A 125,261-nucleotide genomic window follows, 5' to 3' on the forward strand; every position below is an offset into this window, starting at 1 on the left:
ACCACACCAAGCCCTGAAAATGCTGTTAAAAAAAAAAAAAAAATTGGATTGGAGCAAGTTGTAAATGCTGCAGTTGTCAGTGTGGGGTGGCCGGAGGGTTTGTCACCACAGGGCTGGTGGCACGGTCTGCTCTGCTTCTCAGGCTGGCTGGAAAGGATGGAGAAACATCCCAGGAGCTGGGATGGAGCAGGGAATGTGGGGCAGGGTGAGTGAGGGGCTCCAGAGGTGGGGCAGGATGAGTGAGGGGCTCCAGAGGTGGGGCAAGGATGAGTGAGGGGCTCCAAAAGTGGGGCAGGATGAGTGAGGGGCTCCAAAAGTGGGCAAGGATGAGTGAGAGGGCTCCAAGTGGGCTTCTCAGAGATGGGGCAGGATGAGTGAGGGGCTCCAGAGGTGGGGCAGGATGAGTGAGGGGCTCCAGAGGTGGGGCAGGATGAGTGAGGGGCTCCAAAAGTGGGGCAGGATGAGTGAGGGGCTCCAAAAGTGGGGCAAGGATGAGTGAGGGGCTCCAATGAGTGAGGGGCTCCAATGAGTGAGGGGCTCCAAAAGTGGGGCAGGATGAGTGAGGGGCTCCAATGAGTGAGGGGCTCCAGAGGAACCCACTGTGTTGCAATTACAGCCTCTGCACTTAAGGCTGTTGCCTTGAAGCCGCTGCAGTTAAAGCTCAGGCGCCTAAACCTGCACCAATTAACGCCGTGGCAATTAAAGGCCCGGCGCTTAATTAACGCCATGGCTGCACCAGCCCTGGTGGCAGTGCCAGCGTCTCCCAGCTGTGCCAGGTGTCTCTGTGAGCCTCCCTGGCTGGGATGGTTGGGGTTGGAGCACACAGCGTGTCTGCCAGCTGGGGAGCACTGGGAGCACTGGGAGTGCACTGGGAACAGCCTGTGTGCCAACTGGAGTGTATTGGGAGCGTACTGGGAGCACTGGGAACAGCCTGTGTGCCAACTGGAGAGCATTGGGAGCGTACTGGGAGCACTGGGAACAGCCTGTCTGCCGGCTGGAGAGCACTGGGGAGCATACTGGGAGTGCACTGAGAGCACTGGGATCACACTGGGATCGTGCTGCGTGCTCTCTGGATCACACTGGGAATCCACTGGGATCACACTGGGAATCCACTGGGATCACACTGGGAGCACAGCTGCCCTGTGGATCTCCGTGCTCCCCTCTGGATCACACTGGGATCGCACTAGGATCGTGCTGGGGTGATGCTGGGATCGCATTGGGATCATACTGGGATCACCCTGGGATCCTGCTGGGATCGCACTGGGATCGCACTGGGCTCACTCCTGCCCTGTGGATCACACTGGGATTGCACTGGGATCATACTGGGATTGCACTGGGATCCCACTGGGATCGCACTGGGCTCACTCCTGCCCTGTGGATCATACTGGGATCGCACTGGGATCACCCTGGGATCCCACTGGGATTGTACTGGGATCGCACTGGACTCACGCCTGCCCTGTGGATCATACTGGGATCATACTGGGATTGCACTGGGCTCACACTGGGATCGCACTGGGCTCACGCCTGCCCTGTGGATGATACTGGGATCCCACTGGGATCACACTGGGATCACCCTGGGCTCACACTGGGATCGCACTGGGATCGCCCTGGGACCATACTGGGATCACTTTGGGATTGCACTGGGATCACCCTGGGATCACACTGGGCTCACGCCTGCCCTGTGGATCATACTGGGATTGCACTGGGTTCCCACTGGGATTGCCCTGGGCTCATGCCTGCCTGTGGATCACACTGGGATTGCACTGGGACCATACTGGGATCCCACTGGGTTCCCACTGGGATCGCCCTGGGCTCACACTGGGATCGCCCTGGGATCATACTGGGATCCCACTGGGATCATACTGGGATCACCCTGGGCTCACACTGGGATCGCACTGGGCTCACGCCGCCTGCCCCGTGGCTCTCCCTCCCCGCCTCCGGCCGGCCCAGCACGCTGCCTGCCCGCACATGGCTTTTTTTAGGTTTACAAACACCACGGCCCCGTGCACGCGCAGCTTCCCCCCCTCCTTCCTCCCTCCTGCCTTCCCCGTGAGTCATCAGAGTCATCATCAGCAGCACCGGCACCGGCAGCACCGGGCCGGGGACACCGGAGGCGGCAGCGCCGCTTTCCCCGTGCTGCTGCTGGCCCCGGCGAGGGGAAAGGAAAAAAGGCAAAACCTGATTTCATTTCTGTGTTCTTTCACCATTCAGCGCTTTCCCCCGTGCTGCTGCTGACTCCAGCTAGGAGTCGTGAAAAAAGGCAAAACCAGATCTCATTTTTCTGTCCTTTCACTGTTCCATTTCCTCTTTTGGCCAGCGAGAAGGGAGGCTGAGGGTGGCTGCCGTCCCGGCCCGTGGGTGGCCTGTGTGAGGTGTTTTTGGAGAGGACCACGCCGTGCTTGGACGGTGGGAAGGTTGGAAACGTCACCGGCTTCCCCGGCGAGCTCACCCTTTGCTGGTTGTGCTGCTGTGGTTTGGGGACGGCTGAGGAGGAGCTGCCGAGAGCCCGGCATGCTGGCAGAGGTGTTGGCAGAGGCTCCCGGGGGCCTGGCAGAGCCGAGGAGCAGCGCGGAGATGCCAAACCCCCGCGCTGAGCTCATGGGCTGGGGTGACTCAGCAGAGCCGGCGCTGACTCAGCGGCCCCAGCCCCCGGGGAGGCTGTGGGATAGCGGGACAGACTGAAATGTTTGGGTACAAGAAGGGAATTCTTTGTGCAGCGTGCTGCACTTTGCCGCTGCCGCGCTGCCAACACATTTTCCTCCAGCTTTGGGGAAGGGATTTCATCCGAAGGGGCAGCGTCTCCCACCTGCCACGGGATGTTTTTCCCCACGGGGAACCAGACGTGGCTTTGGCAGGGGAGGCGTTTCCCTGCTCCCAGGCGGGGCAGGGCCCGGCTCCCACTCATCCCCGGCTCCTGCCCGCCGGCCGGCGCGCCAGCAGCGTGCCCGTGCTTGCCAGGCGGCACCCACGGCTCTCCTCCTCCTCCTCCTCCTCCTCTTCCTCCTCCTCCTCTGCTGAAGGTCGGGCTGTGCGCGGCGTGAGGAGCCCCACGTCCTGGGGAAGGGGGGAACAGCAGCATCCCCCAGGTATGACGGGATGGGGATGGCATGGAGAGGGGCTGAGCACCCATGGGTGCTGCCTGGCACATCCCTGGCTTGTATTTGGGGATCAGGGGGCCACAGCAGCATCCCCCAGGTATGACAGGATGGGGATGACATAGAGGAGGCCTGAGCACCCATGGGTGCTGCCTGGCACATCCCTGGCTTGTATTTGGGGATCAGGGGGCCACAGCAGCATCCCCCAGGTATGACGGGATGGGGATGACATGGAGAGGGGCTGAGCACCCATGGGTGCTGGCTGGCACATCCCTGGCTTGCACCTGGGCATCAGGAGGATGCAGACACTCCTCCTCTGTTCAAAGCTTTGGAAACTGGGCTGCAGTTTGGTCAGTGCGTGGCTGTGGATGAAACCTTTCCTCCTGGCTGCCCCAAATCTGGCTTTTGCCCCTGATTTGCAGTGCAAAGCAGTTGGTGGGGTGGAAATGTCCCCACTGGGGGCTGGAGTGGCTGGGAGGGGTCGGAGCCTGGTCCTGTGGGCAGTGCTGGCATTGTGGGGCTGTGAAGCTGGGCTGCAGTGGGGTGGGAGGTGCAGCTGGGCCGGGTGGCAGGCGAGGAGAGGCCCCAGGCCTTTCCCACACAGCTCACAGGCTTCCTGCCACTTCCTTCCCATGTGTGTCCTTGTCCTTCCCTGCCCCTGTCACCTTCCTCCTGCCCTCTTCCCGTGCTTCCCCTTGTTCCCCTTCCTCCCCATCCCCATGTTCCTGTTCCATCCCCCCTTCCCCTCCTTGCCCATCCCCTTTCTCCCATTCCTTCTTCCCCTTTCTTCCCTTTTTCATTTTTCTCCCCATTTCTCTTCATCCCCTTCTTTCCCTTCTCCTTCCCCTCCTTCATCTCCTTCCCCATATTCTGCTTCCACTTCCCCCTTCCTCTTCCTCTTCCCCTTCCCTTCCTCCCCTCCTCTCCATCCCTCCCCAGGGTCGGAGCAGGCTGGGTGATTCAGCCGTGCCAATCTGGGAGCCGGCACGAGGGCAGCCAGCTGTGTTTAAGGCAAAAACCGCTTTGAGAAACAAAAATAGTCCCGTGGGGTGGTTTTTTTGTTTTTTTTTTTTTTTTTTTATTTTTTTCCTCCTTTTTTTCCCTTTCAAGAGCTGGGCTCCGGGCCGGGGCCGGCAGCTGTGCCGTGCCAAGCCTTTCCCTGTGCCTGTGCCAGCTGGCGGCTCCCGGGCGGGCACGGTGCTGTGCTGGGAGCTCAGGCGAGGGCATTCGGCCTCCCAAAATCTGCTCTGCTGGGAGCAGCCACTGGGAGCAGCTGTGGAGTCACTGCTGAGCATCCCTGGGTGCTCTCATCCCGGGTGTCCTGCTCCGAGTGTCCCTGCTCCAAGTTTTCCTGCTCCTTGTCCCTGCTCTGTGTCCCTGCTCTGCGTTTTCCTGCTCCTTGTCCCTGCTCTGTGTCCCTGCTCTGCGTTTTCCTGCTCCTTCTCCATGTTCTGTGTCCCTGCTCTGCGTTTTCCTGCTCCTTGTCCCTGCTCTGTGTCCCTGCTCTGCGTTTTCCTGCTCCTTCTCCATGTTCTGTGTCTCTGCTCTGCGTTTTCCTGCTCCTTGTCCTCGCTCTGTGTCCCTGTTCCCTGTCCCTGCTCCCTGTCCCTGCTCTGCACTTGTCAGTGTGGAGGCCGTGGGGTGGCCGGAGGGTTTGTCACCACAGGGCTGGTGGCACGCTCTGCTCTGCTTCTCAGGCTGGCTGGAAAGGATGGAGAAACATCCCAGGAGCTGGGCTGGAGCAGGGAATGTGGGGCAGGGTGAGTGAGGGGCTCCAGAGGTGGGGCAAGGATGAGTGAGGGGCTCCAAAAGTGAGGCAGGATGAGTGAGGGGCTCCAATGAGTGAGGGGCTCCAAAAGTGGGGCAAGGATGAGTGAGGGGCTCCAATGAGTGAGGGGCTCCAAAAGTGGGGCAGGATGAGTGAGGGGCTCCAGAGGTTCTGGAGTTCTGAGGTTCTGCTCTGGGTTTTCCTGCTCCTTGTCCTCGCTCTGTGTCCCTGCTCTGTGTCCCTGCTCTGTGTCCCTGCTCCGAGTTTTCCTGCTCCATGTCCCTTCCCCCAAGTGTCCTGACCCCAAACATCTTCACCCCAAGCATCCCCCCCCAAACATTCCAACCCCAAGCCTTCCTGCCTTGAACATCCCCTTGCTGAGCATTCCTGATCCCGAAATCCTCACCCCAAGCATCCCCACTCTTGAGCATTCCCACCCTGAGCCTCCATTCCCAAACATCCCCGCCTCAAGCTTCCCTTCCAAAAGAGAAAACACTTTTCCTGGAGGAAACGAGGCAATTGGAGGTGGGAACAAATCTTTTTTCCACCTTGGAAGCCCCCGGTACTGGTGGGATGGGGAGTGGGATTCTCTCACGTTCCAGCTCTCACAGCCCAGAGGAGCAGGAAAAGGGGGTGCAGCGTTGCTGGGGTGGAAGGGCTCGTGCCCATGGGGGTCCCCAGGAGACTGGAGCAGATCAGAGGCAGGGTGCCCGCAGCGGAGATCAGCTCAGCTCCCGGGGTTACTCCGCCTTTGCTCCGGGCTAAATGAGGACAGGAGTGAGCGGCTCAGCCCGGCCGGGGTCAGCCCGGGCCGCGGAAACAGCTCTGGAAGCAGGGCGGGACAGGGGCGGGACCAGGGCGGGGACCCGGCCCCGGGGGCACCCGGGGGGACCCGGGGGCTCTCACTCAGCCCTCGGCCTTCCCCTTTTCCTTGAATTCCCCTTTTCAGGGCAGCGAGTTGGATTTAGGTCATCTGCTCCTCTGCGGCCTGCCTCCTGCTTCTCCTTTCCCTTCACCTCCCTCCCCTCATCTCCTTCCTCTTCGCCTTCATCTCCTTCCCTGTATCCCCCTTGCACTTCCCTCTTTCCCTTCCCGTGCCCCTCCCCTCCTGCCCGCAGCCGGGGGCTGTGCAGGGGTCGGGATCAGGAAGGGCTTTCCCATCCCTGGGCTCTGTGGTGCTCCCGGAGCGTGCTGTGATCCCAGCAGCGTTCCCGTCCCTGGCACAGCCCTTGGGCCGTTGTTGCAGGGTCTGCAGCGCTCAGGGCTTCCCCGGCGGTGCCCCAAAGCCACCATCCCACAGAGGAGGATCCCCGGGGCGGCTGCCAGGGGAGGAAACCGCAATCCGAGTGCCGGGGCTGGCCGGGCTCCACCGCAGCGGGGCCGGCAGCCAAAGCTCCCTCTTGGCCGGCCCGTGCCGCCGGCTGGCAGCGGCTGCTGCTGACCTGCCCGGCTCCCGGCCGTGCCCTCGCTGCAGCCCTGGCACACGCTGCCCCCTGAGCCACCTCGGTGTCCCCTGAGGCATCCCGGTGTCCCCAGAGCCACCCCGGTGTCCCCAGAGCCACCCTGGTGTTCTCAGAGGCATCGTGGTATTCCCAGAGCCACCTCAGTGTCCCCTGAGGCATCCCGGTGCCTCCTGAACCACCCTGGTGCCCCCAGAGCCACCCTGGTGTTCCCTGAGCCACCCCGGTGTCCCCAAAACCACCCTGGTGCCCCCAGAGCCATCTCAGTGTCCCCAGAGCCACCCCGGTGTCGGCAGAGCCACCCCAGTGCCCCCGGCAAGGGCTCAGCATTGCTGCCCAGCTTCCTCTGGCCCCCAGATTCTCCACTTTTATTCAAATTGTGTGGTTTCTGCATGGCATGACACCAAACTGTGTGTGTGTGCTCCGTTCTCTGCTCTCCGTTCTCTAACCCTGACCCCTTTGGCACTGTCCGTCCATCCATCATCCATCCATCCATCCATCCCTTCATCATCCATCCATCATCCATCCATCCATCATCCATCCATCCATCCCTTCATCATCCATCCATCCATCATCCATCCATCCATCCATCATCCATCCATCCATCCATCCATCCATCCATCCATCCATCCATCCAATCCATCCATCCATCCATCCATCCATCCATCCATCCATCCATCATCCATCCATCCATCCATCCATCCATCCATCCCTCATCCATCCATCCATCCATCATCCATCCATCCATCCATCCATCCATCCATCATCCATCCATCCATCCATCCATCCATCCATCCATCCATCCATCCATCCATCATCCATCCATCCATCCATCCATCATCCATCCATCCATCCATCCATCCATCATCCATCCATCCATCCATCCATCCATCCTCATCCATCCATCTCATCATCCATCATCCATCCATCCATCCATCCATCCATCATCCATCCATCCATCATCCATCCATCCTCCATCATCCATCATCCATCATCCATCCACCCATCCATCATCATCCATATCCATCATCCATCCATCCATCCATCCATCCATCCATCCATTCTCCATCACCATCATCCATCCATCATCCATCCATCCATCCATCCATCCATCATCCATCCATCCATCCATCCATCCATCCATCATCCATCCATCCATATCCATCATCCATCCATCCATCCTTCAGTCCTCGTCTGTCCGTCCATCTGTCTGTCCATCTCTCCTCCCTCCCTCCCTCCCTCCCTCCATCCATCCCTTCGTCCGTCCGTCCATCCATTTATCCGTCCATCCATCCATCCATCCATCCATCCATCCATCCATCCGTCCCTCCATCCGTTCGTCCCTCTGTCCGTCCGTCCATCTGTCTGTCCATCCCTCCCTCCCTCCCTCCATCCATCCCTTCGTCCGTCCGTCCATCCATTTATCCGTCCATCCCTCCATCCATCCATCCATCCATCCATCCGTCCGTCCCTCCGTCCATCATCCATCCATCCATCCATCCATCATCCATCCATCCATCCGTCCCTCCATCCGTTCGTCCCTGTGTCCGTCCGTCCATCTGTCTGTCCATCCCTCCCTCCCCCCCTCCCTCCCTTCCTCCCTCCCTCCATCCCTCCCTCCGTCCGTCCGTCCGTCCGTCCATCCATCCATCTATCCCTCCGTCCGTCCGTCCGCCGCCGGCCGGTCCGTACGTGCGCGCGGCGCGGGCGCCAATGGCTCCGGCCGCGGCTGTGGCGGGGGGCGGGGAGGGCCGGTGCTCCCGGTGCTGCCGGTGCTGCCGCGGGCCGCGCTCGCTCCCTGTGCCCCGGCCGGTGCCGGTGCCGCCGCCATCGCCTCCCGCCCCCGCGCCGTGGGTGCCGCCCGGCCGGAGGCGGCCCCGAGCCCGCGGCGCGCTCCGAGCGCTCCGGGCCGTTCCCAGGGAGCGCAGCCCAGGCTGGAGCCGCTCCAAGCCGCCCTCAGCCTCTGTGCGCCTGATTTCTATTTTTTCCCTTCCTTCTCTCTGTTTACGGCATTTAAACTGGGGGGATTTAAAAATGGAGGAATAACCGATTTAAAAAAAAAAAAAAAGTTGTTGTCCTCACGGGGATTTTTTCCCCTTTTGTAGGATGCAGAAGGGGATGTGCTTAACCCCAACCATATAGCTTGGTTTTCTCTTGATTTTAATTTAAACTTTAAATGATTTTAATTTATTTCCTCCCCTCCCCAGCTTTTATCCTTTCTGGGGGTGAATGGAAAGAGGTTCGGGAGCTCAGGGAAAACTTTTTCAGAGGAAAATAATCCGAGAGCAGAGGAATTGGTGCCCACGGCAGTGAGGGGGGATCGATTTTTGGGGAGGAGCTGCGGGGTCTTTACATCTGCCAGGCAGCAGGGCTGGAACAAAAGGAGCTGGATGGGACGGCCAGGAAAAAAATTGTTTTATATATATATATATATATATATATATATACATATATACATGTATATATAAAACAATTATATATTGTTTTATATATATATACAATATATATATTTTATATATATAAATATATATATATATACACAATCAATGTGTGAAGTTTTATTCCTGCACTGACTTAGGAGGGTTGTGGCTTTCGGGTTAACCCTTTAGGAGCAGCGGGGGATGTTTGCTCCTCCCTTTATTTCACACGATGAGCTATTTCCCTACATTCCCAGCCTGGCTCCATAACCCAGTTTACGGGCTGGAGCAGCCCAAGGTGCCTCCCTGGCCCCGCGGCTGATTTGCGGGGCTTCCCCTGCCCTTTCCCCGCAGGTTTGCCCTCATTTCCCTGCGCTGCCCACCCTTGGGGCACCGGAGCCTTTGTGAGAGGGCCTTGGGAAAATCCCCTTGGGCTGGGCAGGAGGAGGAGGAGGAAGATGAGGGCGGAGGAAGGACGGGCGAGGCCGTTCCCTGCTGGGTTTGCAAAGGAGAGCGGAGGCGTGCTGGGCTGTGCTGTGCTGTGCTGGGCTGTGTGTGCTGTGTGTGCTGTCCCCACCCTGCGCTTTCTCCCCGGACCTGCCGCACCGGTCCCATCGCCCCAAAGGCACCAGAGCCCCTCTAAAATCCCTCCGAAAGCATCACGGGGTGATGCCCTGGGGGGTTTCTCCGCCGGGGAAAAAGGGTTTTTTGGATAGAGACCTGCTGGGAGTGGTTCCTGCCAGGTTTCGCCGGAGTCAGCAGCGCTCTTATCTCTCCAGCGTAGCGTTCTTATCTCTGCGGCGTGGCTCTGCTCACGCTCTCCCAGCCAAAGGTGAAGGACTCTGTGCCGAAGCCGTGGTGCCTGAAGGGTTAAAGCAGCCACGCATTGACACTTTGAACACTCGGAGCCGTAACTTTGTATTTAATTTTGTATTTAACTTTGTATTTAACCTTGCATTTAACTTTGTATTTAACTTTGTATTTAACTTTGTATTTAACTTTGTATTTAACTGTGTATTTCGGCTCGAATCTGGGCCGGGGATCCTTCCCACGGGCCGCTGGCGGCCCCATCCCGAGGCAGGAAGCTCTGCCCACAGCCTCTGCTTGCCTTGGCATGGTTTTTCCAGCGAACTCTGCTGTATTTTTAGCTTGCCGGAAGCTCCCCTTGCTTATCAGCAAACGGCACCGAAATCCCCGGTGCCGAGGTGGGACAGCACCACGGAGAGCAGAACAACCCCTCCATCCCTGCAGAACCCATCTTAACCAGGGTGTTGGGGTCCCTGGGTGCCACCGGGTGGGTTTGTGTGTGCCTGGCACAGCCCTGGCAGCCCTGGCCGGCCGTGTTGATGCAGACACGGGGTTATTTGAGGTGAAACAGCCCCTGGCACCGGCGTAGCCAACTCGGCGGCTTCCTGCCGTGCCACGGCCCCGGCCAAGGACGGGATGTTCGCTCCTGGCACGGCTCCAGAACCCCCCTCTGCTCCTTGTGCTGCCTTTGGGCAAACGGTGCCACCGCAGCCAGGGACACCCTGCACGGGCAAACGGTGCCACCGCAGCCAGGGACACCCTGCACGGGCAAACGGTGCCACCGCAGCCAGGGACACCCTGCCTGTCCCCTGTGCAGGCAAACGGTGCCACCGCAGCCAGGGACACCCTGCCTGTCCCCTGTGCGGGCAAACGGTGCCACCACAGCCAGGGACACCCTGCCTGTGCCACCGCAGCCAGGGACACCCTGCCTGTCCCGTTCTCGGGCAAACGGTGCCACCGCAGCCAGGGACACCCTGCCTGTGCCACCGCAGCCAGGGACACCCTGCCTGTCCCCTGTGCAGGCAAACGGTGCCACCACAGCCAGGGACACCCTGCCTGTCCCCTGCACAGGCAAACGGTGCCACCGCAGCCAGGGACACCCTGCCTGTCCCCTGTGCAGGCAAACGGTGCCACCGCAGCCAGGGACACCCTGCCTGTCCCCTGCATGGGCAAACGGTGCCACCGCAGCCAGGGACACCCTGCCTGTGCCACCGCAGCCAGGGACACCCTGCCTGTCCCCTGTGCAGGCAAACAGTGCCACCGCAGCCAGGGACACCCTGCACGGGCAAACGGTGCCACCGCAGCCGGGGACACCCTGCCTGTCCCCTGCACGGGCAAACGGTGCCACCGCAGCCAGGGACACCCTGCCTGTCCCCTGCATGGGCAAACGGTGCCACCGCAGCCAGGGACACCCTGCCTGTGCCACCACAGCCAGGGACACCCTGCCTGTCCCCTGTGCAGGCAAACGGTGCCACCGCAGCCAGGGACACCCTGCTCGGGCAAACCGTGCCACCGCAGCCAGGGACACCCTGCCTGTCCCGTTCTCGGGCAAACGGTGCCACCACAGCCAGGGACACCCTGCCTGTGCCACCGCAGCCAGGGACACCCTGCCTGTCCCCTGTGCGGGCAAACAGTGCCACCGCAGCCAGGGACACCCTGCCTGTCCCACGGCGTGCGGGGCGCCCTCGGCGGGTGATGGAAATCCCGAGCGGCGCCGTGAGTGATTCCGAAAGCGATGGCGGGGTGCGGACGTGGGTGGCAGAGTGGCGGGGTGTGGACGTGGGTGGCACGGCGGAAAGCGGCCGCCCTCTGAGCCGAGCCGAGCTGCTCCTCACTCAGCCAGCCGGGCAGAACCCGCGTGGCTCAGCTGCATCTTCATCCCCCCGGTCAGAAAATGAGATGGGGAAAGGGGAACTAAAGGAAACAGAGGGGAAATGAAGGTTGGGGCACGTGGGGATGCTCATGTCTGTTCTCTGTCCCTCCTGACAGACAGGTTCGGCGGGCGACGCGGTTGATGGACCCAGCAGAAGCCAAATGGAAGAAGGGCCAATTAATTATGTGGAAGAAAGGCGGCTGAAGGAGGGCAGCGGGCTCAGCCTGGTGAATGGGGGCCGGCCGGAGCCGGGGGGTCCCGTGCTGATGGAGCCCAGCGGGTGGTCGCCGGGCCAGCCGCCCGCCGCTGGCAAAGCCCACTTGGAAGACGTCCGGAACCTGGTGGCCTTCTCAGCGGTGGCCGAGGCCGTTTCCTCCTACCGGCTCCCGCCGCCGGCGTCGCCGTCGCTGCTCTACGAGAAGTTCGACTCGGAGATGAGCCGGGGCGGGCTGGGCACGGCGGACGGGGTGCCACGAGGAGAGGACCTGCACGCCCTCAAGGCCGCCCTGGCTTTGGCCAAGCACGGCGTGAAGCCCCCCAACTGCAACTGCGACGGCCCCGAGTGCCCCGACTACCTGGAATGGCTGGAGCAGAAGATCAAGACGGCTCTCAGAGAAGAGCTGGCGTCACCGCGGCCCCGCGCCGCCGCCGTCCCCCCGCCTCCTCCTCCCCCAGAAGGTGCTATCTACCCCCAGCCGGTGCCTGAGGCTGCCGAGCCGTGCCCGCCCGACGGCCTCCCCTTTTCCCAGAGCGCGCTGACCATCGCCAAGGAGAAGAACATCAGCCTGCAGACCGCCATAGCCATCGAGGCCCTGACGCAGCTCTCGGCCGCCCTGCCCCAGCCCGCGGGCGATGGGCAGCCCCCGCCGCCGCCGCCCCCCGCCGTCCCCTTCGGCCCCGGCCCCCTCGGCCCGCCGGGGGCCGCGTGGCGGGGAGGGGACGAGCCCCGCTACCCGCCGGAGCCCGGAGCGGCACCTGAGCCGTTTTTCGGCGCGGCGCCTCCGCGGGGGAACTTCACTTCCACGTGGGGGCTGGAGGCCGAGGGGGCAGCGGGGGCTGGAGACCCCATGGCAGAGCTGGAGCAGCTGCTGGGTAACGCTGACGACTACATCAAGGCGGCTTTCAAGAGACCCGAAGTGACGGCCGGCAAAGCGACAGCCCCCAAAACAGAACCCCCCGAGCGAGCGGCCAGCAAAGAAGCGCCGGGCGGGCCCCGCTTGCCGCCGGCACCTCCAGAGCCCGACCTGCACAAGAAGACTCAGCTGGTCCTGCAGCAGCATCTCCACCACAAGCGCAGCCTCTTCCTCGAGCAAAGCCTGGCAGCAGCAGCGTCAGCGGCACCCCCGGACCGGCCGAGCGGCTGGTGGGCTCCCGGCGCCCCCGCCGCGCCCCCCAAGCCCTTCGAGAAGCAGCCCAAAGAGAAGAAGAAGAAAACGCCGCCCGAAAAGCCCCCGCCGGCCAAACCTCTCCGCAAGCAAGTGCAGATCAAGAAGGCGAAGCAAAAAGACTCGCAGCCGCTCTTCCCTCCCCTGTGGCAGATCAGCCTGGAGGGGTTTCGGGCGCCCGCCGAAGCCCCCGCCGAACCCCCCGCCGAAGAGATGCAAACGGAGCCGCCGCCGCCGCCGCCGGCCTTCCCGCACCAGCCTCTTGCACTACCCCTGCCCTCCGCACGCCCCCCGCCACCAAACCCCCCGGACGGCGCCCCCCCGGCTCCCGACTCTCAGGAAAGGGGCGCCCCCGGGGGGGGCCCCCAAATTCACTCGGCGCTGCCGGCGGGCTCGACTGGCTCGGAGGAAGCGCCGGCTGCCCCCCCGCCGGCCGGCTCGGCTCCCATCATGGTGGATGACAAGCTGGAAGAGCTCATCCGACAATTTGAAGCCGAATTTGGGGAGAATTTCAACCTGCCGCCCCCCGAAACGCCTGCCCCGCTCGGCCCCGGGGCTGCCGAGCTGCCGGGGGGCACAGCACCAGCTCCACAAGGGTCCCCCACCGTGGCCACCACCACCACCATGGCCACCACCACCACCATGGCCACCACCACGGCCACCGCCCCGGCTCCCTGCAGCGCTCCCCAAGCCGGACCCAAAAGCGTCTCTCCAGGGAAGGGGCTGCTGTCAGAGCCACCCTTCACTGCCCGCTCCCCCAAACAGATCAAAATCGAGTCTTCTGGTGCTATCACCGTGGTGTCCACCACGTGTTTTTACTCTGAGGAAAGCCAAAACCCGGACGTGGACGACGTCGACAGAACGCCCACCAAGGACGAGGTGCCGCTGACGCCCACCCTGAGCGGCTTCTTGGAGTCTCCGCTGAAATACCTGGACACGCCGACCAAAAGCCTCCTGGACACCCCTGCCAAGAGGGCACAGGCTGAATTCCCCACCTGTGACTGCGTTGGTGAGCCGGGGAGGGTGGCAGAGGTGGCTTTGCAGGGTGGGGAGGTGACAGAAGCCGTGGCATCGGCAGAGCTCTGGTTTCTGGGCAGGTGAGGCCCTCACGTGGTGAAACCCCGGTGCTGCCGAGCTCCCTTTTGGTTTCTGTCCTCCTCTCTTGTTTTCGCAGTTGGATGGAAGTGGCTGTGTCACCCTGGGGGTGGCACTGGTGGCATTGGCTGTGTCACCCTGGGGGTGGCACTGGTGGCATTGGCTGTGTCACCCTGGGGGTGGCACTGGCTGTGCTGGGGTGGAGGGGTTGGATGAGCAGCAAAACCAAAGGGCTGTTGGGTTTTCCTTCTATTTCACCTTAACCAGCTGAATCCCCATAATCCACGGTGGTCCCAGTGCCCAAACCCACCGAAACTCCCTCTCACCTGGTTATTCTTGGTGTTTTCAGCCAAATTAGCTGTTTCAGGTTGCTTTGAGTAACCCAAACTTTGGTTTGATGCTTGTGTTTATCACTTGCTGCTGGCATGCTGCCTTGTTCACTGGCCAATCCCACCAGGATTCATTGAAAAATCACCAAACTCTTGGATTTGTGAGGTTTTTTTGTGGTTATTTTTGGTGTGCATTGGCTTTGTTAGACTTTGCAGCAAGTGCTGGAGAATTCCTACCCAGTGCTTCCAGTCCACCTCCATCCGAGCGTGGGGAGCTGGATATTCCCTCCCCAATATTTAGCCTGGACCTGTGTGCTCCCCTGGGAGCAGCAGGGTGAGCATTTTGGGGGGCATCCACCCAGAGGATGCCCTGGGCTAAGCACAGGCTGCAATTTATTAGTGGGGCTTATGATAATTTGTTTATTTGCTTGTGAATGGCAGCAGGAATGAGCCCAAACTCCATGGAGAGGAGGGAAAGCTTTCCTGAAGCCACTCAAACCCAGCCTTGGAGTTTGCCAGGAAAGGATTTGTTTAGGGGCTGGGAGAGGGAGGATTCTCCCCCTTCCCCTTCTCTGTTTCCTCAGGGAGAAAGAAATGCAGCAGGAGAGGGCTCGGTGCTTTATTGGGCACCGGAGCTGTTGGAGGCTGGAATAAAATGAGCTTTTTCCAAGCCTCCCATATTGATCCCTGTCTGGACAGCTGCAGGCCAGCTGAGCCCGGCTTTCTCCTCAGCCTGGCTGCCGGCCAGCTGGACATGATGGGAATGAGAATCAGGCTGGTGAGAGAGCAGAGGGATGCAAACACAGAGCAGCCCTGGCCGTGGTGCAGGGCACATCCCAGCTGGTGGCTTTGGAGCACCCCCGTGTGCTTGGGGCATCCATCACATCCCACCCCAGCTCCTAGAAAGGGGCTTGCTGTGTGCAGGGCTGTGTCCCTGTGTCCTTCTCCTGCAGCCCCAGGATGCTCCTGAAGTTCCAGCATCCATCTCCTGTTACTCCAGGATCCTCCTGTAGCTCCAGGATCCTTTCCTTGCAGCCCCAGGATCTTCTCCTTGCAGCCCCCAAGATCCTCCTGTAGCCCAAATCCTTCATCCATAACCCAAATCCTTCTTCCATAACCCAAATCCTTCTCCCATGGCCCAGATCCTTCTCCTGCAGCCCAGATCCTTCTCTCATAGCCCAGATCTTTCTCTCATAGCCCAGATCCTTCTCTCATAGCCCAGATCCTTCTCTCACAGCCCAGATCCTTCTCCTGCAGCCCAGATCCTTCTCCCATAGCCCAGATCCTTCTCTCATAGCCCAAATCTTTCTCCCATAGCCCAGATCCTTCTCCTGCAGCCCAAATCCTTCTCCCATAGCCCAAATCCTTCTCCCAAAGCCCAAATCCTTCTCTCATAGTCCAGATCCTTCTCCTGCAGCCCAGATCCTTCTCTCATAGCCCAAATCCTTCTCCCATAGCCCAAACCCCTGAAGCAGGCAGGAAGAGCCTCCTGCCCCCAAAATCATCCCATGATTTCACTGGCCCATCCAGCTGGGCCAGTGCCCATGAGAGGTTCTGGACAGGAGCCCTGGGTGGGAGCAGGGTGAGGAGGGGGTTTGGGGTCTCCATCTCCCACCCAGCAGAGCAGATTCCCTGCATGGAGCTGTGCTCACTGCCAGGGTGCTTCCAAGGGCTGTGGCTCCTCAGAAGGTTTTTGGGTCCCAAAAAGGGGTGGCTGTCGATGGGTGAGGGTTTCAGTGCTGGCAGAATCTTCCAGAGCAGGGAATGAGGAGTTGCTGTTAACAAACCCTTGATTTTTGGTGCAGAAGAGCTCGGGTTGAGGGGATTTGAGTGTTTGGAATCCTTTGGGGGAGCTGGCAAAGTTGCAAACCCCAAAATCTCCATTCCCCTCCTGTCTCTGCAGAGCAAATCGTGGAGAAGGATGAGGGGCCCTATTACACCCACCTGGGCTCGGGGCCCACCGTGGCCTCCATCAGGGAGCTCATGGAGGAGAGGTAAGAGCCCCTCACTGTGGGGCTGGGGTCCTGTCAGGGGAGTGGGGACTGGAGAGAATGACTGGGGACTTGTGAGAGTGAGCGGGGTCCTGTCAGGGGAGTGGGGATTTGAGAGAATGACTGGGGACTTGTGAGAGTGAGTGGGGTCCTGTCAGGGGAGTGGGGAGAGTGAGCAGGGTCCTGTCAGGGGAGTGGGGACTGGAGAGAATGACTGGGGACTTGTGAGAGTGAGCAGGGTCCTGTCAGGGGAGTGGGGAGAGTGAGCGGGGTCCTGTCAGGGGAGTGGGGAGTGAGTGGGGTCCTGTCAGGGAGTGGGGAGTGAGTGGGGTCCTGTCAGGAGTGGGGAGAGTGAGTGGGGTCCTGTCAGGGGAGTGGGGGGAGTGAGTGGGGTCCTGTCAGGGGAGTGGGGAGAGTGAGTGGGGTCCTGTCAGGGGAGTGGGGACTTGAGAGAATGACTGGGGACTTGTGAGAGTGAGCAGGGTCCTGTCAGGGGAGTGGGGACTGGAGAGAATGACTGGGGACTTGTGAGAGTGAGCAGGGTCCTGTCAGGGAGTGGGGACTGGAGAGAATGACTGGGGACTTGTGAGAGTGAGCGGGGTCCTGTCAGGGAGTGGGGAGAGTGAGTGGGGTCTGTCAGGGAGTGGGGAGAGTGAGTGGGGTCCTGTCAGGGAGTGGGGAGAGTGAGTGGGTACTGTCAGGGACTTGTGGAGTGAGGGGGTCCTGTCAGGGAGTGGGGAGTGAGCAGGGTCCTGTCAGGGAGTGGGGAGTGAGCAGGGTCCTGTCAGGGGAGTGGGGACTGGAGAGAATGACTGGGGACTTGTGAGAGTGAGCGGGGTCCTGTCAGGGGAGTGGGGAGTGAGTGGGGTCCTGTCAGGGAGTGGGGAGAGTGAGCAGGGTCCTGTCAGGGAGTGGGAGTGGGGGACTTGGAGAGATGACTGGGGACTTGTGAGAGTGAGCAGGGTCCTGTCAGGGAGTGGGGAGGAGAGGCCTGTCAGGGGATGGGAGAGTGAGCAGGGTCCTGTCAGGGAGTGGGAGTGAGTGGGGTCTGTCAGGGGAGTGGGAGAGTGAGCAGGGTCCTGTCAGGGAGTGGGGAGAGTGAGCAGGGTCCTGTCAGGGAGTGGGGATTTGAGAGAATGACTGGGGATTTGTGAGAGTGAGCAGGGTCCTGTCAGGGGAGTGGGGAGAGTGAGTGGGGTCCTGTCAGGGGAGTGGGGATTTGTGGGGGTGCCTTGGGGGTCCCGAGGGGCCCCTGCAGGCCGGTGGGACTGTGTGTGGCCGTGCCCTGGCAGGTATGGTGAGAAGGGCAAGGCCATCCGCATCGAGAAGGTCATCTACACGGGCAAGGAGGGCAAGAGCTCCCGGGGCTGCCCCATCGCCAAGTGGGTGAGTGCCTCTCGTCCCCTCTGTGCCCCTCGGGGCTCCCCACGTTTGGCCCTGGGGATGGCGTGGCCAGAGCCAGCAGCTCCCCCAGACTGCCAGAATCCATGGGAACATGCCCAGCTCTGCCCTCCACACCCCACGGGGCACTGGGGAAGGCATGCAGGGCATAGCCCACATCCTTCTGCCATAGCCCAGATCCTTCTCCTGCAGCCCAGATCCTCCTCCTGTAGCCCAAACCCTTCTCCCGTACCCCTAATTCTTCTCCTGTAGCCCAAATCCTTCTGCCATAGCCCAGATCCTTGTCCTGTAGTCCAAATCCTTCTCCTGTAGCCCAAATCCTCCTGTACCCCAAATCCTTCTCCTGTAGCCCAAATCCTCCTGTACCCCAAATCCTTCTCCTGCAGCCCAAATCCTCCTGTACCCCAAATCCTTCTCCTGTAGCCCAAATCCTCCTGTACCCCAAATCCTTCTCCTGTAGCCCAAATCCTTCTCCCGTACCCCTAATTCTTCTCCTGTAGCCCAAATCCTCCTGTAGCCCAGACCCTTCTCCTGTACCCCAAATCCTCCTGTACCCCAAATCCTTCTCCTGTAGCCCAAACCCTTCTCCCGTACCCCTAATTCTTCTCCTGTAGCCCAAATCCTTCTGCCATAGCCCAGATCCTTCTCCTGTAGCCCAAATCCTCCTGTACCCCAAATCCTTCTCCTGCAGCCCAAATCCTCCTGTACCCCAAATCCTTCTCCTGTACCCCAAATCCTCCTGTACCCCAAATCCTTCTCCTGTAGCCCAAACCCTTCTCTGTACCCCCCCTTATCCTCCTGCCTCTCCCCCCTGCAGCAGCAGCTCCTTCCTGGCCCAGCCAGCTCAGGGCACCCCAGGATTTGTGCGATTCCCCATCCCGGGAGGTCTGACCCAGCCTCTCTCATTCCAGGTGATCCGCAGACACAACCAGGAGGAGAAGCTGCTGTGCCTGGTGCGGCACCGCGCCGGCCACCACTGCCAGAACGCCGTCATCATCATCCTCATCCTGGCCTGGGAGGGCATCCCCCGCACGCTGGGGGACACGCTCTACCAGGAGCTCACCGACACCCTCACCAAGTACGGCAACCCCACCAGCCGCCGCTGCGGCCTCAACGACGAGTGAGTGCCACCGGAGGGGGATGTGGGCTATGGGAATGGGGTAGGGGATATGGGGTATGGGAATGGGATATGGGGTATGGGGTATGGGATATGGGGTATGGGAATGGGATATGGGATATGGGGTATGGGAATGGGGTATGGGAATGGGATATGGGGTATGGGATATGGGGTATGGGAATGGGGTATGGGAATGGGGTAGGGGATATGGGATATGGGGTATGGGATATGGGATATGGGAATGGGATATGGGGTACGGGAATGGGATATGGAGTATGGGATATGGGGTATGGGATATGGGATATGGGATATGGGGTATGGGATATGGGGTATGGGATATGGGGTATGGGAATGGGGTAGGGGATATGGGGTACGGGAATGGGATATGGGGTATGGGAATGGGATATGGGGTATGGGATATGGGATATGGGATATGGGGTATGGGATATGGGATATGGGATATGGGATATGGGATATGGGATATGGGGTATGGGGTACGGGAATGGGGTGCAGGATATGGGGTGCAGGATATGGGATATGGGATATGGGGTACGGGATATGGGGTACAGGAATGGGATATGGGATATGGGAGGGGATATGGGGTATGGGGTATGGGATATGGGATATGGGATATGGGGTATGGGATATGGGATATGGGGTATGGGATATGGAGTATGGGAATGGGATATGGGGTATGGGGTATGGGATATGGGATATGGGATATGGGATATGGGATATGGGATATGGGATATGGGATATGGGGTATGGGATATGGGGTATGGGAATGGGATATGGGGTATGGGAATGGGATATGGGATATGGGATATGGGGTATGGGAATGGGATATGGGATATGGGATATGGGGTACAGGAATGGGATATGGGGTATGGGAATGGGATATGGGATATGGGGTATGGGAATGGGGTATGGGATATGGGGTACGGGAATGGGATATGGGGTATGGGATATGGGGTATGGGAATGGGATATGGGATATGGGATATGGGATATGGGGTATGGGATATGGGGTATGGGGTATGGGATATGGGATATGGGGTATGGGACATTATGGGATATGGGTTATGGGGTATGGGATATGGGGTACAGGATATGGGGTATGGGATATGGGGTACGGGAATGGGATACAGGATATGGGGTGCAGGATATGGGATATGGGATATGGGGTACAGGATATGGGGTATGGGAATGGATACAGGAATGGGATATGGGATATGGGGTATGGGAATGGGATACAGGAATGGGATATGGGATATGGGATATGGGGTATGGGATATGGGGTACGGGATATGGGGTATGGGATATGGGGTATGGGATATGGGGTATGGGATATGGGGTACGGGAATGGGGTACAGGATATGGGGTGCAGGATATGGGATATGGGGTACGGGATATGGGATATGGGGTATGGGATATGGGATATGGGATATGGGATATGGGGTATGGGATATGGGATATGGGGTATGAGATATGGGGTATGGTATATAGGGTATCGTATATGGGGTACAGGAATGGGATACAGGAATGGTATACGGGATACGGAGTATGGGATATGGGGTATGGGATATAGGGTACAGGAATGGGGTACAAGAATGGGGTACAGGGTATGGGGTAGGGGAATGGGGTACAGGAATGAGGTACAGGAATAGGGTATGGGATATGGGGTACAGGATATGGGGTACAGGATACAGGGTGTGAGATATGGGGTACAGAAATGACATATGGGAATGGGGTACAGGAATGGGATGTGAGAATGGGGTATGGGAATGGGGTGTAGGTACGGGATGTAGGATCTGGATGCAGGATCTGGATGCAGGAATGGGGTACAGGAATGGGATGTGAGAATGGGGTATGGGAATGGGGTGTAGGTACGGGATGTAGGATCTGGATGCAGGAACAGGATGCAGGAATGGGATGCAGGAATTGGGTGCAGGAATGGGATGTGAGAATGGGACGCAGGGAGTGGGCTGGGGGCTCCCTCCCGTTGCCAGAGCTGCCGTCACCGCGCGGCACCGGCAGCTGACGCTCCCGCACCGTGTCCCCCCCAGCCGGACCTGCGCGTGCCAGGGCAAGGACCCCAACACCTGCGGTGCCTCCTTCTCCTTCGGCTGCTCCTGGAGCATGTACTTCAACGGCTGCAAATACGCCCGCAGCAAAACTCCCCGCAAGTTCAGGCTGGTGGGAGACAACCCCAAAGAGGTGGGTGATGGAGGTGGAGCAGGGGCGGCGGTTTGGAGCTCCTTTCCTGTCAGGACTCTGGAAATAGGATTCCTTGAGGGGTTTTTTAAAGGGCTAGAGATGAGGAAAGGAAAAGTGGCAGGAATGGGGCCTCTAGAAATCCCAGAGGACAGCGAGGCTGGAGCTTGAGTGGCCAAATCCTCACGAGGAATTTAAGCCACGTGCTTTGTGGTGTGGTGGATATCATGGGGAGGGTTGGCTGCCGTGTGGTGTCTGTGGGCTCTGTCCCCGGTTCCATCCCTGCTGCCAAAAGCCCTGGGTGGCATCCTCCTCCTTTCCCTACCACAGGAAGAGCTGCTCCGGAGAAGCTTTCAGGACTTGGCCACCGAGGTTGCTCCGCTTTACAAGAGGCTGGCGCCGCAAGCCTACCAAAACCAGGTCCTGCTCATCCCACCCTTGGCACGCACGGCTGGGTTGGCTGTGGGGTGCTGCTCTTGGGGGATTGTGGGTGACCAGCTCCTCCTCCCACAGGTCACCAACGAGGATGTAGCCATCGACTGCCGGCTGGGCTTGAAGGAGGGGAGGCCGTTCTCGGGGGTGACGGCGTGCATGGACTTCTGTGCTCACGCTCACAAGGACCAGCACAACCTCTACAACGGCTGCACCGTGGTAAGCAGGCGCCTGGCAGGGCTTTTCGAGGGGCTCCCCTCTAATTTGGGATGCTCCTTTTTGAGGGGCTCCATCCCCAGTTGTGCCACCCTCGTGACTCCAGGTGTTTGGTGTGGGCACACCTCACATGAGCTGCTCAGGTCTAACAGGGACCAGCATCTACTTTTGTCCAACACAAATCCCATGGCAGATTTCCAAATATCAGGCTGGGGGGATGCCAGGCTGCTGTGGTTTCATGTCAATGTGGGGAAGAAGTGGGAGGTTTGGCTCATCCAGCACAGGCCACATCCATCAGCGTCCCACTGACAGCACCTGCTCTGGCCAGGTCTGCACGCTGACGAAGGAAGACAATCGTGTGGTGGGGAAAATCCCCGAAGATGAGCAGCTGCACGTCCTCCCCCTCTACAAGATGTCCAGCACGGATGAGTTTGGCAGCGAGGAGAACCAAAACGCCAAGGTGGGCAGCGGGGCCATCCAGGTGCTCACGTCCTTCCCCCGCGAGGTCCGCAAGCTGCCCGAGCCCGCCAAGTCCTGCCGGCAGCGGCAGCTGGAGGCCAGGAGAGCTGCTGCCGAGAGGAAGAAGCTGCAGAAGGAGAAGCTGATGACGCCAGAGAAGATCAAGCAGGAAGCGCTCGAGCTCCCCACGCTCCAGCCCAATGCAGGTAACGGGGGCAGAGGTGAGGTCCTGCCACCCCGAGCCGCCCGGAAAGCGCGTGAGGGGATGGGGATGGGGTTGGGGACTTATTTTGGGATGCTGTGTTGTGGTGCTGGATGGCACCTCTGTGCCACCTGGGTTTTTGTGAAGGTGTGAATCGATGCCGGCGCACCAGGTGATGGCAGGTGACGCCAACCTGGGCAAACCCATCACCGTGGGATTTCTGAGTCTGGCCGACCGTTTTGGGGTCCTGGCTCCCCTCCGGTGGCTCCCTCGGCCGGCGGGTCACGGGGGCTGTGTGTGCTGTCCCGCAGGTATGGCGTTGAAAGGCGGGATACCCCCGCAGCCGCTGAAACCTTCCATCAAGGTGGAACCCCAGAGCCATTACAACGCCTTCAAGTACAACGGCAACGCCGTGGTGGAGAGCTACTCGGTGCTGGGCAGCTGCCGGCCCTCCGACCCGTACAGCATGAACAGTGTTTACTCTTACCATTCCTACTATGCACAGCCCAATCTGCCTTCCGTGAACGGGTTTCACTCCAAGTTCGCGCTTCCCTCCTTCGGGTATTACGGCTTTTCCAGCAACCACGTGTTCCCCTCGCAGTTTCTCAATTACGGGGCGCCCGAGAGGAGCGGGAGCAGCTGGGTCAGCAACGGCTACGAGAAGAAGCCGGACGTCTCGGCGCTGCAGGAGAACCTCAGCCACCCCTACGGGAACAGCAGCTTCCCCGAGCCCATCCCGCACGGCGTGCGGAGCAAAAACCATCACCAGCGCACCTACGAGCGAGCCAACCGCTACGCCAGCCAGCAGAAAGCGGCGGCGGCAGCGGCCGGGGCGCACAGGACTAGCTCGGGCTCGGAGGAGGCGCCGGCGTTTGCACAGAACTGTTTCGGCAGCCGGCCCATCAAGCAGGAGCCTCCGGACCCCCCGCCCGCCATCGAGCCCCTTCCCAGCCCTGCGGCCGCGCCCGGCGCTGCTTTAACGCTGCCGGCCGTCCCCGCGCACGGCACGGCGCCGGAGCAGCGCTGGAGCCCCTTCAAGGCGTCCCCCGAGAGGACTAGCACGGCCGAGGGCTCGTGGGGCGCGCTGGCGCCGGGCTCGGCCGGGCGGGAGAAGCCGAGCGCCTTCGACGCCGCCGCCGCGCGCCCGCCGCCGCCGGAGAAGCAATGGCCCAACGTCCTGGCGGGAGAGCCGGCGGCGGCGGCGCACGGCTCGGGCTTGCTGCCGAAACCGTGGAGCCCCTGCAAGCTGGGGGAGCCGGCGCTGGCGGGCACGGGCAGCCCGGGCCTGCTGGGGTCGCTGGGGTTCAGCTCGGCTCTGCCGGGGCTCCCCGGCTTCCCCGAGGAGCCGTGGGGCTCCGTGAAGGTGGAGGAGCGCAGGACGCCGGCGCCCAGCCCGGGGCTGGCGGAGAAGCCGTGGGAGGCAGCGGTGGGTGAGAAGGGGGTGGCAGGGCCCCGCCAGGAGAAGACGTGGGACCCCTTTGGGCTGGAGGAGGATCTGCCGGAGAAGGCGGTGAAGGAGGAAGAGGAAGAGGAGGAGGAAGAAGAGGAGGAAGAGGAAGAGGAATGGTCGGACAGCGAGCACAACTTCCTGGACGAGAACATCGGCGGCGTGGCCGTGGCGCCCGCCCACGGCTCCATCCTCATCGAGTGCGCCCGCCGCGAGCTGCACGCCACCACGCCGCTGAAGAAACCCAACCGCTGCCACCCCACCCGCATCTCCCTCGTCTTCTACCAACACAAGAACTTGAACCAGCCCAACCACGGCCTGGCGCTGTGGGAGGCCAAGGTGAAGCAGCTGGCGGAGCGGGCTCGGGCCCGGCAGGAGGAGGCGGCGCGTCTGGGGCTGCCGCCGGACGCCAAAGCCTTTGCCAAGAAGCGCAAGTGGGGCGGCGCGTTGGCCACCGAGGCGCCCAGCAAGGAGAGGAGGGACTCGGTGCCCACGCGGCAGGCGGTGGCCATCCCCACCAACTCCGCCATCACCGTGTCCTCCTACGCCTACACCAAGGTGACGGGCCCCTACAGCCGCTGGATCTGAGAGCGAGGCGACCGCCATGGCCCCATCTTACCTCAACCCTCGGCAGCGCCGCGGCCCGGCGTTGCTTCGTGGTGCTTTCTCCTCGGGCAGAAGGGGGAGAAGAAAACAAAAGTAAATAGACGAAACCGAAGCGAAACACAGCAACCACAAAAATTAGAAAAAAAAAAAATCCAACCCATAGGAAACGAACCCAACGCGCGCGCTCGGGAGCAGCGGAGCTCACGCCGTCGGAGAGCTGCGCCCGGCGAGGAGTTGGCAAAGCAAGCTAAACTTGGTTCAAAAACCCAAGAGGAACGATGCTGTTTGATGATTTTAGGTAATCTCATATTTATATCTCCATGTTTTTTAATCTAGCCTCGGATGAATTTCCTAGCGACCTTGCGCAAGGAGAGGTTTTTAATTCTACTTAAAATGGCCTGTTTGTTGGGTTTGATTTTATTTTATTTTTTACTCCGATGACAACGACGAAGCCGATCTTCGAAAGAGAAGCCAACATTGAAAAACCACCCTAATCATGAATCCAAACCAACCTGAACACCAAACCAGCTCAAAGGCAAGAGGTGACTCCCTCCATCCCCTCCACACGAGGGCTGGTGGGACCGCGTGCTTTACCGTCAGCGCGACACGCTGAACATCCAATTATTTTTATTGCAAGGACCTAAAAACACCAATTCTGCAGCTCGAGGAGACGTTTCTCACAGCAACGGGAGCTCCGGCGGGGTCGGCTCTGCCGCCGCCGAGCAAAGCCGGCGTCGCTCCTGGCGCCGGACACCTCAGGACACGTCCGGGCCGGGGGGCGCCGCTGCCGAGGGGCCGAGCTCGGGCTCGGACTTGGGGCTCCTTTTTGCCCACGGCCTCCGGGGCGAGCGGCAGCGGCGGCGGCGTCTCCGTAAGAGCCGACGGGACAAAAACAGAAAAAAAAAAAAAAAGAAAAAAAAAATAATTTACAAAGAACAGGAAAAAAAAAACACACAAACCAACCCCAAACTGTGAATAGCGAGTGTTGCTCTCTGTACATCACTGTTGCTAAAGTCTGGTGCTTTCCGTCTCCGGGGGACTTTCTCTCCGTGCAAGCGGCTCTGGGAAGAGCGAATCCCAAGACTTGGCTGGCCAAAACCCCGCCGGGTCCGCCTTCCCCTGCCGGTGCCGGCGAGCCGCGGCCAGCGCCGCCGGGGCTCGGTGCTCTTTCCTGTCCCCGGGTGCCATCCCTCCTCCTTCCTACGGATCACCGTTCTTCCCTCAAAACACAAAACAAAAACCCCAACCCAACCAAGAACCCAGCAACGACGACAACCGCGTGGTGCTTTTGGAACACTCTCAGTCGAGGCTTCCTTCCCGCCCGGCGCCGGGACGGACGGACGGAGCGCGGCCGAGCTGCCCCCGCGGTGTGACCGGGGCCGGGGGCGGCATCCCCGGGCGGGGTCGTTGCTTTTGCACTTTGTGGTGCCTTTTGGAGAGCCAGCGAGGCAGCGCCGACGCCGTCGCCGTGCGGGATCACCTCGTGTTTTACCGTCACCCTCCTTCCTTCCCCGCCCCGACCTCGCGCACGGGCACGGATCAGCAGGATCTCGGTAAAACAGCCTGAACATTGACGTGGTCTGATTTTAAACCTGTAAATAGGGAAAGGAAATTTTTTTAAAAGCACTTTCACCTAGATTTAAAAAAAAAAAAAAAGGAAAAAAAAAAAAAAGAATGAAAGCAAAACTTAAAAAAGCAAACAACTCCCCCTCTGTCCTCTCCCCCCACTCCCCCCCAACTTGAAGCAGTATGTTTTAAACAAGATTATCGTGGGAGAACTGTAAATACTGGCAGAATATTTAACATGCTTTGTCCGTCCTTCATCATTAATGATTTTTTTTTTTTTTTTTTTGTTTTTTTGTTTTTTTGTTCATTCTTTAACCGCAATCTGTAAAGCCGCGTATATTTGACAAGGAAACTCAACGAGCTATTCCCCGCTTTTCTTAGGAATACCCAATAGCATATCAGGATTGTAAGAGTCAGATTTTCGGGGACCCGCCGCTGCACGGCCGCGCTTCGGGGGCGCGGCGGGGCCGGGTTCGGGTGCCGGCCCCGCTGTTGTCGCTCACCCGGGCTCTGTGGCCGGCGTGCCGGGGGTGCCTTGGAGGGGAAGGCGATGCTCCGTGGAACCTGTCTAAGTCCTGCTTCCTCAGAGGATTTTCGGTGCAGGGAGAGGGGTTGGGGTCGGTGCGGTTGAGCCCGGGAGAGCGCGGAGCTGCCGGCGCCGCGGGTCGGGGAGCGAGAACTGCTGCAGTCTCAACGTTTTTACACTACATTAACTTTGTCTAACCTACCTCAACTCTCAGTCATTTACGAATCCGCACGCTTCAGACTTCTACACAAACTCGAAATCTATGCACAGCTCTTTACCCCTTGCTGCTGAGAGGCTGTTTCCAAGCAAAATCTTTTTTTCCCTTTACCCGTCCCGGCGGCGGCCGCGCTCGTCCCGCCCGTGCCGAGGCCGCGGAGCTCGGAGGGGAGGGATGTTTTTAACGAGTGGGATGTGGGGACCTGGTTTTGCAGCAGGTCGTGGCCACAATGGTGCTAGAACAAGAGCCGTGGTGGAAACCCCAGGGAGGGCTCGGCGCGGGGAGCCCCCACCGGCTCCTCCGTCCCGCTTTGGTTTTTCTGGCCGCGGTGGCTTCGCCTCGGGCAGCAAACGAGGGATGCAATTTGGGTCCCCCTCCATCTCGATGCTCTCGGGATGAGGCACGGGAAGGAGAAGGAAACCAGAATCCCTGAGGTGCCTCAATTGCTGATTTTTCCTTTTAATACTGGAGTACGCTTTGTGGGCTCTATAAGGCATATTTTTATTAAATGAAATCTTGTAATACAAACGGTGCTATGGTGTTTTAACAAACTGTATCACGCTTCTGCCTGATTCCATCTCGCTGAGGTGCTACTAATGTATATATCAAATTAAGGAACCAAGATTAAAAAAAAAAAAAAAACAAAAAAAAAAAAATACAAAATTTAAGCAATGTCGTTGAGAAGGAAGTTTACCTTTCCGGAGCGACAGCTCGAGGCGTGCCGGGAGCCGGTTGGGTTTATGCAAACCGAAAGAGGCGCCGCGTCCGAGGCGGGGTCGTGGTGGAGCCGTTCCCTGCGGGTCCCAGGATGAGGTGCTGGAGGTGATGTCCAGGGGCAGGGCTCGGCCAGGGGTCCACAGGGCTCGGACACGTGTGTGGTCATGGTGCTGGCCAGGGGTGTGGTCATGGTGCTTGGCCACTAGTGTGTACAGTGTGTGGACAAGTGCTGGCCAAGTTTTGGTGCTCAAGGTGCTCCAGGTGTGTGGTCATGGTGCTTGGCCATAGTGCCTGGACAGGTGTGTGGTCATCATGCTTGGAGAGGGTGCTCAGCCAGGTGTTTGGTCATGGTGCTTGGCCAGGTGTGTGGTCATGGTGCTTGGACAGAGTTCTTGGCCAAGTTTGTGGTCATGGTGCTCGGCCAGGTGTGTGGTCATGGTGCCTGGACAGGTGTGTGGTCATCAAACAGGGTGCTCGGCCAGGTGTGTGGTCATGGTGCTATGTGTGCAGTGCCTGGCCAGGTTGTGGTCATGGTGCTCAGGCGCTCAGCGCTTGGTCAGGTGCTTGGACAGTGGCTTGGCCAAAGTGGGTCATGGTGCTCAGCCGGTGTGGTCAGTGCTCGGACAGGTCTGGTCTGTGCTGGAGGTGTGTGGACTGGTGCTCAGGAACAGTGCTCGGCCATTCCTTGTGGACATGGTGCTCGGACATGGTGCTCAGTGCGGTGCTCGGGTGTGGTGCTTGGACATGGTGCTTGGCCATGTGCTGGCCACACATGATGGAGTGGTGCTCAGCAGGTGTTTGGACAGGGGTTGGACCATGGTGTGGTCCAGTGCTTGGCCATTCATGTATGGACTGCGCACTTGCAGTTGTGGTCATGGTGCTTGGACAGCCTTGGACATGGTGTTCGGTCACAGTGCTTGGCCATAGTGATGGACGTGGTGCTGACCTCGGTGTGCTTGGCACAGGTGCATGGACAAGCGTCATAGGACTGGTGCTCAGACGTGTGGCCATTCTGTGGACATGGTGCTGTGATGGTGCTGTGCGGTGCTTGGACATGGTGCTTGGGCACGGTGCTTGCGTGGTGCTCGGACAGTCTTGTGTGTGGTCCGAGTGCTTGCCCACATGCTGGACATGGTGCATGACTGTCGGACAGTTGGACATGGTGCTTTGTCCCAGTGCTTGGCCACACATGATGGACGTGGGTATGTGTTGGACGGGTGCTTGGACCCAGTCGTCGGACATGGTCTCGACGTGGTGGGACATGGGCATGTGTTGTGCTTGGTTGGTCAGGACCCTGCTCATGGCACGGGTGCTCAGCTGTGGTGTGTGGACATGACGTGTGGACAGTGCTTGACCGCAGTGCTCGGACATGGTGCATGGACATGGTGCTCGGGCACGGTGCTCAGCCATGCCACCATGGACGTGGTGCTCGGACATGGTGCTCAGCCATGCCACCATGGACGTGGTGCTCGGACATGGTGCTCAGACATGATGTGTGGACAGTGCTTGACCACAGTGCTCGGACATGGTTCTCGGACATGGTGCATGGACATGGTGCTCGGGCATGGTGCTCAGCCATGCCACCATGGACGTGGTGCTCGGACATGGTGCTCAGACATGATGTGTGGACATGGTGCTCAGCCAGGGTGCTTGGACATGGTGCTTGGACCTGGTGCTCGGACATTGGTTCTTGGACATTGGTGCTCGGACATGCTGGGTGGACATGATGCTTGGACATGGTGAGTGGACATTGGTGCTTGGCCATGCACTGTGGACGTGGTGCTCGGACATGGGTGGACACTGTGCTCAGACGTGGCACATGGACACGGGTGCTCTGCTTGGTGCTTGGACTTGGTGCTTGGCCGTGGCTCCTGGAGCCGTGCTCTGCCGTGGTGCTTGGACACGGCCCATGGTGCTCGGCCACGATGTGATTTGACCACGTGTTGTGGACACGGTGCTTGAGCGTGGTGCTCGATGGTGGTGCTCGGGTGTGGACGCGGCGCTTGGCCACACACCCCGGACACGGTGCTCGGACACCGTGCTCGGCCACAATGTGCGGGCGTGGGGCTGAGCTGGGGTGTGTGGGCACAGCGCTCGGCCAAGGGGCTTGGACACGTGGGCTTGGCGTGTGGGCATGGTGGTTGGGCATGGAGCATGGACATGATGGTTGGGCACAGAGTATGGACATGGTGCTCAGACACAGAGCATGGACATCATGGTTGGGCGCAGAGCATGGACATGATGCTCAGACATGGAGCATGGACATGGTGGTTGGGCACAGAGCATGGGCGTGCTCAGACATGGAGCGTGGACATGATGGTTGGGCACAGAGCATGGACATGGTGGTTGCCCAGAGCATGGACACGGTGGTTGGGCACAGAGCATGGACACGGTGGTTGCCCAGAGCATGGACGCAGTGGTTGGGCACAGAGCATGGACACGGTGGTTGGGCATGGAGCATGGACATGGTGGTTGGGCACAGAGCATGGGCATGGTGGTTGCCCAAAGCATGGACAAAGTGGTTGGGCACAGAGCATGGATGCAGTTTTTGGGCATGGAGCATGGACACGGTGGTTGCCCAGAGCATGGACACGGTGGTTGGGCACCCCCATGGCACCGCTTGGCCAAGCTCAGTCCTGGTGCTGTTCCCCTTCAGCACCAACCTTGAGGAACCAACCCTGTGCTCCTGGTGCTCAGCACTGCGCCAGCACCACGTCCATCCTGTGTCCATCCCGTGTCCATCCCAGCATCCATCACTGTGTCCATCCCATGTCCATCCTGTGTCCATCCCGTGTCCATCACAGCATCCATCACTGTGTCCATCCCATGTCCAGCCTGTGTCCCTCCTGTGTTCATCACTCTGTCCATCCCATGTCCATCACCATGTCCATCACAGCATCCATCACTGTGTCCATCCCATGTCCATCCTGTGTCCATCCCGTGTCCATCCCATGCCCATCCCGTGTCCATCCCATGTCCAGCCGTGTCCAGCCCTGTCCAGGCCCCCGCAGCTCCTCGCTCTCACCCCCTCCCGCCTCCCCCCAGCTCCTCCTGCCTCTTTCTTTTCCCCCTTCCCCTTTTTTTGGGTTGATTTTCCTTTTTTTGGGGTTTCTTGGTGCTACTTCCCCCCCGCGCCCCCCGCAGATACCTCAGCCCCAGCCCCGGGTGCCGCCCGTCCGGGATCAGGGATCCTCTCCCGCATCTCCAGGATCCTTTCCGGGATCCTTTCCCGCACCTCTGGCTCCTCTCCTGAATTTCTGGGATCCAGGATCGTCTCCATTTTCCCTCCTTTTCCCTTTCCCGCCCGGGTTTTCCCCATTTCTGCGCCTCCTTCAGGGATTTTCGACCCCGCCGCAATTTCCTCATTTGGGTTCTGGGAGCCAGGAGGGGTTTTGGGTCAGTGGGATTTTTTATTTTGGAAATGTTATTTTATTTTATTTCATTTGGAATTTTTTTAATTCAATTTTTTTTATTTTATTTTGGAAATTCTATTTTATTTTATTGGAATTTTTTTCTTTTAAATTCTATGATTTTATTTTATTTTACTTTATTATTTTATTTTACTTTATTATTTTATTTTATATTATTTTATTATTTTGTTATTTTATTTTATTTTATTTTATTTTATTTTATTATTTTATTTTATATTATTTGGAATTTTTTTCTTTTAAATTCTAATATTTTATTTTACTTTATTATTTTTATTTTATTTTATTTTATTTTATTTTATATTATTTTATTTTATTATTTTGTTTTATTATTTTATTTTATTTTATTTTATTTTATTTCATTTTATTTTATTTTATTTTATTTTATTTTATTTTATTTTATTTTATTATTTTATTTTATATTATTTTATTTTATTATTTTGTTTTATTATTTTATTTTATTTTATTTTATTTTATTTGGAATTTTTTCTTTAAAATTCTATTATTTTATTTTATTTTACTTTATTATTTTATTTCATTTTATTATTTTATTTTATTTTATTTCATTTTATTTTACTTTATTATTTTATTTTTTTGCACCATGGCAATTCCAAATTTACCACCCGAGCGTCGTTTCTTCTGGGATCTGGGAATTTGGGCCGCAGGCGGGGGCGGCTCTTCCGGCGCTTTTTGGGATTTTTTGGGGATGTTTTTGGGATTTTTCAGGGATTTTTTTTCTGGGGTGTTCCAGCATTATTTGGGATTTATTTGGGGATTTTTTTCTGGGGTATTCCAGCGAGTTTTGGGGATTTTTTTGGGATTTTTTGGGGGATTTTTTTGGTGGGTTCTGGCATTGTTTGGGATTTATTTTGGGATTTTTTTTTTTTTGGGATTTATTTTGAGATTTTTTTGGGGGGTATTCCAGTACTTTTTGGGATTTATTTTGGGATTTATTTTGGGCTATTCAGGTGTTATTTGAGATTTATTTTGGGTTTTTTTTTGGATTTTTTTCTGGGATGTTCTGTGGCTTTTGGGGATTTATTTTGGGATTTTTGGGGGGATTTTTTCTGAGGTGTTCAGCATTATTTGGCATTTCTTTTGGGGATTTCTTCTGGGGCAATCCAGCACTTTTTGGGATTTATTTTGGGGTTTTTTGGGGGATTTTTTCTGGGGTGTTCCAGTGCTTTTTAGGATTTATTTTGAGATTTCTTTTGGGCTGTTCAGGTGTTATTTGGGATTTATTTTGGGGAATTTTTTTGGGGTATTATAGAGATTTTTGGGATGTATTTTGGGATTCCTTTGGGGATTTTTTTCTGGGAGTATTCTGGTGCTTTTTGGGATGTATTTTGTAGGGATTTTTTGGGGGATATTTCGGTGCTTTTTGGGATTTATGTTGGGATTTCTTCTGGGCTATTCTGGTGCTTTTTGGGATTTATTTGGGGATTTTTTCTGAGGTGTTCCAGCATTATTTAGGATTTATGTTGGGATTTTTGGGGGGATTTTTCTTGGGCTGTTCTGGCGTTATTTGGGATTTATTTGGGGATTTTTTGAGGGGATTTTTTCTGGGCTGTTCTGACGTTATTTGGGATTTATTTGGGGATTTTTTCTGGGGTGTTCTGGCGTTATTTGGGATTTATTTGGGGTTTTTGCATTTCTTGGGCTGTTCCGGCGTTTTTTGGGATTTATTTTGGGGTTTTTGCAGTTTTCTCTGGGCTTTTCCGGCGTTATTTGGGATTTATTTTGGGGGTTTTTTGCAGTTTTCTCTGGGCTGTTCTGGCGTTATTTGGGATTTATTTGGGGATTTTTTCTCTGGGCTGTTCCAGCATTATTTGGGATTTATTTGGGGATTTTTCTTGGGCTGTTCTGGGTTATTTGGGATTTATTTGGGGATTTTTTGCGTTTTCTGGGCTGTTCTGGCGTTATTTGGGATTTATTTTGGGGGTTTTTTGCCATTTTCTCTGGGCTGTTCTGGCGTTATTTGGGATTTATTTGGGGATTTTTCTCTGGGCTGTTCTGGCGTTATTTGGGATTTATTTGGGGATTTTTCTTGGGCTGTTCTGGCGTTATTTGGGATTTATTTTGGGGTTTTTTTGCAGTTTTTCTGGGCTGTTCTGGCGTTATTTGGGATTTATTTTGGGGTGTTTTTGCAGTTTTCTCTGGGCTGTTCCGGCGTTATTTGGGATTTATTTGGGGATTTTTCTCTGGGCTGTTCTGGCGTTATTTGGGATTTATTTGGGGATTTTTCTTGGGCTGTTCTGGCGTTATTTGGGATTTATTTGGGGATTTTTCTTGGGCTGTTCTGGCGTTATTTGGGATTTATTTTGGGGGTTTTTTGCAGTTTTCTCTGGGCTGTTCCGGCGTTATTTGGGATTTATTTTGGGGGTTTTTTGCGTTTTTCTGGGCTGTTCTGGCGTTATTTGGGATTTATTTTGGGGTGTTTTTGCCGTTTTTCTGGGCTGTTCTGGCGCTTTTTGGGGCAGCAGCAGCTGCGGGGAGGCACCGGGGGCGTCCCGACCCCTTTGGGGTTCCTGGCTGGGCTCTGGGCTCGCTCTGGGCTTACTTGAAATGAAGTTTGGGGGCGATCGAGGAGCGGTAGAATTTTTTTCCCACGTCTCAAGGCAATAGGATTAATTAATTAATGAATTAATTAACATGTAATTAAACTGTAGATACTCCTAGGACAGGAAATCGATGCCGATAATTTTATTTTGTATCATTTTCCCTTTCTCTCTGTGTTGTTTTTTTCCCCCTTTTCCCTCCTTTTCTTTCCCCCCCCCCCCGATGTTTCAATAAATTTATTTTTTAGGATTCCTAAAAATCGCAAGTTTGGATCCTCCCCTCCGGTTTTGGTTTTGTTTTTTTGGGGTTTTTTTGTTCTGTTGTTGTTTATTTTTAATTTGTATTTTATTCTGAGTTGGGCTGTGTTATTATTCCCGATACCTTTAAAATATTGTGGGTGTTTTAATAAATTTTATATTTATTTTTTGCACTCAACACCAGGCTCGGCTGCAATTTCTGTGGGATTGGGGTTTTTGGGGTTTTTGGGGTTGGGGTTTTTGGGATTGGGGGATCTGGGAATGGGAATTGAGAGCAGGATTGGGGTTTTGGGGTTGGGGTTTTTGGGGTTGGGGTTTTTGGGGTTTTTGGGGTTGGGGTTTTTGGGATTTGGGTTTGTGGGATTGGGGGTCCGGGTGTGGGAATTTGGGGCAGGATTGGGGTTTTGGGATTGGGATTTTTTGGGTTTTTGGGGTTGGAGTTTTTGGGATTGGGGGGTCTGGATGGGGTTCTGGGTATGGGAATTGGGGGTCCTTTAGGGGGGGATCAGGATGGGGGCTCCATCTATGGGATGAGAGAAGGGATGGGATCATTTTGGGATCCTTTTGGGGATCGGAATGGGAACCTGGATATGGGAATGGAGTGGGGGGGAGGATGCGACTTTTTTGGGGTCAGGATGGGGATTTTTGTGGGGTCGGGATGGGGATTTTTGTGGGGTCGGGATGATGCCCTCTCTGGGGTCAGGTGGGGGCTTTTTGTGGGGTCTGGAGGGGGAATTTTTGGGGGTTAAGAGGAGGCTTTTTATGGAGTGAGGCCGGGGCTTTTTTGGGATCAGCGTGGGACCTTTTGAGGGGTCAAGAGGGGGCTTTTTTGGGGGTCCGGATGAGGCCATTTGTACGGTCAGGAGGGGCCTTTTAGTAGGGTCAGGAGGGGACCATTTGTAGGGTCAGAATGAGGCCCTTTGTGGGGTCAGGAGGGGGCTTTTTATGGAGTGATGACAGGCCTTTTTTGGGGTCAGGAGGGGGAATTTTATGGGGTCAGGAGGGGACTTTTTATGGGACCATGATGGGGCCATGATGGGGCTTTTGGGGGTGTCAGGATGAGGCCTTTTGTGGGGTCAGGAGGGGGAATTTTTTGGGATCAGGAGGAGGCCTTTTATGGAGTGTACCGGCCTTTGGTCAGGAAGGGGGATTTGGTGGGGTCGGGAGGGGACTTTGGTGGGGTCGGGAGGGGGAATTTGGTGGGGTCATGATTGGGCTTTTTATGGAGTGATGCCGGGCCCTTTTTGGGGTCAGGAGGGGGAATTTTGTGGGTTCAGGAGGGGGAATTTGGTGGGGTCGGGAGGGGGAATTTGGTGGGTTCAGGCTCGGACCCTTTGTGGGTTCCCTTTGTGGGACCATCGCCGTCTCTCCCGATCCTCCGATCCGCCAGGGGGCGCTCCTGGCGGCGCAGCGCTGGCCCCGCCCCTTTGGCCAGAGGCGCACTCTGATTGGCTGAGGCGGAGGTGACCCCGGGCGCGCCCCCGGGATGGCGGCGGCGGGGCTGAGCCGGGGCCCGGTGAGTGCCCGTCAGTCCCCGGCTCCCTCTGTCCCTCTGTCCTTGTCCCTGCGTCCCCCCGGTGCCGGTAACCGCGGCCCCCTCCCGGTGTCCATCCCCGGGCCCGTTCCCCACCGTCTCCCGGTGCTCCCCCGTTCCTCGTACCGCTCCCGGTGCTCCCGCTCCTCACAATGTCCCCAGGCACGGGTAACCCCTCCCGCCCTTCCCCAGGCCCCGTTCCCGCCGCCCGATCCTCCGGTGACGGCAGCTCCCGTTCCCGTCCCTCTTTCTCCCGCATCTCCCGGGGTTCCGCCATTCCTGTGCCCCCCTCCGGCCCCTTCCCCTTCCCCCCGGTTCCCGGGGTGTTTTTGGGGTCCCCCCGGGGCTCTCAGGGCCGTTTTCCCGCAGCTGTTCCTGCGCTGCCGCTCCTGGCGGGGTTTGGCCTCCGGTACCGATGGGGAGTCGCGCCTGGCGCGGCTGCTGCGGGAGAAGTTCCCGCGGGCCTCGGCCATCAAGGTGGTGGACATCTCAGGTAGGGCCTAAAGCCGCTCTCTGTTGGCCTAAACCTGCTCTTTATTACCCTAAACCTGCTCTTGGTTGCCCTAAATGGGCTTGTTATTGCCCTAACCGGCTCTTTATTGCCCTAAACCCACTCTTGATTGCCCCAAACCCACTTGTTATTGCCTTAAACCTGCTCTTTATTGCCCTAAACCTTCTCTTGGTTTCCCTAAACTCACTCATTATTGCCCTAAACCTGGTTTTTATTGCCCTAAACCCACTCCTCATTGCCCTAAACCTGCTCTTTATTACCCTAAACCCACTCTTGGTTGCCCCAAATCTTCTCTTTATTGTCCTAAACCCACTTTTGGTTGCCCTAAACCCACTCGTTATTGCCCTAAACACACTCTTTCTACCTTAAACCCACTCTTTGTGGTCCTAAACCTGCTCTTTATTGCCCTAAACCTGCTCTTTATTACTCTAGACCCACTCTTGGTCCCCAAATCTGCTCTTTATTGTCCTAAACCCACTTTTGGTTGCCCTAAACCCCCTCTTTCTACCTTAACCCGCTCTTTAATGCCCTAAACCCAGATTTTGTTTTTAAATCCACTCAGTCTCCAGCCCCCCCAGGCTGTGTGCATCCCCAGATGGGGCAGGAGTGTGAGGGTGCTCAAGCCTCAACTTTAACCGATTTGAATGGATTTGAATTGATGTTAATTGGCGTTAATTGGCCCTGGTTGCCAGGAGGCTGCGGTGACATGTACGAGATCCACGTGGAGTCGGAGGAGTTCCGGGAGAAGCGGCCGGTGCAGCAGCACAGGATGGTGACACAGGTGTGAAAGGGAGAGGGAACGGAGAGGAGGAGGAAGCAGCTGGAATGGGGAGGGATGAGGAGGAAGGGGAGAGGGAAGGGAGGGGAAAGGGAACAGCTGGAATAGGGAGAGGATGGGAATGGAAAGGAATGGAAGGAGAAGAGGGTGAAGGAATGGGTGAAAGGAAACTGGTGGGAGGGGAGGGGAGGTGAAAGGGAGACAGCTGGAATGGGTGGAGGGAAGGGGAGGGAGGAAAGGGAACAGTGGGAAGGGGAGAGGGAATGGAGAGGGGAAGGGAACAGCGGAATGGGGAGAGGGAAGGGAGAGGGAATAGGGAAGGGAATGGGGGAGGGAATGGGAGAGAGGGAGGGATGGGAGGAGGAGGGATGGGAGAGATGGAAGGGTGGAGGGAAGGGAAAGGAATAGGGAGAGGGGAATGGGGAGAGGGAAGGGGAAGGAAGAGGGAAAGGGAGAAGGGAAGGGGAGGGAATGGGAAGTGAGGGAATGGGAGAGAATGGGGAGAGGGATGGGAGGGGAAAGGGAACAGCTGGAATAGGGGAGAATGGATGGAGAGAGGGAAAGGGAACAGCTGGAATAGGGGAGAGGGGATGGAGAGAGGGAAAGGGAACAGCTGGAATAGGGGAGAGGGGATGGGGAGGGGGAAAGGGAACAGGGAATGGATGGGAGAGGGAATGGGAGGAATGGGAGGAAGGGAAAGGGGAAGGGGAGGGGGAAGGGAGAGAGGGAATGGATGGAGGAGAGGGAAAGGGAAAGGAATGGGGAGAGGGAGGGAACAGGGAAGGGAGAGGAAGGGGAGAGGATGGAGAGAGGGATGGGAAGGGAATGGGGGAAGGGAATGGGAGAGAGGATGGGGTAGAGGGAATGGGGAGAAGGGGAGAAGGGATGAGGGAAGGGAACGAGGAATGGGGGAGAGAGGATGGGAAGAGGACCATGGGGTGGGTGACTCCTGGGCTATGGGTGAGTGGCACCCCTGGCTATGGGGTGCAGGCTGCAGCACCCCTGGCTTGGGCTAGGCTGCACCCCTGGCTGTGGGGCTGGGGCTGAGGCCTCTCCAAGGCCAGCCCAGAGCCTGCCCTGAGCTGCGCTTGCCCTGCAGGCGCTGAGCGAGGAGATCAAGCACATGCACGGCCTGCGCATCTTCACCTCGGCCCCCAAGGGCTGAGCCTGCCCCGGCCACAATAAAGAGCTCCAGGAGGGGCCCAGGGCTGCCCCCCTGGGCGTGAACCCCACCCCGTGCCCTGTGCTCCATCCTGGGGAATGGCTATTATTAATTATTAATTATTATTATTATTTCTCGTGGTCCCAGCCCCATTTCAGGGGTGCTTGGGTTTATGGGGAGGAGTCTCTGGGGGTCCCAGCCCCACTCTTGTGGGGGCTTTGTGATTTGTGCGTGTGGCGAGCGACGCATTGAACCAGCAGAGATCAGCCACAGCATTCCATGTGATTTTTGCCAATTTTATTTTGTCCTTTACCTTTGGCAGGCCGGGGCGGTGGCTGAGCCCCCGATCCGGGAGCCCAGCGTGGTCCCTCGGTGCCCCGGGCTTGTCTGTCCTTACCCTTTGCTGAGCCGGGGGTGGTGTCTGACACCCCAATTTGGGGGTGCCGTGTTCTCCATCCCCTTACCTTGGCCAGGCCGGGGCGGTGGTCGAGCCCCTCCGGTTTGGGGGGGCCCGGCGTGGTCCCTCGGTGCCCCGGCAGTTCTTACTTACCTTTGCTGAACCGGGGGTGGTGGTGGGGGTGGCCGGTCCCACTCCCGTTTGGAGGGGCCGGTACCGAGAAGGCGGCGGCGAGAAAAGGCGCAGGGGCGGCGCGAAGCGGCGCATCGGCGGATCCCGGTCCCTCCCAACCTCCCTCCAATGCCCGCCCCGTGTCGCGGCTCTGGGCGGGCGGTTCCGAGGGCCCGGCCGCTGCCGGTGCTCCGGTGTTGGACGTTCCGCTCCTCCCGAGGGTCCGGCCGCTGCCGCTGCTCCGGTGTTGGACGTTCCGCTCCTCCCGTCCCGCTCCGCTGCCGCCGCCAGCCCCGAACTGAGCCGACAGCGCCCACCGCCGCTTTATATACGCATGCTTAGCCCCGCCCTCTCGGCCGCAGCCAATGGGAGCCGAGCGCCAACAATGAGGGGCGGGGCAAGGAGCGGCTTGCTTTGTTGGCAAATAATGAGGGGCGGGGCTAGGGCGGGACGGAGCGATGTGATTGGCTGAGAGCGTTCCGGGAGGGGCGGGGCCTGGGCGCAGCGGGCGCGGTCACCGGGAGCGTTCGCCTCGCGCCTGCGCGGGGCAGGTTCGGGGCATCTCCGCCCTCCTCGGCCCGGGGATGCTCCGGGCGGTGTCCGTCCTTCCCCTGGCCCTGGCCGGTCGCGGCGCTGAGGGGCAGAGGCGGTGCCGGGGCTCCGGTGCCGAGCGGGCATGGCTGCCGGTGTCGATAGTCGTTGTCTTGGCGTCCGTGGTCTTTGTCTCGGTGTCCGTAGTCGTTGTCCCGGGGGGATGCTCTGTCGGTATCCATTGCCCCGGGGGATGCTCCCGCCCGTGTCCGTCCTTCCCCCGGCCCCGCGGTCAGGGCACCCGCCTGGCTGTTCCCCTCCACATCCCGCCGTGATCCGGGACCGGGCGCCGCTCCCCCGTCCCTCCGTCCCGGCCGCACTGCCCGGGGTGTCCCCGTCCCTCCCGGGGCACCGGGGCTGGTGATGCTGTTGGGGTTCGGGCAGGAATTGGGGCAGAGCTGGGACTGGGGTGGGGCTGGATTTGGGACCGTGGCCCCCTCCCGAGCCGCCAGAGACGGGAACGACGCTCCGGTGCTGCTCGGACACGGCTTTGTTCAGCAGGGAACGCGGATGTTCAGCTCCCCCGGCGTCCCGGGGGCGATCCCCGCTGCAGAACCTCCCGAGGGCATCCAGAGCAGCTCGGGAGGGGTTTCCGAGCCGGGAAATCCGGGAACCGGGCGGCTCCTCCTCAGCCTTCGGTCCGGGGATGCTTCGTGGCCGGCAGGAGCGGGGGCGCCTCAGCCACCTTCACCCTGAGGGTGCTCTGCAGGGGGACACGGGCACTCAGAGCGCGTTCAGGGGGGACAGCGGGGGTTTGTGGGGCGGTGCTGACCGGGAAGAAGGAATGGAGCAGCAGGAGCAGCAGCAGCGCCGCCAGCGCCAGCCCGAGCCACAGCAGGTAGTGCCAGCGGACGCCGTAGCGGATGAGGCGGAGGGGAGAGGTCAGCCAGAGGAACGAGGACTTGGGGCGCCTGTGGGGACACCGGGCTGAGCCACTGCCTGTCCCCTGTCCATGGGGACACCGGGCTGAGCCACCGGGGACACCGGGCCCGGCCACCGCCTGTCCCCTATTGAGGGGACACCGGGCTCAGCCACCACCTGTGCCCACCGGGGACACCGGGCCCGGCCACCCCTTCCTTTGAGCACCGGGCTCACACCACTTGCCCGTCACACCCTGTCCCATTGGGGGACACGTGGCTCAGCCTCACCTGTCCCAGCGGGGACACCGGGCCCGGCCACCCCCTGCCGTCCCTGCCTGTCCCACGGGGGCCACCATACTCAGGCCCCCCTGTCCCCTTCCTGGGGGGACACCGTGCTCAGCCTGTCCCTGTCCCCTATCGGGGGGACACCGGGCTCAGCCTGTCCCTGTCCCCTGCCCAGCAGGGACACCGTGCTCAGCCTGTCCCCTGTCCCCTCCTGCTGTCCCCGGCTCACCTGGGCTCGGGCAGGGTCGGGTGCTTGTTGGGCTCCTCCCGGCCCTTCCCCACCGGCCGCTCCTCGGCCTCCTGCGCCGACAGCAGCTCCAGGCTCAGCTCCAGCTTCCCCTGCAGGCCCGGGATGGGGGCGGTTGGATGTGTCCCCGCTGTCCCCCAGCCCCGCGCGGGTGTCCCCAACCCACCGAGAGGCGCTGGCCGCCGTCCTCGTGCATGGTGCAGGGCCACCAGCCCCGCGCCCTCCGCCTGCGGAACAGGTTCAGCGGCCGCAGAGCCCGGGCGCGGAACCAGCGGCGGGAGAGGCGGCGGGAGAGCCGCGCCAGGGGCAGCCCGAGCCGGGAGAGCCGCGCCAGGGAGAGCCAGGCCCGGGAGAGCCGCGCCCGGAGGAAGAGGGGCAGGGAGAACCAGGGCCACGAGAACCAGGGCAGCTCCGACGGCGAGGCCCGGCACAGGCGGGCGCTGCGGGCCGGGCGGGGCAGCCGGGTCAGCTCCAGCTCCAGGATCCCTGCGGGACACGGCAGGGGACGGCTCTGGCACCGGGGGGAGCTCCTTATCATCACTGGTCCTCCTTATCACCAGTGGGAGCTCCCTCTCACCAGTGGAGGCTCCCTGTCACCAATGGGAGCTCCTTATCATCAATGGGAGCTCCCTGTCACCTGGGGGAGCTCCTTATCATCAGTGGATCCTCCTTATCACCACTGGAAGTTCCCTGTCACCAGTGGAGGCTCCCTGTCACCGGTGGGAGCTCCTTATCACCAGTGGGACCTTCTTATCATCAATGGGTCCTCCTTATCAACAGTGGGAGCTTGTTGTCACCAGTGGCAGCTCTTTGTCACTAATGGGAGCTTCTTGTCACCAGTAGGAGCTCCCTCTCCCCACCGGTTGCTCCCTGTCCCCACTGGCTGTCCCCTGTCCCCTGCAGTGTCCCCCCGGTGGTGACAGGGTCTCTCACCCAGCAGATCGTCCGCCTTGAACTTGTCATTGTCCCACACCTGCAGGATGAGCTTGGGCGGCACCTTCAGCAGGGTCTCGTCCAAGCTCCACACGTGCTCCTGCCCGGGGACACGGCAAGGTCACACGTGTCCCTGGGCTGTGTCCCCGGGCTGTGTCCCCGGGCTGTGTCCCCAGGCTGTGTCCCCTCCCTGTCCCCGACCTTGCGGCGGATGGCGCAGAGCTTCTCAGCCGCCAGGAACTCGAAGGGGAACACGAAGCGCCAGTTGAAGGCGCCGCGGCCGTCCAGGGAGCGATAGTGGATGTCGGTGTGCTGCCGCTGCTCGGGGAGCCCGTCCAGCCACCTGCGGGGACAGCGCTGTCACCTCGGTGCCACCATCCAGGGGACACTGCTGTCACCCCTGCACCCATCCCAGCCCATCCAGCCACCTGTGGGGACATTGCTGTCACCCCTGCGTCACTGCCCAGGGGACACTGCTGTCACCCCTGCACCCATCCCAGCCACCTGCGGGGACAGCGCTGTCACCTTGGTGTCACCACCCAGGGGACATTGCTGTCACCCGTGTGCCACCATCCAGGGGACACCACTGTCATCTGTGTGCCACCACCCAGGGGACACCGCTGTCACCCCTGCACCCATCCCCACCTGTCCAGCCACCTGCAGGGACAGCGCTGTCACCCGTGTGCCACCACCCTGGGGACACTGCTGTCACCCATGTGCCATCCACAGTGAACACTGCAGTCACCCGTGTGTCATCCCCAGAGGGGACACCGCTGTCACCACCGTGCCCACACGGATGGGGACACCCTGGCGTGACAGGGACCCTGGGGACCCTGCGGTGACAAAGGACCTGCCAGGGGCTCTGGGGCGAGCAGGACAGGAGCTGGGAGGTGACACGATGGGGACACACCCGGACACGTAGATGTCACTCATGCGCTGGCCCAGCAGGTTGATGTCCCCGGGCTCCGTGTCCCGCACGTTCCACACCACGCAGCGCAGCTCGTACCTGGGCAGGGACAGGGACGGGGACGGGTCTGTCACCCTCTGCCGGGCTGGCCCTGTCCCCTCGGGGGTGGCCCTGTCCCCTCGGGGGTGGCCCTGTCCCCTCGGGGGTGGCCCTGTCCCCTCGGGGGTGTCCCCTCCCTCACTCACCCCTCGGCCCGGCGGGGGTCGATGTTCACGGGGGGCCCGGGGGGGCCGAGGCTGGTGGGGAAAATGTCCACCCACATCTGCACCTTGCCCTGGGGACACCGGGACGGGCTGGCACCGGCCCCATGTCCCCAAGTGTCCCCATGCCCCAGGCTCCTCATCACCTCAGGGTCCCTTTGTCCCCCCAGCACCTGTCCTTGTCACCCCCTGCTCCATCACCCACTCCTGGGGTCCTTGGCACCCACCCCAGTGTCATTGTCACCACAATGTCCCATCACCCACCCCAGTGTCCCTGTCACCGTGGTGTCCCATCCCCAATGTCCCTGCCACCCCAGTGTCCCATCACCCACCCCAGTGTCCCTGTCACCCCAGTGTCCCCATCCCCATTGTCCCTGTCCCCGCGGTGTCCCCATCCCCAGTGTCCCTGTCACCGTGGTGTCCCCATCCCCAGTGTCCCTGCCACCCCAGTGTCCCCATCCCCAGTCTCATTGTCATGACAATGTGCCCACCTCCAGTATCCCTGTCCCCATGGTGTCCCCATCCCCATTGTCCCTGTCACCACAATGTCCCCATCCCCAGTGTCCTTGTCACTGCGATGTCCCCATCCCCACGTTCTCTGTCACCCCGATGTCCCCATCACCCCTCACCACCAGGTGTCATTGTCACCTCAAGCCCGGTGTCCCTGTCCTCACTGTCGCTGTGTGCACAGTGTCCCCATCACCCCCGGCCCGGTGCCCCCGTCCCTGTCCCCCCGGTGTCCCCGGTGTCCCCGCTGTCCCGGTGGCACCTGCTCGAGGCCGGGCCGGGCGCGGCTCTGCAGCCCGCGCGTCTCCAGGTGCTCCGGGACGAGCTCGCACAGGTTCAGCACGTGCAGGGCCAGGCGCTCCCGGGGGGCCCCGGCGTGGCGGGGCGGGGGCTGGCGCCGCTCTGGGACCCCGGGGCCGCTGTCACCCCACAGACACCCCCGGATCCTCCCCAGAGACCCCAGATCCGCCCAACACCCCCAAATTACCCCAGAGACACCAGATCCCCCAAATCCTCCCCAGAGCCACCCAGATCTGCCCAACACCCCCAAATTACTGCAGACACCCCGAAACCCCCCAGACCCCCAAACCCTCCCCAGATTCCAAAACCCCCCAGACCCCCCCAATTCCCAACATCCCCAGACCCCCCAATCCCCACAACCCCCGCCCCCAAATCCCCAAAATCACCCCAGAACCCTCCCAACCCCCAAACCTTCCCCATCCTTCCCCCCCTCAGAGTCCGACAAACCGCCCCAGCCCCCCAAGCCCTCACGGCCCGGTTGCCCTCCTCCCAAGCCCCCGCAGTCCCCGGAACGCCCCAGAACCCCAAGCCCCCACCAGCCTTGCCCACACCTCCCAACACCGCCAGGACCTCTGAAACTGCTTGACCCCCGTGCACAGCCCCAGCCCTCTCAACCTCCCCAGGCCCCTACCCCCCGAGACCCTCCCCACTCTTCCCAAACGCCTCCGACCCCCCAATCCCGCACCAATCTGCCCCCCCGGCCCCAACATCCCCAAATCCACCCACCCCTTCCCATCCCCCCCACCTCCACCCTCATCCCAAACCCGTCCCGCCCGCCAACCCTCCACCTCCCCTCCATCCCCGTTCCCCTCTCCGATGTTGCAAACGCCGCCCGCCCAGGCTCAGGGCGGTGCCCCCGCGGCTGAAGCGGGGCCCGCCCCCGGGCCCTCTGTGCCAGCCCGGCTCCTGGCCCGCCTGCCGGTGCCACGCTCGGTCCCTCTGTCCAGCACCGGCTGTGCCCGCCTGGGCCCTCTGTGCCACCTCTGCTCTGCTGGGAGCCACCCCTGTGCCCGCCCCGGCCCTCTGTGCCAGCCCGGGCCCTCTGTGCCCACCCTGGCCCTCTGTGCCAGCCCCGGCCCTCTGTGCCCACCCTGGCCCTCTGTGCCCGCCCCGGCCCTCTGTGCCCACCCCGGCCCTCTGTGCCAGCCCCGTGCCATCTGTGCCCACCCTGTGCCATCCTCCTGTGCCCCTCATCCTGCCCCTCCTCGTGTCCCAAATCCCTCTGTGCCCGCTCCGTGCCATCCTCCTGTGCCCCCCTCCATCCTCCTGTGCCCCTTGACCCTCCTGTATCCCCCAAACCCTTCGGTGCCCCCCATCCTGCCCCTCCTCGTGTCCCAAATCCCTCTGTGCCCGCTCCCTGCCATCCTCTTGTGCCCCTGTGTGCCCACCATGTTCCCTCCTGTCCCCTCTCCCAGTGTCCCTCCTTGTCCCTCCTTTGCCCTCTTCCCTGTGTCCCCTCCTGTCCTTGCCCTCTGTCCTCTGTGTCCCCTCTCCCAGCCCCTTGTGTCCCCCCTTGTCCCTCCTGTGCCTCCTTCCCGTGTCCCCTCCTGTCCCCCCTCCCAGCCCCCCATGTCCCCTCCTGTGCCCTCTGTGTTCCCTCCTGTCCTGCCCTCTGTGTCCCCTTCTGTCCCCTCTCCCAGTCCCACCGTGTCCCCTCCTTGTGCCCTCCCAGCCCTCTGTATCCCCTCCCCATGTCCCCTATGTCCCTCCCCATGTCCCTCCCTGTCCCTCCCCATGTCACCCCCGTGTCCGCCAGCCCCCCTGTGTCCCCCCGTGTCCCCTCCCCGTGTCCCCGCGCCACCCACGTGTGGTACAGGGTGGGCAGCCCGCAGTGGGCGCGGTGGTGGGACAGCAGCCGGTCCTCCAGGTCGATGGTGGTGCTGCCGATCTCCTGGTCCGGTGGCACCTTGTCGTGGTCCATGATTGTCACCCGCAGGTCCTTCTCCAGGGGGATGGTGGCCGTCAGCTCGAACATCCTGGGGGCAGCGGCGCCATCAGCCCGGGGGGGGCACGGGGACAGGGACCCACAGGGACAGGAGAGATGGGGACAGGGGACATGGCAGGGCAGGGAGGGGGACAGGAGGGGACACTGGGAATGGGACAGGTGGTGGCACAGGGACAGGGCACGGCAGGGAAAAGGACAGGTGGGGACAAGGCAGGACAGAAAATGGGACAGGAGGGGACATGGCAGGACAGGGAATAGGACAGATGGGGACACAGGGAATGGCACCGGTGGTGGCACAGGGAATGGGACAGCTGGGGACACAGGGACATGGCAGGACAGGGAGTGGGACAGGAGGGGACATGGCAGGACAGGGAATGGTTCAGCTGGTGGCACAGGGAATAGGACAGGTGAGGAGGGCACAGGGACAGGGCAGGACAGGGAGTGGGACAGGTGGGGACACAGGGACATGGCACCGGTGATGCCACAGGGAACGGGACAGCTGGGGGAACAGGGGATGGGACAGGTGGTGACACAGGGAATGTCACAGGCATCTGGTGGCACAACAGCACTGGGAATGGCAACCTGGTGAGCGCCCCCTGTGCCCCCTGGAGGTGACAGTGCCACCAGGACCACCTCCCCCCGTGGGTGACAGTGCCACCAGTGCCACCCGGGCGCACCTGCCGAAGACGGGCTCCAGGGTGTTGGGCACGTACTGGTCACGCTGCCCCAGCGTCCTCTTGCCCAGCGCCACCCGCACGTAGGGATCGCTCTGGGGGGGCAGGAGGGGACACCGGGGGGTGACACCGGGCCCGCCCCGCCCTGCCCCGCCCCGCGGTCCCCGCTGTCCTCACCAGGCCGGTGACATCGCGGGGGGACAGGTCGAAGGCTCGCACCACGTAGACGCGCACCAGGCAGGGCTGCGGCTGGGCGGGCGGCAGCCGCTGGAAGCAGCGCGGGCCGGGCAGGGCTGCGGTGCCCTCGGACACGGGGTAGATGCGGAACAGCCCCTGAGAGACCCCGCGGTGCCTCCGGGGGTCCCGCCCGTCCCCGGGGGTCCCGCACTGGGGGGGTTCACCCACCTTGAAGGTGCCCACGGGCTCGGGGGCACGGCCGGGTTTGCACAGGGGGAAGCTCTGGCAGAAATCCTGCAGCGCCTGGAACTCGGGCACGGCCTCCAGCTCGCAGCCGTAGATCTGTGGGGCAGCCAGGGCCAGATCTAGGGCTGCTCCTCACGGCGGCCCCGGGCCCTTCTTCATCCTTGTCCCCAGTCCCTCCTCATCCTCATCCGTGTCCTCTCCCCAGCTTCATCATCCTTGTCCCCGTTCCCTCCTCATCATCATCCTTGTCCCCTCCTCACCTTCATCATCGTCCTTGTCCCCATTCCCTCCTCATCATCATCCTTGTCCCCTCCTCACCTTCATCATCATCCTTGTCTCCATTCCCTCCTCACCCTCATCCTTGTCTCCATTCCCTCCTCATCCTCATCCTTGTCCCCAGTCCCTCCTCATCCTCATCCGTGTCCTCTCCCCAGCTTCATCATCCTTGTCCCCATTCCCTCCTCGTCCCCATCCTTGTCCCCTCCTCACCTTCATCATCATCCTTGTCCCCATTCCCTCCTCGTCCCCATCCTTGTCCCCTCCTCACCTTCATCATCATCCTTGTCCCCATTCCCTCCTCATCCCCATCCCTTGTTCCCTCCCCACCTTCATCATCATCCTTGTCCCCTTCAGCTTCATCCCCATCTCTTGTCCCCATTCCCTCCTCATCTCCATCTCTGTCCTCACCCACTCCCTTCATCTTGTCCTTGTCCCCATCCTGTCCCTCTCTGTCCCCATCCTGTCCCTGTCCCAGGCTCTGGCTCACCTTCAGTCTGTCCCCGTTGGCTCCCCATGGAGATTTGGGCTCCTTGTCCTCCATGGACGCGTAGAATTTGCTCCACCAGTCCCTCTCCTCCTCGTGGTCCTCATGGTCCTCATCCTCCTCATCTTCATCCTCCTCGTCCTGGCGGGGAGCAGGAGGGCACAGGTGGGGACAGGTGGCCCTGGTGGCCTCCCCTGTGCCCCCTGTCCCCGTCCCTGTGCCCACCTCATCCTCAGCCCGCCTGCTCCTCAGGTAGCCCAGCAGGTCCTGCAGGGAGCAAAGGGCTCTTGGGGAAACTGAGGCACGGGGCCGGGCGGTGCCAGTGCCCAGCGGTGCCAGGGCTGGTGCCAGGTGACATGGGGGGACTCACCTGAGCCATCCTGGCCGGGGACATGGCCAGGAACTGGGAACACCAACGCCTGAAGGGGCTGGAGGTGGCGGGCGCCGAGAGGAGCTCGTCTGAGGGACACGGGGACAGCGGGGATGAGGGAGGGGACAGCTGGGACAGGCTGGGGACAGCTGGGATGGGGCAGGGATAGGGCAGGGGACAGATGGCATGGGCAGGGGGTACAAAGGGTGAGGTAGGGATGGGACAAGTGGCACCTGTAATGGGCAGGGATGGGCAGGGATGGGACAGGTGGCACCGGGCATGGGACAGGTGACACCAGGGATGGGACAGGCAGCACAAGGGATGGGACAGGTGGCACCAGGGATGGGCAGCGATGGGCAGGGATGGGACAGGGGACACCGGGGATGGGACAGGTGGCACCAAGGATGGGCAGCGATGGCACGGGCAGTACCTGGCAATGACACGACCGTGTCAGAGCCGTTGCCGGGCTCCTGGCGGGGCAGGGGGCACCGGTACCGGCCCAGCTCCCTGACGCTGGCCTGGCCCAGCAGCAGCCGCCGCTCGGCGCCCGCGCGGTGCCAGAGCCGCAGGCGGATGGGCGGCACCAAGCGCTCCTGCTCGGGCAGCGCCTGCGGGGACAGCCGGGGACAGCTCAGGGACAGCCCGGTCACCGCGGCCACACCCACGGCCACACCCGCTCCCATCCCGCCCCGCCCTCACCAGGGTGAGCAGGAAGGCGTTGCTGGGGAAGTTGGGGTTGGTGGCCATGTCCTGGATCGGGGGCGTCCACAGGCTCTGCTCCCCCCACTGCAGCTCCAGGCGCGGCTCCCGCACGGCCCCGCGCAGCCCCCGCAGCCCCCAGGCCAGCACCTGCGGGACGCGGGCCTGGCACCGCAGGGCTCCCCTGGAGGTGTCCCCGTCCGTGTCCCTGTCCCCATCCCTGTCCGTGTCCCTGCCCCCGCTCCTGTGCCGGCTTTGCCTCCTCCCCTCTGTGCCCGCGCTCATCTTGGCTCCTGTTCTTGTCCCTGTCCTGTCCCCATCTCCTGTCCTTGTCCCCGTCCCCATGAGCTTCAGCTCTGCCCACAGCCCCTGCCATGCCCAGGTTGCATCTCCAGTCTTGTCCCCAGTTCATCTTTATCTCTGTCCCCCTCCCACCTTTATCCCTGTCCCATCCCTGTCCCCATCCCACCTTTATCACTCTCCAATCCCTGTCCCCATCCCAGCCCCGCCTCCATCCCATTCCCCACTCCCTGCTTGTCCCCACGCTGTCCCCACCCCATTCCCTGTTCCCCCCTTGTCCCCACGCTGTCCCCTCCCCGCAGGCGGCTCCCACCTCCAGCGCCACCCAGTGCAGGCGCGGCCGCAGCTCCGGGGGGATGCCGAACCCGTCCTTGCTCAGGGGCGGGGGGCTCAGCGGAGCCGGGGACCCGTCCTGCCGTGGGGGGGACACAGTGACAATGCCACCCCGGGCCTGGGTGCCCTCTGTGTCACCCCAGTGTCACCCCAGTGTCACCCCAGTGTCACCCCAGTGTCCCCGCCTCACCTGGGGCTCCTGCAGGAGCTCGAAGGCCGCCAGCAGCTCCCCGGCCGCGCCCCGCGGGCCCCGCAGCGCGTGGGGCTGGAGCCGGGGCGGCTCCCGGAGCGCCGCGTCCAGCCAGACCCGCGGGGAGCACACGCAGCGGCCCAGGAGCACCGCGGGGCCCTGCGGGGAGAGCCGGAGCAGGGGCGGGCCCGGCCGGGGCTGTGCCTGCCCCTGCAGCCCGGACAGCTCCATCCTTCCATCCCTGATCCCTGCCCCTCCATCCCTGATCCCTGTCCTTCCATCCCTGACAGCTCCATCCTTCCATCCCTGATCCCTGCCCCTCCATCCCTGATCCCTGCCCCTCCATCCCCGACAGCCCCATCCTTCCATCCCTGATCCCTGTCCTTCCATCCCTGACCTCTCTGTCCTTCCATCCCTGACAGCCCCATCCTTCCATCCCTGATCCCTGCCCCTCCATCCCTGATCCCTGTCCTTCCACCCCTGACAGCTCCATCCTGCCACCTCTGATCCCCTTGTCCCTTGATTTCTGACCTCTGTCCTTCCATCCCTGATCCCTGTCCTTCCATCCCTGACCTCTCTGTTCTTCCACCCCTGACAGCTCCATCTTTCCATCCCTGAGCCCCTGTCCCTCCATCCCTCCTGCCAGCCCTCCATCCATCCCTCCATCCATCCATCTGCTCCCACCCTTCCCTCTCTCCTTCCTCCCTCCCTCTCTTTTCACATCCCTCCACCCTTCCATCCCTGATCCCCCATCCCCATCCCCTCCTCTGCTCCCATCCCTCCCTCCCGTGCCCGGAGTGTCCCCTACCTGTCCCCGCTGGTCCCACACCTCCACCACCACGGCCGGGGGGTCCCTCCCGACGCCTCGGGGGTCCCCGAACAGCGGCACCCGGGGGAACAGCAGCGTCTGCTCCCAGCGCGGGTCCAGCGCCCCGCGCACCGTCCCCGTGCGCTGGCTCAGGGACACGAACGACACGTGCGCGGTGGCATCTGGGGACAGCGACAGCGTCAGCCCCGGGGCTGCCGGCGCGGCGGCGGCCGGGGACAGGAGGGGTCTCACCTATGGAGGTCCTGGAGCCGCCGGGCGCCAGATCCAGCGCCTGGAAGATGTAACAGCGGAGCTGGAAGCGGCCGGGGCCTGGGGACAGCCGGGGGTCAGGGAGGGCTGCGAGAGCCCGGCCCCTCCCGGTCACTCCTGGTCACTCCCGGTCACTCCCAGCCCGTCCCCGGTCCCTCCCCGATCCCTCCCGGTCCCTCCCGGTCACTCCCAGCCCGTCCCCGGTCCCTCCCCGATCCCTCCCGGCCCCGGGCTCACGTTGGAAGCTGCAGACGATGAAGGGCGGCGGCTGCTGCAGGGCCACCTCTGGACTGTCCTGGGCCGGCTCCTCGGTGTCCTGGGAGGGGACAGGACAGGGCTGGGGGGACCCTGCTGTCCCCTTGTCCCTCTGTCCCGTGTGCGGCTGTGCCATCACGGCTCTGCTCCACAGGGCTCCATCCCAACCCCTTCCCTCCCTTCCATCCCCACACCTCCCGTTCCCGGGTCCCTCCCGTTCCCGGTCCCTCCCGTTCGTACCGGGGCTCCCCGGAGCAGGAAGAGCGGTGCCACGGCCGCCCCGGGCTCGGCGGGCACCAGGCAGCGCTGCCAGCGCCGCCGGCGGCACCGGGGCCCGGCCGGCACCTTGGGCTGGAAGGTGCAGCCCCAGAAGCACTCGGGCTGCCAGGCCTCGTCCTCCCACAGCTCCTCGGGGTCCTGCAGGGGACACGGGGACAAGGGGACAGTGTGGCACAGGGACTGCCAGCCTCATCCCCATCACCCCCTTCCCTCTCATCATTGTCCCATCATCCCAACCCACCGCCCTCATGTCCCATCACCCCCATCCTGCCACCCCATCCTTGTCACCTCTCTCTGTCACCACCCTGCCCCGTCCCTGTCCCCGAGAGTGTCACCAGGCTGCTGCAGGTGTCCGTGTCCTGTGTCAGGCTGTCGCTGTCCCTGTGGCGGACGCGGAGCCAGCGCCGGCGCCGCAGGGTGTGCCACTGCTGTCCCTCGCTGTGCCACGCTGCCGGGGGGCTGCCATCCTCCGTGCCCACCCCGTAGTGCCAACCTGCACACACAGGGCGCAGCTCCTTGCCACCGTGTACCTGTCACCCCCATTTTGTCACCTTCATCCCCGTCATCCCATCCCTGTCACCCCCTTCCCGTCACCTCCATCCCTGTCACCCCTATTTTGTCACCCCCATTCCTGTCACCCCATCCTCCGTGCCCACCCCGTAGTGCCAACCTGCACACACAGGGCGCAGCTCCTTGCCACCAGGTACCTGTCACCCCCATTTTGTCACCTTCATCCCCGTCATCCCATCCCTGTCACCACATCTCTGCCACCCCCATCCTGCCACCCTCTCCTGTCACCATTATTTTGTCACCCCCATTCCTGTCACCCCATCCCCATCATCCCATCCCCGTCACCACATCTCTGCCACCCTCTCCTGTCACCTCCATCCCTGTCACCCCTATTTTGTCACCCCCTTCCCGTCACCTCCATCCCTGTCACCCCTATTTTGTCACCCCCATTCCCGTCACCCCTGTCCCTCCCACCCCGCTGTGCCCACCGGGGACCCCCCACTCACCATCCTCATCCTCAGCCCCCTCCGTGTCCACCTGCCAGTCGCTGGTGACGTGCCAGCCCTGGGGACACGCCACCTCCTCCTTCGGTGGCACTGCCACTCCCTTCTGTAAAACCAGGCAGGTGCTGAGCTGTGACACTCGGGTGTCACCCACGCTGTCCCCACGCTGTCCCCCACTCACGGCGTCCGTGCTGGCCGTGCTGCTCCAGCCCCCGCCGGGGTCTCGGCTCTGGTTCTCGTAGAGCTCCTCCAGCACCACGGTCCCTGTGCCCTCTGCCCGTGCTGGCACCCTGGGGACACCGGGGGACAGGGCTGGTGTCACCCTGGGGACACGGCTGGTGTCACCGTGCTCCCTGTGCCACCACCCTGGGGACACGGCTGGGTCACCATGCTCCCTGTGCCACCACCCTGGGGACACGGCTGATGTCACCATGCTCCCTGTGCCACCACCCTGGGGACACGGCTGATGTCACCATGCTCCCCACAGGGACAGGGCTGGTGTCACCGTGCTCCCTGTGTCACCACCCAGGGGACACAGCTGGTGTCACTGCGCTCCCCGCAGGGACAGGGCTGGGTCACCACGCTCCCTGTGCCACCACCCTGGGGACACGGCTGGTGTCACCGCGCTCCCTGTGCCAGCACCCTGGGGACACGGCTGGTGTCACCGCGCTCCCCGCAGGGCCAGGCCTGGCCGTCCCCCGCTCTCACCGCCGCCGTGGCCGCTCCACGCTCCAGGGCCCGTCCCAGCTCCATCCCTGGGGGGGCCGCAGCTCCTCCGGGGGGCGCAGGGCCCGGCCGGAGCTGTCGGAGAACGCGGGGCGCCCCCAAAACCGCCGGGGCCCCCAGGACCCCAACAGGCGCGTCTGGTTCTCGAACTGCGGGGACAGAGTGGCTGCTCTTAGGGACACAGCAGCTGGCCTTAGGGGACACTGGGCCTGGCCTTAGGGACACTGTGCTGGCCTTAGGGACACTGGGCCTGCCCTTAGGGGACACAGCGCCTGGCCTTAGGGACACTGGGCCTGGCCTTAGGGGACACAGCAGCTGGCCTTAGGGGACACTGGGCCTGCCCTTAGGGGACACTGGGCCTGGCCTTAGGGACACTGTGCTGGCCTTAGGGACACTGGGCCTGGCCTTAGGGGACACTGTGGAGTGCTGGCCCCTCCCAGGTGTCCCCTCCCAGGTGCTGTCCCCTCCCCACTGTCCCCTCCCATGCTGTCTCCCTGTCCCTGCTGTCCCCACACTGTCCCCTGTACTGTCCCCGTGCTATCTCCCATGCTGTCCCCTCCGTTGTCCCCACTGCACATCCCCATGTCCCCAGCTGTCCCCTATGGTGTCCCCATCCGTGTCCCCACTATCCCCATGCTGTCCCCCCTGTACTCTCTCCTGTACTGTCCCCGTTTTCCCCTTGCTGTCCCCTCCCCTGTCCCCCATGCTGTCCCCTGTATTCTCCCCATGCTGTGCCCATGCTGTCCCCTCCCCTGTCCCCACGCTGTCCCCATCCCTGTCCCCACCATCTGGCAGTAGAAGCGCAGGCTCCCCCCGAGCAGCCCGGCCAGCTCGCCGCTCTCGGCCACTCGGCCCAGCCACAGCCACACCCGCACCTGGGCCTGGCTGTCCCCGCAGCCCTGGGGACACAGAGTGGGACACAGAGTGTGGCACAGTGTCACTGAGGGGCGGGGACACGCGGGGGGACAGACAGGGGACATGGGGGGACACAGAGCACAGGGACTTGGAGGAGATGAGGTGGGAATAGAGAGGGGACATGGAAGGGACAAGGAAGGACAGCAGGGGACACCAAGGGGACACAGAGGGACACCAAGGGGACACGGAGGGACACCAAGGGGACACCAAGGGGACACGGAGGGACACCAAGAGGACACCAAGGGGACATGGAGGGACATGGAGGGACACCAAAGGGGACATGGAGGGACACCAAAGGGACATGGAGGGACACCAAGGGACACCAAAGGGGACATGGAGGGACAGCAGGGGACACCAAGGGGACAACAGAGGGACACCAAGGGGACACAGAGGGGCCACCAAGGGGACATGGAGGGACACCAAGGGACACCAAAGGGGACATGGAGGGACAGCAGGGGACACCGAGGGGACACTGAGGGGACACCGAGGGACAGCAGGAGCTCCCACCAGGAACACGGTGACGATCCTCCCGCAGAGTTGGCCGCAGGCGCCAGGGCCGTGCGGGGAGTGCAGGACATCGGTGGCAGGGACACGGGCCGAGGCCACCCGTGTCCGGCCCCGCAGCAGCCACAGCTGCACATCGGGGACACCGGCCTGGGGCTGTGGGGACACGGGGACAGCGGTGAGAGTGGCACCAGAACGGGGACAGGAGCGGCCCCATGGAGACCCAGCCTCAGCACGGTGGGGTTGGGTTGGTCACACTTTGGGGTTTTGGTGTCACCTCCACGGCCAGCGCGGCCGCGCGCCGCAGCCACCCCCGGGCCACCGTCCCCAGGGCGTCCCCGTGGCGGCCGCCGGCCCCGGCCTCGCGCTGCAGCCGCTGCAGGAGGCGCCGCCGGCAGCTCCGCAGCTGCTGGTCCAGGGCCGTCAGGGCGGGCTGCTGCTCCAGGTACTGCAGGGCGGCCCTGCGGGGCCAGAACAGAACAAAATCACCCCAAAATCACCCCAAAAACATCCCAGAATCAACCCAAAAACATCCCGGTCCAGGGCGGTCAGGGCGGGCTGCTCCTCCAGGTACTGCAGGGCGGCCCTGCGGGGCCAGAACAGCCCAAAATCACCCCAAAATCACCCCAAAAAACATCCCAGAATCAACCCAAAATCACCACAAAAAACATCCCAAAATCACCCCAAAATCACCACAAAAAACATCCCAGAATCAACCCAAAATCACCCCAAAAAACATCCCAGAATCAACCCAAAATTACCCCAAAACCATCCCAGCCCAGGGTGGCCCTGCAGCACCCAGAACAGCCCAAAATCACCCCAAAATCACCCCAAAATCACCCCAAAAAACATCCCAGAATCACCCCAAAAACACCCCACAATCAACCCAAACCCATCCCAGAATCAACCCAAAATCACCCCAAAATTACCCCCAAAACATCCCAGAATCAACCCAAAAACATCCCAGTCCAAGGCGGGCTGCTCCTCCAGGTACTGCAGGGCGGCCCTGCGGGGCCAGAACAGCCCAAAATCACCCCAAAAACATCCCAGAATCAACCCAAAATCACCACAAAAAACATCCCAGAATCACCCCAAAATCACCACAAAAAACATCCCAGAATCACCCCAAAAACACCCCACAATCAACCCAAACCCATCCCAGAATCAACCCAAAATCACCCCAAAAAACATCCCAGTCTAGGGATGACCTGCAGTGCCCAGGACAGCCCAAAATCACCCCAAAATTACCCCCAAAACATCTCAGAATCAACCCAAAATCACCCCAAAATTACCACAAAATCACCCCAAAAAACATCCCAGAATCAACCCAAAAACATCCTGGTCCAGGGCGGTCAGGGTGGGCTGCTCCTCCAGGTACTACAGGGAGGCCCTGCAGGGCCCAGAACAGCCCAAAATCACCCCAAAATTACCCCAAAAACCATCCCAGAATCACCCCAAAACCATCCCAGTCTAGGGCAGCCCTGCAGGACCCAGGACAGCCCGAAATCATCACAAAATCACCACAAAAACATCCCAGAATCATTCTAAAAACATCCCAGAATCAACCCAAAATCACCCCAGAATCAACCCAAAATCACCCCAAAAACATCCCAGTTCAGGGCAGCCCTGCAGCGCCCAAACCGGCCCAAAATCACCCCAAAACACCCCGAAACCTAAAGGATCACCCTAAAATCCCCAATTTCACCCCCAAAATTCTTTGCCCCAACAATTCCTCGTTTTTTCCCCAAACGCTCCATCCTCCCACCAAAAACCCCATTTCCACCCCAAACACCCCAGTCCTCCTCCTCCCATTTCCACCCCAAACTTCCCTCCAGAATGTCCCATTGTCCCCCAAAATGTCCCAAAGTGTCCCAAACCCCCCAAACCCCATCGCCAGCCCCGTTTCCCCCCCAGATTCGGGGTCCCCCAGCCCCAAACCCCGATGTTGGGATTTGGGATCTCTCACTCGCAGTCCTGCTCCAGCTCCCGCAGCAGCTTCGTCCCGATGTCCCCGTTGGTGTCCCCGTGGTGTCCCTGCAGCTTGGCCAGGTTCTCCTCCTGGGAACGGCCCCAAAATGGATTTGGGGTCAATCCCACCCCAAAATGTCCCCAAAATGATTTGAGATCTTTCACAGCCCAAAAAGTTCCCAAATGGATTTGGGGTCAATCCCATCCCAAACTGTGCCTAAATGGATTTGGGATTTTTCACAGCCAAAACTGTCCCCAAATGGATTTGGGGTCAATCCCACCCCAAACTGTTCCTATACAGATTTGGGAACTTTCACAGCCCAAAATGTTCTCTAATGGATTTGGGTCAATCCCACCCCAAAATGTCCCCAAATGGATTTGGGTCAATCCCACCCCAAAATGTCCCCAAAATGATTTGAGATCTTTCACAGCCCAAAAAGTTCCCAAATGGATTTGGGGTCAATCCCATCCCAAACTGTTCCCAAAATGATTTGGGGTCATTTCCACCTCAAACTGTTCCCAAATGGATTTGGGGTCAATCCCATTCCAAACTGTTCCCATATGGATTTGGGATCAGACACAGCCCAAACTGTTCCAAAATGGATTTGGGGTCAATCCCACCCCAAAATGTCCCCAAATGGATTTGGGTCAATCCCACCCCAAAATGTCCCCAAATGGATTTGGGGTCAATCCCACCCCAAACCATTCCCAAATGGATTTGGGGTCAATCCCATCCCAAACTGTTCCCAAATGGATTTTGGATCAGTCACAGCCCAAACTGTCCCCAAAGGGATTTGGGGTCAATTCTACCCCAAACCATTCCCACTCAGGTTTGGGGTCAATCCCACTCCATCCCAGCTGGATTTGGGGTCAATCCCACCCCAAACCATTCCCACATGGGTTTGGGATCGATCCCACCCAGATTTGGGGTCATTCCCAGCTGGATTTGGGATCATTCCCCACCCAGATTTGGGACCATTCCCACCAGAATTTGGGATCAGTCCTGCCCAGATTTGGGACCATTCCCACCAGAATTTGGGATCATTCCCCACTCAGATTTGGGACCATTCCCACCAGAATTTGGGATCAGTCCTGCCCAGATTTGGGACCATTTCCAACTCGATTTGGGGTCAGTCCCACAGAGATTTGGGGTCAATCCCACAGAGATTTGGGATAATCCCCACCCGGATTTGGGATCACCTCCACCCAGATTTGGGGTCATTCCCAGCTGAATTTGAGATCATTCCCCACCCGGATTTGGGATCATCCCCACCCGGATTCAGGGTCACTCCTGCCCGGATTTGGGGTCAGTCCTGCCCGGATTTGGGGTCACCCCTGCCCGGATTTGGGGTCACTCCTGCCCGGATTTGGGGTCTCACCAGGTGCTGGCACAGCGCCCGCAGGAGGTTCAGGCTGTCCCAGCGGTGCCCGGCGTCCTCCCACTGCGAGGTGACAGCGGCCACAGGTTTGTCCCCAAACCACGGCAGGTAGTGGTAGAGGTTCCCTAAATCCAGGAAAATCAGGAAATTTGGGGAATTTGGGGTCAAGACAGACCTGGCCACGCTGCTGAGGTGCAGCTGCGGCTTCCTGGGAGGTGTCATGGGATCATCTGAGATTCCCAAATTGTCCCCTTGATCCACAGGTGACATCACCCAGTGACACCCAATCCATGTCCCCAACACCCCAAAAACACCCCAAAACCACTTCAGCCCAGGGTGTCCTTGCAGCACCCCAAAATCACCCCAGAATCACCCAAAAAACACCCCAAAATTACCTCAGCCCAGAGTGTCCTTGCAACAGGTCAAAATCACCCCAGAATCACCCAAAAAACCCTCCAAAACACCCTAAAATCACCTCAGCCCAGGGCATCCTGGCAGTGCCCCAGAACACCCCAAAGTAACAGAGAATCACCCAAAAAACGCCCCAAAACACCCCAAAATCACCTCAGCTCAAGGCGTCCTGGCAGTGCCCCAGAACACCCCAAAATCACCCCAAACCATCCCCAAACGGCCTAAAATCCCTAAAAACATCCCAAATCACCCCAAAGTAACCCAGCATCAACCCCAAACATCCCCAAAACATCCCCAACCACCCTAAAACACCCCAAAACCACCCCCAAAAAACCCCAAACCTCCCACACATGCGGATCAAACCCTCCAATAATTAAATAATCACCCTAATTAACCAGCAATTAGCCACACCCCCATTGTCTCCCCGCCCCTTTCCCCAGTTCCCCCACCCGGGGGAGGTGACAGGAGGTGACAACGGCCCCGGTGCCACCCGCGCTGTCCCCGCTCACCGTCGAAGGCGGGCACGGCGGGCACGGTGGCGGCCGCGGTGCCACCCATGCCCAGCTCCAGGCTCAGCGCCTCGGGGCCGCCGGGCACGGCCGTGGCCGAGTAGAAAACCCCGCAGAGCCCCAGCTGGCAGCGGGGCAGGCGGCTCTGCGGCGAGAGAAACCCCGAGAGCGCTCAGCTGGCACCGAGGGGTGACGGTGGCACCGGCCCATGGTGGTGTCCCCGTGTCCCCACCTGCGCCCGCTCGGCGTCCACCGGGGCCACGGCGTCGCGCTGGCGCCCCGGCGGGGTCCCCGTGTGGGTGCAGAGCTCCAGCAGCAGCCGGCCCCGGAAAACCGGCCCCGAGTCCTGGGGAACGAGCCCTGGCTGTGGGGCGGCCCCAAATGTCCCATTGTGCCCCAAAGTCCTGCCCCGACAATTCCTGTTTTCCTTTAAATGCCCCGTTCTGTTATCACCACCCCATTTTCACCCCAAATGTCCCATTGTCCCCCAAAGTCCTGCCCCGACAATTCCTGTTTTCCTTTAAATGCCCCATTCTGTTATCACCATCGCATTTTCACCCCAAATGTCCCATTGTCCCCTAAAATCCTGCTCCATTGTCCCCCAAAGTCCTGCCCCGACAATTCCTGTTTTCCTTTAAATGCCCCGTTCTGTTATCACCACCCCATTTTCACCACAAATGTTCCATTGTCCCCCAAAGTCCTGCCCCGACAATTCCTGTTTTCCTTTAAATGCCCCATTCTGTTATCGCCACCCCATTTTCACCCCAAATGTCCCATTGTCCCCCAAAGTCCTGCTCCGACAATTCCTGTTTTCCCCCAAATGTCCCATTCTCTGTTTCCCCATCCCATTTTCACCCCATTCTGTTTTCCCATCCCCATTTTGCCCCATTCTCCATTTTCCCCATCCTATTTACACCCCAAATGTCCCATTGTCCCCTAAAGTCCTGCCCCAAAAATTCCTGTTTTCCTTAAATGTCCCAATTACTGTTATCACCACCCATTTTCATCCATTCTCCATTCCCCCCATCCCATTTTCACCCATTCTGTTTTCTCCATCCCCATTTTGCCCCATTCTCCATTTTCCCCATCCCATTTTCACCCCAAATGTCCCATTGTCCCCCAAAGTCCTGCCCCAATAATTCCTGTTTTCCCTCAAATGTCCCGATTTGTGTTATCACCACCCCATTTTCGCCCCATTCTCCATCCCCCCCCATTCCATTTCACCCCGTTTTCTGTTTTCCCCATTCCATTTTGCCCCATTCTCCATTTTCCCCACCCCATTTTCACCCCAAATGTCCCATTATCTCCTAAAGTCCTGCCCCCAAAATTCCTGTTTTCCCTCAGATGCCCTGTTCTCCGTTCCCCATCCTATTTACACCCTATTCTCAGTTTCCCCCCACCCCATTTCACCCCAAAACTCCCCCTGCCCTTGAAACCACCCCAATTCCCTTTCCCACTCCCCAAACCCTCACTGACAACCCCACAACCCCATTCCCCCTCCAACCCCCCATTTCCCCCTGCATTGCCCCATTCCCACCCCAAACATCCCACAGCCCTCAGAAACCCTTCCTTGGCCCCAATAACTCCCGATTTTCCCCCAGACACCCCATTATTCCCCCAAAACCCCCATTTCCCCAAACCCTGCTCCGTACCCTGGCAGCGTCCGGCCGGGGGCCGTAGAAGGGCAGGAAGCTGGGCCCGAAGGAGGGGAAGAACCCGGGGGTCCCCTCTGGGGGCAGACAAAAGGGGGTTCAGGGTGGGCTCTGGCTATTGGGGACCCCAAAAAGGGACAGCCCCGCTCACCCTCGAGCTCCTTGGGCTCCCGGGAGATTTGGGACAGCCGCAGGGTGGCCCTGCCCAGGGCTTTGCTCCGGCACGACCTGGGGGGACACGGTCAGGGGTCCCCCGAATGCGGGGGGGGTCCCCAAACCTGAGGAGTGTCCCCTAATCCCAGGTATATCCCCCCAAACCCGAGGGGTGTCCCCTAATCCCAGGTATATCCCCCCAAACCCGAGGAGTGTCCCCTAATCCTGGGGATGTCCCCAAACCCGAGGAGTGTCCCCTAATCCTGGGGATGTCCCCAAACCCGAGGGGTGTCCCCTAATCCTGGGGATGTCCCCCCAAACCTGAGGAGTGTCCCCTAATCCCAGGTATATCCCCCCAAACCTGAGGGGTGTCCCCTAATCCTGGGGATGTCCCCCCAAACCCGAGGAGTGTCCCCTAATCCCGGGGATGTCCCCCCAAACTCGCAGGGAGTCCCCCAAACCCGAAGGTCATCCCCCAAACTCGAGGAGTGTCCCCCAATCCTGGGGATGTCCCCAAACCCGAGGAGTGTCCCCTAATCCTGGGGATGTCCCCAAACCCGCGGGGTGTCCCCTAATCCCAGGTATATCCCCCCAAACTCGAGGAGTGTCCCCCAATCCTGGGGATGTCCCCCCAAACCCGAGGGGTGTCCCCTAATCCCAGGTATATCCCCCCAAACTCGCAGGGAGTCCCCCAAACCCGAAGGTCATCCCCCAAACCCGAGGAGTGTCCCCCAACCCCGCAGAGTGTCCCCTAATCCTGAAGATGTCTCTCCAAACCCACGGGGAGTCCCCCAAACCCTCGGGAGCCCCCAAACCTGAGAGGTGTCCCCTCAATCCCTCGGGGTGTCCCCCAATCCCGAGGGTGTCCCCCTCTCACCCACGCAGGATTTCCAGCAGGATCTCGTCGCAGATGGGCGGCAGCTGCGGGGACAGAACAGCGCCGGGTGTGGCTGCTGTGGGAAATGGGGGCGCCCCCCCTTTTTGGGGTGCCCCCATTTGGGGCTGGGGGCGCTCCTCACCCGCAGGGGGAAGGACAGAACCTCGTTCCACTCGGGGCTGGCATCGGCGGGGACCCCGTGGGTGCAGAGCTGTGGATGGGACAGCTGTGAGCCCCCGAAAGGATGGGGCACCCCCAGGGCCCCCGGGCACCCCAAATTCCCGGCCCGGCACCCCAAATTCCCGGCCCCGCGCTCACCGTCCTGCCCGCAAAGCCGACCCGCACCGACACCTTCAGCGAGCCCGCGGCGCCCCCCAGGCACGGCCGCGCCGGCTCTATTGCAAGGGGACGGCGAGCAGAGAGATTTTGGGGGGTCCCCAAATCCATCCCCACCCCAAATCCACCCCGGCTCCCACCCTGCGGCAAGCAGGGGTCCCCAAATTCTCCCTTCACCCCAATTTCCCCGCGTTCCCACTCTGTTGGAGCAAAGCAGTCCCCAAATTCACTCTTCGCCCCAAATTCCCCCATGCCCACCTTGTGGTGAGAAGGAGGGTCCCCAAACCCACCCCTACCCCAAATTCCCGGTGTCCCCACCCTGTGGTGAACAGGGGATCCCCAAATCTGCCCCCATTCCAATTCCCGGTGTCTCCACCCCAAACCTCCGTGTCCCCACGCCAATTCCTGGTGTCCCCACAAACCCCAATGTCCCCATTCCAATTCCCGATGTCCCCACCCCAATGTTCGGTGTCCCCACCCCAATCCCCGATGTCCCCACTCCAGTTCCCGGTGTCCCACTCCAGTTCCCGTGGTCTTCACCCCAATGTTCAGTGTCCCCATGTCAATTCCTGGTGTCCCAACCCCAAACCCTCGTGTCCCCACCCCAATTCCTGGTGTCCCCATGCCACACCCCGATGTCCCCATGTCAATTCCTGGTGTCCCCACCCCAATTCCCGGTGTCCCCATGCCACACCCCGATGTCCCCATGCCACACCCCGATGTCCCCACCCCAAAGCCTCGTGTCCCCACTCCAATTCCCATGGTCATCACCCCAGTGTTCGGTGTCCCCACCCCAATTCCCGGTGTCCCCATGCCACACCCCAATGTCCCCACCCCAAACCCTTGTGTCCCAAACCCTCGTGTCCCCGCCCCAATTCCCGCTGTCCCCACCCCAATTCCCGGTGTCCCCACGCCACACCCCGGTGTCCCCATGCCACACCCCAATGTCCCCACCCCAAACCCTCGTGTCCCAACCCAAACCCTCATGTCCCGACCCCAAACCCTGGTGTCCCCGCCCCAATTACTGGTGTCCCCATGCCACACCCCGATGTCCCCATGTCAGTTCCTGGTGTCCCCACCCCAATTCCCGGTGTCCCCATGCCACACCCCAATGTCCCCACCCCAAACCCTTGTGTCCCAACCCCAAACCCTCGTGTCCCCGCCCCAATTCCCGCTGTCCCCACCCCAATTCCCGCTGTCCCCACCCCAACTCCCGGTGTCCCCACGCCACACCCCAATGTCCCCACCCCAACTCCCGGTGTCCCCACGCCACAGCCCGGTGTCCCCACGCCACAGCCCGGTGTCCCCACCCCGCGGCAGGTCCTCGGCGCGGAACACGCGGATCTGCAGCGTGGTGGCGCACGGCGGTGGCCGCAGCAGGTTGGCCTCCACATCCTCATCCCCCGGCGGCACCTCCTGCTCCTGGGGATGGGGTGGGGGACAGGTGACAGCGTGGGGACCCCCCCAGGAGGGGTTTTGGGGCGCGGGGGAGGGCGGGGCGCTCACCTGGGCGCGCTCCCCGGCGCGGCGCACCACCAGGCTGACCTGCAGGAAGCCCTGCGAGCGGCGGTCGCGGTGCCGCGGGTGCTGCAGGCTCAGCCACTTCCCGCTCAGGCTGCGCCCTGCCCCGCCGGGGACACCGGGGACGCCGCGGTCACCTCCCCGGTGCCACCGGAGCCACGCCCGAAACCTCCCCAAAACGCTCGGGGCTCCCCCAAAATGGGGCTTCAGCCCCGGCTAGTGCTGGTGTGAAATGTGGCTCAAAATGTGGCACCCCAAAATGTGGCACCCCAAAACGTGTCACCCCAAAATGTGTCACCTGATGTCACCCCATGCCACCCCAACCCTGTCGTTACCTGGGGCAGAGTAGATGGTGCCAACGTCGAGCTGTGGGAACGGCAAAAGGGGTGAGAGTGCTCTGAGAGCCATTCCTAGTGCCCCATTCCCAAATCCCCAATTCCAAACTCCATTCCCAAGCCCCAATCCCCAAAAGCCAACCCCAATCCTCCATTTCCAAACCTCAAACCCAATCCCCCATTCCAAATTCCAATCCCCATTCCAATCCCCCTATCCCAAACCTCCAATTCCAATCCCCCATTCCCAAACTCCAATCCCAATCTCCCATTCCCAATCCCCCATTCCCAAACCCCATTCCAGACCCTCCATTCCCAATCTCCCATTCTCAAATTCCAAACCCCATTCCCAAATCCCAAACTCCAATCCCAATCCTCATTCTCAATCCCCCATCCCAATCCCTCACTCCTCACCTCGAAGATTCCGATGACGGGCTTGGTGCAGATGTTTGGTGAACGGAGCACCTGGGACAGGGAAGGGGACACGGCTGTCCCTGTGTCCTTGTGTCCCTGTGTCCTTGTGTCCCTGCGTCCTTGTGTCCCTGCCCCATCCCTGTGTCCCCGTGTCCCTGTCGCTGTCCCCCCAGTGCCACCTCTCCGCCCCACCTGGATCTGGATGGGCAGTGCCACCAGCTGCTCCGGCGCCATGTGGAAATCCTGGCAGAACACCTGCAGCCCGGAGAAGGGACAGTGAGGGCGGGCCGAGGGACAGCGGCGGTGCCCGTGTCCCCTCCGCGGTGTCACCTCGTTGAAGTAGGGGTTGTTCCCGCTCCGGCTGCGGCTGTGGAAGTGCTGCCTCCCGATCTGCACCCTCACCACGGGCTTGATGGCATTGCCCCGCAGCTGGCGGCCCTTGATGACCCTCACCCGCACCTGCGGGGTGGCACTGACGTGTCACCACCAGGGGACATCACCCCCTTGGCTGCCACCCTGTGCCCGTGGGTGCCCTACCTGGAAATCCTCTTTCCTGTCCTCAGGTGCCACCCCCGGTGGCTCCAGGGCCACCTGGCCGTGCCCGGTGGTGACAGGGACGTCCGCGGCCGTGCCGTGCGGGTCGTGGTAGCAGCGGAGGGTGACGGTGCACTGCAAGGGGACAGTGACACGGGGACGGTGCCACCCGGGGTGCTGTGGGGCGCTGTGGGGCGCTGTGGGGCTGCGCTCACCCCCGTGGGCCGCTCCCGGTGGTCCAGCAGCGGGATGTCCCTGGCGGTCATCGGCAGCCTGGGGCTGGCCACCAGCTCGCTCAGTGACACCGTGGTGGCACCCAGGTCCCTGCGGGAGGGGGCACGGTGAGGGTGGCCGTGGTGATGGGGTGGCCATAGTGAGGGGGTGGCCATAGTGAGGGGGTGGCCACAGTGAGGGGGTGGCCACAGTGAGGGGGTGGCCTGTGAGGGGTGGCGTGTCAGGGGGTGGCCTAGTGAGGGGTGGCCATAGTGAGGGTGGCATGGTCAGGGTGGCCATAGTGAGAGGGTGGCCATGTGAGGGGTGGCCGTGGTGGGGGGGTGGCCATAGTGAGGGGGTGGCCACAGTGAGGGGGTGGCCATAGTGAGGGGGTGGCCATGTGAGGGGGTGGCCATAGTGAGGGGTGGCCTGGTGAGGGGGCGTGGCATGGTGGCAGTGGGGGGTGGCCACGTAGGGTGGAGGGGGTGGCCATGTGCAGGGGTGGCCGTGTGGGGGTGGCCATAGTGAGGGGGTGGCCATGGTAGGGGTGGCCTGGTAGGGGGTGGCCGTGGTGAGAGGGTGGCCGTGAGGGGATGAGGGTGGCCATAGTGAGGGGGTGGCCATAGTGAGGGGGTGGCCGTGGTGAGGGGGTGGCCATAGTGAGAGGGTGGCCATAGTGAGGGGGTGGCCGTGGTGAGGGGGTGGCCATAGTGAGGGGGTGGCCACAGTGAGGGGGTGGCCATAGTGAGGGGGTGGCCACAGTGAGGGGGTGGCCGTGGTGAGGGGGTGGCCGTGGTCAGGGGGTGGCCATGGTGAGGGGGTGGCCGTGGTGATGGGGTGGCCATGGTGAGAGGGTGGCCATAGTGAGGGGGTGGCCATAGTGAGGGGGTGGCCATGGTGAGGGGGTGGCCATAGTGAGGGGGTGGCCACAGTGAGGGGGTGGCCATAGTGAGGGGGTGGCCACAGTGAGGGGGTGTCCCCCCAGGGCTGGCACTCACTCCCGGGGCAGCAGGCAGTCCCCACGCCACAGGCGCAGCCCCAGCGTGTCCGTGGCACTCAGGGGACACGAGTCCAGCGGCCACACCAGCTCCTGACGGGGGTGACACGGCTCAGGGGGGTGACCCCGTGTCCCTGTGCCACCACGGGTCACCCCGGGGCCACCTCACCTCATTCCAGGTGAGGCTGCGCTCCTCGGGCACCACCTGGGTTCTCCTGGGGACACCTGTGTGGGACAGGACGGGTGGTGTCACCTCGGGATGGGGACATGGGAGGTGTCTTGTGCCACCCTGTGCCATGGCGTGTCCCACACCCCGCGGTGTCCCCAACCCCGCCGTACCTCGGAAGCAGACGGACAGCAGGACACCGGGACCGAAGCCGGTGGCCCCGGGAATGTGGACGGCGACCACGTGGCAGCGCAGCATGGCCACGGAGCGCTGGCACCGAGGACGGAGCTGTCACCGAGGGGGTGCCACCAGCGGGACACCCCCGAGTGACGTGGCCAGTTTGTCACCGGGGGCCGCAGTGCACCGAGGCGGTACGGGATGGCGCAGGTTTGTCACCAGGGGCGCCCGCAGTGCCACCCCGAAGCTGTCACGGTGAGCGGCAGTTTGTCACCAGGGGCACACGGCACCCCCGAGGCGCTGTCACCGGTGATGGCGGCAGGTTTGTCACAGGGGCCCACGGCACAGGCTGCACGGGGAGTTGTCCTGCACCAATGTGCCACCCCCGAGGTTCGGGCACCGGCGGCAGGTTTGTCGCCACCGCAGTGCCAGCCCCAGGTGCCACCAGCCCGCTGGCCAGCAGCGCGGCGGTTGGCTCGCCGTGTCCGAGCGCCAACGGCGGGTGGCGGCGCGGGGGCTGTCACCGGTAACCGCGTCCCCGAGGTGTCCCCACGCGGGACGCTCCGTGAGCCACGCGGGAGCGCGCAGTGTCCTGTGCGGGGGGCTGGATGAGCCTGGAGTGTCCCTTCCCAAGGGGACATTCCTGGGGACATCCCAGGGACACTCCCTGGTCCCGTGGGTCCCTTCCCAAGGGGACATTCTGTGATTCCCACGGGGACATCCCGCGGGAGCGCGCCCCAGGCACGCGCACCGAGGAGAAGCGGGGGCGCGCCCCGCGCACGCGCGCTGAGGAGAGGCCGGAGGGGCGGGAGCGCGCCCCGCGCACGCGCGCTGAGGGGAGGCCGGAGGGGCGGGAGCGCGCCCCGCGCACGCGCGCTGAGGGCGGGCGGCGGCGGCGGCGCTGTCGCGAGGGGCGGGCGCAGGGGGCGGGGCTCCCGCCATGTCGCAGCGCGCCGGGGACCGCGATCGCGACCGGGAGCGCGAGCTGCAGTGGTCGGCCCGCAGGATGGGCACGTCGCTGCTGCTGCAGCTGTCGGCGCACGAGCGGGAGCTGGACCTGGTGTGCCTCGACCACAGCTACGCCAAGCCCTGGAGCGCGCACCCCGACGCCAGCGCCGCCCGGCCCGCACGGCTCCTCTTCCTCACCCCGCGGAGGCACCTCGGCAGCGCCCCGTGAGAGACCGGGCGGCGGAGGGGACGGGAGGGGGTCGGGAGGGAGGAACTGAGGGGGTCCTGTGGGGCTCAGGGGCATGTGAGGGGAAAGGAGAGGGTCTTGTGATGCTGAGGGGGAGATTGAGGGGGTCTCCTGTAGGCCTAAGGTGCTTTGAGGGGAAGGAGGGGTCCTGTGGGTCTGGGGGAGCCGTTTGGGGTCTGCAGGGGTGCTGAGGGCTGGGGCTGTGAAGGAGGAGCTGGGAGGTCCTGTGGGCTGGGGGTGGTCATAAGGGCGAGTGGGGGAATTGTGAGGGGGAAACTGGGGACCCTGATGGGTAAGGGGGCAGTGAGGAGTCTCGGTTTGGGGTGTCCAGAGGTCTCAGTTTGTGGCGGCCAGGGGCCATCATTTGTGGGCTTCAGCAGTCTCAGTTTTGGGGCTCTAGGTTTGATGGTCCAGGATGCTTGGTTTGGGCCTTCAGCGAGATCGGTTTGGGGGTCCAGAATAGGTTTGATTTGGGGGCCCAGAGGTCTCAGTTTGGGGTGTCCAGGCACCATGGTTTGGGGGTCCAGGGACCATTGTTTGTGGGCTCCAGCAGTCTCAGTTTTGGGGCTCTAGGTTTGATGGCTCTAGGTTTGATGGTCCAGGATGCTTGGTTTGGGCCTTCAGGGAGATCAGTTTGGGGGTCCAGGATAGGTTTGATTTGGGGGTCCAGAGGTCTCAGTTTGGGGTGTCTAGGGGCCATGGTTTGGGGGTCCAGGGACCCTCATTTGTGGGCTCCAGCAGAATCAGTTTTGGGGCTCCAGGGGCTCAGTTTTGGGGCTCTAGGTTTGATGGTCCAGGATGCTTGGTTTGGGCCTTCAGGGACATCAGTTTGGGGGTCCAGAATAGGTTTGATTTGGGGGTCCAGAGGTCTCAGTTTGGGGTGTCTAGGGGCCATGGTTTGGGGGTCCAGGGGCCCTCATTTGTGGGCTCCAGCAGAATCAGTTTGGGGCTCCAGGGGCTCAGTTTTGGGGCTCTAGGTTTGATGGTCCAGGATGCTTGGTTTGGGCCTTCAGCGAGATCGGTTTGGGGGTCCAGGATAGGTTTGACTTGGGGGCCCAGAGGTCTGTTTGGGGTATCCAAAGTGCTTGCTTTGGTTGCCAGTTGGTGGCCCATAAATACCAAGATCCCTGGGTCAATCCCACCCTGTGCATCCCTGGGAGCGCTGCCCAACCCCTGGTTTGGATCCCCCAAACCCCCTGGATGCCCCGGGTACCCCATCCTTGCCCTGACCCCCGCGTGGGTGGTGGCAGGGAGGCCGATGTCCCCATCGACGTGGAGACGGTGACGCCGACGCCGGTGCCGCTGTACGACAACCAGAAGGCTCGGAGCGTGATGAACGAGTGCGAGCGGCACGTCATGTTCGCCCGCACCGACGCCGACGCGCCGCCGCCGCCCGACGACTGGGAGGAGCACGTCAACAGGTGGGGAATGGGAATAGGGGCTGGGAACAGGGGCTGGGAATGGGAATGGGTGCTGGGAGGAGCACGTCAACAGGTGGGGAATGGGAATAGGGGCTGGGAACAGGGGCTGGGAATGGGAATATGGGAATGGGAATAGGGAATGGGAATGGGGTCTGGGAGGAGCACGTTAGCAGGTGGGGATATGGGAATGGGAATAGGGGCTGGGAATGGCAGAGGATATGGGAATGGGAATAGGGGCTGGGAATGGGAATGGGGTCTGGGAATGGGAATGGGGGCTGGGACGAGCACGTCAACAGGTGGGGATGTGGGAATGGGAATGGGAACAGGACTGGGAATGGGTGCTGGGAATGGCAGGGGATATGGGAATGGGAATGGGTGCTGGGAGGAGCACATCAACAGGTGGGGATGTGGGAATGGGAATAGGGGCTGGGAATGGCAGGGGATATGGGAATGGGAATAGGGGCTGGGTATGGGAATGGGGCTGGGAGGAGCACGTCAGCAGGTGGGGAATGGGAATGGGACTGGGAATAGGGGCTGGGAATGGCAGGGGATATGGGAATGGGAATAGGGGCTGGGAATGGGAATGGGTGCTGGGAATGGCAGGGGATATGGGAATGGGAATGGGGGCTGGGAATGGGAATGGGACTGGGACGAGCACGTCAACAGGTGGGGAATGGGAACGGGACTGGGAATGGCAGGGGATGTGGGAATGGGAATAGGGGCTGGGAATGGCAGGGAGTATGGGAATGGGAATAGGGGCTGGGTATGGGAATGGGGTCTGGGAGGAGCACATCAGCAGGTGGGGATCTGGGAATGGGAATGGGGTCTGGGAATGGGAATGGGTGCTGGGACGAGCACGTCAACAGGTGGGGAATGGGAATGGGAACAGGGGCTGGGGATGGGAATAGGGGCTGGGAATGGCAGGGGATATGGGAATGGGAATAGGGGCTGGGGATGGGAATGGGGGCTGGGAGGAGCACGTCAGCAGGTGGGGATCTGGGAATGGGAATAGGGATGGGAATGGGAGTGTGAGCTGGGAATGCCATGGAATCCAGACTGGAAATGGCAGGAAACAGCAGGAAATCCAGGCTGGGAATGCTGTGGAATCCAGGCTGGGAATGGCAGAGAACAACAGGGAATCCAGGCTGGAAATGCTATGGAATCCAGGCTGGGAGTGGCAGGGAAAGGCAGGGAATATGGGCTGGAATGGTGGGGAATCCAGGCTGGGAATGGCTGGGAAGGGCAGAGAATCTGGGCTGGGAATTGCAGAGAAAGGAAATCCAAGCTGAGAATTTCAGGGAATGGGAATCCAGGCTGGGAGGAGCACATCAGCAGGTGGGGTGGCAGTTCCAGGGCAGGGGAAGCAGGAGTGCTTTGGTGGGTTTGTGGGTGACCCCGCTGTGTCTGTCCCCGCAGGACGGGCTGGACCATGGCCCAGAACAAACTGTTCAACAAGATCCACAAGGCGCTGCAGTCGGACAGGCTGGCCCGCCTGGCCAACGAGGGGGTGAGAGGGGCTGGGCTCTGCCCTCCCCACAAACCTGGGCTGCTCAGCGTGGCAACTGGGGCCCTGGGGTGGCCTTGAGGAGCAGGCACCTCTGGGCTCTGTGGGTTTTGTGGGACCATAGAGTGTCCTGGGCTGGAAGGCACCCACTGGGATCATCAGGCCCGGCACAGACACCTCAGAATCCAAAGGCTTCTGGAGCTCAGGGCTGTGCCCATTTCCTGGGCAGTGCCCTGCACTTCTGGGGACAGAACCTTTCCAAAATCCCACCCTGAGCCTGCCCTGGCCCAGCTCCAGCCATTCCCTGGGTCCTGTCCCTGGGATCAGAGCTTCCCCTTGGAAGTTGTGGGTTGTTCTGAGGGCTCCCCTCAGCCTGCTCCTCCTCAGACAGATGTTGTCCTTTCTCCAGATGTTTGTGCAGCCCACCCTGACCTTTCCCTGGGGCTGGGGCTGCAGTGCCATGCTCCATCCTCCTTCCCCTGAACTGTTTTTTGGGAATTCCTCCTTGCAGGCCTGCAACGAGCCCGTGCTGAGGAGGATTGCCGTGGATAAATGTGCCCGCAGGGTGCGCCAGGCCCTGGCCAGCGTCAACTGGGACACCAAGCTCATCCAGTGGCTCCACACCACGCTGGTGGAGACCCTGAGCCTGCCCGTGCTGGCTGCATACCTGGATGCCCTGCAGACCCTCAAGGGAAAGGTGATAAAGGCAGGGGGAGGTCTGGCTGGCACAGCTGGCAGAGGCTGGAGTTGTTGTGCCGTGGTTTGGGTGTGTGTTCTCACTTCCCCCTGGTCTCTGTTTGCAGATCCCTGCGCTGATTGACAGGATGCTGCTCTCCTCCACGGCCAAGACAGGAGCAGCAGGGGCTGAGGCGCTGTCCCTGCTGCTCAAGAGACCCTGGGACCCAGCTGTGGGTGTCCTGTCCCATAATAAACCAGTGAGTGCCCCTGGGGGGATGTGGGGGTTCTGTGGCAGCTTCAGTCTCCCCATCCTCTGCCTCTGTCCTCTCCCTGGGCTCCTCTGCCCCTGATTTACACCTGAATGGAAGGGGCACAGCAGGATCATCAATCCAACCTGTCCTTGCACAGACACCCCAAAATCCACCCTGGGCATCCCTGGGACCCTGCACAGACACCCCAAAATCCACCCTGGGCATCCCTGGGACCCTGCACAGACACCCCAAAATCCAAAGGCTCCCGGAGCTCCGGCAGCCTCGGGGCTGTGTGCATTCCCTGGGCAGTGCCCAGCATCCCAAAGCCCACCCTGATCCCACCCTGGCCCAGCTCCAGCCATTCCCTGGATCCTGTCCCTGTCCCAGGGAGCAGAGCCCAGAAAAGGAAGAGTCCCTTCTGTTGGAGAAATTCTCCTGGGTATCCCAAGGGAGCTTTGGCTTGGGAAGACAATGAAAGAGCAGTGCAAGATCCTTCCCTGTGGGGCAGGGAGGCCCTTCCTGGGGGCGCTGCTGTCCCTGACAGGCTCCTGTTGGACCTTGCAGAGCAAACTGCCCGGATCGCCCCTGATCCTCATCGCCTCCTCCGGCCCCGCCAACTCCCTGTTCCCCACGTCCCGGCGGCACCGCTTCTGGCAGTCCCAGCTCTCCTGCCTGGGAAAGGTCTGTGGGGCTGGAGCTGTGGGGCTGGAGCTGTGGGGCTGGAGCTGTGGGGTTCCTGTGTGGGGTTGGATCTGTGGGGTTCCTTTGTGGGGCTGGAGCTGTGGGGTTGGAGCTGTGGGGTTCCTCTGTGGAGCTGGAGCTGTGGGGTTGGATCTGTGGGGTTCCTGTGTGGGGTTGGATCTGTGGGGTTCCTCTGTGGGGCTGGAGCTGTGGGGTTCCTCTGTGGGGTTGGATCTGTGGGGTTCCTGTGTGGGGTTGGATCTGTGGGGTTCCTCTGTGGGGCTGGAGCTGTGGGGTTCCTCTGTGGGGCTGGGAATCTGTGGGATTCCTCTGGGGTTCTTCTGTAGGGCCACCCTTTTGGGGCTGGATTTGTGGGGTTCCTGATGTTGTCCCCAGCCCTGCTGGCTGGTTCTCCCATGTTGTCCCCAGCCCTGCTGGCTGGTTCTCCCATTGTCCCCAGCCCTGCTGGCTGTCCTTGATGTCACCAGCCCTGCTGGCTGGTTCTGCCACTGTCCCCAGCCCCACTGGCTGTCCCTGCTGTCCCCAGCCCTGTCCCTGCTGTCCCCAGCCCTGTCCCTGATGTCCCCAGCCCCGCTGGCTGTCCCTGCTGTCCCCAGCCCTGTCCCCGATGTCCCCAGCCCTGTCCCTGCTGTCCCCAGCCCTGTCCCCGCTGTCCCCAGCCCCGCTGGCTGTCCCTGCTGTCCCCAGCCCTGTCCCTGCTGTCCCCAGCCCTGTCCCTGCTGTCCCCAGCCCTGTCCCTGATGTCCCCAGCCCTGTCCCTGCTGCCCCCGCCCTGTCCCCAGCCGGCTGTCCCCAGCCTCCGCTGGCTGTCCCTGCTGTCCCCAGCCCTGTCCCCGCTGTCCCCAGCCCACGCTGGTTCTCCTGCTGTCCCCAGCCCTGTCCCGATGTCCCCAGCCCTGTCCCCGCTGTCCCCAGCCCGCTGGCTGTCCCCAATGTCCCCAGCCCTGTCCCCGCTGTCCCCAGCCCGCTGGCTGTCCCCAATGTCCCCAGCCCTGTCCCCGCTGTCCCCAGCCCTGCCGGGTGGTTCTCCTGTTGCCCCCAGCCCTGTCCCCGCTGTCCCCAGCCCTGTCCCGCTGTCCCAGCCCCGCTGGGAGTCCCCGTGTCCCCAGCCCTGTCCCCGATGTCCCCAGCCCTGTCCCTGATGTCCCTGTCCCTCACAGGTGATCCCCATCGCCACGTCCCTGCTGAACAACGGCAGCGGGGTGGGGGTGCTGCAGTGCCTGGAGCACATGATCGGCGCTGTCAGGGGCAAGGTGGCCGAGGTGAGGACAGCAGGAGGTGCCCCCTGTGCCCCCTGTGCCCCCCATGCCACCCTGGGCATGGTGCCGGTGTCTGTCCCAGCGCTCCAGCTGTGCTTTGTGTCCCACAGATCCACAACCACTTCTCGCACAAGCAGATCATCCTGATCGGGTGGAACACGGGTGCCTTGGTGGCCTGTCACGTGAGTGCCCCACTGCTCTGTGGCCTGGGGGGCACAGGAGGGCTGGGGGTCTGTTAGAGCAGCTCCAGAGGAGACCACGGGGCTGCTCCAGGGCTGGGGCCCTTCTGGAGTGAGGCTGGGAGAGCTGGGAATGTTCACCTGGAGAAGGAAAATTCCAGGGAGAGCTGGGAATGGTCACCCGGAGAAGGAAAATTCCAGGGAGAGCTGGGAATGGTCACCTGGAGAAGGAAAATTCCAGGGAGAGCTGGGAATGGTCACCCGGAGAAGGAAAATTCCAGGGAGAGCTGGGAATGGTCACCTGGAGAAGGAAAATTCCAGGGAGAGCTGGGAATGGTCACCCGGAGAAGAGAAAGCTCCAGGGAGAGCTGGGAATGGTCACCCGGAGAAGGAAAATTCCAGGGAGAGCTGGGAATGGTCACCCGGAGAAGGAAAATTCCAGGGAGAGCTGGGAATGGTCACCTGGAGAAGAGAAAGCTCCAGGGAGAGCTGGGAATGGTCACCTGGAGAAGAGAAAGCTCCAGGGAGAGCTGGGAATGCTCATCTGGGGAAGGAAAATTCCAGGGAGAGCTGGGAATGTTCATCTGGGGAAGGAAAATTCCAGGGAGAGATGGGAATGTTCATCTGGAGAAGAGAGAGAAAGCTCCAGGGAGAGCTGGGAATGGTCACCTGGAGAAGAGAGAGAAAGCTCCAGGGAGAGCTGGGAATGGTCACCCGGAGAAGAGAAAGCTCCAGGGAGAGCTGGGAATGGTCACCTGGAGAAGAGAAAGCTCCAGGGAGAGCTGGGAATGGTCACCCGGAGAAGAGAAAGCTCCAGGGAGAGCTGGGAATGTTCACCTGGAGAGGGAAAATTCCAGGGAGAGCTGGGAATGCTCACCTGGAGAAGAGAAAGCTCCAGGGAGAGCTGGGAATGCTCACCTGGAGAAGAGAGAGAAAGCTCCAGGGAGAGCTGGGAATGCTCACCTGGAGAAGAGAGAGAAAGCTCCAGGGAGAGCTGGGAATGCTCACCTGGAGAAGAGAGAGAAAGCTCCAGGGAGAGCAGGGAATGGTCACCCGGAGAAGGGAAAGCTCCAGGGAGAGCTGGGAATGGTCACCTGGAGAAGGAAAATTCCAGGGAGAGCTGGGAATGGTCACCCGGAGAAGAGAGAGAAAGCTCCAGGGAGAGCTGGGAATGGTCACCTGGAGAAGGGAGAGAAAGCTCCAGGGAGAGCTGGGAATGGTCACCTGGAGAAGGAAAATTCCAGGGAGAGCTGGGAATGGTCACCTGGAGAAGAGAGAGAAAGCTCCAGGGAGAGCTGGGAATGGTCACCCGGAGAAGGAAAATTCCAGGGAGAGCTGGGAATGGTCACCTGGAGAAGGAAAATTCCAGGGAGAGCTGGGAATGGTCACCTGGAGAAGGAAAATTCCAGGGAGAGCTGGGAATGGTCACCTGGAGAAGAGAAAGCTCCAGGGAGAGCTGGGAATGGTCACCTGGAGAAGAGAAAGCTCCAGGGAGAGCTGGGAATGGTCACCTGGAGAAGAGAAAGCTCCAGGGAGAGCTGGGAATGGTCACCTGGAGAAGGAAAATTCCAGGGAGAGCTGGGAATGGTCACCTGGAGAAGAGAAAGCTCCAGGGAGAGCTGGGAATGGTCACCTGGAGAAGAGAGAGAAAGCTCCAGGGAGAGCTGGGAATGGTCACCTGGAGAAGAGAGAGAAAGCTCCAGGGAGAGCTGGGAATGGTCACCTGGAGAAGAGAAAGAAAGCTCCAGGGAGAGCTTCAAGCACATTCCAGGGCCTGATGGGGCTTCAGGAGAGCTGGAGAGGGACTGGGGACAGAGGATGGAGGGACAGGACCCAGGGAATGGCTCCCACTGGGAAAGGGGAGATTTAAATGGGATATTGGGAAGGAATTCCTGTCTGGGAGGATGGAGAGGGGCTGGGGTGGAATTCCAGAGGAGCTGTGGCAATTTGAGTCATTTAATCACCATGTTAATGACCAAGGTGTTGCTGTGAAGGTCTTTCTGTGCCTGGCAGAGCAGCCTTCATTCCTGGGATGTGCTGGGCTCTGGGAATGCTGCCCTGGGATGGGATGGGATGGGATGGGATGTGTCCCTGACTGCTCTCTCCCTGCCCAGGTTTCTGTGATGGAATATGTCACTGCTGTCGTGTGCCTTGGCTTCCCACTGCTCACCGTGGACGGCCCCAGGGGGGTAAGGACCAGATGGAGCTGCTTGAAGAGCTCTGCTTGTCTTTTTTTGTGGAATGGTTCCTGGAGAATTGGCTGATTTTTTGGGACAATGTGGGTGTGACTGTTGTTTGGAGCAGCTGTTGCTCTCAGAGGAGGAGCTGTAGCAATCCTGGTGGGATTCTCAATCCATGGCTGTGTGAGGAGTGCTCTGGGCTTGTCTGTGCTGTGGTGGGGTTTGGAGCTCCTTCCTGGGGCCTGGATCCCTCATTATCCATGGGGGATCCATCATTATCCATGGCCTGGATCCATCATTATCCATGGGGGATCCATCATTATCCATGGGGGATCCATCATTATCCATGGCCTGGATCCATCATTATCCATGGCCTGGATCCATCATTATCCATGGCCTGTGTCCATCATTATCCATGGCCTGGATCCATCATTATCCATGGCCTGGATCCCTCATTATCCATGGCCTGGATCCCTCATTATCCATGGCCTGTGTCCATCATTATCCATGGCCTGGATCCATCATTATCCATGGCCTGGATCCATCATTATCCATGGCCTGGATCCCTCATTATCCATGGCCTGGATCCATCATTATCCATGGGGGATCCATCATTATCCATGGCCTGGATCCATCATTATCCATGGCCTGGATCCCTCATTATCCATGGCCTGGATCCATCATTATCCATGGCCTGTGTCCATCATTATCCATGGGGGATCCATCATTATCCATGGTGGATCCATCATTATCCATGGCCTGTGTCCCTCCTTGTCCCTGTCCTGCTCCATTATCCATGTCCTGTGTCCCTCATTTTCTGTGTCCCTCCTTATCCCTGTCCTGGTTCCCTTATCCCTGTCCTGTGTCCCTCATTTTCTTTATTCCTGTCCTGGCTTCCTTATCTATGTCCTGTGTCCCTTGTTATTTGTGTCCCTCCTTATCCCTGTCCTGTGTCCCTCTTTTTCCCTGTCCTGACTTCTTTATCCCTGTCCTGTGTCCCTCATTTTCTGTGTCCCTCCTTATCCCTGTCCTGGTTCCCTTATCCCTGTCCTGTGTCCCCCTTTATCCATGTCCTGGCTCCATTATCCCTGTCCTGTGTCCCTTGTTTTCCATGTCCTGTGTCCCTCTTTATCCATGTCCTGGCTCCATTATCCCTGTCCTCTGTCCCTTGTTTTCCATGTCCTGTGTCCCTCTATTTCCCTGTCCTGGCTCCTTTATCCCTGTCCTGTGTCCCTCACTTTCTGTGCCACTTCCACAGAGCCCACATTTGTCCCTTTGGGGTGTGACTGGACAGGGACTGGTGACACAGCCAGCCTGGGAAGTGGCTCCTTCCAGGGGCAGTGGAATCCCTTTGGAAGGAGAGGCTCCATTTTCTGCAGATCACACAGAATTCCCCTCTGGCCTCAGTAAATCCCACTGGGAGCTCCTCAGCCCCATCCCAGGGTTGCAGCTCCCTCCCTGCCCCTTGCAGGATGTGGACGATCCCCTGCTGGAGATGAAGACCCCGGTGCTCTTCGTCATCGGGCAGAACTCCCTGCAGTGCAACGTGGAGGCCATGGAGGATTTCAGGGAGAAGATCCGGGCGGACAACAGCTTGGTGGTGGTGGGAGGAGCAGATGACAACCTCAGGTGAGGCTGTGCCAGCTGGGCTCTGTCCTCCTGGGCATTCTGGGCAGCACCATGGGGGTGCCAGCCCCAAATCTGGTGCTGGAACAAGGTGGGAATTGCATGGGAATACTCCAGGCTTGTGTGTGATGGGGATAACTGCAGGAAAAACCTGTATGGGAATGGGCCTGAGATAGGGCTGGGCTGGATTTAGGGCTGCACCCAGCAGCACAGAGGAGCTTCTGGAGCATCACAGGAGTCAGGAATCTCTAGCAGTGAAAATCCATAAAGAAAAGGAAAGAAAAAACCCTTAAACTGACACTGGGTGTGAAGGCAGAGCGCTGAAATGTCAGGCTGGATTTGCAAAATGCTTTGGGAGTTGCAGGAAGGATCTTTGCCCTCATCAGGTGAAGGATGCTCGTGGAAAAGTGTGGATTTCCACCTGGTTTGGTTCTTTTTTTCCCCCAGGATAAGCAAAGCCAAAAAGAAGGCAGAAGGCCTGACGCAGAGCATGGTGGACAGGTGCATCCAGGTACCCACAGGGATCAGGAGGAGGAAGGAGGCAGTGCTGGAGTGTCCCAGGTTACAGCAGGGCTGGGCTGGATTGCATTGCATTGCATTGGAGGGAATCTTCTCCTCAGGGGGTTTGGAAGGGAGCTGTGAGATCCTGGGGGTGCCCCTGAACCTGAGCAGTTTCCTGAGTGTCCCAGCACAGCAGCATTTTGGGAGAAACCTCTGTGGTTTTTCCCCCACAATTCCTAAATCAGTGCTTTGTCAGCTTCACTGACAAATCCACATTCTCTCTGTGAGCTTTTGGGGATTTCCTGCAGAATTCCAAACCCACAGATCCTCACCCACGTACCCCCTTGGCGATGCCTCATTTCCTTGCTTGGAGCTGTGCAGATGCATTGCTCACACACCTGCCCGGCCCTGAATGCCAATGTTTCTCCCCAAAATGGCCAGGATGAGATTGCAGACTTCCTGACGGGGGTGCTGACCCGGGCCGAGAGCCACTCGGGCTCGGAGCCGCGCGACCTGGACGCCGAGAGGAAGAAGAAGCCGCGCGAGTGCAGCAGGAGGGACCTGTCCTTCGAGCTGCCCGAGAGGAGCAGCAGGCCCGCCTCCCCCGCGGCCAGAGTGCCAGCCTCGCCCTCGGGCTCCGAGGTGGGGGCTCCTGCCAGCCTGGTGCCAGCTGGGGCTGGGCACAGAGCGGGGTTTGGGCGGCCAGAATGGCCCAGGTCTCTGCTGAGGGAGGTGGGAGGGTACACAGGGGGATGTGGCATCAGGGGAGGTTTAGATGAGAAATTTGGGAAATTAAATCTCCCAAATCTGTGCTGAGGGAGGTGAGAGGGTACCCAGGGGGATGTGGCCTCAGGGGAGGTTTAGGTGAGAAATTTGGAAAATTAAATCTCCCAAATCTGTGCTGAGGGAGGTGAGAGGGTACCCAGGGCCTCAGGGGAGGTTTAGATGAGAAATTTGGAAAATTAAATCTCCCAAATCTGTGCTGAGCGTTGGGAGAGGGAGGTGAGAGGGTACCCAGGGGGATGTGGCCTCAGGAAAAGGTTTCGATGAGAAATTTGGAAAATTAAATCTCCCAAATCTGTGCTGAGCTTTGGGAGTGGGGTGTGAGAGGGTACCCAGGGGGATGTGGCCTCAGGAGGTTTAGATGAGAAATTTGGAAAATTAAATCTCCCAAATCTGTGCTGAGCATTTGAAGAGGGAGGTAAGAGGGTACCTGGGGCCTCAGGGGAGGTTTAGATGAGAGATTTGGGGAAATTAAATCTCCCAAATCTGTGCTGAGTGTTGGGAGAGGGAGGTGAGAGGGTACCTGGGGCCTCAGGGGAGGTTTAGATGAGAGATTTGGGAAAATTAAATCTCCCAGATCTGTGCTGAGTGTTGGGAGAGGGAGGTGAGAGGGTACCCAGGGCCACAGGGCAGGTTTAGATGAGAGATTTGGGGAAATTGTCTCATGGGAAGCTTTGGCCCAGGCTGGTGGAGTCAGCAGCAGAGCACAGCTGGGTGTGGCCGTGGGCACAGGGCTTGGTGCTGACAATGGCCCTTCATCCTGAAGGTCCTTCCCAGCCTCAAACTCCCAGATTCTCCCAGAGAGGGCAATGAGTGCCCCAGCAGCTGGGCTGAGTGTCCGTCTGTCCCTGCAGGACCTGTCCAGCGTGTCCAGCAGCCCCACGTCCAGCCCCAAGGCCAAGGTGGCGGCGCTGGCGCTGCCCAAGGCCAGCCAGGGGTGCCCCCCGCAGCTGCAGCGGCGGCAGGTGCCCAGGCCCGAGCCTGTCCTGAGCCACAAGCAGGCACCAGGTAACTGCTGCACCTTCCCCCCCTTCCTGCTGCTGCACTTTGGGGTTTTCTGTCTCTGGATCTGTGTAGGGTTTGTTTTCTCTGTCCTGTGCAATTTTGGGGTTTCTCTCTCTGGACCTGTGCAGGTTTTTCTTTTCTCTGTCCTGTGCAATTTTGGGTTTTCTCTCTCTCTGGACCTGTGCAGGGTTTTATTTTCTCTGTCCTGTGCAGTTTTGGGGTTTCTCTCTCTCTCTGGACCTATGCAGGTTTTATTTCTCTGTCCTGTGCAATTTTGAATTTTCTCTCTTTCTGGACCTGTGTAGGTTTTTCTTTTCCCTGTCCTGTGCAATTTTGGTTTCTCTCTCTCTGTACCTCTGTAGGATTTTCTTTTCTCTGTCCTGTGCAATTTTGGGTTTTCTCTCTCTCTGGACCTGTGTAGGATTTTCTTTTCTCTGTCCTGTGCAATTTTGGGGTTTCTCTCTCTCTGGACCTGTGTAGGATTTTATTTTCTCTGTCCTGTGCAATTTTGGGTTCTCTCTCTCTCTGGACCTGTGCAGGGTTTTATTTCTCTGTCCTGTGCAATTTTGGGTTCTCTCTCTCTGTACCTGTGTAGGATTTTGTTTTCTCTGTCCTGTGCAATTTTGGGTTCTCTCTCTATCTGGACCTGTGCAGGGTTTTATTTTCCCTGTCCTGTGCAATTTTGGGGTTTCTCTCTCTCTCTGGACCTATGTGGATTTTTATTTTCTGTGCTGTGTTGAATTCCAAGCTCCCCATGGCAGCTTTCTCTGCAGCTCAGCTCCTGTCACTGCTGGAGGGTTGGAATTGGGTTGGAATTGGGTTGGAATTGGGTTGGAATTGGGTTTCTGCAGCTTGTGCAGCCGTGCTGCTGCTGGAAATGGGAAGGATTCTGTCTCTGGCTGACCCTGTAGCCGTGCCCTGATCCTTTTGGGACACCCAGGGCTGGTGTCTCCTTCAGGACACCCTGAAGGTGCTCAGCAGATGCTTGAGGCTCTTGAATTGAGGTGGAAACTGTGAGATTTGGGGAGTTCCAGAACCATCCTGTGGAAAACCTGCTGTGGAGAAGGAACCAGCTTGAGCTGTGGGGTTTTGTGCTTTTGGATAAAAACGTTGAGTTTGGTGAACTTTGGGAGTTCAGGGAGTGCTTTTGTGGCTGAAGATCCCTCCTGGCAAACTCCAGCAGCACCTGGGGGTGGCTCTGCATCCTCCTTTCCTTCCTTGCTGTGCTCAGGACAGACCTGGACGGGCTGGTGGGTGTCACCTGCAGCAGTGTCACCTGCAGCTGTGACCCTGCATCCAATATTGTCACCTGCAGCAGTGTCACCTGCAGCTGTGACCCTGCACATCCAATATTGTCACCTGCAGCTGTGACCCTGCACATCCAATATTGTCACCTGCAGCAGTGTCACCTGCACCTGTGACCCTGCACATCCAATATTGTCACCTGCAGCTGTGTCACCTTCAGCAGTGTCACCTGCAGTTGTGACCCTGCACGTCCAATATTGTCACCTTCAGCAGTGTCATCTGCACATCCAATATTGTCACCTGCAGCTGTGACCCTGCATGTCCATCAGTGTCACCTGCAGCTGTGACCCTGCACACCCAATATTGTCACCTTCAGCAGTGTCACCTGCAGCTGTGACCTTGCACACCCAATATTGTCACCTTCAGCAGTGACCCTGCACATCCAATATTGTCACCTGCAGCTGTGACCCTGCACATCCAATATTGTCACCTGCAGCTGTGACCCTGCACATCCATCAGTGTCACCTGCAGCAGTGTCACCTGCATGTCCATCAGTGTCACCTGCAGCAGTGACCGTGCATGTCCAATATTGTCACCTGCAGCTGTGATCTTGCAAATCCAATATTGTCACCTGCAGCAGTGTCACCTGCATGTCCAATATTGTCATCTGCACCTGTGACCCTGCATGTCCAATATTGTCACCTTCAGCAGTGTCACCTGCACATCCGATATTGTCACCTGCAGCTGTGACCCTGCATGTCCAGTATTGTCACCTGCAATTGTGACCCTGCACATCCAATATTGTCACCTGCAGCTGTGACCCTGCATGTCCAATATTGTCACCTGCAGCAGTGTCACCTGCATGCACATCCATCAGTGTCACCTTCAGCAGTGACCCTGCACGTCCAATATTGTCACCTGCAGCAGTGACCCTGCACATCCAATATTGTCACCTTCAGCAGTGTCACCTGCACATCCATCAGTGTCACCTGCAGCTGTGGCCCTGCACATCCAATATTGTCACCTTCAGCAGTGTCACCTGCATGTCCATCAGTGTCACCTGCAGCTGTGACCCTGCACATCCAATATTGTCACCTGCAGCTGTGACCCTGCACATCCATCAGTGTCACCTGCAGCAGTGACCCTGCACATCCAATATTGTCACCTGCAGCTGTGACCCTGCACATCCAATATTGTCACCTGCAGCTGTGACCCTGCATGTCCAATATTGTCACCTGCAGCAGTGACCCTGCACATCCAATATTGTCACCTGCAGCAGTGACCCTGCACATCCAATATTGTCACCTGCAGCTGTGACCCTGCACATCCATCAGTGTCACCTTCAGCAGTGTCACCTGCACATCCAATATTGTCACCTGCAGCTGTGTCACCTTCAGCAGTGTCACCTGCATGTCCATCAGTGTCACCTTCAGCAGTGACCCTGCACGTCCAATATTGTCACCTGCAGCAGTGACCCTGCACATCCAATATTGTCACCTGCAGCTGTGACCCTGCACGTCCAATATTGTCACCTGCAGCTGTGACCGTGCATGTCCAATATTGTCACCTGCAGCTGTGATCTTGCAAATCCAATATTGTCACCTGCAGCTGTGACCCTGCACATCCAATATTGTCACCTGCATGTCCAATATTGTCACCTGCAGCTGTGACCCTGCATGTCCATCAGTGTCACCTTCAGCAGTGTCTCTGCACATCCAATATTTTCACCTGCAGCAGTGTCACCTGTAGCAGTGACCCTGCACATCCATCAGTGTCACCTGCACATCCAATATTGTCACCTGCAGCAGTGTCACCTGCATGACCAATATTGTCACCTGCAGCAGTGTCACCTGCAGCAGTGACCCTGCACATCCATCCTGGCTCCATGGGGAAGCTGGAGCTTGGATCTGCCCTCATTCCTCAGCCCAGGGACTGAGGGAGGCACTTCCCAGGTGACACAGGGGACGCAGGAGCTGAGTCCTGGTGCCTGGTTTGATTGGGAATAAAACCAGGGGTAGTAATTCTTGGTGCCTGGTTCTGTCAGGAATGCTGTGGTGATTCCTGGTGCCTGGTTCTGTCAGGAATGCCATGATGATTCCCGGTGCCTGGTTCTGTCAGGAATGCCGTGATGATTCCCGGTGCCTGATTTTCTTGGGAATGCCATGATGATTCCCAGTGCCTGATTCCATCAGGAATGCCATGATGATTCCCAGTGCCTGGTTCTGTCAGGAATGCCATGATGATTCCTGGTGCCTGATTTTCTTGGGAATGCCATGATGATTCCCAGTGCCTGGTTCTGTCAGGAATGCCATGATGATTCCCAGTGCCTGATTTTCTTGGGAATGCCATGATGATTCCTGGTGCCTGGTTCTGTCAGGAATGCCATGATGATTCCCAGTGCCTGGTTCCATCAGGAATGCCATGATGATTCCTGGTGCCTGATTTTCTTGGGAATGCCATGATGATTCCCAGTGCCTGATTTTCTTGGGAATGCCATGATGATTCCTGGTGCCTGGTTCTGTCAGGAATGCCATGATGATTCCTGGTGCCTGGTTCTGTCAGGAATGCCATGATGATTCCCAGTGCCTGATTTTCTTGGGAATGCCATGATGATTCCCAGTGCCTGGTTCTGTCAGGAATGCCATGATGATTCCCAGTGCCTGGTTCTGTCAGGAATGCCATGATGATTCCTGGTGCCTGGTTCTGTCAGGAATGCCATGATGATTCCCAGTGCCTGATTTTCTCAGGAATGCCATGATGATTCCCGGTGCCTGATTTTCTTGGGAATGCCGTGGTGATTCCCATCTGGAGCTGCTCAGGGCCCTGCTGGCTCCCATCTCCAGCTGCTCTCAGCTCCTTGGCCCAGCCCAGCCCAGCCCAGCCCTGCTGTCTCTCCATCCCCCTGCCTCTGTCAGGCTCTCTGTTGGGATGAGCCCCCCAGGCTGTGCTCCCAGGGCTGGATCTGTCCTGTCTGGAGCTCTGCCTGCTCCAGGGTCCCCTCTGGGTGTCCCCAGAGCCCCTGTGCCCTGCAGAGCCTGGCTGTGATCCCGTGGTTCTCTCTCATTCATTTCAGCTCACTTTGCTGCTTTTCTGAAACAAAACATGCTGGTGAGGAAGGCTCTTCCTCCTGGCACCTCCTCCTGTCGCTTGGGTGAGTATCTGCTCACTGCTCCATGGCTCTGCCTGTCTGCCTCCTCCTCTCTGTCTCTGCTGCCTTCCTCCATCATCCTCCTCTTCCTCTGGGGCTGTGTCCCTGCTGTGTCCCCTCGTCCCCTGCTTTGTGCTGCTCTGCTCCTTGGAGCTCCAGCCCAGGGCCTCTTTGCCAGCAGAGATCTCAGGCTTTGCTGAGCTCCTCCTGCTCCTCCTGGTTAAATCTCAGCTTTGCTGAGCTCCTCCTGCACCCAGGGATAAATCTCAGCTTTGCTGAGCTCCTCCTGCTCCCCAGGGATAAATCTCAGCTTTGCTGATAGGTCTTTGATGGCTTTAGGAAGGTTCTGATGGATCAGGGATAGCCTTGAGAAGGTGGTGGTGGATCAGGGACAGCTTTGGGAAGGTTCTGATGGATCAGGGACGGCTTTGGGAAGGTTCTGATGGATCAGGGAAGGTCCTGATGGATCAGGAATGGCTTTGGGAAGGTTCTGATGGATCTGGGAAGGTCCTGATGGATCAGGGATGGCTTTGCAAAGGTTCTGATGGATCAGGGATGGCTTTGGGAAGGTTCTGATGGATCAGGAATGGCTTTGGGAAGGTTCTGATGGATCAGGGAAGGTCCTGATTAATCAGGAATGGCTTTGTGAAGGTCCTGATGGATCAGGGATGGCTTTGGAAGGTTGTGATGGATCTGGAAAGGTCCTGATGGATCAGGGATGGCTTTGCAAAGGTTCTGATGGATCAAAGATGGCCTTGGGAAAGTGGTGATGGATCAGGGATGGCTTTGGGAAGGTTCTGATGGATCAGGGATGGCTTTGGGAAGGCTCTGATGGATCAGGAATGGCTTTGGGAAGGTCCTGATGGATCAGGGATGGCTTTGGGAAGGTTCTGATGGATCAGGGATGGCTTTGGGAAGGTTCTGATGGATCTGGGAAGGTTCTGATGGATCAGGGATGGCTTTGGGAAGGCTCTGATGGATCAGGGATGGCTTTGGGAAGGTTCTGATGGATCAGGGATGGCTTTGAGAAGGTTCTGATGGATCAGGAATGGCTTTGGGAAGGCTCTGATGGATGCTTTGCTGCAGCACCTCCTTGGCTTTGCTTGGTGCCTCTCCAAGCCTGCCCAGCTCCCGGAGGGGGCCTGGGGGATGCTCTGTGCTGATCCAGCTGCAGCTCTGCCCCTCTGTGCTGCAAACCCTCCCCTTGTCCCTCCCTGGCCTGCAGGGCTGCTGAGGGCTCACCCCGGATTGTGGGGTGCAAATGCCCCTGTGGGGCTGCGGAGCCGTGCAGAGCCTGGCAGCACACCCAGCCCTGGGCTCTCACAGGGCTCCTGTGCAGGCTGGCACAGAGGGAGCTGTGCGTGGGCACGTTCCCTGCTGGCACCCCGGGCACTCCAGGAGCCCCTTCTGTGTCCCCCAGCTGCAGCAGCCCCCGAGCCCTCGGAGGGGGCTCACAGAGGTGATGCCAGAGAGCAGCTGAAGAGGCAGCAGAGCCCCAGCCCGAGCCCTGCGTGCAGCAGAGCCTCCAAACGAGCCAAAATCAAGGTGACCATTGTGTCCCACGGCGAGGCCACGGGCACCGGAGCAGCCCTGAGCACCCAGGCTGAAAGTGAGTTGGCACCTGGCTGTGGCACTGCAGGGCCTGCTGGGGGAGCTGTGCTTTGCTAGGCCTGGCTTTCCTTAGTCCTGGGTTTGGCTTGGCCCTGCTTTGTGCTGGGCCCTGCTTTGTGCTGGGCCCTGCTTTGTGCTGGGCCCTGCTTTGTGCTGGGCCCTGCTTTGTCCTTGGCCCTGCTTGTAGTCCTTGGCCCTGCTTTGTCCTGGGCCCTGCTTTGTCCTTGGCCCTGCTTTGTGCTGGGCCCTGCTTTGTCCTTGGCCCTGCTTTGTGCTGGGCCCTGCTTTGTGCTGGGCCCTGCTTTGTCCCAGGCCCTGCTTTGTCCTTGGCCCTGCTTTGTCCTGGGCCCTGCTTTGTGCTGGCCCTGCTTTGTGCTGGCCCTGCTTTGTCCCGGCCCTGCTTTGTGCCGGCCCTGCTTTGTCCTTGGCCCTGCTTTGTGCTGGGCCCTGCTTTGTGCTGGGCCCTGCTTTGTGCTTGGCCCTGCTTTGTCCCAGGCCCTGCTTTGTGCTGGGCCCTGCTTTGTGCTGGGCCCTGCTTTGTGCTGGGCCCTGCTTTGTGCTGGGCCCTGCTTTGTCCTTGGCCCTGCTTTGTCCTTGGCCCTGCTTTGTCCGCTGCTTTGCTGGCCCTGCTTTGTCTGCTGGGCCCTGCTTTGTCCTTGGCCCTGCTTTGTCCTTGGCCCTGCTTTGTGCTGGGCCCTGCTTTGTGCTGGGCCCTGCTTTGTCTCCTTGGCCCTGCTTTGTCTCCTTGGCCCTGCTTTGTGCTGGGCCCTGCTTTGTGCTGGGCCCTGCTTTGTGCTGGGCCCTGCTTTGTGCTGGGCCCTGCTTTGTCCTTGGCCCTGCTTTGTCCCAGGCCCTGCTTTGTGCTGGGCCCTGCTTTGTCTCCTTGGCCCTGCTTTCTCCTAGCCCTGCTTTGTCCTAGCCCTGCTTTGTGCTGGCTGCTTTTCAGGCCTGCTTTGTCTCCTGGGCCCTGCTTTGTCCTTGGCCCTGCTTTGTCTCCTTGGCCCTGCTTTGTCTCCTTGGCCCTGCTTTGTGCTGGGCCCTGCTTTCTCCTGGCCCTGCTTTGTCTCCTTGGCCCTGCTTTGTGCTCTGGCCCTGCTTTGTGCTGGCCCTGCTTTGTCTCCTTGCCCTGCTTTGTGCTGGCCCTGCTTTGTGCTGGGCCTTGCTTTGTCTCCTTGGCCCTGCTTTGTGCTGGGCCCTGCTTTGTGCTGGGCCCTGCTTTGTGCTGTGCCCTGCTTTGTGCTGTGCCCTGCTTTGTGCTGGGCCCTGCTTTGTGCTGGGCCCTGCTTTGTCTCCTTGGCCCTGCTTTGTTCTTGGCCCTGCTTTGTCTCCTTGGCCCTGCTTTGTCCTTGGCCCTGCTTTGTGCTGGGCCCTGCTTTGTGCTGGGCCCTGCTTTGTCCTTGGCCCTGCTTTGTGCTGGGCCCTGCTTTGTGCTGGGCCCTGCTTTGTCTCCTTGGCCCTGCTTTGTGCTGGGCCCTGCTTTGTCTCCTGGGCCCTGCTTTGTCCTTGGCCCTGCTTTGTGCTGGGCCCTGCTTTGTCTCCTGGGCCCTGCTTTGTCTCTTGGCCCTGCTTTGTCTTGGCCCTGCTTTGTGCTGGCCCTGCTTTGTGCTGGGCCCTGCTTTGTGCTGGGCTCTGCTTTGTCCTTGGCCTGCTTTGTCTCCTTAGCCCTGCTTTGTCCTGCCCTGCTTGTCTCCTGCCCTGCTTTTTGGCTGTTTAGCTGCTTGGCCTCCGTGTGATGGCCTGTTGGCAGGACCTGCTTTTTCCATGCCTTGGACACCTTGGCAGCTGGTCCTGCTATCCTGCCCTGCTTTGTCAGGCCCTGCTTGCTCTAGCCTGGAGCTGCTGCTGGGGGCGAGGGAAGTGAACACTCCAGGTGTGAGTGGCTTGGCAGGAACCATTTTTCCATGGCCTTGGAAACAGCCTGGAGCTGGGAGGGGATCCTGCACCTCCCTCTGGTCAGCACCTTGCTCTGGAGGCCTGGTGCTGCTGCTGGGGCAGGATGGATACTGGTGCTGCTGGGAGCTACTGGGAGCAGGATGGATACTGGTGCTGCTGGTGTTACTGGGAGCTGGGTTCTGGTGCTACTGGGAGCAGGTGTTGCTGGTGTTACTGGGAGCTGGGTTCTGGTGCTGCTGGTGTTACTGGGAGCTGGGTTCTGGTGTTACTGGAGATGTTTCTGGACTGGTGCTGCTGGTGTTACTGGGAGCGGGTTCTGGTGCTGCTGGTGTTACTGGACTGGTGTGGTTTACTGGGAGCTGGGTTCTGGTGCTGCTGGTGTTACTGGAGCAGTCTGGTGTACTGGGAACTGGGTTCTGGTGTTACTGGGTTCTGGTGTTACTGGTGTTACTGGGAGCAGGGTTCTGGTGTTACTGGGTTCTGGTGTTACTGGTGTTACTGGGAGCAGGGTTCTGGTGTTACTGGGAGCGGGGTTCTGGTGCTGCTGGTGTTACTGGGAGCTGGGTTCTGGTGTTACTGGGAGCAGGGTTCTGGTGTTACTGGGAGCTGGGTTCTGGTGTTACTGGGAGCAGGGTTCTGGTGCTGCTGGTGTTACTGGGAGCTGGGTTCTGGTGCTGCTGGTGTTACTGGGAGCAGGGTTCTGGTGTTACTGGGAGCTGGGTTCTGGTGCTGCTGGTGTTACTGGGAGCAGGGTTCTGGTGTTACTGGGAGCTGGGTTCTGGTGCTGCTGGTGTTACTGGGAGCGGGGTTCTGGTGCTGCTGGGAGCGGGGTTCTGGTGCTGCTGGTGTTACTGGGAACTGGGTTCTGGTGTTACTGGGTTCTGGTGTTACTGGTGTTACTGGGAGCAGGGTTCTGGTGCTGCTGGTGTTACTGGGAGCTGGGTTCTGGTGTTACTGGGTTCTGGTGTTACTGGTGTTACTGGGAGCGGGGTTCTGGTCCTGCTGGTGTTACTGGACCCCTCTCCAGGTTCCTCTCCCCCTGACCCCGCTGCTGCCTGAGGGATGGTGCTGCAGCTGCTCCCTCTGTGCCCTCCTGATCCCCCACCCAGCCCAGCTGCTCCCCCTGGGCTGGAGTGTGCCCGGCACCCCTGGCACCCCATCCCAGCAAACCCCAGCAAACCCCAGCAAACCCCAGCAAACCCCAGCAAATCCCAGCAAACCCCAGCAAACCCCAGCAAATCCCAGCAAACCCCAGCAAATCCCAGCAAACCCCAGCAAACCCCAGCAAACCCCAGCAAACCCCAGCAAACCCCAGCAAACCCCAGCAAACCCCAGCAAATCCCAGCAAACCCCAGCAAACCCCAGCAAACCCCAGCAAACCCCAGCAAACCCCAGCAAATCCCAGCAAACCCCAGCAAACCCCAGCAAACCCCAGCAAATCCCAGCAAACCCCAGCAAATCCCAGCAAACCCCAGCAAACCCCAGCAAACCCCAGCAAACCCCAGCAAACCCCAGCAAACCCCAGCAAACCCCAGCAAACCCCATTAAATCCCAGCAAACCCCAGCAAACCCCAGCAAACCCCAGCAAACCCCAGCAAACCCAGCAAACCCCAGCAAATCCCAGCAAATCCCAGCAAACCCCATCAAATCCCAGCAAACCCCAGCAAACCCCAGCAAATCCCAGCAAACCCCAGCAAACCCCATCCTGCCTCTGCACCTGGGAGATGCCCAGGAGGAGCTGCTGGGCTCCATTTTCTGCCACAGGACACAAATCCACGTCCTTCTGGAAGGTTTCGCTTCATCTTCTGGCGGCTTTGTAAAGCTCTGCTTTCCACAATCAATCTTTTTTTTTAATTTTAGTTTTTAATTTTCCCAACTTTACTTCTTTCCACAGAAAGGAAATGAGTTGCAGAAGTAAACATGAACCCAAACAAGAGTTGCCTCTTTGCCAGGAGGAATGCACAAGGAAGGAATGCAGTTGTATCTATCCCCCAGTGCTGCAATAAACAAATGAACAAATTCCGTGGCTTGTCGCATCCCTGTGTATTTTGTAAAGTGTCTTGGAGCAAGAATCCTTACAAAATCCTCACAAAATCACCCAGATCCCAGCAATCCATCCACGGAACAGGAGGGGATTAGTGGAGAGAGATTTGCCTTTGGTGGCAGGGCCTGAGGTTCCTCAGGGATTTCGGGAGGCGATTCCTTCCCTGCTGCCTGTGCAATTCCATATTTCCTGTGTTCTAACTGGATTTTGCTCCTCCCAGCGTGGCATTGCTGCAGGAGACGCTCTGGGAGCTGCCTGGGCACTGCAGAAGGGGATCCCGGCGGGTTTGTGGGCACACGAGCTGAGCTTTGTCCCTTTTGTTTTGCAGTTGTGTCCGGGAAGCCGCTGCCCCTGGGCCAGGCCGTGCCCAGCACCAAGGAGCTCTCGGGGCTGCTCTCCACCCCCAAGTGAGTGGGAATTGGGGGGTTTGGGGTCTTTCTGTCCTGCATGGGAGATTTCTGTCATGGGGGAGGCTCTGGGGCTCCTGGAAGCTCCATTGGGGCCTGGGAGTGGAGGTGCTGAGGCTGCTGTGCTCTCCCAACCTCAGGTTTGTTTCTCTCTCTTTGTGGTGGCTTTGGCAGAAATTCTGTCTTTAAGTTCTGTCTGGTTTCAAGTAAATAAAATTTCTTTTATATATAGATATATATATATATATATATAAATATATACATATATATATATATATATATATATGTATATGTATATATATGTATATGTATATATATGTATATATATATATATATGTATGTATGTATGTATATGAATGTATATGTGTATATGTATATATAATATATATAATATATATATTATGTATGTATATATATTATATATAATATGTATAATATATATAATATATGTAATATATGTATATATCATATATATATTATGAAGAGCTGGTTTCAAGTAAATAAAATTTATTTTATAAATAAAAATATATAATATACATATATAATATATATTCTATATATAAAGTATATATTATATATATGTATGTATATAAATATATATAAAATATATATTTATATACATATAAAATATATATTATATATGTAAATTTTTAATATATATATATATACAATTAAAGTATTTATAAAATTAAATTTTGAATAAATAGAAAATGGGGTTTAGGCAGGGACAGTGCCCTGCAGGCTTGGTGCCGGCTCTGTGCCAGCTCTGTGCCGGCTCTCAGTGCCAGCTCTGTGCCAGCTCTGTGCCAGCTCAGTGCCAGCTCAGTGCCAGCTCTGTGCCGGCTCTCAATGCCAGCTCTGTACCAGCTCTGTGCCGGCTCTGTGCCGGTTCTGTGCCATCTCTGTGCCGGCTCGGTGCCAGCTCTCAGTGCCAGCTCTCAGTGCCAGCTCTGTGGCCGGCTCAGTGCCAGCTCTGTGCCAGCTCAGTGCCGGCTTCAGTGCAGCTCTGTGCCAGCTCTGTGCCAGCTCAGTGCCGGCTCTCAGTGCCAGCTCTGTGCCGGCTCTCAGTACCAGCTCATTGCCAGCTCAGTGCCGGCTCTGTACCAGCTCTGTGCTGGCTCTCAGTGCCGGCTCTCAGTGCCGGCTCTGTGCCAGCTCTGTACCAGCTCAGTGCCAGCTCTCAGTGCCAGCTCTGTGCCGGTTCTGTGCCAGCTTTGTGCCGGCTCTCAGTGCCAGCTCTGTGCCAGCTCTGTACCGGCTCTGTGCCAGCTCTGTGCTGGATCTCTGTGCCAGCTCTGTGCCAGCTCTGTACCGGCTCTGTACCAGCTCTGTGCTGGCTCTCAGTGCCGGCTCTCAGTGCCGGCTCTGTGCCAGCTCTGTACCAGCTCAGTGCCAGCTCTCAGTGCCAGCTCTCAGTGCCAGCTCTGTGCCAGCTCTGTACCGGCTCTGTGCCAGCTCTGTGCCAGCTCAGTGCCAGCTCAGTGCCAGCTCTGTGCCAGCTCAGTGCCAGCTCAGTGCCAGCTCATTGCCAGCTCAGTGCCAGCTCAGTGCCGGCTCCGTGCGGGCTCTCAGTGCCAGCTCTGTGCCGGCTCTCAGTGCCAGCTCTGTGCCAGCTCTGTGCCAGCTCAGTGCCAGCTCAGTGCCAGCTCTGTGCCGGCTCTCAGTGCCGGCTCTGTGCCAGCTCAGTGCCAGCTCAGTGCCAGCTCTGTGCCAGCTCAGTGCCAGCTCAGTGCCAGCTCATTGCCAGCTCAGTGCCGGCTCTGTGCCAGCTCTGTGCCAGCTCAGTGCCAGCTCTGTACCAGCTCTGTGCCGGCTCTGTGCCGGCCCTCAGCGGGCTCTGTCCCTTCCCCTGCAGGCTGAGCTCAGGCGCGGAGCCCTCGCTGAGCCCGGCCCAGCCCGGCCTCCCCAGCAGCGGCAGCACCTCCGCCCCCAGCGCCTTCCACGCCCTGCAGAGCCGCCTGGTGGCCAGCGCTGGGCACGGCCTGCCCGCCCCGCCCGCCGCGCTGCCCGGTACGGGACAGGGGCCCACCCGGGCTGGGGGCTGCGGGGGCTTGGGGAGGGTCTGTCCACAGAGGGGAGGGGTTTGGGAAGGGTCTGTCCCCAGAGGGGAGGGGGCTTGGGGAGGGTCTGTCCCCAGAGGGGAGGGGGCTTGGGAAGGGTCTGTCCCCAGAGGGGAGGGGGCTTGGGAAAGGGTCTGTCCCCAGAGGGGAGGGGTTTGGGAAAGGGTCTGTCCCCAAATGGGAGGGGTTTGGGTGGGATTTGGGAAAGGTTCTGTCCCCAGAGGGTGCTGGGCACTGCCCAGGGAATGGGCACAGCCCCGAGGCTGCCAGAGCTCCAGGAGCCTTTGGATTTTGGGGTGTCTGTGCAGGGATGCCCAGAATGGGATTTTGGGGTGCTGTGCAGGGCTCTCAGGGTGGATTTTGGGGTGCCTGTGCAGGGTCCCAGGGTGGATTTTGGGGTGCCTGTGCAGGGCTCTCAGGATGGATTTTGGGGTGCCTGTTCAGGGCTCTCAGGGTGGATTTTGGGGTGTCTGTGCAGGGCTCTCAGGGTGGATTTTGGGGTGCCTGTTCAGGGCTCTCAGGGTGGATTTTGGGGTGCTGTTCAGGGCTCTCAGGGTGGATTTTGGGGTGCTGTGCAGGGCTCTCAGGGTGGGATTTTGGGGTGCTGTGCAGGCTCCCAGGGCTGGTTTGAATGATCCCAGTGGGTCCCTTCCCACTCAGGACATTCCCTGACCCCATAACCGAGCTGTGGGAGGATCCCCAGTGCCCTCAGGTTGAAGAGCAGCTCTGCAGCCCCAGCACAGCCCCGGAATTCGGTGCTGCTGAGCCCTCCCAGGCTGACCCTGTCCTTCCCTGCGTTTCAGGAGCAGCCTCTGCCAGCAGCCTGCTCCAGGGGCTGAGCTTCAGCCTGCAGGACATGGGCACCAAGGCCTCCAGCCTGGCCCCCAGCGCGGCCACCGGCTCTGCTGTGCAGGTGAGGAGCCCCTGGAGAGCCCACGGGGCAGGGCAGGCTCTGGGTGGAAGACAGGGCTGGCTCTGGGGGCTGCTGAGGGGCTCTGGGAGGAGCTGTGTGTGTGCAGGGAGGGACCAGTGGGAAAAGGCACACTGGGAACCCTCAGGGTCCCACTCAGAGTGCCAGGAGGGGTCAGTGACCATTCCCTGATCAGTGACCATTCCCTGGATCAGTGACCATGCCCTGATCAGTGACCATTCCCTGATCAGTGACCATGCCCTGATCAGTGACCATGCCCTGGGATCAGTGACCATGCCCTGATCAGTGACCATGCCCTGGGATCAGTGACCATGCCCTGATCAGTGACCATTCCCTGATCAGTGACCATGCCCTGATCAGTGCTCATTCCCTGATCAGTGCTCATTCCCTGATCAGTGACCATTCCCTGATCAGTGACCATTCCCTGATCAGGGACCATTTCCTGGGATCAGTGACCATTCCCTGATCAGTGACCGTGCCCTGGGATCAGTGACCATTCCCTGATCAGTGACCATTCCCTGGGATCAGTGACCATTCCCTGATCAGGGACCATTTCCTGGGATCAGTGACCATTCCCTGATCAGTGACCGTGCCCTGGGATCAGTGACCATTCCCTGATCAGTGACCATTCCCTGATCAGTGACCATGCCCTGGATCAGTGACCATTCCCTGATCAGTGACCGTGCCCTGGATCAGTGACCATTCCCTGATCAGTGACCGTGCCCTGGGATCAGGGACCATTCCCTGGGATCAGGACCATTCCCTGGATCAGTGCTCATTCCCTTGGGAAAAGCCACTCTGACACCTCTCAGGGTCCCACTTTGTCCCACTCAGAGTTCCAGGCTGGGAGGGACAAATCCACCAGGACCAGCCCTGCCTGGAGAAGTGTGGGACCCTCAAAGGTTCTGCTGGAGAGGGGAGTGACCATCCCAGCCTGGCCTGGGCCTGAAGAGCTCAGGGCTGACTCTGTCCTTGCAGAGCTCAGCTTACCCCAGGCCTGAAGAGCTCAGGGCTGCTCCCTGTCCTTGCAGTGCTCAGCCTGTCCCTTCAGGGCTCAGTTTGCCCTCTGTCCCTGCAGGGCTCAGTTTGCCCTCTGTCCCTGCAGGGCTCAGTTTGCCCTCTGTCCCTACAGGGCTCATTTTACCCTCTGTCCCTGCAGAGCTCAGTTTGCCCTCTCTCCCTGCAGAGCTCAGTTTGCCCTCTGGGCCCTACAGAGCTCAGTTTTTGCCCTCTATCCCTGCAGGGCTCAGTTTGCCCTCTGTTCCTGCAGGCTCAGTTGTGCCCCTCTCCCTGCAGGCTCAGTTTGCCCTCTGTCCCTGCAGGGCTCAGTTTGCCCTCTCTCCCTGCAGGGCTCATTTTACCCTCTCTCCCTGCAGGGCCCAGCCCTCAAGGCCCCTCTCTCCCTGCAGGGCCCAGCCCTCAAGGCCCCTCTCTCCCTGCAGAGCTCAGTTTTCCCTCTCTCCCTGCAGGGCCCAGCCCTCAAGGCCCCTCTCTCCCTGCAGAGCTCAGTTTTCCCTCTCTCCCTGCAGGGCCAGCCTCAAGGCCCCTCTCTCCCTACAGAGCTCATTTACCCTCTCTCCCTGCAGGGCCCAGCCCTCAAGGCCCTCTTCCCTGCAGAGCTCATTTTACCCTCTCTCCCTGCAGGGCCCAGCCTCAAGGCCCTCTCTCCCTGCAGGGCCCAGCCCTCAAGGCCCCCGCAGCCCTGCAGAGCTCAGTTTGCCCTCTCTCCCTGCAGGGCCCAGCCCTCAAGGCCCCTCTCTCCCTGCAGAGCTCAGTTTTCCCTCTCTCCCTGCAGGGCCCAGCCCTCAAGGCCCCTCTCTCCCTGCAGAGCTCATTTTACCCTCTCTCCCTGCAGGGCCCAGCCCTCAAGGCCCCCGCAGCCCTGCAGAGCTCAGTTTTTACCCTCTCTCCCTGCAGGGCCCAGCCCTCAAGGCCCCTCTCTCCCTGCAGGGCCCAGCCCTCAAGGCCCCCGCAGCCCTGCAGAGCCTGGCTGCCCTCAGCACAGAGCCCGCGGGCTCCGTGGTTCGCACCATCCCCGTGGCCGCCTCGCTGGCGCTGGGCGCCTCGGCCGGCAGCAAGCCCACGGCCATCCAGCAGCTGCTGAGCAACGGGGGGCTGGCCAAGCTGGCCAGCAGCCTGCCAGGGCTGGCCCACATCTCCAACCAGGCTGCAGGTCAGTGCCACACACGGGGGATTGGTTATTCACACACAAGAATGGGATGGGGCTGCTGCTGAACGCGCCTCGAGCTGTTGGATTTTCCAGCATCACTGGGAAGATGCCACCAGCTCACATCCCAGGCAGCAGGCCAAAAAACTTCATGTTACAACTCACTTTATAAACTTCTTGACCCATCACACAAAGCAAAAGCACACTGACAGTATTTATATCTGTATAGTGTATATTCTATATTGACAGTAGTTCCATCCAACCACTGTTAGCACAGGTACCTTTGGTTAAACAATGCTTGCTGATTTTGAATACAATCCCTGCTTGTGAGCCTCAACACACAGAGCTCCTTTATTAAGCTTTAACCTTCCTAATATCTACTAATACTTCCTGTAGCTACAGAGCTTTTGACAAGCACACGCTCCTTATTAGTTAACTTCTAATATCTCTGTATAAACTTGTAGCTTAGGGCTATTCGACAAGCACCGTCTTTAACTTTACTCCTATATTGATACAAACTTCCTGTAGCTTACAGAGCTATTCTGACAAGCACAGAGCTCCTTTATTAAGCTTTAACCTTCCTATAGGTTTCTTTCTCTGTAGATAAACTTCCTGTAGCTTACAGAGCTATTCTGACAAGCACAGAGCTCCTTTATTAAGCTTTAACCTTCCTAATATCTCACTACATAAACTTTCTGTAGCTTACAGAGCTATTCTGACAAGCACAGAGCTCTTTTATTAAGCTTTAACCTTCCTAATATCTCTGTAGCTTACAGAGCTATTCTGACAAGCACAGAGCTCCTTTATTAAGCTTTAACCTTCCTAATATCTCTGTACATAAACTTCCTGTAGCTTAGAGAGCTGTTCTACACAAGCATTAATACACAGGCCATTATTTGTGCATTTCTACAGTTTAAATACTTTTTCTGCTGACCAATCTCATGGCTGTGCTTAGCTCTGCTCACAGTTCTGCTGTATCTGAGGCCTGCCTTGTGCAGCTTTCCCAGACCCTCTGATTTTGTGGATTCCCACACAAAGGGAGGGAGGTGCTGCTGGTACCTGGAGCTTTTTCCCAAAGCTGCTCCTGCTCTGTGGGCTGGTGCTGCCCCAGAGGCCCCTCTGAGCCCTGTTGGGAGGTGGCCTCACCCTGGCCGTGCCTCAGGGCCGTCTCTGTGTGCTGTGCAGGCCTCAAGGCGCCGGCCACCATCACGGTGACGCTGCGGGGCCAGCCCGGCCGCGTGGGCACCCTGGGCCAGGCCGCGCTGCCCACGGCCCAGCCCCAGCTGGAGGAGCAGCCCCAGGGCCCTCAGGTAAGGGGGAAGGAGCCTCTCCTTGCTCACCTGGGGTGGGGGGTGAGGAGGGGGTGACAGGAGCCAGGGCGGTGTCACTGTGTCACTGTGTCACTGTGTGTGTTGGGGTTTGACTCCTTGATCCCATGGAGTCCTGGGATGGTGTGGGCTGAGAGGGACCCCAAATCCCACCCAGGGACCTCAAATCCCACCCAGGGCCCTTTTGGGGATCAAAGGGACCTCAAATCCCACCCAGGGACCTCAAATCCCACCCAGGGACCTCAAATCCCACCCAGGGCCCTTTTGGGGCTCAAAGGGACCCTAAATCCCACCCAGTGCCCTTTTTGGGTTTAAAGGGACCTCAAATCCCACCCAGGGACCTCAAATCCCACCCAGTGCCCTTTTGGGGATCAAAGGGACCTCAAATCCCCCACAGGGCCCTTTTGGGGATCAAAGGGTCCTCAAATCCCACCCAGGGCCCTTCTTGGGTTTAAAGGTGCCCTGGGTGTCTGGTTGCCCTGGCAGTGGAGCTGTGCCAGTCTGGGTGCTGGATTTGGGTGCCCTGGCAGTGGAGCTGTGCCAGTCTGGGCATTGTGGTTGCCCTGCCTGGGCTGTGCCAGGCCCAGGGTGGGGGCTCTGCAGCCCAGGATGTCCCCAGGGTGTCCCCATGGCACTGACCCTGTCCCCTTGTCCACAGTGAGCACCACGGAGCCCCTGTGCTGTGCCAGCCTGGCTGTGGCGCTGCCCAGGCTGCCCTGTGCCAGCCTGGCACCTCCAGGACACGCTGGGGACACTTTGGGACACTTTGTGGGGCCGGCCAGCAGCAGCCACGCTGTCCTGGGGGCTGTGGGGACCCCCAGAATTCCTGGAGGGTGGGAAAGGGGAAGGGGGTGTTTTTCTGGATTTGTTGCTGTTTAATTAAAAAATTCCTTTTTTAAATTTTGGGGTTTTTTAAATTTTGTTGTGCTTTTGGACTGAGATGGTTTTTGTTGGGGGGTGGATTTTGTGAGTGCTGAAGGATCCACACTGGGGCAGCTCCTCTGAAATAATCAGAGAATCCTGGAATCTCCTGGATGGCAAGGGAGCCACTGGGATCATCAATGCTGCCCCTGGCCCTGCACAGACACCCCAAAAATCTGAGCTTGGCCAGCCTTGGCTTGGTCTGGAATGGCTCAGGTGGGGGCAAAAATCACCTGGAGGGAAAAAGGACCCAAAGCAAAAAGGACTGGGGAGGCACAAAGGACCTGAAGACAAAAAGGACCCGGAGGCAAAAAGGACCCAAAGCAAAAAGGATTCTGGAGAGGCAAAAAAGGGACCTGGAGGCCAAAAGGACCTGAAGCAAAAAGGACTTGGGAGGCACAAAGGACCTGAAGACAAAAAGGACCCAGAGGCAAAAATCACCTGGGGCTAAAAAAGGACCCAAAGCAAAAAGGACTGGGGAGGCACAAAGGACCCGGAGGCCAAAAGGACCTGAAGCAAAAAGGACTTGGGAGGCCCAAAGGACCTGGAGGGCAGAAAGGGACCTGGAGGCACAGAGGACTCGTGGCTGCTCCGTGCCATTGCTGCCATTCCCCCAGAGCTGTGGGAGCTCAGCACAGCGTTCCTGATGTGCAGTCACCGAGACCACCCCTGGGGGGCTTGGAGGTCCTGGAACGTGGCCAGAAGTGTTTGGTGGTTGGACTTTGATCCAGCACAGGAAACATCACCTGTATGAGGATGTGAAAATCACACGGGGATAAATGGTGAAGAGATAGATTAATTATAGAGTGAAACACAGGGTTTAGAATCTCAGTACAGGGGGGTTCAAAGGGACAAGATGGAGGAATTAGGGTGTGTCCTGCCCTTCTTGGGGCCCAAGCCGCTTCCCTCCAAGGGAGGCGCTCACGTATTCCAGCTCCATTGTCAGCTGAATCCAAAGCCATTCAGACTCGGTCTCGCCGAACGAGGGGCAGTCGAGTTCTTGCCGTCTTCCTCAAGGCTGTCCGGCCCGGTGACAGCGCCACCTCGTGGGGGGATGACCGAGGTGCCCGACATGCCGGACCTGCTCGGGGGAGCCACAGCGCCGTCTCGTGGCAAGTCTGCAACAATGCAGCGATTTTTTCCAACAACATATAAAAAGAAGAGTACATCTAAGAAAACAATGACAACGCAACAAATGGGTTATCCTTCAACTTCGGGATTTCGCGAGGACGAGGAAAATTCAGATGAAGCACAGCAACAAGGAGAAGACATTATACGGATTACAGCATCGGAAGGTATTCTGGCGTGGATGCTGTCAGCAGCGGAAGCAGCAAAAAGCTTCTTGCATTCTTTTGATACAGCAAAAAAGAGATATCAACAGGATCCTCAAGTTTCCTTTTCAGATTTAGGAGCGAGGCCGAAAACCTCAAAGCAAAGAATGAGGTACAACGAATCACCGATGACCTCCACAACCCCATTGTTCATGCAAATTCCGATGGAGTCTCCAGAGGAGGAATTTCAACAGCCGGTAAAGACGATGGATTGGAAGCGCATCAGAAAAGCATTGGCAAAAGACAAGCATTTATTTCCAGGTTCAGGAGATTTGACAATGCCGGTGACATATGATGCCCAGGGACAGAATCCAAGATGGGAAAGGATGGGTCACGAAACACTCAAAGATTTAAGGAAGGCGGCTCAAACTTTTGGGCTGGATTCACAATATTTCAAACAGCTATGAAGAGGGACATTCACCACCTATGACCTTACTCCATGTGATATCTGAAGCATTGTGGCAATGATTCTCACTGACACAGAGTCTCGTCTGGGAAAAAAGATGGAGAAAGTATCTCTCAGAGCTGCGAAATAGATCTCAAGGTGGGCCAAACACGAATCTCACAGATGCTGGAAAAAATACTTCATCAACAGAACGAGAACACCAACAAAGTTCTTGCAACAATGCAGAAGAAGAGCAATCCCCCAGGAGGACAGTGCTACAAATGTGGGGAGTTTGGACACATGAGAAAGAATTGTCCACGAACACATACACCAGCGCCAGCACAGAAAGGGGAAAGGCCAGTTTGTGTGCGGTGCAGAAGAGGAAGGCACTCTGTGAAAGAATGCTATTCTCAGACAGACATGGAAGGAAATCCTTTACTGTGTCCGGGAAACGACAGAAGGAGCGCGGGAAATCACCAGCGCGCTCAGACACAAGTGCTGGAGGTGACACAAGAGCAGACAGGGCAATCATCAGTGAGCGACAAGCAAAACCCTCAGCAAAACCCTCAGTCGATTCCACAGCGACCCAGACCTACTCCCACAAGGGGCACAGTGTGCATTGGCAGCTTCTAAATGAGCATGCTTCCTAGACGAAAATCATGCAGAGATAGCAACGGGTATCCGCGGAGATTCACACAAAAAACAAGATTTCTTGATAGTTGGACAAGACAAATGCAGCATCCTTGGACTCATTGTTTATCCTAGAATACAGACAAGAACACAGAATTGATGGTTCTGGTACGTCCACCATTGACTGTGCTGGAAAACACTGTGGTTGCGAGAGCCTTCGCCTTGCCGCCACACGCCATTGGAGAAGTCATGTCAATGTTTGACAAAGAAGGGTTCCCTATGAAGGAGCATGTTGAGGTACATACTACATGAGTGAAGCACATAGGTTGAGATCGACCCACACTCACGTGCCAATTGACATGTGGAGACAGGACGACAGCAATCAGAGGCATGCTCGACACAGGGGCGGATGTCACAGTAATATTGTACATCTTTTGGCCATGCAATTGGAGCTTGGTCGCGCCCTTGGGTTCTCTCTCAGGCATAGGGGGAGCATCTCTGTGTCTGCAGAGCGAGAATTCCATTGTTGTCACAGGACCAGGAGACAAGACGGCGATCATTCGTCCTTTTGTCGTCCAGAAGCTGATCACAGTCTGGGGTCAAGACCTTTTGGCACAATGGGGCGCGAAGATCGAAGTGGATTTTTAGTAGGGGTCACTGCGGCACTCGCCACATTGGAGCTGACATGGAGAACAGACGATCCAGTTTGGGTGGATCAGTGGCCCCTTGAGCGGAAAAAGTTGAGTGCTTTGAAAAACCTGGTCCGAGAACAATTGCAGAAGGGACACATCAAGCCAACAGACAGCCCTTGGAACTCTCCAGTGTTTGTCATCAAGAAAAAGCCATCAGGCAAATGGAGATTGTTACATGATCTCAGGAAGATCAATGTGGTTGCACCTTGGAAGTATCTAGGGTGGGAGATTTCAGAGAGAACAATAAAACCTCAGAGAATGGAAATCAGCACAGAGCTCAGCAATTTGCATGATTTACAGCAGCTTTTGGGAGAGATCAACTGGATGAGGCCGATTTTGGGAATCACAAACAGCGACATCCCAGCGTTGCTCGATCTTTTGAGAGCAGACACAGACATTGGATCTCCCAGGACACTCAGGCAAGAAGCGAAGAAAGAGCTGGAGAAAGTCACAGACGCGATACAGAAAAGGCAGGCACTCGATTTGTTCCAATGTTGCCTTTTCAGTTGGCAGTGCTGGGGAAGAAAACACAGTTCCACGGTTTGATCTTCCAATGGGATGAATCACCAAAAGACTCTTTGATGATCATAGAGTGGGTTTTTCTACCATGCAGGCCTTCAAAGATGATCCTCACGGATTTAGAGATGGCAAAAGCTGGGGTGGGAGAGCTGCTCCTTCCCTGCCCACAGCTCTGGGCTCAGGGAGAGGATCCCCCCAGCCCTGCCACGGCTTCGTTCCCTTTCCACCCCTGACGGAGCGACCCAAACCCCAAACCCGGCTGTGGGGGCCAGGGATGGGAACAGACACCTCCAGCACCGCTTTTGCTCCCTTTTTTATTAATTTGTGTGTGGATATATAGAAAACAGAGAGAACCGCGGGGCACCGCCAGCCCTGAGCTGGGCCCTGCGAACGGCCCGGCCCGGATTGTCCCCGGCACGGCGCTAGGGCCGCCCGCGGTGCGGGAAGGCCGGGACGTGCGGGGAGCGCTGCCCGTGCCACGGAGCCGCCGGGTAGAGCCGGGCCGAGCTGCCGTAGGCCGCGGGCGGGCGGGCCCGGGCGGGCAGCGGGCGGCACAGCTCGGAGGGCACCACCAGGGGGCTGGGGAAGGCCGGGATCACCAGCGGGCTCACGGACAGCGCCGGCGCCGCGGGCACGCCCTGCGCGCTCCCGAAGCCGCCCGGGAAATGCAGCGCGGCTCCCTTGAAAGCGTCCGGGAACGCCGGGGCCGCCACCACGGCCTTGGGCTTGGCCAGCGCTCGGTGGGCGCCCGGCGAGGGGGACACGGCGCGGCCCTGGGAGGCGAGGGGCTCCTCGTCCTCCTCTTCATCCTCATCCTCATCCTCTTCCTCCTCCTCGGCGCGGCCGGCCCGGGGCGCGGCGGGCCCGGGGGCGGCCCCGGGGGGAACCCAGCAGGCCTGGACGGCGGCGGCCCGGCCCTGCCACGGCCGCCCCGCCGCGCTCCGCAGCTCCGCGGGCTGCTCGGGCTCCTCGGGCCGCGCCGGGAGGGCGCAGGGCGGCTCCAGAAAATCCTTGAGCTGGGAGAAGTAGCCCCAGAGCGGGGCGCAGCCGGCGGGCTGCGGGCCCTCGCTGCGGTACGCGTGGAAGTAGCCGGTGAACACGGCGGGGGCCCCGTCCTGCGGGCAGCCCTGGCTGTCCCTGCCCGCCGGGGATGCGCTGCGGGCCGGGCCCGCCTCGCTCGGAGCTCGCTCCGGAGCCGCCCAGGGCTCCGCGCTCCCCTGCTCGGCCGGCGCGGGCCCGGGCGGCTCGGGGGGCTCGGGGCCGCTGTCGCTCGGTGCCCGGCGGCCCTCGGGGCAGTGGCGCTTGGGGCAGGGCAAGGACTCGGCCTTGCTCACCTGCGCCAGCAGCTTCTTCTTGGCCAGCGGGGACATGATGGGGTGGTTCCCTTTGGAGTAGAAGCTGGAGAAGAGGCGCTTGTAGGTCTCGCTGTGGCTCCTGCAGGGGCTGGGGCACCTCCCCGAGGGGCTGGGGGCCGGCACGGCCGGGCTGGAGCGTCCGTCTGTGCCCCGGGGCCGCTCCGCCGCCTCCTCCGCGGGCACCTCCGGCCGCGCCTGGTCCGGAGCCACCTGCGAGGAGCGGAGGGGTCGGGCCGTGGGTGCCGGGCCCGGGCCGGGCTCTGGGCTCCGAGCCCCGCTCTCATTGCCCGGCCCGGCCCGGGCGGGTTCCGCACCTGCTCGCGGCCCTTCTCCTTCCGGGCCCTCTTGCTCTTGTCGTCCTTGGAGACCTTGTACTGGCGCCGGGGTTTGCTGGGGGGCAGCGGTTTGTCCTCCTCGCCCTTGAGGTGCCGCACGTAGGGAAGGACGAGCCTGCGGAGCGAGCGGGGAGCGCGGTGAGCGCCGCGCCGCGCCGGGGGAAACTGAGGCACGACAGAGCCCCGGCCCCGGCCCGGCCCCGGCCCCACCTCTCGTAGTGGCGGCGGGTGCAGGTGGCAGCGCTGGTGCTGCCGGGGCTGCCCCCGAGCTCGTCGTAGACGTTCTTCCAGAGCCGGCGGCCCGTCACCTGACAGACGGACAGACGGACAGAGTGAGCCCCGGCATCTCAGGGACATCCGGGCACTCTGGGGACATCCTGGTGCCCAAGGGACATCCTGGTGTCCTGCCCTGATGTCCTGGAGACACCCTGGGGACACCCTGGGGACACCCAGGGGACACCCCGGGGACACCCCGGGGACACCCTGGGGACACCCCGGCTCCACGGCCACCACTCACCAGCTCGTAGGCTCCCAGCTTTTCCACGGCCTTGTAGATCTTCCAGAGGTTAACTGGGAATCAATCAAGGGGAGAATCAATCAAGGGGAGATGCTGAGGGTCAGGAGGAGGCGGGAGCCGAGCACGGCCACCCCCCTGTCCCTGTCCCTGTCCCCGTCCCCGGGTGGGGCCGTACTCTGCTTGAAGCCGAGGTGCGGGATCCTCTCGATGGGCGTGTGCCGCTCCTTCATGAACTTGTAGAGGCTGACGAGGAAAGCCTCCTCCTCCTCCTTCTCCTTGTCCTCGTCCTTCTCCTCCTTGTCCTTGTCCTTGTCCCCACCTTCTCCCACCGCCTTCTCCCTCTCGGCGCCATCCCCGGCCCCCGGCGCGTCCTGCGGGACACGGGGCTGAGTTTCGGGGGAGCTGCGGCCCCGTTCCCCCCGCGGCCGGGAGAGCTCCGGGGCCGTTCCCCGGTACCGTTTGGGGAGCTCCGTTCCCGTTCCCGCAGCCCCATTCCCGTTCCCGCAGCTCCGTTCCCGTTCCCGAGCCCCGTTCCCGTCCCCGCAGCTCCGTTCTCGTTCCGCAGCTCCGTTCCCGCAGCCCGTTCCGTTCCCCGGCAGCCCGTTCCGCGCCGTTCCCGCAGCCCCGTTCCCGCAGCCCCGTTCCCGTTCCCGCAGCTCCGTTCCCGTTCCCGCAGCTCCGTTCCCGTTCCCGCAGCCCCGTTCCCGTTCCCGCAGCTCCGTTCCCGTTCCCGCAGCTCCGTTCCCGTTCCCGCAGCCCCGTTCCCGTTCCCGCAGCCCCGTTCCCGTTCCCCGGCAGCCCCGGGCCCGCGGCCAAGTTGGTCAAAGCGCTGGATGCGGGTGAGAACACGCGGAGCGGCTTCCAGGAAAACAGACGGGCAGAAATTCCGAAATTCAGCCCCCCCCGCGCCGCCGCCGCCTTTCTCAGCTAAAAATGTTCCTCGTTTGTTTGTTCTACATTTTCCGGAGTTATAAAACTTGTTGCTATTTTTGGGCAAAGAAGCTGCTCGGCTCCCAAGTGCGTCCTTTTCTATTTTTTTTCAGTCTTTTTTTTTTTTTTTTTTTTTTTTTTTGTTCTTTCTATTCATTTCACGGCTTGTGACAGACACCGGATTTTAACGGCTCAAAGAGTTCAAAGCTTTCTTTTTTTTTCTTTTCTTTTCTTTTTTGGGTTTGTTTTTTTTTTTTTTGTGTGTGTGTGACATAAAAAGCTGCTGGGGGGAGGGAAAAGCTCCAGCGCCACAAAACCCAAACCCCTTTTCCTCACGAGGATAAAAAATATTTACAAAAACGATCCCGTTCCTATGGGACCGCTCAGTTCTCCCCCCCAAAATCCCATTTTTGGGTGCATCGCCCCCCTCGCCCCCCACCCAAAGCTGGGAATTTCCCATTTCTCCGCCTCATCCTCGCTTCCACCGGCGGCCAAAGCGCTGCTCGCGTTCCTCCCGCCCTCCCCCGAATTTTGGGGCGTTCAGGCCCCCAAAGACCCGCGGGGCGCACTCACGGCGGGCTGGGCGGGGCTGGGGGGGTCCCGGGGGGCTCCTTGCGCCTCTTGGTTCTTCTCCATGGGGGGAAATCGCTGCCTGTGGGTTCGGGACGGGACCTGGAGGGGAAAAACGGGGAGGGTGAGACCCCAAATTGCTGCTGCTCCCCTAAAACGACGGGGCAGTCGGGGGGATTTGGGGCTGCCCCTCGGGCACCGGAACCGGCCCGAGGCTGCTCCGTCCGTGCCTCCCCCCTGCGCCCCCCGTTCCGGGCTCGCCGCCCCCAAATCCCCCCCCGTGGTTTTGAGGAAAAACCCCGGGAAAACGGCGAAAAGCGGCGATGCCAACCTGGGGAGGGAGCGGGGCGGGTCCCGAGGGGGTCCCGGTGCCCCCCGGTCCCACCCGAGCCCCTCCGGTGCCCCCGGTCCCGCTCGCGCTCACCGGCCGCGCCCGCGCCACGTGACCGAGGGGCGGGGCCGCCGCGCCCCCTTCGCTGCCCATTGGCCGGAGCCAACACGCCCCTTCTCCTATTGGGCGGCCGCGCTGCCTGTCCCCGCCCCCCGCGAGGGGCACGCCGGGAGTTGTAGTCCTGCAGCGGCAGCGCGCACGGCTGTGGGTGAGCGCACCTGGGCACAGGAGAGGGCGGGGCACGCGCGGGTGCCCAGGTGCGTTTACACACCCAGAGGCGCCAGGTGTGGGCAGGTGGGCACGGCCAGGGGCGTGTGCAGGTGGGCACACGTGTGTGTGTGTGTGTGTGTGCAGGTCCAGGTGTGCAGCGGGTGTAGGTGCCACACACACCGGTGTCACACCCACACTGGGGTTTATCAGGTCCAGGTGTCCCACACACACACACACACACACACACACACACACACACACACACACACTCCCCTCTGTGTACAGGTGCCCGTGTCCCACCCCTGTGTGCGCAGTTACCGGTGCCACACCCCCCCAGGTGTTTATCAGGTGCCGGTGTCCCACACACCTCTGTGTTTATCAGGTGCCGGTGTCCCCCCCGTGTCCCGCCCCCGCCGCCCCGGTTCGGTTCCCGGCACCGCTGACGCGATTTTCTCGTTTCCCGGCGCCGCTCCGAGCGCAGGAAACCGCGGCGGCTTTTGGGGCGAAACGCGGCCGGTTCGGGGCTGAGCGAGCCCCGCCGGTGCCAACAACCCCCGTAACCCCCGAGCCGCCGGTACCGGGCTGGGGGCGGCACCGGGCTCTAATTACACCCTTAATGAGATAACAACAATCATTATCGCAGCATTCATTCCGGGCGCTTCGGCGGCGGCGCTTCCCGAACTCCTCCCGGCTCCCGCCGCGCTCCTCATCCCCGGGGCCGCTCCTCCCCCCGAATCACCCCAACCCCGCCGGTTTAGGCCCAAAGCGGCGGGGCGGGAGCGTCACGGCCCGGAATAGCGCGGGAGCGCTGCCAGGCCGTGACGGCGGCTGAGTAATGGGCTGAAGTCATCCCCGCTCCGCTCCCTTCCCCATCCCGCGCCGCCGCTCCGGCCGAGCCCCCCCCCCGCCATCCCGGGGGGCTGCGCAGGGCCCGGGGACCCCCGGGGGCGGCCGCGGCTCCGGGACCCCCCCCGCGCTCGGGGCTCCCGGTGCGCCGCTCGGTACCGCGGGGCTCCGGCCGGTGCCGCTCGGTGCTCGCTATCCCGGGGGACGCGCGGCTCGGGGCGATGCCCGGGACCCCCCCAGCCCCCCGCGAGCCCCGGACTCACCGGCGGAGGCTCCGGGGCGGCCGGAGCGGAGCGCGGGTGTCGCGGAGCGGGACCGAGCCCGGGATGAGTCAGCCCCGCTCGGGGAAGTGGCGTGTGCGAGCCGCGGCCATTGACTCTTTCCTTACCGGAACGGACGCGCTTTTGGGGCTTCTCCCCCCGCGCCCCGAATGACTGGGCCGGAGTTTCCCGGCCCCGGAGCGCGGAGGAGCCGCCCCGAGGGCGGGGACGGGGCGGGACGCGCCGGGATCGCGGTCCCGCTCCCTTCCCGAGGGTCCCCGCGATGATGCCCCTGTCCCTTGTCCCGGCATCGCCAATCCCCGTCCCGACCGTGACCAACCGGGCTCAGCCCCCCGAGAATCCCCCCCAGCTTCGGGAGTCCCGCAAAATGAGAGAAAAAGCACAAAAATCCCCCGGTGACTCATTTTGGGCCAAAAAGCCGCGAAAGCAGCAGCGGGGGAAGGCGGGAGCGGCTCCGTCCCGGCTGGGGAGGGGGTGAAGGAGCCGCCGAACCCCCCGAACCCGCGATAAACCCGGGGGACGGTGAAAAACCCGAGAATGGGGGAAATAAAGCAGCGAAAGCCCCGCTCGGGGTTTCAGTCCCGGCTTTTGTCCGGGTTGGGGTGTCCGGGAAGGGAAGGGAAGGGAAGGGAAGGGAAGGGAAGGGAAGGGAAGGGAAGGGAAGGGAAGGGAAGGGAAGGGAAGGGAAGGGAAGGGAAGGGAAGGGAAGGGGGCCCTGCCTCAGTTTCCCCTCGCTCCCGGTCCAGCCTTCCGACTTCTATCGGCGCTGGGATGGAAGGGATTTCAGGGATAAATAAAGGGATTTTAGGAACAGGTTTCAGGAATAAACGGGATTTTTAGGAATAGATCGGGTTTCAGGGATAAATAAAGGGATTTTTAGGAACAGCTCGGGTTTCAGGGATAAATAAAGGGATTTTAGGAACAGCTCGGGTTCCAGGGATAAAGGGATTTTTAGGAACAGCTCGGGTTTCAGGGATAAATAAAGGGATTTTAGGAACAGCTCGGGTTCCAGGGATAAATAAAGGGATTTTAGGGATTTGAGGAACAGCTCGGGTTTCAGGGTCCCGGGGCCAGCTGAGCACCCCCGGAGCACCAATCCCTGGAATATCAACCCCTGGAATATCAACCCCTGGAAGAGCAATGCCTGGAGCAGCAGCTCCTGGAAAATCAGCGCCTGGAGCATCAATTGCTGGAAAATCATCAAATCATCCCCTGGAGCACCAACCCCGGAGCAGCAGCAGCCTCTGGAATTCCCATGCCCTGGAGAAATCCCGGGAATAGCGAGGGAACTGCGGCTCCACCCCCAGGAAAAGCAGGAACGGAATTCCCGGCAGGAGGAGATCCCAGCACTGATCCCATTCCCACAATTCGGCTCCAGGCTCTGATCCCCGCATTCCCATTTTTTTCAGGGATTTGTCCCCGTTTGCTGCCCCCACCCCACGCCGGGGTTGTTCCTTCCAGGCCCCTCTCCAAAGTGTGCAAACTTTATTATCCTTGAAAACAGTAGAAAAAGGGAATAATTCCAGAATGGAGGGAATGGGGGCCAGGAGTAACAGTCAGTCCAAAAACTGGGAATTACAGACGGGGAAGGACACAGGGACAGACAGAATTTTGGGATATAGACAGGAAATTTTGGGATATAGACAGGAAATGTTGGGACACAGAGCAGCCTGGGTTCACAGTGAAGTGCAGGGATTCCCAATCCCAGGGAAAAGCTGCTGGATCCTGGTGGGATCTGTCCAGCCAGGCCATCCCTGAATCCCAACCTCGCCAGGGGTTTGGGATTTTGGGATTTCTCAGCATTCCCTGCTGGATCTGCAGCGGCTCCAGGATCAATCCCCCCCTCTCACCAGGACATCCGACAGGTCCTCGGTGCTCTCCAGCTCCAGGTTCTGGGGAAGGGAAGGAAAAGCTTTGGAATGAAATCCCCTGGGATGAGGCTTGGGAACAACCCCAGCCCCTCCTGCCCTGCCCTGCCCTGCCCAGGGGCTTTTCCAGGGAATGGGGACAGAGCAGGAATTCCCTCAGGGGTTGGAGTCTCCATCCCTGCAGGAATTCCAAGGAATTCCTGCCTGTGGAAGGAATCTCGGTTGTGACCTTGGAGAGCTTTTCCAGCCTCAGGAATTGTGGGATTTTGGGATTCTGTTCCATTAGCCAGAGTCCAGAATGCTCGGGATGGCTCTGAGGGACAAACCCTGCACGGGCTGGGAACGTTCCCATTCCCTGGCAAAACTGGGAATGAGCTGCATTCCATGGAAAAGCCGGGCTGGGTGGGAATCTCTCCCTGCCCTCACCTTCTCGTTGGCCAGGTGCAGCAGGGAGATGAAGGCCAAGGGCACCGACAGCTCGCTGGCCATGGTGGGAGGGAGCCTGCGGAACAGCGGGATCGGGATCGGAGCCGGGAATGCCAGAGCAGGGACCGGGCTCTGCCCTGGGCCCTCAGGGGTTCGCCCTGCCCTGCTCCCACTCCCAGCCCCATTCCCGTTTGGGATTTTCCCTGTCCCATTCCCATCCCAACATCCAGAGGGATTTTCCCTGTCCCATTCCCATTCCCATGAAGGATTTTCCCACTCCCATTCCCATCTGGGATTTTCCCATTGCCATTATTCCCATTATTCCCATCCTGGATTTTCCTATTCTCATTCCCATTATTCCCATTTGGGATTTTCCCATTCCCATTATTCCCATTCCCATTGGGGATTTTCCCTGTCCTATTCCCATTATTCCCATGTGGGATTTTCCCATTCCCATTTGGGATTTTCCCATTCCCGTTATTCCCATTCCCATTATTCCCATGTGGGATTTTCCCTGTCCCATTCCCATTTGGGATTCTCCCATTCCCGTTATTCCCATTCCCATGTAGGGTTTTTTCCATTCCCATTCCAACGTGGGATTTTCCCATTCCCGTTATTCCCATTCTCATTCAGGATTGTCCCTGTCCCATTCCCATTCGGGATTTTCCCTGTCGATTCCCATTTGGGATTTTCCCATTCCCATTATTCCCATGTGGGATTATTCCCATTCCCGTTATTCCCATTCCCATTTGGGATTTTCCCATTCCCATTTGGGATATTCCCATTATTCCCGACCTGTGCCGCAGGTCCTGGATGAGGCCACTCAGGCTTTTCTCCCCGGCCACCTTCACGTCCGTCCCCTCCCCGGCCTCCTCCTCCTCCTCCTGCTGGGGAAACCCAGGAATGCAGAGCCCCAAATTCCAAGGAAACCCCTGGGAACCTCAGCCCACGCTGGCCAATGGGAAACTTGGGGCTGATCCCATAGAACTGGGGTTTATCCCATGGAATTGGGGTTTATCCCATAGAACTGGGGTTTATCCCATGGGATTGGGGTTTATCCCCATGGGATTGGGGTTTATCCCATGGGATTGGGGTTTATCCCATGGGATTGGGGTTTATCCCATGGGATTGGGGTTTATCCCATGGGATTGGGGTTCATCCCATGGGATTGGGGTTTATCCCCATGGAATAGGGGTTTATCCATAGAACTGGGTTTATCCCATGGAATTGGGGTTTATCCATGGAGCTGGGGTTTATCCCATGGGATTGGGGTTTATCCATGAATTGGGTTTATCCTAGAATTGGGGTTTATCCCATGGGATTGGAGTTTATCCATAGAACTGGGGTTTATCCCATGGGATTGGGGTTTATCCCCATGGGATTGGGGTTTATCCATGGAATTGGGGTTTACCCCATGGGATTGGGGTTTATCCATGGAGCTGGGGTTTATCCCATGGGATTGGGGTTCATCCATAGAACTGGGGTTTATCCCATGGGATTGGGGTTTATCCCATTGGATTGGGGTTTATCCCATGGGATTGGGGTTTATCCATAGAACTGGGGTTTATCCCATGGAACTGGGGCTGATCCCATAGAACTGGGGTTTATCCATGGGATTGGGGTTTATCCCCATGGAATTGGGGTTTATCCCATGGAATTGGGGTTTATCCCATGGGATTGGGGTTTATCCCCATGGGATTGGGGTTTATCCCATGGGATTGGGGTTTATCCCATGGAACTGGGGCTGATCCCAGGAACTGGGAAGGAACCCCTGCAGAATTCCCAGCAGGAATTTCCCTTCCTGACCTCTCCCTGCTCCGTCAGCAGCTCCCACATGTTCCTCTTGAGCCTCCTCATGTCCATCCTCTTGGCTGTCTTGGCGTACGGGATGGGGATCTTGCGGACCTGGGGGGGAAATCTGGGATCATCATCGGGATCATCACTGGGATCATCATCGGGATCATCATCGGGATCATCATCGGGATCATCATCGGGATCATCACTGGGATCATCACTGGGATCATCACTGGGATCATCATCGGATCATCATGGGATCATCACTGGGATCATCACTGGGATCATCACTGGGATCATCACTGGGATCATCATCGGGATCATCATCGGGATCATCACTGGGATCATCATCATCATCATCACAGCCACAGTGCTCAAAATTCCTGATTTTCCACGGGAATAACAGCAAGCGTGGCCTCGCTGCCAATCCCAGTGTTTAACCTGGGAATTGTTCCTCTGGGAATGCCAATCCCAGTGTTTAACCTGGCAATTGTTCCTCTGGGAATGCCAATCCCAGTGTTTAACCTGGGAATTGTTCCTCTGGGAATGTCAATCCCAGTGTTTAACCTGGCAATTGTTCCTCTGGGAATGCCAATCCCAATGTTTAACCTGGGAATTGTTCCTCTGGGAATGCCAATCCCAGTGTTTAACCTGGGAATTGTTCCTCTGGGAATGCCAATCTTGGCAATCCCTGGAACCACGGGGGTTTATCCCCATTGGATTGGGTTTATCCCCATGGGATTTGGTTTATCCCCATGGGATTGGGGTTTATCCCCATGGGATTGGGTTTATCCCCATGGAATTGGGTTTATCCCCATGGGATTTGGTTTATTCCCATGGGATTTTTAACCCTGGAGGTGCTGAGAGGTTTTTGCTCCAGCCCAGGCCAGGGATGAATTCCCAGTGGCAGGGAGAAGCTTCCAATGCCAGGAGGAATTCCCAGCCCAGTGCTCCCAGTCCCTCCCAGTCCCCGTTCCCAGTGCTCCCAGTCCCCGTTCCCAGTGCTCCCAGTCCCCGTTCCCAGTCCCCGTTCCCAGTGCTCCCAGTCCCTGTTCCCAGTGCTCCCAGTCCCTCCCAGTCCCCGTTCCCAGTGCTCCCAGTCCCTCCCAGTGCTCCCAGTCCCTGTTCCCAGTGCTCCCAGTCCCCGTTCCCAGTGCTCCCAGTCCCCGTTCCCAGTGCTCCCAGTGCTCCCAGTGTTCCCAGTGCTCCCAGTGCTCCCAGTCCCCGTTCCCAGTGCTCCCAGTGCTCCCAGTCCCCGTTCCCAGTGCTCCCAAGTCCCCGTTCCCAGTGCTCCCAGTCCTCCCAGTCCCTGTTCCCAGTGCTCCCAGTCGTTCCCAGTGCTCCCAGTCCCCGTTCCCAGTGCTCCCAGTCCCCGTTCCCAGTGCTCCCAGTGCTCCCAGTGACCTTGGGGGGCTCAGCAATCAGCTCCAGCTCCCCGCAGCCGTCGCCGCCGTCGATCCCGGGCAGCTCCGGAGCCTCGGGATGAGCCGGGAGCGGGAGCGGCCCCGCCTGGCCCGGGAATTCTGCGGGATCGGGATCGGGATCGGGATCGTCATCGCTGTCAGGAACCTGCCAGGGCACACAGGGGGACACCAGAGTCACCTGGGGGGAGCCAGGGGCAGCAGGAGCCGCTCCAGAGGGTGGGAATTCCTGCCCAGCTTCCCCAGGGAATTGGGGTTATCCCCTTGGGATTGGGTTTATCCCATGGAATCTGGTTTATCCCATGGAATTGGGGTTAATCCCTATGGGATTGGGGTTTATCTCTTGGGATTGGGGTTATCCTCTTGGGATTTGGTTTATCCCCTTGAGACTGTGGTTTATCCCCATGGGATTGGATTTATCCCCGTGGAATCTGGTTTATCCCATGGAATTTGGTTTATCCCCATGGAATTGGGTTTATCCCCATGGAATCTGGTTTATCCCATGGAATTGGGTTTATCCCCATGGAATTGCGTTTATCCCCTTGAGACTGCGGTTTATTCCCATGGGATTGGGGTTTATCCCCATGGAATTGGGTTTATCCCCATGGAATTGGGGTTTATCCCATGGAATTGGGTTTATCCCCTTTGGATTGGGGTTTATCCCCATGGGATTGGGGTTTATCCCCATGGGATTTGGTTTATCCCCTTGAGACTGCAGTTTATTCCCATGGGATTGGGGTTATCCCCACATGGAATTGGGGTTTATCCCCATGGAATTGGGGTTTATCCCCTTTGGATTGGGGTTTATCCCCTTGGGATTGGGGTTTATCCCCATGGGATTGGGTTTATCCCCTTGGGATTGGGGTTTATCCCCTTGGAATTTGGTTTATCCCATGGAATTGGGGTTTATCCCATGGAATTTGGTTTATCCCCATTTACTCCCACGTGTTTAGGTTTATCCCATGGAATTTGGTTTACCCCCATGGGATTGGGATTTATCCCATGGAATTTGGTTTACCCCCATGGGATTGGGGTTTACCCATGGGATTTGGGTTCACCCCCATGGAACGGGGCCAAGGCTGAAGCCAGGGCAGCTGCAGGGAGCAGAAATCCCAAAGTTTTCCCACTCCTGGGAATGTCCAGGCCGGGCTGGACGCCAGGAGGGCCCTGCAGCTCCGATCCCTCCCCTCAGGAACTGCCTGGCCATGGATTCTCTCCCATTGGAATCCCCAATCCCGGCTGTACCTGCAGGGCAGGGCAGAAGTTGGAGGTGTCGTTGGGGTTGTTGTAGTCGTAATCCTCAATTCCAACCTCGCTGTCCAAGGCTCCCTCTGGATCCAAGCTTGGGCTGACCTGGGGGAAAACATTCCAAAACATTCCTGGGAAAAGCCTGGGCCTGCCTTGGCCCTTCATCCCCCTCTCTGCCCTTCCAGGAGGGTTTGTGGTGGGAGCAGAACATCCAGAACATTCCCAGGGTTTGGTGCTGGGAATGATTCCCAGGACGATTCCCTGGAATTCTTTTGGGGATTCTCACCTGGACGTGGGGCTTGAGGAAGAGCTGCCCCAGGCTCTGGGGGTCGTAGTTGAAGTCTGCAGGGAGCGTGGTGCTCCGGCTGTTCTGGCTCTCCAGGGTGGATTTGGCCAAAGTTGTGGATGCCTGGCAAGGGGACAGGACAGCTCCATGGAAAAACGGGAAGCTCCACCGGTTTTCCATGGAAAAACAGGGAGTGTTTTGTCTGGGAAGGGGCAGGGTGGGAGGTGTCCCCCAGAATTCCCCCCGGGAATTCCGTGGGAAAAGGGCTCTGTGGGCACCTTGGTCTTCTGGAAATGGGCCTGGAAGTCGATGTTCTTCTGGAAATCCAGCTCGAAAACCTTCCTGGGAATCCTCTGCCGGGAATCCCTCTGCAGGTCTGGGGCTGCTGAGGGACACCAGGGAAAAGGAAAAGCTTGGAATTCCAGGATTGAGCCCTTCCCAGTCTGGAATTCCAGGATTGAGCCCTTCCCAGTCAGAATTCCAGGATTGAGCCCTTTCCAGTTTGGAATTCCAGGATTGAGCCCTTTCTAGCCCAGAATTCCAGGATTGAGCCCTTTCCAGTCAGAATTCCAGGATTGAGCCCTTCCCAGTCAGAATTCCAGGACTGAGCCCTTTCCAGTCTGGAATTCCAGGACTGAGCCCTTTCCAGTTTGGAATTCCAGGATTGAGCCCTTCCCAGTCAGAATTCCAGGATTGAGCCCTTCCCAGTCTGGAATTCCAGGATTGAGCCCTTCCCAGTCTGGAATTCCAGGACTGAGCCCTTCCCAGTCAGAATTCCAGGATTGAGCCCTTCCCAGTCCGGAATTCCAGGATTGAGCCCCTCCTAGCCCAGAATTCCAGGATTGAGCCCTTCCCAGTCAGAATTCCAGGATTGAGCCCTTTCCAGTTGGAATTCCAGGATTGAGCCCTTCCCAGTCTGGAATTCCAGGACTGAGCCCTTCCCAGTCAGAATTCCAGGATTGAGCCCTTTCCAGCCCAGAATTCCAGGATTGAGCCCTTCCCAGTCAGAATTCCAGGACTGAGCCCTTCCCAGTCTGGAATTCCAGGATTGAGCCCTTCCCAGTCAGAATTCCAGGACTGAGCCCTTTCCATTCTGGAATTCCAGGACTCCAGCCCCTCCCAGCCCATAATTCCCGGATTCCAGCCCAGAATTCCAGGATTCCAGCCCAGAATTCCCGGATTCCAGCCCAGAATTCCTGGATATTCCCGGTCTCCCTGCCCCGGGCACTCACGGGGCTGCCGGGGCCGGAATCTCCAGTGCTCGGGGCCGGCCCACATGGAGAGCACGCGGGGGCTGAAGTAGGAATATTCCCCGGGATTGAGGGACACGTGCCGGCTCATGGTGCTGACGTCCCCCTCTCCCAGGTCAGCTCCAGTGCTGCAAAAACAAGGAAAAGGAACGGCAGCTGCTCAGAGTTCCATCGGCATTCCTGGGGTTTGTTATCCCTGCTCAGAATGCCCATGGTATTCCCAAGGGATTTGTTATCCCTGCTCAGAATTCCCAAGGGATTTGTTATCCCAGTTCAGAATTCCCAAGGGATTTGTTATCCCTGCCCAGAATTCTCTTGGCATTCCCAAGGGATTTGTTATCCCTGCTCAGAATTCCCAAGGGATTGGCTATCCCAGTTCAGAATTCCCTCGTTATTCCCAAGGGATTTGTTATCCCAGTTCAGAATTCCCTCGTTATTCCCAAGGGATTTGTTATGCCTGCTCAGAATTTCTGAGATTTCTTATCCCAGTTCAGAATTCCCAAGGGATTTGTTATCCCTGCTCAGAATTCTCTTGGCATTCCCAAGGGATTTGTTATCCCAGTTCAGAATTCCTTTGGCATTCCAAGGGATTTGTTATCCCTGCTCAGAATTCCCAAGGGATTTGTTATGCCTGCTCAGAATTCCCAGTGGATTTGTTATCCCTGCTCAGAATTCCCTCGTTATTCCCAAGGGATTTGTTATGCCTGCTCAGAATTTCTGAGATTTCTTATCCCTGCTCATAATTCCCCTGGCATTCCCAAGGGATTTGTTATCCCTGCTCAGAATTCCCTCATTATTCCCAAGGGATTTGTTATCCCTGCTCAGAATTCCAAGGGATTTGTTATCCCTGCTCAGAATTCCCTCAGTATTCCCAAGGGATTTGTTATCCCAGTTCAGAATTCCCAAGGGATTTGTTATCCCTGCTCAGAATTCCCAAGGGATTTGCTATCCCTGCCCAGAATTCCCTTGGCATTCCCAAGGGATTTGTTATCCCTGCTCAGAATTCCCAAGGGATTTGTTATCCCAGTTCAGAATTCCCAAGGGATTTGTTATCCCTGCTCAGAATTCCCAAGGGATTTGTTATCCCAGTTCAGAATTCCCAAGGGATTTGTTATCCCTGCTCAGAATTTCTGATGTTTGTTATCCCAGTTCAGAATTCCCTCGTTATTCCCAAGGGATTTGTTATCCCTGCTCAGAATTCCCAAGGGATTGGCTATCCCTGCTCAGAATTCCCAAGGGATTTGTTATCCCTGCTCAGAATTCCCAGTGGATTGGCTATCCCAGTTCAGAATTCCCTCGGCATTCCCGGGATTTCCCCGGAACCCAGCCCAGCCGCCCTCCCTGGCTGCAGCCCCACCTGTGGCCGTGGCCCGGGGAGTCTCGCTCGGGCTGCAGTTCCCCCTGGCTCCCATCCGGGGATTCGGGCTGGAATTCGGGCAGGAATTCGGGCTGGCAGGGGGCCGGGCCCTCGCCCTCCTCGCTGCCGGGATCCAGGCCGGGATCGAAGGCGTGCTCGCTGCCGCGGAACCGCTCCAGCAGCGCCGACACCGACTGCAACACAGCAGGGCAGCCTGGATCGGGAACTCCCAGCCTGGGCTGGAGATTCCTCATCTGGATCAGGAATCCCACCTGGATCAGCAATTCCCAACCCGGATTGGGGATTCCCAACCTGGGCTGGAAATTCCCACCTGGATTGGAAATTCCTTATCTGAATCGGGAATCCCACCCGGAGCAGCAATTCCCAACCCGGATTGGGGATTCCCAACCTGGGCTGGAAATTCCTCATCTGGGTCAGGAATCCCACCCGGAGCAGGAATTCCCAGTCCGGATTGGGGATCCTGCCTGGATTGGGAATTCCCAACCTGGACTGGAAATTCCCACCTGGATTGGAAATTCCCTATCTGAGTCAGGAATCCCACCTGGATCAGGAATTCCCAGTCCGGATTGGGGATCTTGCCTGGATCAGGAATTCCCAACCTGGATCAGGAATGTGGCTCAGGAACCCCTAATCTGGCTCTGGAATTCCCAACCTGGCTCAGGGATTCTCATCTGGCTCAGGAATTCCCAACCTGGCTCAGGAATTCCCAATCTGGCTCAGGAATTCCCACCTGGCTCAGGGATTCCCAACCTGGCTCAGGGATTCCCAACCTGGCTCAGGGATTCCCAACCTGGCTCAGGAATTCCCAACCTGGCTCAGGAATTCCTGATGTGGCTCCTGGAATTTCCAAACTGGCTCAGGAATCTGTGTTAGGAATTCTCACTTGGACCAGGAATTCCCACCTGGCTCTGGAATCTGGCTCAGGGATTCCCAACCTGGCTCAGGAGTTCCCAACCTGGCTCTGGAATTCCCACCTGGCTCTGGAATTCCCAGCCTGGCTCAGGGATTCCCAACCTGGCTCTGGAATTCCCACCTGGATCAGGGATTCCCACCTGGATCAGGAATTCCCAACCTTGCTCTGGAATTCCCACCTGGATCAGGAATTCCCACCCTGGCTCTGGATTCCTGATGTGGCTCTGGAATTTCCAAACTGGCTCAGGAATCTGTGTTAGGATTCCTCACTTGGACCAGGAATTCCCACCTGGCTCGGAATCTGGCTCAGGAATCCCCAGCCTGGCTCAGGGATTCCCAACCTGGCTCAGGGATTCCCACCTGGATCAGGAATTCCCATCTGGCTCAGGAATCCCCACCCTGGCTCTGGAATCCCCACCCTGGCTCTGGAATTCCCACCTGGCTCTGGAATTCCCACCCACCTCGTCGTGGGACTCCTGATCCCACTCGGTGAACCGGAATCCGGCCAGGGAGGAGCAGATCGGGCGTTTTTCCGCACACCGGGCCAGCAGGGCTGCGGAGAGGGGGATGCAGGTGAATTCCTGGGATCCCAGCAGGAATTCCCACCTGGACCAGGACCTCAAACCTCCAAAATTCCTGCACAGGATCCCAAATTAGGATGGGGGGGGAGTGGAGAGGGTAATCCAGGAATGGAGGGGGGAATTAGGGAATGGAGAATGCAGGAATGAAATTCAGGAATTCCCAACCTGGCTCTGGAATCCCTAATCTGGCTCAGGAATTCCCAACCTGGCTCTGGAATCCCTAATCTGGCTCAGGAATTCCCAACCTGGCTCAGGAATTCCCAACCTGGCTCAGGACCTCAAACCTCCAAAATTCCTGCACAGGATCCCAAATTCAGGAATTCCCACCTGGCTCTGGAATCCCTAATCTGGCTCAGGAATTCCCAACCTGGCTCTGGAATTCCCAATCTGGCTCTGGAATCCCTAATCTGGCTCAGGAATTCCCAACCTGGCTCTGGAATTCCCAACCTGGCTCTGGAATCCCCAACCTGGCTCAGGAATTCCCAACCTGGCTCAGGAATTCCCAACCTGGCTCAGGACCTCAAACCTCCAAAATTCCTGCACAGGATCCCAAATTCAGGGATTCCCACCTGGTTCTGAAATCCCTAAACTGGCTCTGGAATTCCCACCTGCCTCAGGACCTCAAACCTCCCATATTCCCAGTTTTCCATCAGTTTTCCGGATCCTGGGGATGCGAGCAGCGAACAAACACATGGGAGAAGGAGCTGGGTAAGGGCAGGAAGAGCAGGGAAAAGGCTGGGAGAGGGCTGGGAGAGGCCAGGAAAGGCCGGGAAAAGCAGGGAAAAGGCTGGAAAAGCTGGGATTCACCTTTCAGGCCCAGCACGGTGACGGGCTGGGAGCTGGGCAGGGCCAGGCTCTCCGAGGAGGGCAGGGGCACGAGCTCCGAGGGGAACAGGAGGCGGCTCTGGAAGTCCCGCGGGCGCAGCCCCGTCAGGAAAATGCCGGCGGCGCTGCACTCGTCGAACGAGGCGATGGAGCGCTGGAACATGGGATCCACCTGGAAAACAGGGAATCGGGGAATGAGAACCCAGAAATGGAGAGGGGAATCAGGAAATGGGAATCAGGGAATGGAGGGGGAATTAGGATGGGGGAGTGGAAAGGGGAATCAGGGAATGGGAATCAGGGAATGGAGGGGGAATCAGGGAATGGGATGGGAATTAGGATGGGGAGTGGAGAGGGGAATTAGGGAATGGGGATGGGAATCCAGGAATGGAGAGGGGAATTAGGGAATGGGGATCCAGGAATGGAGAGGGAATTAGGGAATAGGAATGGAGATGGGAATCAGGGAATGGGGAGGAGAATTAGGATGGGGGAGTGGAGAGGGGAATCAGGGAATGGGGATAGGCAAGGGAATACAGGAATGGAGAGGGGAATTAGGGAATGGAAATCCAGGAATGGAGAGGGAATTAGGGAATGGGAATGGGGATGGGAATCAGGGAATGGAGAGGGGAATTAGGATGGGGGAGTGGAGAGGGTAATCAGGGAATGGGAATCAGGAAATGGAGAGAGGAATTCAGGAATGGAGATGGGAATGGGAACGGAATGAGAGGGAATTAGGGATGGGATGGGAATTAGGGAATGGGGATGGGAATCAGGGAATGCAGGTGGAAATTAGGATGGGGGAATTGAGAGGGGAAGCAGGGAATGGAGAAGGGAATTCAGGAATGGAGGTGGGAAGTGGGGAATGGGAATCGGAATGGGATGGGAATCAAGAATGGAAAAACAGGACAGAAGGGCAGCGAGATGAGGACAGGGCAGTGAGGATGAGGAGCACCCCGGCCCACCTCAGGCCTCTGGCTGCCCTCGGGCGCGTTGATGTTGCTCAGGTTCTGCTCGATGGTTTTGTAGCCTTGCTGCTTCTTCTTTGGCTGAGCCTTCCTGGCAGCCTCGGGGGCTGGGCTGGAGTCTGGCACGGGAAAAGGGACAAATTCCACCTCAGAAGGGCTGGGATACCCCAAAGGAGGGAGAAAACCGGGAATTTGTACAGCAAACTGCAGCGGGCACTGGAATCCCTCAGGATGTGTGGGCACCAGCAATGTTCTGCTGGCTTTTTATGGACCCCAAAGTGCAGCCTGAAATCCCTGAGGGACAGATCCAGCTCCTCCTCCCAGCCCTCCCTGCTCCAGCATTCCAGGAGAACCCATCTGGGACCTCCCAACCCTTGGAAAACCCAATTAATCCAATGAACCCCAAAGCGAAAAACACCGAGACTCCCCCTGATCCCGGCTGGGAAAGGAGGGAATCCCCGGGGATTTTGGGAAGAAAAGAGGGAATTCCCACCTTCCTGGGGGCTCTCTGTGTCCCGGGCAGCGCGGGGCTGCTTGCCCAGCTGGCCCAGGACCCTGAAGGTTTCGGCGTGCAAGGAATCCACGCGCATGGCGTAGATCTTGGCGCTGGCCTCCACAGCGCCGGCTGCCATCTGCGGGGACAGGAATGCACAGCTGGGACAGGGAATGCACAGCTGGACAGGGAATGCACAGCTGGGACAGGGAATGCACAGCTGGGACAGGGAATGCACAGCTGGGACAGGGAATGCACAGCTGGACAGGGAATGCACAGCTGGGACAGGGAATGCACAGCTGGGACAGGGAAATCCCAACCTGGGACAGGGAATGCACAGCTGGGACAGGGAATGCACAGCTGGGACAGGGAAACCCAACCTGGGACAGGGAATGCACAGCTGGGACAGGGAATGCACAGCTGGGACAGGGAAATCCCAACCTGGGACAGGGAATGCACAGCTGGGACAGGGAATGCACAGCTGGGACAGGGAATGCACAGCTGGGCAGGGAATGCACAGCTGGGACAGGGAATGCACAGCTGGACAGGGAAACCCAACCTGGGACAGGGAATGCACAGCTGGACAGGGAATGCACAGCTGGGACAGGGAATGCACAGCTGGACAGGGAAACCCAACCTGGGACAGGGAATGCACAGCTGGACAGGGAATGCACAGCTGGACACGGAAACCCCAACCTGGGACAGGGAATGCACAGCTGGACAGGGAATGCACAGCTGGACACGGAAACCCAACCTGGGGCAGGGAAACCTAACCTGGGAGAGGGAATGCACAGCTGGACAGGGAATGCACAGCTGGACAAGGAAATCCCAACATGGGACAAGGAATTCCCACCTGGGACAAGGAATTCCCACCTGGGCCATCCCCCCAGGGCTCTGCACCCCCAGGGAAATAGGAATAAATAAATACAATAATACAAAGCAGCGTAAGAGTTCATAAACAAGCAAAGGCTAAAATTTTTAACCCTTTTTCTTGCATGATAAAAACCTTATAAATGCTGATCCTCCTAAAGCTGAGTAAAAAGGGAAATAAGAAATAAAATTTAAAAAAATGAAAAAGAGAGAAGTAGAGAAAAATCTTCTCAGCCTATAGCACAAACAAGACTCCTCGCTCCTTAATAAACTGAGAATTAATTATCTAAAAAGTAGTGATAGACCAAAAGTTAGTAATCTGAAAAATAGATGTATTAGAAATTTAGTGAAAAAAACCAAAAAGAAATGTTTTTAGAAAGTTCTCATTCTTTCTGGGTGTTTCTTTTTACATATAGTTGTATGCTAGTTAATAAAGTTTTGTCTTCTTTATTTCTAAGTAGAGGAATAAGCAAAGCGGGCCTTGTCACATCTCACAGCAGACACCAAAGAAAATGTATTTTAATAAAAGGAGTGAGAAGAAGCTGAGAAGCAAGAAGAAGCTGATAAGGAGCTCTCTCCAAGGCTGTAACCAGGAGACCGAGAGAAGAAAGACAAGAGATGATGGCCCCAACAGCAACACTGGCTTCTGATTGCAATAACATGAATTATGTCTGTATTGTCTCACCCTTCATGTGAGGCTGAAAATGGAGCACAAGTTTTTGAAACCCCATCTCTGGGTCAGAGAAGGACCTGATCCCACAGAAATGAAGCAGCAGCAGCAGCAGGGACCCCTCTGACCTGGAAGTTGATGAGCTCCGAGTTGTCCTGCTTCAGGATGTCGGCCATGTAATCGATCAGGTGCAGCCCAAAGGCGTTCTTGGTGGTGATTTTCTGCAAGAAAGCACCCAGAAGAAAAAGCTGGGACCCTTCCCCTGGCCAGGGACACCCCCGGGGCCCAGCATGGGACGAGAGGAACGGGCAGGATAAATTCCCACAGGAACTTTTTCCAGGGATTGCCCAGAGATATTCCAGAAGCGTGTGCACAGCGCCCATGGCCCGGCTGGGACCAGACACCGCTTTGTGGTCCTTTAACCTGCCAAACCCCACTGCTGAGGGGTTTAAACGGCGCAGGGCCCGAACGCGGCTGCCCGGACTCACGTTCTCGGCGGAGAGCTTGATGCAGGTTTTGTAGTGCTCCGCGATCTGCGCGTCCGTCCATTGGGGCAGCGGCGACCGCCAGGTCTTGGTCCTGCGGGACACAGCGGGGTCGGTACCGGGGCTCCCCCCTCAGCCGGGACACAGCGGGATCGGTACCGGGGCTCCCCCCTCAGCCGGGACACAGCGGGGTCGGTACCGGGGCTCCCCCCTCAGCCGGGACACAGCGGGATCGGTACCGGGGCTCCCCTCAGCCCGAGCTCTCCCCTCAGCCGGGACACAGCGGGATCGGTACCGGGGCTCCCCTCAGCCCGAGCTCTCCCCTCAGCCGGGACACAGCGGGGTCGGTACCGGGGCTCTCCCCTCAGCCGGGACACAGCGGGGTCGGTACCGGGGCTCCCCCCTCAGCCGGGACACAGCGGGGTCGGTACCGGGGCTCCCCCCTCAGCCGGGACACAGCGGGGTCGGTACCGGGGCTCTCCCCTCAGCCCAAGCCCAGCGGGATCGGTACCGGGGCTCCCCCCTCAGCCCCAGCCCAGCGGGATCGGTGTCCAGGTTCTCCCCTCAGCCCCGCATTCTCCCCTCGGCCCGAGCATCGCGGACCGGCCCTACCTGACCGATGGGGAACCGAGGCCCTCCAGCGACGACTCCACAGCCCTGGAGCGGCGGCGCTGGCGCCTCTCGCGCTCATCGTCATTGTCGGGGCATTCGGCGAACACGGGGGTGCCGGTGCTGCCGGGGGCCTGCAGGCTCGGCGAGAGGAAGGCGGCGGGGGCGGCGGCCGGGCTGGGGCTGCAGACAGCCATGGCCATGGCTCCGCGCTCTATCCCCGGGGCCACGCCCCCTCCGCGCCTTCCAGCCAATCAGCGCGCGGCGCGCCCGCCCCCGAGGAGGGTTTGAACGGCGGCGCGCGCTCAGTAACGGTCGTGAGGGTGAAGGGGGCGGGGCTTCGCTCTGAGGGAGCCGTGAGGGGGCCGGCGAAGGGAAGGGGCGGCCTCGCCATTTCCCCCTTTTCCACCCTAATTCCGGGACCGGAACGGGGTCAGCTGCCTCCGGTGCTGCTCTGGAGCCCCCCCGGAAGGAGGAGGAGCCGCCAGAACCGCGCCGCTAACCCCGGAATCGCTGAGGTAATCTTGGAATCTTTGGGATCACCGAGTCCAAGATGGGCCCGATCCCCACCTTGGCACTGAGTGCAACATCCAGGCCTTCCCCTTCAGGTGGGTCCCGATATTCCCTTTGCCCTTCCAGGTGTGTTCCCACATTCCCTGTCACTCTCCAAGGTGTGTTCCCACATTCCCTGTCACTCTCCAAGGTGTGTTCCCATATTCCCTGTCATGTATTTCCCACATTCCCCGTGACCTCACCTGGCTCCAGGTCCCACATCCCTGGGAGACGCTCCTGGGAGAGCCCCGAGCTCTGTGCCTGAGGCAAAGCTCCACCAGGAGGGAAGGAAATCCATGGCTTTTCCTTCTGGAGCATCCCTCGTGCTCTGGGAGCTTTAGAAAAAAAAATGGGCAGGCCTGGATGTGCCAGATCCGTCCCCAAAGCTTGGGAATTCCCAAAGTTTGGGAAGAAGGGTTTGAGTCCACCGGGAGCAGGAGCTTTTCCGGCGTTCCCAGGCGGAATTTGGGATTTAGGGATGCTGCCGCTGGGTGCCGCCGTTTCTCCCGGCGGTTTTTCCCGGCCGAGCCGCTGGATGGAGCAGGAGGAAAAGCCGTGGATTGATCTCCGCAGGAATGGTTCTCCCAGCATTTCCCCTCCCCGCACGGAGCAGCCAAGGGGTCACAGAACCGTGGAATTGCTGAGGGTGGAAAACACCTTTGGGATATTAAATCCGAGCTCCAGCGCGGGGTGGAGCCGTGGGATCTCCCGGGGGGGAAAACCTGGATTTAGGGAATGGTGTCCCTATCCGGGATATTCCAGGCTCCCGGGAAGGGCTGATCCAAGGAAACACCACCCAGCCCTGTCCCCAGGACAGGAGTGACATCTGGGTTTCCATAGAATCCCTTCCAAACACAGCCATCCATCAGCCAAACAAGGACAATCCCATTTTTCCTAAGGAATGTGTGAATTTAGGGTGATCCTTGACCCCCAAATCCCAGTTTGATTTTGGCTCTGGAGCTGAGCTTGATCCACACTTGGGTTTTTATTCCACACACAACTACACATCAACCAAACAAAGAAAATCCCCTTTCCTCATTTGAGCCCTTCCTGGGCTCAATTCACAGTTGAGTTTTTATAGAACCCATTCCAAGCACAGCCATCCATCAACTGGAACCAAACAAGGAAAATTCCATTTTTCCTGAGGAATATGTGAATTTAGGGTGGTCCTCAACCCTCAAATCCCAGTTTTATTTTGGCTCCATCTGTTCCTCTGGAGCCAGGCTCCATTCCTGCCAGGACGGAGCCGGAGGGATCTCAGCTCTGCCTTCATCCAACCCCAAAAATGGCAAAGGAATCAATGCTTGGAGCCTGGAATCTCCTTGGAAGAGCAGCCTGGAATCTCCCTGGAAGATTCCCAAACCTGGAGGATCTGAACCCCTTTGGGGCTTTTTTGTCCCCCCGATAATGTGGGGGCTGAGCAATGGGGTCGGTGCCTTCCCTCGGCTGCTCCAGGGTATTTGGGAGAGGCTGGAAAATCCCCGGCTGGGTTTGGGATGTGTTTTCCTGGGAGCAGCCCCCGCTTTCCGTGGCTGCTGTAAACAAATCAATCTCTGCAGCTGAGCCCATCCCGGAGGAGACTCCAAGGAATTCTGACAGGTTTTATGCCCGAATAAATCATTCCTGCCCTGGCAACCGCGTTGGATTTTCCCCCGGCATCAGCAGGAGCGTTCCCGGATGGAAGGGGGAAATTGAGGGAATGGATCACTGTGACAGCAATGGTACAAAGGGCTGTGATCCGTCCCCGGCTCCAGAAATCCCTGCCAGGACTCCATTCCCAGCTCCCCACATTCCCAAAATCCCGGGAGGATGTGGGGATGCTCCTGGGTGCAGGGAGAGGTTTCCTTTGGGAGCTGCTGGGGCTTTTCCAGCTGGGCTTGGGAAGGGTTTGGGAGGATTTGGGGCACTGGGATGTCTCTGAGCTGTGGGGTGGGAAACTTGGGAAAAGGGGAGGGAATGGGGATTGGAGACTTTGCCTGGAACAGGCAGGGGATGGGCAGAGAATCCCACCCTGGGACCGACTGACCATTCCCTGGCTATTCCCTGAATGGAGCCTGGAAAAGGCCTCGGATTTGGGATTTCAGGGCATTCTCCCCCTGTTTTCCCCTTCCAGGGCCGTGTCCATCCCCTCCGGCCGCGGCTCCAGGGCCACGAGGGAAAGCTCAGGAGAGGGAAAGGGGTTGGATCTTTCCAGGATTTCATTGGGAAGCTCTGTTCTGCCTGGCTGCTGCACGCCTCGCTCACATCCAGCTGGGATGGATTCTTTTCCCTTTAGTGGGAATGTTCTGGAAGAAGCTGGAGTGTCACAGACCTCAGCGTGGCCCCAATCCTTTCTCCTGGTCCTCATTCCCTGGGAATGGCCCCAATCCCTTTTCCCTGCCCCTCATTCCCAACGAGCAGTGAGGATCTGACCTCTGCTGCTCTCATTCCCTGTGTTTTATCCCCAATTCTTTTGCCACAAATCCCAGGATTTCCCAGATTTTTGGTGCCCTGTCCAGCCTGGCCTTGGACACTCCCAGGGATCCAGGGGGAAATTCCATCCCAGCCCCTCAGGGAGGAATTTCTTCCTAAAAAATCCTGGCTAGAGCGTGGATCCCCCAGGATTCCTTAAATCCTCCTGCATTCCCTCGGTTGCTCAAATGAATAATTAATTTCTAATTAAGCCCATCTTTGTGGAAGCATTTCCTTCTCTCCCCTTTTCCCTTCCTTCCTTCTGGAACTCCCGATGCCCAGGAGGTTCCTCAGCCCTGGAAACACCAAATCCAATTGAATTCCTCATTTCCCACCCCAAAATTCCCACCCAGCCCGGGCTGGTTCCTAATGGCTGCTGCTGGCAGCTCCTGTTCAGAGCTCAGTAATTACCAGGGTAATTAACGCTAATTACTGCTGGGAACCAGCTGGAATTCTCCACCCTCCAGGAACCCCGAATCTGCAGGAATCTGCCCCAAAAATAAAACTGGACATTCCTGAAAAACGTGAATTCACTTCCGTGTGGATGTCCTGAACCCGAATCATTCCTCCCTGAGCTCTGAGTTTTTGGGAAGCATCCCAGAGCCCCCGGGTGCCATGGAAACCGCGGGATCCACCCCGGGAGCTGCCTTGAGTTCCTGGGGTTTTTTATTTTCTGGGATATTTTGGACTCGGCATTAAGCAAACATTTATGCAAAACGCTGGAATGCATCCATGGAAATGAGGCTGAACCAGAGAGGGAATTGAGCGGGATGGGCTCGCTCAGAGCTGCAGATCCCGCTTGGAAAGCATCAAAAATGACAAAATTTGGGGGTTTTTGTGGTCAGCCCCGATTTTGGGGGGTTTACCATGGAATTTGAGATGGAGGGATAACACAAAGCCCTGGGAATGTGGAATTCCCTTTCCTTGTGTGGTTGAGGGGGAGTTTTGTGCCTCATTTTATGGGGTGGGGGTGAAATTCCCCATTAGGGACAGGGCTGTTAAAGGGATGGGATAATC

The 125,261-nt window shown here is 59.0% G+C and overlaps 6 protein-coding genes across 14 annotated transcripts; 3 read left to right on the forward strand and 3 right to left on the reverse strand.

Annotated features, from left to right (window-relative positions):
- Nucleotides 1-11,537: 11,537 nt before the first annotated feature.
- TET3 (tet methylcytosine dioxygenase 3) lies at nucleotides 11,538-27,529 on the forward strand. Its single transcript, XM_064731234.1, has 9 exons — nucleotides 11,538-13,814; nucleotides 16,133-16,223; nucleotides 17,513-17,606; nucleotides 18,533-18,741; nucleotides 20,804-20,954; nucleotides 21,282-21,371; nucleotides 21,465-21,602; nucleotides 21,928-22,264; nucleotides 22,572-27,529. The coding sequence occupies exons 1-9, from the start codon at nucleotides 11,582-11,584 to the stop codon at nucleotides 24,293-24,295; spliced, it is 5,067 nt and encodes a 1,688-aa protein (XP_064587304.1). The 5' UTR covers nucleotides 11,538-11,581; the 3' UTR covers nucleotides 24,296-27,529.
- Nucleotides 27,530-35,025: 7,496 nt separating this feature from the next.
- Nucleotides 35,026-37,638, forward strand: BOLA3 (bolA family member 3). Its single transcript, XM_064731172.1, has 4 exons — nucleotides 35,026-35,099; nucleotides 35,487-35,610; nucleotides 36,321-36,409; nucleotides 37,506-37,638. Exons 1-4 carry the CDS (start codon nucleotides 35,070-35,072, stop codon nucleotides 37,569-37,571), a joined length of 309 nt encoding a protein of 102 aa, XP_064587242.1. The 5' UTR covers nucleotides 35,026-35,069; the 3' UTR covers nucleotides 37,572-37,638.
- A 1,717-nt stretch (nucleotides 37,639-39,355) lies between these two features.
- Nucleotides 39,356-65,213, reverse strand: FER1L5 (fer-1 like family member 5). The gene is made up of 51 exons (XM_064730953.1): nucleotides 65,129-65,213; nucleotides 64,959-65,014; nucleotides 64,791-64,882; nucleotides 63,795-63,903; nucleotides 63,583-63,714; nucleotides 63,238-63,504; nucleotides 63,046-63,096; nucleotides 62,635-62,665; nucleotides 62,285-62,400; nucleotides 62,089-62,200; nucleotides 60,761-60,837; nucleotides 60,585-60,653; nucleotides 60,443-60,486; nucleotides 59,564-59,640; nucleotides 59,413-59,489; nucleotides 57,993-58,106; nucleotides 57,761-57,905; nucleotides 56,841-56,965; nucleotides 55,460-55,551; nucleotides 54,017-54,079; nucleotides 53,771-53,954; nucleotides 53,497-53,649; nucleotides 52,860-52,973; nucleotides 52,057-52,223; nucleotides 51,352-51,638; nucleotides 50,671-50,828; nucleotides 50,297-50,473; nucleotides 50,039-50,117; nucleotides 49,784-49,861; nucleotides 49,532-49,713; nucleotides 48,724-48,882; nucleotides 48,514-48,612; nucleotides 47,901-48,050; nucleotides 47,632-47,809; nucleotides 47,202-47,434; nucleotides 47,057-47,098; nucleotides 46,835-46,972; nucleotides 46,051-46,164; nucleotides 45,823-45,978; nucleotides 45,649-45,740; nucleotides 44,832-45,002; nucleotides 42,989-43,145; nucleotides 42,205-42,293; nucleotides 41,963-42,058; nucleotides 41,254-41,395; nucleotides 41,053-41,152; nucleotides 40,500-40,605; nucleotides 40,286-40,376; nucleotides 40,102-40,211; nucleotides 39,500-39,638; nucleotides 39,356-39,430 (listed from the first exon to the last, which is right to left on the reverse strand). Exons 1-51 carry the CDS (start codon nucleotides 65,211-65,213, stop codon nucleotides 39,356-39,358), a joined length of 6,150 nt encoding a protein of 2,049 aa, XP_064587023.1.
- An 852-nt stretch (nucleotides 65,214-66,065) lies between these two features.
- Nucleotides 66,066-96,045, forward strand: KANSL3 (KAT8 regulatory NSL complex subunit 3). 5 transcript variants are annotated; one of them, XM_064731205.1, is made up of 21 exons: nucleotides 66,066-66,305; nucleotides 67,578-67,748; nucleotides 69,165-69,255; nucleotides 69,764-69,949; nucleotides 70,056-70,187; nucleotides 70,746-70,862; nucleotides 72,044-72,145; nucleotides 72,253-72,324; nucleotides 74,436-74,510; nucleotides 75,973-76,130; nucleotides 76,575-76,638; nucleotides 77,070-77,270; nucleotides 78,266-78,419; nucleotides 82,735-82,812; nucleotides 84,230-84,418; nucleotides 88,686-88,764; nucleotides 90,620-90,774; nucleotides 91,628-91,737; nucleotides 93,706-93,928; nucleotides 95,108-95,232; nucleotides 95,909-96,045. In XM_064731205.1, exons 1-21 carry the CDS (start codon nucleotides 66,073-66,075, stop codon nucleotides 95,909-95,911), a joined length of 2,718 nt encoding a protein of 905 aa, XP_064587275.1. In that variant the 5' UTR covers nucleotides 66,066-66,072; the 3' UTR covers nucleotides 95,912-96,045. The 5 variants fall into 5 exon arrangements, with proteins under 5 accessions (XP_064587275.1, XP_064587271.1, XP_064587270.1 ...); XM_064731201.1 differs by lacking the exon at nucleotides 84,230-84,418; XM_064731200.1 differs by lacking the exon at nucleotides 82,735-82,812.
- Nucleotides 96,046-100,025: 3,980 nt separating this feature from the next.
- Nucleotides 100,026-105,359, reverse strand: ARID5A (AT-rich interaction domain 5A). 2 transcript variants are annotated; one of them, XM_064731235.1, is made up of 7 exons: nucleotides 105,146-105,359; nucleotides 103,439-103,537; nucleotides 102,111-102,306; nucleotides 101,936-101,988; nucleotides 101,629-101,726; nucleotides 101,398-101,533; nucleotides 100,026-101,293 (listed from the first exon to the last, which is right to left on the reverse strand). In XM_064731235.1, exons 2-7 carry the CDS (start codon nucleotides 103,499-103,501, stop codon nucleotides 100,151-100,153), a joined length of 1,689 nt encoding a protein of 562 aa, XP_064587305.1. In that variant the 5' UTR covers nucleotides 103,502-103,537; nucleotides 105,146-105,359; the 3' UTR covers nucleotides 100,026-100,150. The 2 variants fall into 2 exon arrangements, with proteins under 2 accessions (XP_064587305.1, XP_064587306.1); XM_064731236.1 differs by lacking the exon at nucleotides 105,146-105,359 and adding an exon at nucleotides 103,767-103,865.
- Nucleotides 105,360-106,632: 1,273 nt separating this feature from the next.
- Nucleotides 106,633-121,482, reverse strand: NCAPH (non-SMC condensin I complex subunit H). 4 transcript variants are annotated; one of them, XM_064731269.1, is made up of 17 exons: nucleotides 121,245-121,481; nucleotides 120,636-120,726; nucleotides 120,276-120,368; nucleotides 118,608-118,746; nucleotides 118,112-118,233; nucleotides 117,135-117,324; nucleotides 116,208-116,299; nucleotides 114,814-115,007; nucleotides 113,439-113,584; nucleotides 112,485-112,591; nucleotides 112,207-112,329; nucleotides 111,918-112,025; nucleotides 110,656-110,820; nucleotides 109,264-109,362; nucleotides 108,253-108,341; nucleotides 107,458-107,533; nucleotides 106,633-107,055 (listed from the first exon to the last, which is right to left on the reverse strand). In XM_064731269.1, exons 1-17 carry the CDS (start codon nucleotides 121,442-121,444, stop codon nucleotides 106,996-106,998), a joined length of 2,094 nt encoding a protein of 697 aa, XP_064587339.1. In that variant the 5' UTR covers nucleotides 121,445-121,481; the 3' UTR covers nucleotides 106,633-106,995. The 4 variants fall into 4 exon arrangements, with proteins under 4 accessions (XP_064587339.1, XP_064587340.1, XP_064587341.1 ...); XM_064731270.1 differs by having other exon boundaries at nucleotides 106,845-107,055; nucleotides 108,253-108,344; nucleotides 112,485-112,588; nucleotides 121,245-121,482; XM_064731271.1 differs by having other exon boundaries at nucleotides 106,845-107,055; nucleotides 108,253-108,338.
- Between the last annotated feature and the right edge of the window lie 3,779 nt (nucleotides 121,483-125,261).

The sequence above is a fragment of the Zonotrichia leucophrys genome, chromosome 22 (genome assembly GCF_028769735.1).
Source record: "Zonotrichia leucophrys gambelii isolate GWCS_2022_RI chromosome 22, RI_Zleu_2.0, whole genome shotgun sequence".
NCBI classification, from domain to species: Eukaryota; Metazoa; Chordata; class Aves; order Passeriformes; family Passerellidae; genus Zonotrichia; species Zonotrichia leucophrys.

Bases quoted from the DNA above. Each gene is read 5' to 3' on its own strand.
- TET3 (XM_064731234.1), top strand. From the start codon at position 11,582: ATGGAAGAAGGGCCAATTAATTATGTGGAAGAAAGGCGGCTGAAGGAG. The intron at 16,224-17,512 runs GTAAGAGCCCCT...GTGCCCTGGCAG, and splicing joins AGGGAGCTCATGGAGGAGAG to GTATGGTGAGAAGGGCAAGG. The intron at 20,955-21,281 runs GTGGGTGATGGA...TCCCTACCACAG, and splicing joins TGGGAGACAACCCCAAAGAG to GAAGAGCTGCTCCGGAGAAG.
- BOLA3 (XM_064731172.1), top strand. From the start codon at position 35,070: ATGGCGGCGGCGGGGCTGAGCCGGGGCCCG. The intron at 35,611-36,320 runs GTAGGGCCTAAA...CCTGGTTGCCAG, and splicing joins CAAGGTGGTGGACATCTCAG to GAGGCTGCGGTGACATGTAC. The intron at 36,410-37,505 runs GTGTGAAAGGGA...CTTGCCCTGCAG, and splicing joins AGCACAGGATGGTGACACAG to GCGCTGAGCGAGGAGATCAA.
- FER1L5 (XM_064730953.1), bottom strand. From the start codon at position 65,213: ATGCTGCGCTGCCACGTGGTCGCCGTCCACATTCCCGGGGCCACCGGC. The intron at 59,641-60,442 runs GTGAGAGGGGGA...GTGTCCCCCCAG, and splicing joins CTGCTGGAAATCCTGCGTGG to GTCGTGCCGGAGCAAAGCCC. The intron at 49,714-49,783 runs GTGAGACCCCTC...CGCTGTCCCCAG, and splicing joins CGGCTCCAGGACCTCCATAG to ATGCCACCGCGCACGTGTCG.
- KANSL3 (XM_064731205.1), top strand. From the start codon at position 66,073: ATGTCGCAGCGCGCCGGGGACCGCGATCGCGACCGGGAGCGCGAGCTG. The intron at 70,863-72,043 runs GTCTGTGGGGCT...TGTCCCTCACAG, and splicing joins AGCTCTCCTGCCTGGGAAAG to GTGATCCCCATCGCCACGTC. The intron at 88,765-90,619 runs GTGAGTGGGAAT...CTTCCCCTGCAG, and splicing joins GGGCTGCTCTCCACCCCCAA to GCTGAGCTCAGGCGCGGAGC.
- ARID5A (XM_064731235.1), bottom strand. From the start codon at position 103,501: ATGGAGAAGAACCAAGAGGCGCAAGGAGCCCCCCGGGACCCCCCCAGC. The intron at 102,307-103,438 runs GTGAGTGCGCCC...CGTGTCCCGCAG, and splicing joins CCAGCCCCGCCCAGCCCGCC to GACGCGCCGGGGGCCGGGGA. The intron at 101,727-101,935 runs GTGAGTGGTGGC...TCCGTCTGTCAG, and splicing joins AGCTGGGAGCCTACGAGCTG to GTGACGGGCCGCCGGCTCTG.
- NCAPH (XM_064731268.1), bottom strand. From the start codon at position 121,444: ATGGCCATGGCTGTCTGCAGCCCCAGCCCGGCCGCCGCCCCCGCCGCC. The intron at 120,369-120,635 runs GTGAGTCCGGGC...GCTTTCTTGCAG, and splicing joins TCAAGCTCTCCGCCGAGAAC to AAAATCACCACCAAGAACGC. The intron at 113,585-114,813 runs GTGGGGCTGCAG...TTGTTTTTGCAG, and splicing joins TCCCCGGGCCACGGCCACAG to CACTGGAGCTGACCTGGGAG.